The sequence below is a fragment of the Apteryx rowi genome, unplaced genomic scaffold (genome assembly GCF_003343035.1).
Source record: "Apteryx rowi isolate R43461 unplaced genomic scaffold, aptRow1 scaffold_3, whole genome shotgun sequence".
Taxonomy (NCBI): domain Eukaryota; kingdom Metazoa; phylum Chordata; class Aves; order Apterygiformes; family Apterygidae; genus Apteryx; species Apteryx rowi.
The window spans coordinates 9,918,582-10,062,760 of NW_020449418.1; the positions used below are offsets into that span (position 1 = coordinate 9,918,582).

Here is a 144,179-nt window from a genome sequence, read left to right on the forward strand (position 1 = left end):
TTTCCATGTGATTTAGAAAGATTAATTAAAGAATATGAGGGAAATTTGCACCAAAATTTTTTTTAGTTACCATGGTTTATACCACCTGCAGACACAACCTCAAAAACCATGGTGACATACACATTGCAAATCAAACAGTATAAGACAATGCCATTTTTCATTTCTCAGTCCCAAGCCTTCCTCTAGCAGCACTTTATTTCCCACATACTCTTGGGAGATGCATCAATGACACAGTTTTGGGTACATATTAGTTTCTTCTCATTCTGTAGGCTTCCTGCTACTTCTGCCACATACACACAATGCTATAACAAAACTGGTCTCCTACATTTGTTGTCAGCCCTGAGGAAACCACTAAGTCACATGCTCCCTGCACTTCCCAGCCTTGTTTAGCAGTTTCCCATTTTTTTAAGTTGCCACTGGACAGAGAGGTGTTTAAATTGTTCTCTCACTTACTGGATGGCAGCCAGCACAACCTACAATTTCAGTCAGGTTTGACTCAGAGCCAATGCTGTGCATAACAATGTGAAAGCTTTTCATGAAAGAAAACAAAAAAGAATTAAATGATTTATTACTAATGGCTTCATCCCTTCTGCTTTTTAGCAAATGACATCATAATCAAACCCAGGAGTTCACAAGTCAGAAGGCAAAGCCAAAGTGAACCTGTGAGATTTACCTTCTACCTAAAGCGTACATGCACTTCAGTCCACTATGTGGAATCCAGAGTGCACCACCAGAGCTGCTAATAGAGCAGAAAAAGATCCTGAGGGTGAAGGGGGGGAGCTGAAGAATGGTGCAGAGCTGCACTCCTCTTACAGCCAGAGCACTCTGCTTCAGCACTGGCTCTGCTGTCATTCTTTTACCCGTGTCTGAGTCCCAGCAGAGCTCTCCAGGGTTTTGCTGGCAAGATCTACAAGTTCAGCTTTTCTCAGCCCTCGCTAAGCTTTATTTGTTTTTACCCCGATCTGATTTAGTTGGTGCACCACATAAAATACAGTGGAGCTTGTGAAAAGTGTACAATTATACAACTTCCCTCCTATGGAGATTTACCAATTCACATGTGTACAGTAACTCATTAAGGTCAGGCAAATTGTAGACATGGAACGATATGCCTTTAAAAGATATGCTTTCTTCTAGACGAGGAAATAAGCACACCCTTCTAGCAAGTCTACTTGAGGATGGTTTGACTCACTCATCACTCCCATGCTGCAACAACTGTCTTTTCTGCTTCCCAGCTCTGAAGTGCCAACAGCTACTCATCTCCAACCAGGACTTTTACTCAAACTCCACCCATCATTTCAAACTCATTGCCCAACCACAAAGCAACTGGGTATTTCTCTCAAAAATCTCAAATGCTGTTAAAAGTATCCCTAAGTAGACAGCAGTGAAATATAGAAATGAATTTCTCATCTTGGAGCAAGATATTTGCCATTCACTGATGATTTGTCTACAGTAAGAAGAAACATTGAAGAAATATCAGGCTTAGTTAACGTGTTAAAGAATCCCTTGCCTACAGAATATACCAGGAATGGTTTGGTTTGGTGGGTTTTTTTACCTTGATCTGACAATGTCACATTACCTGACCTCATCTTCCTTACCTGATCTGGACAAGACCTGAGATATCTGTACCCCCAGGTCAAACACACAATTGTGGAGTTAAATTTTAAGTGACTTTGCAAAGGAGTAAAATCCAGCTTTAAGGGTGGACTGAAATTAAGGTTCCATTAGTTTTAATATTAACATTTCAGTAAAATAACAGGGCCAGGTTCTTACCTTTTAGAGCAAGTTTTCATTGTCCAGGTATACAAGCACACAACACTCTGGTGATTCAAGTTTGGGAAACAGATAACACACCTACAGGCAAGAATTTTCTCAAAAAATTATGCTGCATCTAAACATCTGACTTAATAGTTGTATGAATATTTCTGGCACTGTACCTCTATCCCACCACTACCAGCAATGTTCTAACACAGATTGTATAGTATTAAAAAAGCAACAAATCAGTTGCCAGCTGCTGACATCTAAATGTATATAGAGTTACAATTACAAGTAGTTGTCTCAGGCCCAGGCCCTGTGTTTTTATTCATGCAAAACTCCCACAAAAGCCCAGAGCCTTTCAGAATTTGTGCTCAGTGCTGAGTCCCTCACATTTTTTCTTCACTAGTCCTTTGCTATCTAAAGAATAGAAGAATGACACCACTTGTCTTATCAAGCCCCAGCCATCTAAATAAATCGGATTTGGGGATAGCCTTCTGGTTAGTAGCAAGGCACAGGGATTGGGGGGCTTTGTTCTGCCCTATGTTTGCTTTGTCTCTGTGGCCAAGTGACAAAAAGTCTTCTTTTCCAAAATGAAAGTAGCTGGTGCTGTGTAGCTTAAAGACTAATTTATGTAGAAGTTCAAAAATAAAATGGAAAGATTTGCCTGCACAAATATGCTAATGAGAGGGTAGTCCATGGGCAGTCCATTTCTTACAGGCCAGTCTGGGTGGTTGATGGTCCACTTAGGACATGGCAACAGGAGCCAACCTTGTGCTGTACAACACATTAAATATTTTAGAGACCCTGACCAGGGCCACACTGAAGTAGGAGCAGACATGATCCCTTGCAGATTCACAACTTTTGACTTGACTGTTCCCATCACTGTTTTCCCTCTTCATTATACACAGTGATAATCTAAAACATACTTTGAGAACCCTGGAGAGCAGTGGATGTTGTCTACCTTGACTTCAGCAAGGCTTTTGACACTGTCTCCCATAAAATCCTCATAGGTAAGCTCAGGAAGTGCGGGCTAGATGAGTGGACAGTGAGGTGGATTGAGAACTGGCTGAATGGCAGAGCTCAGAGGGTTGTGATCAGCGACGCAGAGTCTAGTTGGTGGCTTGTAGCTAGCGGTGTCCCCCAGGGGTCAGTACTGGGTCTGGTATTGTTCAGCTTCTTCATCAATGACCTGGATGAAGGGACAGAGTGCACTCTCAGCAAGTTTGCCGACGATACCAAACTGGGAGGAGTGGCCGATACACCAGAGGGTTGTGCTGCCATTCAGAGAGACCTGGACAGGCTGGAGAGGTGGGCGGAGAGGAACCTCATGAAGTTCAACAAAGGCAAGTGCAGGGTCCTGCACCTGGGGAGGAATAACCCCATGCAGCAGTACAGGTTGGGGGTTGACCTGCTGGAAAGCAGCTCTGCTGAGAAGGACCTGGGAGTGCTGGTGGACACCAAGTTAAGCATGAGGCAGCAATGTGCCCTTGTGGCCAAGAAGGCCAATGGTATCCTGGGGTGCATCAGGAAGAGTGTTGCCAGCAGGTCGAGGGAGGTGATTCTCCCCCTCTACTCAGCCCTGGTGAGGCCACATCTGGAGTACTGTGTCCAGTTCTGGGCTTCCAGTACAAAAGAGACGTGGAGCTACTGGAGCGAGTCCAGCAAAGCGCTGCTAAGATGTTGAAGGGAGTAGAACATCTCTCTTATGAGGAAAGGCTGAGAGAGCTGGGCCTGTTCAGCCTGTAGAAGAGAAGACGAGGGGGGATCTTATCAATGTGTATAGGTATCTGAAGGGAGGGTGTAGAGAGGATGGAGCCAGGCTCTTTTCAGTGGTGCCCAGCGACAGGACGCGAGGCAACGGGCACAAACTGAAACACAGACAGTTCCATCTGAACATGAGGAAAAACTTCTTCACTGTGAGGGTGACAGAGCACTGGAACAGGTTGCCCAGAGAGGTTGTGGAGGCTCCTTCTCTGGAGATATTCAAAACCCGCCTGGATGTGATCCTGTGCAATGTGCTCTAGGTGACCCTGCTTGAGCAGGGGGGTTGGACTTAGATGATCTCCTGAGGTCCCTTCCAACCTCAACCGTTCTGTGATTCTGTGGAGGGAAACCACATGGTCCCAATTCAGAGTAATATGCTTAAAGTTAATATAAGCATGTTCTTAATATTGTACTATTCTTGAACTTAGCATCATTTCTAAAGTCAGTATACACCTATGTCAAGCCCAGTTCATAAGGGAAGTCTTGTCTACAATGCTGGCTTACCAGATATCACACAGAAATATTCCTGTTGCTTCTTGTTGCTTACAAGCCCTGCAGAAGAAAGCATGCCCTCTGGAAAAAGCACTCTCAAAAGAATCACCAGGGAGAGAAAGAAGAGCTCTAACAGCAAATGCAAATAGACTTCAAAATATAGAAAATGGGCCTAGAGTTTGTGTCAAGAATGAAAAGGCTTCAAACCATAAAAGAAAGAGAGCTCTGGAACAGCTTTCCAATAGGGCAAAAAAATGACAACTGTCAAGATAGAATTTGATAAATTAATTAGAACTCTTGAGAGAGCAGGGATGGGACTCAATGTCCCAAGATAACCTTGCAGTCCTGTATTTCAAAAGCAACTCTTCTGTGAGAACTTTAGCTGACCACTTTAGGTCGCATACGTAATTTAATTGTATTAATGATGACCATCATATGCTTTTTCCCGGTATATCTTGCTTGGGCATGAGATGGGCAGGAACAGACATTGGCTTCAGTCCCAAATGGTTTTTAAAGGACAGAAAGAGCATATTTTTCAATGTAGGACTCTTGCCAGCAGTTCTGGAAGCTGGAGCTGTTGTCCTTATGCTTAGCAATACAGATATACAACACCACTTCATTTCACTCCAAGGAGCATATGGTCTGTCTAGCATGCACTTGAACCACTGCCATTTCATTCTAGCCTGGCTGTTTTGTAACAACAATAGAATCTGACTTTCAACCCATCCATTTTACTAGTAGCATCTTCTGAAACCCATACAACTCATCACCCAGCTAGAGGCATGCTTGCAGCCAGCTGAGTTTAACTTTTCTCTGCAGCAGTGCAGAAGAAAAAAAATGACCTGACAGCACGTAATCACTTAATGTATAAGGTTAAAATGTTTCTAAAAAGAAGACACCAGTACATATTGCATAATTAATGTTTAGCCATAAAGTGAAATAGTTAACCTGATTCTACTGATCATCGTCAGAGACCAAGGATTATACATATCTCTGTGTCTGCGTGGAACAGTCACTGTTCCACAAGCAAGAAGGTTCAGAAGTGAATGAGATCAGACTCTCATGAGTCAGACAGGGACATGCAAGCAAAACTGGTACAAATATTTACACAAGAAAAACTTAATAGAATGACCACTCTGGATAAAACAGACACAATCTGTAAAAAACAAACAAACAAACAAACAAACCCTTACCGCTTCAAAGGGCATTTTAAAAGAGCAAAATCTGGTCAAATAAATGAAATAAATGCTCTGTTTATGGTTTTAAATCTTTTGTGAATCGAGTTTGCCAGACAAATTAACATAACGAAAGTGCCCTGTTGCTTCTTCAGTGGAGGGCAATGAGTTGAATCAATCAGGATCACTAATCGCATGAGAAAAATTACACTGCAGAAAGAAACAGCTGGTAATAATCAATTTAAATTGATCTTCATAGAGAGAAAAATGGAAACGTGTTGTGATAGGCCAACATTTTAATGAATGCACACACTGCTTGACTTCGAGCAGGGCATTTGAGGATCTCAAAGGAACAGCGTGATTTGACAAATGCTTACTAATGAATGCAGGAGCTGTAAAAGGAAAACTAAAGATAAATATTATAAAAATGCAACTTTAGAAATCAGCTGTTTTACAGCTTGTACTGTGCTAACATCTTCACAGCCACATTGGAAAACCAAGCTGACATTGCCATGATTACATTATCATATGTTTTTATTGTGCAAAGCAGACAAGAAACAGGATATCACTCTCTTTCTGTAGGTTCTGTGCCGCCAGAAAACATACTATAGACTGATTCTGAGGAGTAATTTATAAACTGTTTTTTGACCACATTGACTGCAATTACACAGTGAAGAGCAGAGCCAGAGTAATTTGAAGGGCAGAGAAAATGCTTTACCAATGAGTGGACTAAAGAGTTCAATGTGTTCAGTTTATCAAAAAGAAAATCAAAGATGATTTTATTATGGTACATACATACCTTCATGGAGAAAAATAGCTGGTCTCAAAGGCTTGTCTAACCTAGCAGAAAAATGCACTGCAAGAATCCATAGCAAGAAATTAAAGCCAAAAGTAATAATAAAAAATTAGAAATAAAATAAGCAACATTTTAACTGTGACACATTGCTGAGACAGATTATGAACAGAAGCTGTAGATTCCTTCTCTCTTCTAGTTTTCAGGTAAAATAATATTTTCATAAAACAAAAGCTATCTCTTGTCTAATGGGAGTTGGCACACAGAAGTTCTGTGGGATGGACTACAGAGAACAGGCAAGGTGGGAGATCTAACACAGGCTTTTCTGGACTAGCTACATTTTGAGATCAGTCGTTTTTCAGTATTCCAGCACATCACCAACCCCCTTGCTCTCAATTTTTAGCCAAATTTCCTTTGAAAATAAAGCATATGTCATTGCGCTAAACACACATATTGGTCTGCCCACTGCCTCTTAAAATTGGGTACTGGGTTCCAGAATTATTAAACAACTGCCACAGAAAGGTGGGGGGGGGGTTCTAAAATATTTTGTCCATAAATAATTCGTGAAAACAGACAAAAGAGAGATATGTAGTATTCCCTGCAGAGAAACAAGTCACAATATGTGCTCAACTGTTAGTAGGTATCAGAGAACCCACATGGGAGGAGGCAAAACACACACACATAAACAGATTTTAGAAAAAAAGGCTTCATTAGTTCTGCTGCTCATGTAACTACCTGTTAAATGAGAATATTACAAGAGCAATATTGTTCTATGGCTACTGATCATTTGTCTTCTGAGCTAATAGTGGTCTGTAGGCTATCTGAAAAACATTGATTTAATGACCTCTTCTGGCCTTAAATCTATAATAAGGATCTGTTACTTTTTCTTCAAATCAGTCATATAGTAGAGGTCTCGCACCAGTCTTATACTTAGGAACTCTCTAATGGATAGGGAAAACATAAAGGAAAATACTGCTTTTCTTACTTTGAATTCCACATTCAGCATTAGGCTATAGGGACGGTTCTTTTTTTTATGCCACAGCAATTATCAGACAAATCCCAAGAGTTTTAATAACTAGTTTGACTGTCGACAGCTTACACTTAACAGAAAATCTAACCTGAACAAAGGATCCCTTAGCAGATCATTTGAAGCGTCAAGTTTGCAGAGAGCACATGCACTAGCTGTTAGAACACTTCATGCTTTGGCTACATTTAGGAGGCAATCACCTTGCTAAACCAACCCTCCTATCAGGGTAGGATTAATTACCCACACAAAGTACACATGGTTGTCCACTGGCTCTAGAAGGAACCCAAGTACCTAATTTTAGACAGAATGCATGACTTCTGAGGCTACCAAAGTTTGGGAAGATTAATCTCATGCCTGGCTCCAGAGGAATTTGAAGCTGATATGAGACCAGGCTGGGCAGACTCAGTAGCAGCAAGCCTTGCTCCCACCCTGGTAAGAGAGGTCAAGTCAGAACGCAGACATGGTGCATGAAATCCTAGCTCCACTCACAACAACATGACTGGTACCAGCACTTCACCATATCTGCCATCTACACGAAGGAAAGTACAACAGAAGGAAGGCCATGCAAAGTCCATTCTTAGGAGGCAGTTTTTTTGCCTGAAGAGATTGCCCCAAATCTTCAACAGGACACGTCTGTTTCAGCTTTATTAGGAGACAGTTTTTATTAAATGACCTGTTTCTGCCTGTTCCTCAAGTGACTAAGGCAGGTTTAACTGCATCCTGTGTAAGGTGTGCTGCATTGCTCACTTTCTGTTAAGGAAAGCAGAAATTAAAGCTGTGACATGAAAATGGAACTGCTACATCTTCACTTAAGTGGCTGGTATGTGAAGAAAAGGCATTCCAATCATCAAGACATCATTTCTGAAATTCAGACAACAATCAAACGTCCTAAGATGGTTGCACCAGCCAGGACTGAGGAAGTTATGTTTTCTGGGTATGTAAAAAGTTTATATTAGGTGTTTGTTTCCTTGCTGTTCTTTGGTCATGCACAAATATATCTATAAATTGTAATACAGCTATTTACCATTACATGGAATTTTCTAATCCAAACCTTTTAATATCTGTAACACTAACACTGGGCACACCCACTCCTAAAAGTTAGGAGCCAAAGAGAGACACTGTCTCATAGCAAGTAAGTCAACAGTAAAAATCTGGGAACAACCCCCTAAGCAATCCCATTCTGGACAACAATTGCTAATACATATAACCACAGTGGTAGTGCCAACGGGGAGACAGACAGGACAAGCAGCCGCAATGTCCTGACAACCCCTACTGGCAAGAAGCAGTAAAATTCTAGCCAAAGGAGTGCTACAGATTCTTTTCCCCAGGGATAAGAATTACTAATAATTATAGCAACACACACTGTTCTGAGGCAAGACTTGAATCAGCACTGCTCTGAGCCCCACCTATAAAGGACAAAATTCCTCTGCTCCTGCTAACAGCTGTTAAGCAGTACAAATCAGAGCAGAACAAGTTAACACCAATTAGACGCAGTCAGCACATTCAGGCACAGATTATGGGCATCCCTTTGAATATGTCTGGTTAGGAGCACAAAAGGAGCTTCCTTCTCCCTCGGCTATGATGGCTTGTCACTGATGTATTGCCATATTACTCACTGGGCGTGGAGGTATCAAGGCAATGACACAAAAGAATGATGAAGATCAATTTACAGAGTAGAACTTTCACCTAGGAAAGGTCTGTTGGTTCGTCTTCACATGTCATCTCTCAGCATATGTTTTCTACATGTAAGGCTCTACAAGCAGCCATTTATTGTGAAAATAATCAATACACTGTAAATGAGGAAAAATAACCCATGGATGTTTTGGAGATACTTTTTGCAGATGCTGCTGCTGTGTTTGTAGCAAATTTACATCTGTTGGCCTTTTACATATGCAGTTATGTGCAGAATGACCTTCCAAAGAAAACCGTCAGGTTAAAAATGTACCACTTAGTTCAAGTTTATTGAAAATCTGTCCAAGAAGTTTCAAGCAATGCAATGCAAAAATATGCATCATACATATCATTAAACCTGTTTAGCTATGATCAAGAAAGGAAATAGTATACTATTATAATACATCACCTTGCAGAGCACAAAGTTAATGCTCATCTTCAGACAAAAATCTGATTTGAGCAATTCCATCCAACTCAGACTTCTCCTGGTTACCTTTTTAGTTTTATAAGCTGTCATGTATTTGTTTTCAAGAAGTACCTTCTAGGGGAGGGAGAGGAGGTAAGAAAGTTCTTTCTCTATTTTGTACTAAAAAAGTACAGGTATATTTGAAAAGATTGATGCATGAGACAATTATTTTTTCCCTCCCTACCTTCTGTCCCTCACTTGCTTTGCAACCTCATGGAAGGAAAAAATGAGAATCCCTCTTCTATATGACGATATTCCTGTCACACCTAAAAAATGTACCCTGACCACAAAGCTAGAAGAACTTCTTTCTAAAACCATAGCATGACACATGGACCAATTCAATAATTATTATCAAAAAAAAAAAATAAAGAAAAAGAAAAAGAAAAAGAAAAAGAAACTGTCTATACAACATAGCATTTAGGATGTGCTCTGTGGAATGATGACATCTAATCCCTGTTCCATTTACTATAGAAGATTTAAATATTCTCTGGAATAAAATAGAGCCCTCGTCTCCTCATGCATAAATAACGCTTTTACAGGAGGACTTGATAAGCCCCTTCTCCAAACAACTTTACCTTTCTGCACTCTCTTAGGAAATGGGGAACATGAATCCCCATCCTCTTGTGCAAAGGAGGGATCTGAGCTGTCACATGGTATCTAAACACATGCAGTCAATTAAATGCAGGGGTACTAGGTCTTTGTCTGTGTTTTATCAGAGCAAACTCCAAGCATCAAACAACAAGGAAGAGTTCCTGAGTGAATCCCAACCAGGAAGCAGAACATAATTCTGAAGATTTGGGTCAAAACATGTTCCTGCATTCAGTCGGGCCTCTTGCCTTGAAGGTTGAGAGGGTCAACATCTTCTGGAGAGGACTCTGAGGCACACAGCTCACCTGTAGCTCAATACATACCCACACCAGGACCCTGGGTTGCTCAAGACACTCAAAGGTTGGGATCTGATGCTCCTGCATCATTTTGTGGAACCTGTCCTTAGTCACTTTCAGAAGGATCCCACATTGCCTAGGAGCTCTGTAAACATTTAAGTGGCTATTTTAGTCCTGAATTACTCTTCACAGAAGCATGCTAAGTACATGTTGCTCAGGCTTGCCCACAAATAGCAGAGGAGATTAGGGCACCCAAACTGGATGAAATAACATTGGCACCAGTTTGATAATATGGACCATCCTAATTTGTTCCCCATTTTCTTCACAGTTTTGCAAGTTGGGAAGGGAGAAGGGGTGCTCATTCACTATCCTAATACATATCAAACAGAAAAAGAAAAAAAGTGCAAACCTCTACCTTTCACTGTTAAACCAGTTTAAAACAAGATTGGTGAGCATCTGTAGATACAAATGATCCAAATGAAAGCAAAATTAATCTAGTCCATAGCAAGCTACTAGCATTCACACAGATTTACATTCATGCATTTATGCAATGTTTAGGTAACTTTTAGACATCTTTACTGAAGTTTATAGGCTGTTATGTTTAGAACAGGCCTTAAGGGTGTGGTTTTAAATCAGTTTAATTAAAATGGTATAAAAAGCTGCATTCCTCCTTTTAGATGTGATTACTGTTCCAGCTTCATGAATTATCTGGGTATCAGCTTAGTCACAGTAATCATGCATGCAAGCCTAAACCAGTGGCAAACATCAGGCACAAGTGTGATTAATCCCACAGAAATCTGTCAAGAAATGAGTACATTTATTATCTGTTTTTAAACTCATACCCTGCTAATAGTTAAATTTATTTTCAATAGGTATAGTGCACGATCCTATTAACAGTGACCAAGGAAAGTGGAACCTGGAACTCTTAACGTCAGTGAATACCCAGTCTTGTGACTGCTTTACGATAGTACTTTAGGCATAACTACTTTCACAATACACAGTGATAGAAATACCCAGATGATTAACTAGATATGATATTTGTTTTAATTTACAGGAAGGAACAAATTCTAGTGGGCATGCAACTGCACCATGCTACTATGCCTGCAGCTCTGCTACTCCAAGCTGTACTCTTGTCTGTTCTCAGAAGCCATACAAGGTTGAGATTAATGCTTAGATGACAGACACAAACAGGACAGGATGCTGCCAGCAGAAATCTCTAATAATTTAGCAAGTGGTGTAGACCCCTCTTCAAGATATTACCAAATAAATGCCCCAGAGAAGTAGGTACTAGACTGCTTACACCACAATTGTCAAGGTGACATCAAAACTGAAGTTCAGTCCACTTACTACTATTAGAAGTCCCCTTGTGCAGTTTGCAAAATAGAGACTGTTGATCAGAATTTTGGCTGAATTCCAGTTTGGTTAATTAGATTCCACATAGCCACATCCCCTCTGCAGTTCATGCCTTTTACTACTGCTGAATGCTATTAAACTACTGTTAAGTCAGCCTCCTTGGGGGGGCCTAACATCAGTGAGGATCAAAATACTTTGCAAATGCAAAGTTTATGAAATGCTGTTGGAATCCCTAGGGTAAAGTACCGCTATTGTCATAAGTGAATGTTTATCATTCGGGTAATTTCAAGTTAAAGAACCATCAGAATATTGTACAAACCAGTCAAAATGCTACAAAGTAAACTGTACTAAGGAAGGAAAAAACTTCTCATTATTAATTATGTGCTCAGTTGCAGATGTCCAACTACTATACTTCATGAAAAGGAAACAAGTGGTTATGTTTGATATACATTTCCAACCTTTTCTGTTCAAACTGTAGGACAGGAAGATAGGGTCTAAGATGCTCATTAATTTCTAACAGTATGTACACTTTCTTTTCCAAAAGAGTTTGTCTTTAATTCTCAATTTGTAATATTTTAGTTACACACACAAGATGCTACCTACAACTTGCCAATAGCTACTCTCCATATAACTCCTTTTACTAACATTTTTGTGTATATCTAGAAACATAAGACTTACTTGAAGGGAAATTTTTATCCTGGTAAAGCAGTGTATTCTTTACAATTGTGCTTAAGGGACTAGTACATGCACACTGCCATCACTACTTACTTGTGTCTAGCAGGAAGTTGTGATGTTAGATTTTTTTGTGTTTTTAGCAGGAGTTATATTTCCCGAGTAGCATTCATTACTAATAACAGACTTCACAAAACCACCACAGTCAAAGAATGAATGTGCAGTCCTAAGAGTAAAACTGGTCCTATAATAGCCTCAAATTAGAAAGTATTTTACTCTTAATTTGATCTTTATTTAATGTGAGCAATTTTTAACTCTAAATAAAGTACAGATGTATTTAAACACTGAATTTTCAAGTCAAGTTTATCTGATGTCTTATTTCAAATAGTCTTTTTTACTTTAGCATTGGATTAGTTTATGATAACAGATGAATCTTACTAAAAAATAATCAAGAAGCAACAGTTTTAGTCTGATATAAAAGTTACTACATTAGCAGATTTTCTTTAATCATTTACTATTTTATATATAGACTATATTAAAAATGAGAGAAGTGTAGTAGAAAAACCACCTGCAGGGTTCAATGTCAGCTTAGGTACATTTCAACAGATTCTGCCTTCAAATATCAAACTCCCTTGTTTGTAAGTAAGTGCAGCATAGCAGCAAGTTGTAATCGGAATAAAAATCAGCATACTCATACTTTGTGCAACACAAATCTCCAAGCTCCTCTCAGCAAATTGGAGTTACAACTCATACCATAACAAATGAAGCTTTTTGGAAAGACCATCCTAAGCATCTGATTTGACTATGTTTACTAGTGCATTCAAGCCCCGGAAGGACTGCATCTTCTCTTTCTCCAGATAATCTCTGGCTTTTAGCACAACACTCTTACAGCGCCAATAGCTTCTTTATTCGTKGGGATGCTCTGGTGAAAGTTTGAGCATGAAGAGCCTAAGATCCACAGGAAGGGATTTGATGGCAGAGGTGGGCTGGGAAGTGGTTAATGAGGTTTCTGAACCCAGATGGTATTTCTTAATATGCTTTCAGAGAAGTGTTTGTCAGGGGAAGAATAGTAGCAAAAACTACAACCAAACACCTCACCAGTGTGATGTTGGTGTATGTGAAGGTCCAAGCTCTTCTTCTGAATGCTGTAATAAATTAAAAATGTATCAGAACTTCTTGGAGGGGAACACAAGTCACCAGTACAAGCAGCAGCACTGAGCACTGCACAAACACAGGCAAGTCAGTCCTTAGCTGGAGTGTTTACAAATCCAAAATAGCAAAACAGTAGGTTGGGGCGAGTCCTTCCTAGCAAGATCACATGGCTCTGTCCAGTGACAGAGCTAGACCAGTACACAGCTCTCCTGACTTCTAGTCCAATGCTTTCAGTTACAGCATGCTGCCTTCCCAAGTGAAGGTTTCTAGATCTAAAATGTCTCTCATTTTGCACATGGAAAACTATGCATTTCAACAGATCTGTTGCCTACCACTGAAATAAGGCAGCGGAGTTTGCACTACATCTTCAGCAGGATTTCTATTTTAAGTTCAGTTGTGTACATGTGGATATATCTATTCTTTGAAGATAAAACCGTCTGTACAGGCATTAAAAATATGCATTCCTACAAGTGCAAGTCTCCCAATTTACTCTTGTCTCAATGACATGTACACATTTATGTATTTAGGATAGAATTGTGCCTGCATGCAAACATTTGCATGTGTACATGTATCGGCATATAATTCCAGCTCAATGTAGTGAAAGCTGCGAATCAGTCTGAATACACTGAAAAGTTTTGACTTAACATCTATAATCACATTCTTATCTATTTTGTATTATGATAAAGGGACATTTCAAAATCAAGAATCTAATTACAACACAAATACTGTTAAGGATTCTATATTAAAATGTGAGGTCTGCTACATACTCACTATGGGTCTCAATTATGCCCTGTTTGAGTCAGTGGAATTATCACCTGGTCCTAATCAAAACCTCAGGTGTCTCAGATTGGAGGGAAAGCCAGACCTAGGGTCTAAACCTTGTTTTTGGTACTTTCCCTATATTAGGCCAACCCAGAAGACAACTGTATAGAACCTGTAAGAGACTCTGGATTGAGACTTGTGGGTTAACCTCAGCATTTGTTATCTAACATCAGCCAGACTCAAAATTTACCAAGATGCAATGCAAGCTTCTCCAGATTTAAGGGTTCCTCTCCCTTCCCCCTGATACTCAGGATCTGCTTACTTTGGCAACAACAGCCCTATGAGCTAGGAATCAAAAACAATCACCCACAGTAGGATCCAGCCCACATAATGTTAGCCAATTTAGAAGTCAGGTGTATTATCTTCTAGGTTCTCTTTGTATAGTGACCTGGAGGCAGTAAGTAACCTCCAGGAAGTGGATCAGCCACATGTTTAAGAAATGTCTCATGGGAATGTCCATCTCTGTCCACTGACTATAGGACAACTACAGAGAGCTCAGACTAAACAGCCAACTTAAGTTGGCCAAGATTAATTCTCAGACTTAGTAATGCACACACCAAACCAGTTTAAAAATCTCATGGTTGTGCTGCAAGTATTTATGGGTTTTCTATATTCAGAGTTGTGCTATTTAGACAGTGGTGTTATTTATATGAATGGAACAAGCAAAAGACTGGACTTTAAGGTACAGTTAATCAAATATATCAATAGATGTATCTAACCATCCTTTCCCCTCACCACCCAACAAAAAACATCAGTTAATCTGGCATGTGAGAAAATATTTTACTACAAAGGCGTAGAAAAACTTGGGCTTGAAAGTTGAGATTTACACAAAAGATGATATATTTTTCCACACATTTTTACTAAAGCAGCATAGGACTCTTTAAATCCCCGTTTGTATTATCATCAGAAACACACAACTTTCAGGAGATCCTGTTGCAGTCTTTCACAACAAATCTATTGAAAATAGGAACCTGACAGATTCTGTTCCATTGGAGGCAGTAATCAGACTCTTCACAGTCACTAAGCAAGGCAAATATCTCAAGCAAATTTACATCTCTCCTTCTAGATAGCTTTGAGTTCTTGATATGACTAAAAGTTTAAGTAAAAACACTCCACATGTAGTAAACAATGCAGTTCATATGCATTTTCAGTCTCAAGTTCCTTCTACATACAAATACATAAATATATATATCTCAATGCATGCAGTGACACACTTTACAACTAAGTTTTCGGTGTACACCTGAATTTTGATGAGCAGTTGACACTTCACTATCATTTTTCATTAGTGTGACAGTGATGCCAATGTGCCTGCTAAGCAAAGGCAGTCTTAACAGGTGACAGCTTGAATAATGAAACTCTTCTAATTGGATATCAGTAAACAATACATTTTTATTCCCAAACTAAATCAAAATACATACAAAGTTTAGAGAAGACACATTTCTGTAGACTTCACTAGTGCATTATGCTATCCTAGTCTTGCTTGCACACAGATCTGCTTGCTCACATTTGATTTCTACCCTTTTACACCTCACTTTTAAATACAGCCCACTGAGATCAGCCCAATAGGTTCTACATGGGTGTAAATTACATGCTTAAGGACTGAAAGAGTTGTTGGTTGTTGCCTTTTGTTTTTATTCCTTCCAGATTTTGTTCTATTCCTAATACAATTTCCAAAATAGAGGGGTTTATATTCTATTGTACTTAAAAATCCTAAGAGCATTAAAGACCTGAAATAGATTACTTAGAAAAGAAAGCCCTTAACTGTATTTACACATTTCAGGCAAACTGTTTCACAAGTGGCTATTTCAAACATCCAAACTATTTAGGTCTGAAACACAACACAGGCATTTGCACTTACCATTATTTAGATATGAATCAAATATTTTGTAGGTACAGATTTTACATACAAGAAAAGAGCACTTTCAGACAGTGATACCATTTACTCTTACAGAATTGTTTATTCATAAACATTTACTATATGTAATAGTCTGTAGGATAAGGAAGTAAGTTTTTAAACTTACTAAAGAACCTTTCTATTAACTTCAGTAGAACTATTTTCACAGCAAGAGTTAAACATGCAAGTGTTTGCATTTCAATGGCTAATGTGCATTTAACCAAGCAAAGCAGGCTGGTGGAAGGGGGTGCATTGTTAATTCAGAAGTAACAGAAACTTTGATCCTAATAATTAGGGCTGACTTATAACAAATAAATGAAAAAGTATATGCTTGTAAAGTTACAGCATGGTTTATTTAAAAAATTAGATTTTTAGTAACACAAGGCTTATTGACAGTCCCTGTTATGCTTAACTGTACCCTGTAACTAAATCTAATCTGACAGTAGAGGAAACTGGATTTCCTGTGCCTCCTATAATAATGCATAAAAAGAAGTAGGTTACCACTGTTCCACTTTGTCTGTAGAGTTCACTATAACTACACCTCAAGTTCTCCAACTCCTCTTTTCACCTGCTCATATAATAGGATATATGCAATACTTCCTGGAAAGCAAACATCTGCGAACAAATGTCTCTGGCTTTTGTAACAGGGCCAGTAAGTGACTATTCCAATATTTGAATTTCCTTCATTTTTCGTTACAAAAATTGGATAATGTTTACACCCAATAATGTTTATTTAATGCTTACATTATCCAACTTTATCCAAATAATGTTTACAACTAAATTTTTTATATAGCTGCCACAAAAATTAGGAAAACATCTTTTTCCCTGTTATTCCATTACTCAGTTGCCAAAAAGCTCTCAGTAAAGAGGAAATTTACTTCTAGCTCAAGGTTTCCCTTACTGCATTTGATAGGTGTATTTCTAGATTTGAATTCTGGCATCAAAGGACTCTGAAAGGAGCGTTTGTTTTGTAAGCAGAATTAACTTTACTATGAAGGATAAAGAAAAAGTAAATGAAGTTTTCCCCCTGTTAAGTAACAAATCAACCCACCTCTCCACTAAATGACTTTTGGACATTAACTTATCTTAGTTTAAACCTTCGGAGTTTAAAAAATAAAGCAAACAGTACATCAGTTAGTGTACAGAGTTTAAATACACAGGAATTTAACATTTAAACAGTCTCTAAGGCTAAGTACATACTTTTAACATGTACTTCAGCTTTACTAAGACTAGCTAATGCTCACACTCATCACATGATGTACTCTGCCAACACTGCAAAATGAACAGAAGTGTGATGTATGGTTTCACAACAGGAAATGTGTTAGCACTGTCTGAAATGTGACCATTTCCTCAATCAGGGGGTGGGGAGAGGGAAATCAAAACACTACAAGGAAAGCAACAGGCGAAATCAGTGGGAGAAGCAGCATGGTACAGCTAATATAGCAGAATAAGATGCTGAGTCAGTAAATGCTTACATAAAAATGCAAGTCACTGTCATTCATACCAGTGTCTCTTCACACACAGATATTATCACCTTCTCTCTCAAGTATTTTGGTATTTATCATATTGCTGTTCCACACATCATCTAGCACAGCCCATACAGCAGTTACATACAGAAAGAGCTGGAAAGAGGGGATAGAAAACAACTCCTTAAAAAAAGCCTTCATATAGCCCAGCTGCCTACAGGAGTCTATTTAAATGCATGACTTTCTTTTATTAATGGGTAGGAGCGCATACCTCAGGTTTTTTTGAAAAGCCAACAGTTTGGTGTGCAAAATTTGTCTGAGAGGGGGATTATTTACACTTACCAACTATATGAACAGAGCTGGCATTTGTACAGCCTCTCACTAGTGCATGTTTGAAAGTGCTGCTGCAAAGAGCTTGCATCAGTGCAGGCATAAGAGCAGATTTCACATTTGAAAGGCTTCTCACCTACCAAGAAATGGAAAGCAAATATGAAGGACAGAATATCTTTTATGGGAATGCAAAGGGAAAAAATATATAGAGAGAAAACAAAAAAATCAGTGAATTAACATTTAAAACACATTCTCAAATGCCATCTCATCTTTCACATGACCTCATTGCTAATGAAGCACAGTCTTAAATTATGGTCTAGGCAGTTAAAGATTATGGTCTGTTTTATCAGCAGGAGAACTACTGCATTTAAATTTGGCTTCCACCATAAGTGTAATCAAGAAAAACTGGCCAAAACCATTTCCAAATTTAGTTTTGACCTTTTCCCTGAATCAGAAAGTTCAGACAGCTTTCAGCCTACTCGATGTCACCAATTAAAAAAAAAAAAAAAAAAAAAGCAGCCCTCAGAAAGGGGGAAATGTGGCAGAACAGGAAATTTTCAAGAAGCAAAAGGAAATGACATTAAGGGAAAGTTATTTTAACTTATTGGAGAAAACAAACAAGGAATTTACTGTAAAGACAGCAAAGATACTGTTTAGGTCACAAATACATAGAAAAAACTATGACAGAAACATTGAGAGGTACATTCTCAAAGGACTAGGTTCTCCTTTTGTCTGTATCCCCACTAACAATTTTTAATTTACAATATTTATCTGCATATTTTTCTCAAGTACTAAAATTCTGAAATAATAGCCTAAGCATGGAGAACCTACAGTGAACCTAACCAAAAAAAAAAAAAGAAAAAGAAATAGGCAAATCTATTTTCATTTTTCAAATCAAACACAAAACAAATAAATAAATTTGAGTTTATAAAATAATAAAAAGAGTTAAAAGAAAAGTGTTATCTTTTAAGAATGACTGTAGTGGATATCACATTACATACTCATTGCACAGTCAGCATGATGTGGAGATCAAAGCATTTTTTGTGTTTACCTCCAATTGTCAATGGGGAAGCAAACAGTGGGAGGTTAATAACATTTTCAGAAGCAGTGGTCAATGGTTTGGTATCTAGATAATAGGCTATATTTTCATAGGTAATAAGCAACTTCCTAAAACTCATTATGTGTGTTTGCTGAAGGTTACATAGCAAATCAACAGCAGAACTAGTAATAGAAGATAATTCTGAATTTGCAGTCCCTATTCTAGGCAGTGACTTATTTGTTTATTTTCTGCAAAAGTTTATTTCATTTAGCATGTATTTGGTCATGTGCCTTCTCATGTACCTGGCCACATTCTCTAGCTAGCCTCCCAGGGAAAGTCAAATTTCTTCTTCTTTGGGTACGACTGTCTTTTTCCTATACCTTTTGAAGCATGCTAGTCAGCTGCCTTCTACATAATCTAAGAATATTTAATAGGGCAAATGTCTGTCTTTCAAGACACAGCATACTTGCTACCACATAGACTGGCAGCCATCTGTCCCAGTAGCATGAGATGTCTATCAGTCCTCTTCACACCTATGTTTTCTGCCAGAGATCTGCCCACTCAGTCCAACAACGTGTTACACCTGGTTCCAACACTGCAGGATGGAGCAGCACCCACACTGCTCAAGTGTCAGAGCCCCATACTCCTGCCAAACCACTGTAAGACAGTTTCATTTCTGCAGCTTGCTGAAAAGTTAATTTTGCCAATGTGGACAAAAGCAGATATTGCCTCTTCATTACACTGCCAGGACAGGTTCTCCACATGCTGATTTATGTAAATATTGTCGCAAGCAGCAAATTGGCTCCCCACTGGCCTACCCACCCACTCACTGCACACATTACATAGCAGATTTCAGAAGGCCATAAATGAAACATAGCATGTTCTTATGCTATTCATTCAACTAAACCTCTTATTTTCTAACCCTGTAACATGCTTAGTTCAAAAAAGAAGGCTTTATTTTTTAAATACCTACAAGATGGAATAGATCCAAAAGTTCCAAACAGAGGACGATGCAAAGAACGCTCTTATGTGGAAAATTCAGAATTTCTAATACAAGTGCCTTTTTTTGGCAGGATGATGGACTTCATATAACCATGGCAACATGAAGTCTGTGTAAACAAGTTTCTTGAACAAGACAAAGAACCCTAGAGCATCCATCAGAGAGAAGCTGGGCCTTCCAGTAGAAGTTTGGCATCAAACTTGAAAACAGACAACTGAAGGAGAAAGCTTTCTAGAAAATGAAAATGAAAGTGAACTTAGTAGAGCCAGAAAAATCAAGAGCCTATTATATTAAAAAACCTGAAATATGCAAATATGAGCAAATTGATTTAAAAAGTTTTGAGACATTCTCATTCTTTCCTGGCCACAGGGTATCAGTCCAGAAAAAAACCCTTCTGAACTGGCTGGAAGACCACGTCCCCTCTGAACTAGCAAAGACAAAGACTTTCTTCTCAATTAACATGCTAGGGATGCCAGCTGTTTTTGGGTAAGGCTTTACAGGTGAAAGAAAGCAGAGGTATTTCTCCGCAGTATCTATACCTCATCATAGCTGCCTTTTCTAGTATAAATCCTAAATCAGGATTTCAGTAAGCAGACCACATTCAGGAAAGTAACTCAAGCATATCCTTAAAGATCAATATCCCTAAATGCAACAAAAACACATTTAAGTTAAAAATTTGCCTGTTCTGTTAAATCAGGATCAGAATGTTCAGGTTTCACATATTCAATGTAAGACAGCAAACTACCAATAGGTTAAAAAAAAAAACAAAAACAAAAAACAAAAAAAAACACACCCACAACCACACACACCCTTTCCTCTAGAAATGCTTTTTACAGCACAAAAGAGGTGCTCCTAAACAGCATTCAATATTCAACTGCACAGCTCTTCCCCCCCCCCCCCTTAAGCAGTTCATCATAAGTGGTAACAAAAAAGGACAGACATAAAACTCACCCGTATGGATTCGCATATGCTGTATCAGGGAGGCCTTGAGTCTCGTTTCATATTTGCAGCGCTGGCAATGCAAGGGTTTGATGCCAGTGTGGATTCCCATGTGTCTTTGCAGAGCTAGTTTTGAAGAACACTTCCTGTCAGAAGGGAAATAAGCCTTGTCACAGCTGGAAAATTATCACTTATTTTTCCTATGTAAGTGGTCTGAAGGGATAGCATTTCTCAGCTACTGTGTTAATTTAGGCTTTTAATGACTTTTATCATGTGTATTTAAGGCTATAAGTTAAATAGGAAAGATTGATATCAACAGGGGAATGATGAGAGCACAAGAATTCCCATCAGACTTCACTACAATCACATACTTCAGTTATTATTTTATTATCTTTCAGCTATTTATTTATATTCCCAGGATACTCACTTTCCTGTGCTGAGGTAATTTACTAGCAATGAATAGTGCGTAATGCAACATAATCGTACTGGATTGTTGTATTTTGTCTGAATGGTCCAGTTAAGCTTTCTAGAACTTCGTCTGGAGGAGGACAGATTTATCACTGCATGACTCACAACTCTTTCAGGCTTACAAATGGTATTTATTTAAATGGAAAAATAATGCACATCATAATTACATGTGTGCTTATAAACAGAGAGAGGATTTCTAGGAAAGAAAGTTGTAAAACATTTGAAAAGGCCTATACAGAGCACAGATTTTCTGTTCCAAAATCCTTATTTGCCAGATTTTTCGCTATACCACGCTTATAATACCACAATAATTCTTCCCTATACCACGCTTACAATACCTCAGAACTGTCCAACTTTCTCAAGCACCTGAAGTTCCTCAAACCTCAGCAACAACACTGGAAGCACTGGATGTTCACAAATTCATAAACAAGTCTATAAAGCACACATCACATCTTTAACACACAGTAACTTTAAAGGGAAAAATATAAGTATAAACAAGGAACAACCTTAAAATTGTTGTCCTACTGAAGTCTACTATGGTAGGTTAAAAGGTGCTTACATCTCTATCCAGATTCTTAATCAACACTCAACAAAAGGAAACAATGCCCTTTTGAATCATATCTGTAAATAATTAATTACTAAGTAAATACTAATTCCAAATACGCACACTACATTCACATGCTGCAAGTAATAAACACTGTTACTCATTCCTTAAACTCTTTAACAAGAGCACAGCTATTTTCATGACACATTTGTGAAGTCCTGTTAAAGTCCTGCTATTTTAAAAACAATATAATTTAAAAAAAAMCCCATTAAATTGGTTTATATTATACCTAGGACTTCTATTGGTGAAAGTATTCCTGTTAATTCTAAATTTAGAGTGAATCATTCAGTTACTGTTTTACTGTAGCAGTATTCAAAACAAGAAAGATGCAAAAGGGATTTGATCCTCAACTATTTGTGTGACTTAATATTTCCTTGCCCCCGAGAAATAAAGCTTACACTGGTCACAGAATAAATTTGTATGAGGGAACTAAAATACTTAGGGGAGTTGTTAAAAAGTGTTCTCTTTATAGAAGACATGAAAGCTAAAACAAAGAACAAAGAACCTACAAGGAAAAACCTGGGATTTAAACAGTGGGCTTCAAGATGAAAGCCATCTCTGACCAGCAAGCTATGCCAATCTGAATAACTGTTGTATGAACATTTCCCCTTCTTTCCTAAAGATTTACAGTCATTCAAGGGAAAAGACTAATAAAAAAGAAAAAAAAAATCTGAAAGATCTAGAACTCTAAACTGCTACATGATAGAAAGAGGTTTTTTTTTTTTTTTTTTTTTTTTTTTTTAAGAGTTATGGAATAGAGACCAAAAATGCAGAGGCTAATATCTTCAATACCTTTTGAATCCAACACAAGTACAGAAGTTCCGCAGTATAATGTGCCAAATCACAGAACAGGAAAACATTCTTTGTTACCATTTCTATCCATTGAAATTACAATTAAAATTGTACTTTTTATGCATTTAAAGGATATGTCTTTCACAATGACATAATAGAATAACCTTGCTCTGCTAGTGGATTACGTGTTTTGTAGAAAAGCAGAGCTATCTGGATTTTCTAGGTATTCAAATTACTCCTTAAAAAAAAAAACAACCCCCCCCCACAACACTTAAACGTAGCTGCCTACTTCCAGCAGATGTAATAGTTTAAATGCAGGTTTCAGAATTCTGATAATTTTGTGTGGTGCATATCTTATGCAGTTTTGGGGGTGCAAACTGACCCACAAATACTGATGTGTATTCTTTTCTTTCTTTAAAGAGAAAAGAAAGAAGACTCTATTACTGGAGGGTTGGTTTAATCATGCAAGGATAAGAGGCAAAAGTTCAAAGGAACCTGGCATTGTAATACAGATTTAAATAAGGTGTTTTGGAGACAGTGGGCAATTCAGACTTCTTAAGACCAGAGAGTCAATCTATTCTGTCCCAGAAATAGAATATCATGAATATTCTTGATCAGAGTTTTAGGCTGCATAAACGGCCCACCTGCATTATAAGGCTTACGCTTTTAATGAAACAGTCAATCAAGACATAATAAATCAGTCTTCTTTGGAATCAGTTTCATTCTTCCCAATTAGCCTTTGAACACTGATTATAGGCAGCTGATCCCCCTGGAACTGCTCACCAATACCAGTATAATTTTCCCTTCTTTATAAGGACTAGCAGAGAAAGCTCAGTAAGTGAAAAGAAGGTTAGACTGCCCTCTCGCTGTGGGTTCTTGCCAACTAGTACATCTGTAACCTAAACATAATTATCACCACACACCTCCCTCACCCAAACATTCACCCAACACAGAATTAGTTTGAGGGTCTGATCATTGGAAATAACAAATATTCCAAGAGAAAGGAGAAATGTTTTCAAAGGCACAGGGTAGCAAAGAAAAAGGCTAACTGGAGAAATTCCAACTTTTAGAAAGATTTAGGCTCTTTCCCCTGTATTTACACACTCCTTTCCAAAGAAGGAAGTTTATCATGTTATAAACACTATCATCCAGCAGGTATCAGCTTGGTACCCCCCAGCATTACACAACTGTCTTTGACTACAATTTTTACAGGATGGTAACTCTTAAGTGTCYTTTGTTCACACTAAAAAAAAATAAAAACAGTGATGCTAATTATAACTGAAAAACATCCTGAGGTTTATTTTTCACAATTTATGATGCCTCTCTTACTATCCGTGGTGCTCCCTTTGAATTGAGGTCTTTAAACTCGCATGCACTGTCAGCAGAAAACATAAGACATCTTTGTAAAGTAGACAGATGAATTAAAAACATCACTACACTGAACGGATTCTCAGCTTTATTTTCTGATGGGAGGAAAAAAAAATGGCCATGAGAACATTTTTTTGAATTGCTATAACATTTTAATTTAACTTGAAATGTAGAAAAAAATATATATTTGAAAAATGTGAGCAAGGCTTAGGTGATTTCAACTTTTAAATAGCAATGTTATTGGGTTCCGTTTTATATACGCACATCTAATACCATAATCATAAAAACTGTAAACCTTAGTATGGAACTACCTTTTGCTATAGGCTTGAGATAGGCTTCATTTAGTAAGTTCTACTGTCTAAAAACAATGAAGAATTGCAGTTCACACATTCTAGCTATCCTTGTAGCAAATGTGTTAGGGAGAAACCATCATTTTAAACTGGAACTCTGACTCCAGTAGGTAGTCTGTACTGAAGTTTACAGGCACAGAGGAACACTGAGAAAACATCTGAAAAGTAAAATCCAGTATAATGTTGTTCCTTTGCTGCCCTCTTCTGGAAGGAAAACAAAAACAAACAAACAAACCACACCACACCACACAGACAGACAAGACAGCCAGGAATGTAGCTGTTCCCTGCATACCATTACTTGCATTTCTCTGATAATTCAACACTGTGACAGCAGTTTAAAGGAATACAAAAAGCTTTAAAATTAAGCTATATTCTAAAATATACTTCCCAAATGGATCTGTTGATCTAGGTATAATGAAAGACGATACTGGGAAGAGGAGGAAATGAGGCTACCGTTTTGGGGTTTGAGAGCTCTGCCTAGCAGCATGTCCTCCGCGTTCAGGGTCACAGTGAGCATAGCAGGGACATCCTCACCCCGTCTGCCATCAGCTAATTAGCCTGAGCTCCTGGACATGACTGAGCTGGGGTTCACAACCCATTCTATTCTGCCAGTCCCGCCACGGCGTCAGGGCCTTAGCGGAAGGAAGTAAGAGATAGTTACAGGTTGTTAATATAGCTATTTACTAGTTTCATTAGTTTGCCGCTCTAAGAGGTCATAAGAAAGAAGTGGTGTTAACATGAAGTTTGTTTTGCTATACAGATAGCACAGCAAAACTCAAGTCAGTTGCTAGGTACAAAAAATTCAAGTAAGTCCTTAATCTTTGATTATCATTTGATTCAGGGACAGCTCCAAAAACCCATTCAACAAGCGTTCTTTTTGCTTCTAAAACAGAGAGGTTATGCCTTCAGATAAAGATACATCTCATACATAACCCCAGAATAAAACCTGTGTTGCCATACACTCCTGCTCCAAAATAACAGTTTTAACGATATAGTGATGTAAATGCTTAACCCTGTACAATAATACCTCTCAAACACTTTAAAATTGAGACAAATTATTTCAAAATATCTCACTATAAACATCAGAGCAACTTATCTTTCTGCTTTGTTGATTTACTATGACTGAAATGTTCTTTGACTTTGACAAGGCTTTTTAACCTACTACTTAATTAAAAAAATAAATATATGTCCATGTCAAAGACTTATCATCTGCATGTCAGTCTACTCTGTATCTATTATCAAAGCTGCTAGCTCACTACAAGTAATCAGGCCCTTGACTATCCAAGCGCCAATGTTTTTAAACACTAATTTCAGCAAGCTACTAAAATATGTATTTATTTATTTATTTCTACACAAGCAATGATAACTTCAAACGAGCAGACCCAGACTTGCTACAGACTGACAATGACTTCAGTCCTAGGAAAAGGTGGGGTGGTAGGTGGAGTCCAAAAAATAAACCGTTTGGAAAAGAAACTTTGACAATGTTAATCACTTGGATTACAATACATAACTTCAGATTCCAGACAACTTTAAATTCATCTGGTTAAACTGAAGATGTCCACTGTGAAAGTGTTTCTAATACTGTAATGGACCTATGTATGGTCACACCACAAAAAAGAAAGAACATCCCCAAAACAGAACTCACATACTTAGAAACCTAGAGAAACAGAATGTACATTGCACTAATGTTTTAAAAGCTTCTCCTAAACACTGGAATATGTCTCATTAGAATATTGTGTGATGTCAGCTCATGGACAGCTGGCTACCAAAGATGACTATCTTCATTATCAAAGAAAAAAGGAAAGATCTTTTCTGAATAGCAAAGAGTTAGTTTACTTTATTGGAGGAAAACTTCAGATGCCTTCTCAAACTCTCTTTGGAAGAAAGGATGTACTTGAGGTCAGGCAAAGTCTTAAGGTAAACTCTTACAACTGCATAGAAACTGAATTTTGCATTAGCAGATAAAACTAATGCTTCAGTAAATATGCCTCTTACAAATCTAACCATGACTGCAAAGGAAGCTGTATGTACGTTGTCACAGTTTTTTCATCTAGTTTATGTGTGGAATTCCAAGAAGCCTCACAGTATTATAAACACAGCAGGTCTCTTGGCTCTTCAAAGAGCACATCTCATTGACTCTTTTTTGTGGTTGCTTGTAGTAAAATGCAAAAGGAAAAAACCTTTCAATTGGCCCTGTTTCTTTATTGAAAAGAGCTATACTATCACAGACCTACAGAAGACACAGCTACTTGAATAGCGTACCTAATTCTTTGTTTAGGCTATCTGTGGGCAACTTTCAAAACAGAAAAAAAAAAAAACACAACCAAAAAATGCCTTTGACTGCATTTGTACAGTTCTCTATTAATTGCTCTGCAACGAAGATCTACAGAACTACCTGGAACATAACAAACAAAATACAGTTTTGCTATAATATAGGTCGCACCTACTGCAGGTGCTGCATGCAAATTCACTTGAATTCTTCTTTGTTTTAGTTGCCTTTGTGTTGGAGCACACAGGACTACCTTCAGCTTGCTTTCTTCTCTTCTCTTTCACTTTGTTTTTCTGATGGATGTGTTTGTGATGTCTGCTCTGGTTTTGAACGCCTGATCACATAATGAACACAAGAAGCGTCTAGGAGTTTTGTGGTTTTCCATATGCTCTTTCAACTCTGCTCTGAAGAGCAAAGGAAGAAATAAGTAAATAAACTAATTCAAAAAGAAACCCAAACACAGTATCAATCACTATTTTACATTACCAATGACTGAAAAGACTAATAATTTGGAATAAGAAACTTCCAGGTGAAAGAGTTTTAGAGTGACTTTCGAAATATTGTAACTCTCATAAATGAATACATTAAGAGAGAAAAAAAAACTTGCAGATCACTGTGTTATACTCATGAAACAAACACACAAGGAAAAAAAAAAAAGCTCCCCCAAACAGCTAGACAAGATGTTTGATTTTTTATTATTTAACTATAGAACAGAATTAGAGCCAAGTTGTTAAGTATAGGTAATGTTGAGGAAATAACTGCTCTATTTTACTTTTGCACATATTGTAAATACAATAAAGAAGTAGATGATTTAACAGCAAGGTTTACTTGCCATTCACAGACACACACTAAAAGTGCAGATTATCATTCCTGGATTGCACACTTTCGTTATAAAATTGCCACAGTTTTACTCAGCAGAAAGAGAAAAGGAAACGAAACAAGCACAAATGACAATGATATAAATAACATTTGGAAAGTCACTACTGTGGATGGCAGACTTCGGACCACAATAAATATCCCTGGGTTTTAAGAATGACAAAGCAGAAAGGAGAACCATGGTTTCCAGGATTCTCATTTGACCCGAATCCACTGGATTTACCAGAATTAAGCATCTTTACCATCATACAAAAGCCTCAGCTAACCACACACAGTTATAATAGTCTTTTTTTCTAACTTGCCTCAATTTAATTTCCAAAGGTCATCATACATATAGATAAAGAACAAGCAACATATTCACATAATATAACTATTAAGCTGTAAAGAATTAGTTTATTCTGTAAGGAATTGATTTATTCTGATCAGTTTATTTTTACTGAGTTCAGAATATCCAAATATTAATTTCCTTTTTTATACTGTTGTCAGAGTAACACAAAATTCTAATTACACTGTAAAGACTAACATCAAGATCAAATGAAATGACAGCCATTTACAATCCAAAATATGAACTTAAAACTGTGCTGCATATACATTTAAATACACAGCATATTTTGTAAGACTTAGAAAAAGAAATATGCCTGTTACATGATTAAGATAACCAGCTTTGGTTTCAGAGGAAGAGGAAGCTGATGTACTCATGTCACTGTAAAGAAAGAAGCACTGTACCTCTGACAAAGAATACTTTCATCCATGGAAAATATAATTTGGCACAGAATCAATCTTGATATAGTTTGTGTTTYATTGCTTTTGGATGAGCCAGCTACTTTAGCAAAGTACCAAAAATTCTCTCTTTTCCCAACAGTATACAAGCAAGATAAAACAGAAAAGGTGATGTTAGTTGTTGTATAAATTGATCAATCCCAAAACAGTTGTACCAACTCCAAAGGTAAGTTGTAAAAATCCATCAACTTTAGCAGTAGGTATCAATGCCCCCCAGGGCTTGGTAACGAAAGACATTTCAGCACACTGCTGTTTACAGGAGGAAAAAATGATTTTTCCTTACCCACTGTCATCCAGCCCTAGTTATATTGCCAATTCCTTTTAATGTGATTGGACAGCAAACAACCACAATACAAATCCTGCTGGATTATGGGGCCTATACAGTGGCAGGGGAAGGAGGGGAGAAGAAGTTGCCGATTCTATGGCTATTCACAGATAAAATAATGTTTTAAGTATCTTATGCTTTTTTTGAGATAGAACACTCAAGACAGCATTATGAACAAACACACACTTACCTGACCCTCCATTCAGTGTACCCAGCTCTGTGGTCCAGTGGGGTTCAGTCATCAATACAACATCACCAACATGGTACACATTGGGATGTCATGATAGAGCTGAAGCCAGTGATCCAAGAGGGTCTAGATGTCCCATGATCTACGGAAGAAATATGTACATTTTTAAATAACAATGTGCTGAATGGTCTAATGACTTGGTAACAAAGAGCATCCAGCACATACTGCTAAAGTTGATGGATTTTTTTGGTAATTTATTTTAGTATGTTAAGGTAGAATCCCCAAATTTTTCCCTTTTTCCATTCTCATACAACAGCAGCAGATGATGTTCAATGAGTTGTAAAGCCTTCTTCCACCAATTTAATAAAATAAACTCTACATTAAAAGCAAACAAAATCCAAGCTCATTAAGTTTGCTAAACCAAGAAACAAAACAAAAGAAATCAGGAATTGCCAAAATTAAAGTTGCGTTGGTAACCTTGAATTCACTGCATTTGTGTATATATTCTGTGCTCACTAAACAACATACCAAGATTAACAATGCACTATCCAGTCTATGCACTGAATTTGGGAGACAATGGTGGGGTGGAAGTATAGTACTTCAATTGTACTAATTGAAGATTATGCAAGAGTATCCATCCACACAGATGATGGGTGTTTGACTGCAGTTTTTATTGTTTGTTGTTTTGTTTAACATGTGTAACATGTTTGGAGCTTTATTATTTGAAACAAAACACAGAAGTTAAAAAATTAAAAAAAATTCCAAATTTCACATTGGAGAATTATATATGGGCCATTGGCACTGCTGAAACCTTTAAATCTGCTAGAAACCTCTGCTGCTTGACCTAATTGCAGCTTGAGTAATAACAGCAATAATAAATAGACGTGACCACACATCCCATTATATGGTGCTAGTTCACTTATCTGAGACTCAAAGTCCTTCTCCTCCACTTCAGGCCACTCTGTCACATAAGTTAGTTTTATCCTCTGAGACTCCCCTGTTTATTTCATTCTCTGCCCAGGTCCAGCAGCAGTTTCTCTAACATGCCAAATTCTGTTCGAGGTCATCTCCTCATCTCATCATGATCTCTAGCAACTCCTCACAGGTTTTCCAGCCCCACTGGTCCTTAGTATCCCACTGCGTTTCTAAAGCGCTCTGTGAAAGAATTCAAAACCTCTGAGGCCAGGAACCAAAGGAAAACAGTGAGTTTTCTTAGTTCTTGTCCCTGCTTCCTTAAAGCAGTCTGCCACAGTTAGTTTCCTACAGTAAGGTATCTTCACCATTCACTCCGTTTTTTTAGAGGCTGTGAAGAGGCTGAATCTCAGTACACTTTTGCATCAGGAGTGCGCCCTTCTGCACACGAAAGGCACCATCTGAAAAATGCTTAAGTCTTGCTGCAAACCATGCATCATTAGGGCCTTTTTAAAGGAAAGGTATCCCCACTCTCCTTATTGTTTCCACTTAAAAACATCACAATGAGGATATGCATTCTAGAAAATTGGGTGAACCACTTTGGTTGATCTCTTTTTGAAATAAAACTATCAATTGGAAGCAAAGAACCAACATGAAAAATTTCAGCCAATACAACTGAAACAATTAAAAAAAAAATGGCAAGACAAGAGCAAGTGAGAACAGGATCTTTTATATAAAAGGCAACCTCAGTAACAAAGCAGAGCATCCACAATAGTGCAAGAAATGCCATGTGGCTTTATATAACATTAAATATGCAGTAAGCACTTAAATAAAAAAATATAAGATGTGTAACAGATACAGGCAGATGTCATGAATGCATTTCTCTTCTGTTTTCAGATGAAGATAATCAGATTCAAGATAATCTCAAGGAAAACGGTCACCCTATTTATTTACCAGCAAGAAGAACAGTTCCTGCAGACATATAGCCTCTGCCACAAAAAAAAAAAAAAAAAGTCGAATTTGATGGTGGCAAGATTCTGCAAAAAATGTGCAGCTTCACTCCTTTGTTCAATCTGCAAGAGACAAAGCTGTATAGACTCCTTAGAAAATTGTTTAATGATTTGAGAAATTTTGTACTTAAGTACTTGCTCATCAGATGGAACTAAGATGGAACTAAGATTATAAGACTATAAGACTATATAGGCTGATAGGCTGCTACACATTTCCCTGTTGGATTCACACTGCCATTAATTTCCTTTAACTTGCCAGCTTTGCTAATGTGTAGGCTACAAAGCTAGGGATGAAACTTTATTTTTAAATCTGTATTTACTACCCATGAGAAAAACTAACAAGATTAACTGAAGACAGCAGTCAGAAATCAGAGAAGCATGGACAAGTTTCTCCAYATAGCTTTATTCTCACCATCACAAGTCTAGGACTTTGTAGGTTGAGTTCTGAGGAGTTGGAATTACTAACAGTTTGAACCATGACATGCATTTTTGGCATCATTAAATGCCCAAAAGGAATCAGAAAGAGACCAAGCTCTTTGTTAGACTAGATCTAAATTGTAGTTTGAATCTGGCTGGCTAGATATAAAAAGCTAACCTTAATTCAGAATATTACAGTTTTGATGTTATTCAGTCACATCACAGATTTGAAAACAGCAAAGCTTCAGACCTGAAGCATCCTTTAGCATTAAGGTCTTAAACAATACAGTAGTTTTTCCCCCACCTAAGTGAAGGACCCAGTTTGATAATAATTATTATACTAAATAATAATAAAATTCTGAGGTGTTACAAAGCTTTCCTTGCATGAAATAAGGATATCTATACATTGAAGATTGAAAGAAAGCTCTCGCTGCCTAAGAGGAAGCAGACCAATGGCTGAAGATGACCTTGCTGCTACTAACTTGACAAATGAAGATTTTTCTTCAAAACTAACAGATAACTCATTATCTAACCAAGCAATTTATTGCCAAAACCAATAGTTTTGGTAATTGCCAAAACAAGCCAACCCAAAAACTGAAATCAACACGAAGAATAGCAAAAAGCCAAATGTCTCATGGTGCCCTGCATCTATATTCCCTGCATCTCACTGCACTGGCTTTTTCTCCTCTACCTAATAGACAGATATGGAGATGAATGCAGCTGTTACATCCATTACTACCAATAACATTCGAAGATGGGGATCCTTGTTCAGTGCCTTCAAGATATTTGTAAAAAGTCTCTAATCCTTCCTTTCCTCATCCTCAAAAACCATAATTTCCATCTATATTTTCATCTGGCAGCAGTAAATGATGTTCAATGAATTGTAAAGCCTTCTTCTACTAATTAAGACAAATCTGCTTTTATACATACTTGCTTTAAGTATGTATAAGCCATATTAAGCCATGTTAAGCCATGTTTAGCACTGAGAAGCTCACCTCCACTCTATAAAAGCAGACAGAAGTAAAACATTTCATTAAAGATCTAGTACATTTTTATGTAGTATTTATAAAGCATTTGTTGCACTTTACAAACTAAGCAGTTAAAAAAAAAAAGAACGAGACATATTGGAGGGGGAAAAAAAAAAAAAAATCAACCTACATTTGTAAGAAACATCTCACATTCAGTACATGGATGCAGCTTGGAATCGTAACCATGGTTGCGCAGGTGCTTGTAGACCTGGGTCCATTGCTTATCTGTATTAAAAGCCACAGTTTGTTAAAATGCTGTGACCAGATTAAATGCATTAACTTAAAATAGAAGAAAAAGATATTTCTCCACATTAAACAATTATTAACTTAAAGGTTTAAATTCAACTCCTGTGTAGTTTTACAGAGTCTTCTAAGCTATATGAGGCTGAATTTGGCTCAGATATGCTGTACTTGAGAGGAAAGAGCAATCGTTAATTAGGAAGATACAGTTTGTTCATGGAGGGTCTCTGGTGGCCAAAGCAAAGCTCAGTTAGCTCTAAGGACAGTCATTTCACCAACACTTCCAAAAAAGGGTTATAGAGCACTGTGAGCTGGTTCCAAATTCCGCTCCACTCTCCAAACATCAAACTAAAAAAAAGGCTAACAAGCAGTTCTCAAAGACTTCAAACCACAGTTTAAAATGAGTTAGCAAAACATATACTTGCAGTGGAGTTATTTTGATTCTAATTATGGAGCCTAAAGATACTTCAGAAACAAGCATAACACCCAAGGGATCAGTCTAAATTTGGGCTGGAGGAAGCATTGGTTGTATGTTGTGGGTTTTGCATAGAGAATTTCTCTTTAATGGGAAACACAATCAAGACCACTAACTCTTTCACTAAAGGTTTTTATATAAAATCACTGAACTTCATAGCCAATTTTGGACTCTTTTCTAAGATTAAGATTCAGAGACCAAAAATGACAGAGAGCATGATTAGCCTTTCAGATTTTTGCCTCTTTATCACTAATGTAGATGGTAAACTGTCACTATATGGCCTATATAAATACCAACAATTATTTTAATTTAGACAAACAACAAGCAACATCCAGATAACTGCATACAAGAAGCAGCCTTCAGCTTAGCAAATTGATAGTTTTGACCTAAATAAATATTTAAGAAAAACTAAGGTGTACTCCACTGAAATATCAGTTTGTACATTTTTCCATTAACCAATTAAGCTTTCATGTAGATTAAAAGTTAGAACAAGCAAACTGCACCAAAAAAGGCTAGCAGTTGTAGCTAAAACTTGACACTAAGAGCGAAGAAGTTCTTAGTACTAAACTTGTGCTGAAGCTTCACCACAGTTAAAACTCATTTCATAAGACTACTATTGTAGCAAGCAGGAATACTCACATGCTCGTTGTATCAGCTCTACAAGCATAATAAAATTCTTTGTAATGTTATGGTAAAACTCCCCTGTCTTTAATAGAATTAAGTGATTGAAAAATATCAGCAACCTGAAGACAATTCTCAATTTCTTTAATATTTCTCCACCTCAATATATACAGAAATCAGCACAGTATTAAATATATATTTAAGAGGGCTTTCTTTATTCAGTTATCACAAAAAAAATGCAAATATACAACACGAGCATCTAAAATATTTACAAAGTAATGATCCCATCAATTCAGTAACACTAATAAAATTTAAAACTTGAATAGGTTATATGCTGAGTTTTCAAAAGGAAGGAAAAATTATGTAAAATATGCAGAAAGCTTTCTTAACAGTTAAAGATAACTTATAACCTTCAAAATTCATTGGCTCACGGAATGCAATGGAAATTGCATGAAGGTATCCCAGCAAACCTAACTCAAGTAGGATTTCTCACAGCAGTTGTACGGAGAACAGTTTCACACAAACTGGAGGGAAATTATCCATTGAAGAGAGAAATTGAAATTTGTCAATACAAAACAGTTCTCCTTTCACTTAAGAAAACATTGTTCACATAGATACTCATAAGTCTTTTCACTATTGTAGTCATTCTTAATTTGAAATACCGTGAGAGGGGCTATAACACTTTCAGTTCTCTTCTATATGCTCTCCTTCCCAACCTCTTCGAGGAAAAGTTAAACCAGACAGCAGGCTCACTGCCTGCTTACAGTTGCATACAATTAAGTGGAAATGATGTACATTGGGGTGAAAAAAATAAGATAAATACTCAAGTTTTGCTTTTAGTTCTGAAAATGACTTTTTTAGTTACTTCTCCTGCAGAAATTCTGCAAGTACCTCCTATGAAAGTTCTACTTCTGAGACTTGACTATTTAAAATGGCCAGAAAAGCCCTACCTACTCCAAAGGCAAACAGGAAGACGTTAGGCTTAGACTGCACCGCCCATGATCCCATCTGTTATTACCAAACCCTTCAAAACCCATACTGCAACACATATGCAGTGTCCAGCCCAGCTATGATCACGGGAATCCCCGTTACTCTGCATTACCCACACCTAACATTGACTATTCCAGTCCATTACCTGACCCCTGCCACAAGCTCCAGAGCACTCCTGTAAGCTGTCACCTTATTTCACAAAGATTATCTGCTTCTGCACCGGGCTCACGGGTCAGAGCCAAACCAGTCTTTCAACTCAGACAGCAAGAGTTTGGTCTGTATTAACAGTAGCAGACATAGGAACCTTGCTAAAAGCTTAAGAGATGTGGATGAAGTTACTTTGCCAGAGTCCTCCATTTATAAATACAGATAGTACTTAGCTATTAGTCACTTCACACAACTTAAAGATAAAAAGCATTAACCCTGATAGAGATAGATTTCCAGTAATATGTTACAGAGTTACTAAAAAACTAGTAAGATTAAAATTAACAGACTATGAAGGTCAACTCCTAGAAATATTCAGAATTTACAATATAAAACAAGCCAGGATTCTGTGAGGTGTAGGAACATCAAAAAGGGAGCATTTGTGACACTTTTCAACTTTTGCAAATCATATTTCTTCTCTTTTTTAACCACTATTAAGGAGGCAGTTTGCTGTGACTTCTCATGATAGCATCTGCACTTCATGCTGAAGCTCTCAAACTAAATATTTGCATTGACTAAATAAAGTTATGTGTATAGACAAGTTTATAGCTGAGGCAATTGTATGAGAATTTTATATATATATATATATATATATATATTCAACTTACTGGTAAAAATCACAATGCAAACATTTAAACATATCCTCATAATGGCAAGCTACATGGAGATTTCTTATCTGCTCAGTTTCAAAAGATGATGAACACTGTGCACTGAAAGACATGAGGTCTTCCCTGATGACTGTTGTTGTGCATTTTCCAGGCACTTTGTGACATGAAAACTTTCACAGATCAGGCACTAGTAGGTTCCTTTTACCTGCTTGTGTGTTTTTAAATGATTTTCCATCAAGTCCCACTCAGTCATGTGACAACTACAATAAACACATTTAAAGCCACAATCCACATCATGACACTTTTCATGGATTTTATGAGCATCTTTTGACTTCAGCGCTAAGTTGCATATGTTGGAGAATGCGTTCTCTCAGAACCTGTCTTTAAGGTGCAAGTATTTTTCACAGGATGAGATAACCCTTTATTGTCAAGTCTAGTCTTCTTCTGATTTTTATAAGTGTCATGTCTCACTTCAGTATTAGAGGTTTTTACCTCCCCAACTAAAGCTGGAGTTTTAATACTGGAAATGCAACACAGGCCAAGAGACGGAAGATGCTGAGACTGGGCTTCTTCCTCATCTTTGCTCTTTTTGGATTCGCTGGAGTCCATGGAATATGAAAGAGAACTAGACGCTGCAGAACAGTGCTCCTTGATCTGAAAATGACCCGTTTCTTCTCCAAACAAGGTGTTCACTTCACAGGAGCAAGAGGCATGAGAATTATCACTCTGACTCCCCAGGCTCATATCACAACAGTGAGGACTCATATTTTGAAGCACCTGATACATGGGCAACAAGGACATCTTCGCAAGATTTTCTTCATTTTCTTGGTTAGCTTCATCCCCTATGCTCTATGACATTTTCATCTTGGTGTGGCCCCATTTTAAGACAGTCTGAAACCTGACATGCTGTATCTGTCTCATGCATGCTAGCCAGATGTGTCCTGATCTTACCTCTGATGCTGCTTGTGAACTGATAGAGTTTGCACTGTCTACCTCCACCAGAAACGTTTCCACCAGGCCAGCAACCTGGGCTTCAAAACACTCCAAGACAGCAGCACACCACTGGGATGTCATCATCTCCTCAGGGAGGTGTAGCTTAGCTGATTGTACTTGTATTTAAATTCATTCATCTTCAGTAGTTGTTGGTAAGTAGATCTACAAAAAAACTGTAAACAAAAGTTAAAATCCACTTGATGATTTCAAATATCTTTTATCAAAACTATAACCCACAATGAAACCTAGGTTCAGTTTCTGACCTTAGAAACAACTGCAGATCTTAGACTATCTGAAGGGAGAGAGCATTTTGCTATGAGAGAAACGAGAAGTTTCTTCATTCTTCACTGTTGGAGTGAAAAATGAACAATATTAAGGTAATGTTGTGCAAGTTTATAACATTCCCTGTTAAGAAACACAAGTCTCACAGTGAAAAATGCTGGTGAGAAAACCACATCACTAACACACCAAAGCCCCCGGGCCACAATCCTTTACAAATGTACCGTAAACACAGCAAGGAAAGCCATCATTAACGGCACGCCGATCCCTTTTATACAGCTTAGCGCAGTTAGGGAAAAAATAATAATAAAGAGAAGCAAAAACCTTACAAAAAAACCTGCAAAGAGCCTGCATCTAAACGCCCGTGAAGCCGCAAGCGCCCCAGTCGCCGGCTCCTCCCGCGCGCTGCAGCAGCGGCTCCCCCGTCGCCAGGCCCCTTTTAAGCTCCGCCAGCTGGAAGCGGCGCCTCGGCTCCCCCCGAGGCGGCGCCGGGCCGCTCCCGGCGCAGGCAACGGCGCCTCCCGCCTCCCGGCAGGCCCCGCCCCCAGCGCCCCGGCAGGGGGCGGGGCCGCCGCCCCCCTCCCTGCCCCAGCACGCGAGGTTCACTTCCGGCGCCCGCCTGCCCCCGCCTCATCCCTCCCCCCCGCCCCGGGCCGGCGCCTCAGTGCGCGTGCGCCGCGGCCCCGCGTCTCCCCAGCGGCAGCGAAGGAGTTTGGAAGTTCAAAATGGCCGCCGCGGCGGAGCCCGAGCTGCGAGCGCCCGAGTAAGAGACCCGTCTGGGAGGCTCCTCGCGATGGCGCCGCGGGGAGGAGGAGGAGGCGGAGAGGAAGAGCGGGCGAGGGGAGGGGAGGAGGAAGAGAAGCGGCCGGGGTGGGGATGGCGCGGGAGGAGGGAGATGGCGGGGAAGGCGGCCGCTCCGGCGGGGAGAGGGGTGCGAGAGCGGTTGCTAGGAGCCGTTCGCCGGCCGCCCCGCCGCGAGGCGGCCCGGCGCCTCCAGCGAGCTGGGGGGAGGGGGGGACGCGGGAGGCCGCTCGTTGGGCGCGCGCGAGCTGGCCCGCTGGGGGGGGAGGGGAAGCGGCGCCGGGACCTGCGGGCGCGTGTCCTCAGTCCCGCGTGCTCCTTCCTGCCCGCCGCCGCTGGGGGGGCTCCGCCGCTGCCCCTCCCGGCACGTCCTGCCCCTCCCCTGGGGCAGCGCGTTTGCTGCCGGGAGGAAAACTCTCGTCCGCCGCGTGGTTGCGAGGCCGCTGCCGCCGCGGAGCGCGGGCATCCCCGAGGCCGCTCCCCGGCTCCCTCTCCCTGCGGCCGCGACTCCTTGCCCGAGCGAGGCGTCCCCGGAGGCGCGGGGAGAGGAGGGCAGGAAAGGGGAGCCGGGCCAGCGGGTGCCTCAGGCCCTCTTCTGCGTCTGCCGCCGCCTCAGTAGCCCGCGAAGCCGCTGCCCGCCCTGCGGCGAGCCCACCTCCCCCGAGTCCCGGGCTTTCTCGCGTTATAAAAAGTGCCTGTGCTGGTGGAAGCAAAAAGCGATTTGTTGCCGCCAGCTCCTCCTTCCTGCCCTCAAAATGACTGGCAACTCCCGGCTCCCGTTGGGAAGTGAAAACCGAGCTGCCATCTCCCCGCCGAAGCGGGGCTCGAATGCTGTATTTCCCGAGCATCGTGTTTAGTACCGTAAGATTTAGGTTTGTCGAAACTCAGGAGCTCGTGAACGCTTTCTTTGGAAGTTTTGCCTGGAGTTGACAGCCTAATACCTACTTTATTGCTCCTCTTCACTATACGAGTATTTGTAGCCATATAAACTGCTCTCTGTATTTTTTTCTCCCTTATATTAACAAGTAGTCATTTGAGGATTGTTTTTCTTCACTTAATCGTGGGAGTAAAAAAAGAGAGGAGGCAAATCAATGTAAATGTAAAACCGTGTAAAAGGTGAGCACAAGAATAAGAGGGCTTAGTGTTGTGCAGAGAAATGTAACTAAGAGTAACGAGGTGAAAACTGGTGATAGAAAGCCTGAATGCAATAGAAAACTGGCTGGAATCTCTTTGCAGGTCTTTGTGAACTTAAAAAATAAGGGAAAGTGGGGCTGTAACAGGAATCTGTCACAATTCTGTTAGCTTCCTCAACGTGCAGATATCTGTCTCATAATCTTCTGAAATCTTTAAAAGTTTCTTACCCATGTAAATAAGGCTGTGAAGCATTTAAATTAAGTAAAAGTTTACCGATATTTTGTGAAATAAACAGATTGAATTTCTAAATTCCGGTGCATGAAGAAACTCTAAAGTATTTAATACTAACAGAATTTAATTGTAATTTTTTATTTGGATAGAGATATAAAGAAAACTAGCAGTCATACTAGTAGTGTCCTAAGATACTGCAGTGGTGATACATCTTATCTGGAGCCTTTGCTACCAGTTTACTTTTAGAGAGTGTAAGGTGAGGTTATTACGTAACATTAAACTAAATTAAATTACAGAATAATTTCCATTTAGCTCTTATTATCACTTTCTGGTATTAAGAGTAGGAAGGCTTGTTCAGAGCAGCTTGAATGGATCGGATTTTGGTTGCCTGTAATATTTTTGTAACGTTGTGAAGTACCATTGATACGTTAATGGGGAATTTGTACAGCTTCCTAAAAAGACACACAGCCTCCTAAAATTCCTGTTTTAACATTTCTCTGCCCTTTAGCCAATTTATGTCACTGGCAATATTTGCTCTGAATTGCAAATCCAAATTGAAAAAATTTTAATACTTTTTCCTTCTTTTTGGTGCCTTTTGTACCAAATGTAAGAGAAAGCAAACTCATATGGCAATTTCTCCTCTTTCTCCTTACTGATATTCTGTTGTCATAGTGATATCCAGCATCAGGAAAGAAGCGCTTGTGGAAAAATGCCTTTCCATATGCTTTGATTGAGTAACCAGTAATAATGGGAAAAATGGTGGTTTTTTTTTTAAAAAAAAAAGGGGAAAGAAAAGAAAAAAGTGTTCTGACTTATGTTTCTGAATGTTGCATATTTTTCACCTAACCAGACTGTCCTCTTGCAAATTTTCTCATTTCAGAGTAATAAAGTGTTAATAGCTTTAACAAATTATTTTAGTATATGTTGCAGAGAAGTTTGTAGATTGTTTTCCAGTACCTTATTTTACATTAACTCAAACAGGAAAGAAGCAGTAACTGTGCTGTTAAAGATTTTATTAATAAGAGAGATAGTAATAGAATTTATGTAGAGTGCCATCCTCTAGACCTGACTTACAAGGCTTCAGATATATTTAAAATGTTGGATTGGTAATTCATCAGAGACTTCTGTCTTTAGAAACTAGCAGAGTTTGGAGGAAATCTCAACAATTCTGTGTACTTCCCCACCACCACTCCTGACTCTCATGTTTAGGCAATTTCATTACTATAAGTGAGGCTTAGGGTACAGAAAGAGCTTTATTTAAGTTATTAAAGTGTTGACTAGTAAATTTTAGAGTTGCAGTGTAGGTCAGACAAGTTTGGAAATGTTAACTGTGACACCTATAATGTGAGTTAGCAGACAGATTTCAAAAGACAGACATCTGTCATGGTTGTTCCTTAATTGATATTTTGAGGGTGATGGGGATATATTTGCTGAATAACTTAAAAAAATCTATTGGTAAGTCAGTTTCAGCTTCTAAGAAAGATAAAATAGGAGAATGTCTAACATGTCAGGACTGAATTTTATTATTTCTGAAGCCATTAAATGTACTAACTAAATTGCTTGTTGCTCTGACTAGCTAATTGAAAGAAGTTATTTTTAATAGAAAAGATCTAGATGATTATTTTAATAACCTCCTTTATACTTTCTGCTGTTTTGCATGGTGCCATTTAACAGGTCCAAGATTACTGCTTTTTTTTCTTGGAAAGCTGACAGTCTATTATATATTATCAGAAGGCTGTCTGAAATTAGACTTCCTTAATTTATCTTGTTCTTTAATACTGTTCCCTGTATCACATAAATGCAAAAAAAAAAAATTATAACTCGTTTATAACTCATTTCTGCTAGCAGGTGTGTACACTTGCAGAAAAAAAGTTAAAATAATTGATCTACTTTGCATTAGGTGGTCAGAGTCATCCTCTGATATAATTGTTTTGCCCTTCAGAGTACAACGGTGTGTTCTGCCTTTTGAAAATACTTTTAAAAGGCATAGTTTGGGTTAGGCATAGGAGTAGAACAGCAACTAAAAAAAATGATAGACTAACAGGATGCATAAGTATGCAGCACTGTTGTGTGCTATTAATAGATATTATCAGCGTTGAACCTAAAAGCCTAAAATTGATTTCACCTATGTATTTTGTCTTGTTAGTGCATTTGCTGGCTTTTCCTTCTGTAGCACTCTCTTCTTTCGCTCTCTCTCTCTCTCTCTCTCTCTTTTTTTTTCCTCCCAGGCTCAAGTGTCTGTTCATGGGGGATTTTATCTGATATTATAACTTAGTTATGTGAGCTGTACAGTTTTAGTTCTGCTAAAACTAAGCAATTAAATACTGGTTAGTTTCCAAAATAAAAATGACAAGAACTGTCGTAAAGAGACTGACAACCTAAAAACAGATTTAAGCACTGCAGTGAGTTGATGGTGCTGATGTGTAGTTTTTGTGTTTGCAGAGTTGAAGAGGCTGATATGTCTGAGAAAAGTGTAAATGAAGAAAATGGGGAAATATCAGAGGGAGACCAACCTCAGAACAAGCACAGCCGACACAAAAAAAAGAAACACAAACATCGAAGTAAGCACAAGAAACATAAACATTCTTCAGAAGAAGACAAGGACAAAAAACATAAACACAGACACAAACATAAGAAGCATAAACGGAAAGAGGTAGTTGATACCTCTGACAAAGAAGATGGACCAGCTAAAAGAACTAAAATTGATTTTTTAGCTCCTCTGGAAGACTTGGAGAAACAAAGAGCATTATTGAAAGCTGAACTTGAAAATGAATTAATGGAAGGAAAAGTCCAGTCTGGGATGGGATTAATATTGCAAGGTTATGAGTCAGGCTCTGAAGAAGAGGGGGAGATTAATGAAAAAGTGCGAAATGGAAATAGACCTACAGCTAAATCCAACACTAAGGGGAAATTAGAACCTGTGGACAATAAAACTAGTTCCAAGAAAGGAAGCAAGAGTGAATCAAAAGAAAGGACTAGGCACAGATCTGACAAAAAGAAAAGCAAGGCAGGAATTGATGGAATCAAAGAGAAAACAACAAGAAGCAAGTCAAAAGAGAGGAGAAAATCCAAAAGTCCTTATAAAAGAAGTAAGTCTCAAGATCAGGCAAGGAAATCAAGATCTCCAATGCTTAAAAGGCGATCTCAGGAGAAAAACAGAAAGTCTAAATCTCCCCCAGAGGATAGGAATAAGGCAGATGATAAAAGTAAATCAAGAGATCGCAGAAAGTCTCCAGTTGTAAATGAAAGCAAAAGTCGAGATCGTGGCAGAAAATCCAAATCTCCAGTAGAACTAAGAAGCAAATCTAAAGATAGACGATCACGGTCCAAAGATAGAAAATCTAGGAGAACAGAGACTGACAAAGACAAAAAGCCAATTAAATCTCCTTCTAAAGATGCTTCTTCAGGGAAAGAAAACAGGTCCCCCAGAAGGCCTGGCCGGAGCCCAAAAGGAAGAAGCTTATCTCCAAAACAACGTGAGAAGTCAAGAAGAAGCAGATCCCCTCTCTTTAATGATCGTAGATCTAAACAGAGTAAATCCCCTTCTCGAACCCAGTCTCCAGGCAGAAGAGCAAGGAGTAGATCTGCAGAAAGGAAAAGAAGAGAATCAGAAAGGAGGCGTCTGTCTTCACCCAGGTAACTTAAAGATATCAAGAACCATCAAAAAATGCATTATAGGATGAACTGTCTTCTAGTTAAGTGTTTATCTCTTTGCTTTATTCTGAAAGTAGCTATTAAAACAGGCAGTCAAATTGCTTGTAGTTATGAGCTTCCTTTGTATGTATTCAGTTTTCAGAAACACTCCCCCAGCTGTCAGACATGCAGACTTGGCTTGGGTTGTTAAAGTTGGGCTGAGTTATTTTTGATGCTCACATCATGGGAACAAGGTTTGTAGTTCAGGTCTTTTTGTCTCAAGCTGTTTGATTCAGATTTTGATCTCTACTTTGTTATGGAAAATATTAGGCTCGCCAGCCTCCATAACAGGGTCCGACCATAGGTTCCTGCTGAGGCAGAATTTAGAATTTAGGCAGGAATTTAAGACTCACCCTCTCGGTGCCTCCTGTTGCCAAAGATCCCAGGTGAACTCACCCGATGGCGCCAGATGATCGTTTGGAGACGAGAGGCCCCGACAGTGGTCGCCTAGGGTCCCCTCTGGGGTGCCAAACTGTTATGGAAAATCAGGCTCGCTGGCCTCCATAACAGGGTCCAACCCTAGGTTCCTGCTGAGGCAGAAGTTCGAAGTCAGATTGGAGAGAAATAAAATTTAATGATACACGTGCGGTAATTACAGCTCGAGCTGGGTGCCTCCGAAGAGGGACCCCGAACAAAGAAATCCCTGGGCAATTATACCCTTACAATCTAAATTCCCCACCCCTTAAGCGATAGTTTGGACCAATAGTAATRGTTAGGTCTGGGKTCTTCCCCTTCTTCMYTGGGCCCCTTCATTGTCTCTAGGCAGGCTGCTGCTTATCTTCAAGGTTGGCTACTCCTGCTGTCCGTGTAACTTCTTTATCCCTCCAGCTTGAACCGGCTCTGGGGCCCCCTTTTACTTATCTAGGTAAAAATTCACAGCCTGAGGCCTAAGGCTTCAGCAAATTTAGCTACTAATGCTAAGCAAGTTATGCTAAGCGATTAATTCTAGACAGCTTCAGTCCAATATTCTCTAACAACTTTATCTCTTAGTTAATAGTTCTGTAGCTTTCAGGAATTTTTGTGAAGCTGGAGTCCCCTGCACTTTTGCATGTCAGTGTTGGCTAACAATGGATAATTAAAACCCAAAAATGTTTTATGATACAATCATCATGTGCAAATGTACTCAAATCTTTAATACCAAGATGCCCTTCTCGGTCATTTTTTCCTTTTAAAAAAAAAAGTCTGTTTCCATTTGCTAGAGGTGTGGTAGTATTGTTTGACTGTTTTTTATAGGTCTGTCTTGGTGGAGGGGTTAACCTTGTATACATACCATTACCATATTTTGCATACACCTGAATGAGAGGGGAGAGACTGAAATCTTTTATTTAATATATTTTTAGTTTATTTTCAATCTTAACACTTTTTTTTTAAGGCAGTTTAGCCTATGAAAGCAGTTACCTAGAGATTGTAGTGTAAATCATCAGAAAATAATTACTAGCATCTCTTTCTCTGAAACTGATAAGATATGGGTAGTAAGTTCCCAATCAGAGAGCAATATGTGTATTACTTTTTTGAAGTTAATTCATTAAATGTAGTAATTTAAACTTAATAATTGTGATAACTTAATAAAAACTTAATTGTAATAACTTTTTATCATGGGGTTTAACTTTGCATATTTCGAGAATTAAGAACAAAAGTACAAATTAAAAATTTTCCATTAGAACCACTAAGATCTAACTTGGTAAATAAGTGCCTAAAAATGTGAAAGTCTTTCTGCCAGCACTGCTGAAGGTTACTCCTGTTCCAAGTACGGGGTAGATTCTATAGGCACAATTAGCAGCTTTATTTGTCTGTATTACATTTTAGCAATAGTGCAGGTATTTTGGAGGATGGTCCCAATGGTGATAACCAGATTAATCAAGTATTGTAAATGCTCGCAGTTTATCTAGCTGCTTCCTGAGGACTCAGGAAGGTAACAGCACACCATTAAAATTTTCTTTTATGACGTATTTGACTTTTTTCTTAGCATTTTGCATCTTTCAGTTTTCACTTTTCATGACAGCTTGCATTGCAGCCAGTTTGAATTAGTTATCTAAACATCATTTCAAGTGAGTAGTGCATGTATCTAGAATTCTGCTGTCAAATTCATACTGAAGTAACTTTGGCAATGCAATGTTCTATTGTACTGTGGTGAGCAGCATGTGAGTGGGGGACTGCTAAGAAATACTTTCTGCTGGAAGTGTTAGCCAGACAGTAGGAATAATCTTCCCTTGTGGGACAGCTTGAAATGATTTTCTTAGAGTCTTAACCACCTATAACTACTTTAGGCTGCTAGAGAATTTCAAGAGCTTTAGTGAACAGTTTTAACCACAAATAATTATTTTTCCTATTTACATTTCCAGAGTTCTAATCATGTTAAATGCTTCTAAATTCTTTAACTAAAGCTAATTATTATAAAACGTTTCTATGAATGTCAGCCTAATCAGCCTCTGCTTCTGTGACATGCTTGTGATCCCTGAACTGATTTTTTTACAGGTATTTTGGTTGACTTTTGGCGGTACAACCACTTTCTTAACCAAGAAGCATGGAACTGTCAGTTCATCCTGTGATTTTTTTATTTTTATTTTTTAATATTATTCAAAAGAATGTAATCTAAAGTAAATGAGTTAGAGATCAACCTGCTCCAACATTTGAGTCTACAGTTATATCTACAGAAACTGGCACTACTTCTGTCTGAGCATAAGTTTTTCTTTCTTYCCATTGTTTACTATTATGCATCATTCTGTATGCATGTTCATGATATAGAGCTGAGGTAGTTGAAGCTGATTTAACAGTCATAAAAAGTATCATTACAGAATGGCAGGAATTAATCTTTCAGATTTTGTTCATTGATGAGATACAGCACCTGAAATAACTTGTTCCAATTTAATAAAAAAAAAAAAAAGATAAAGTAGCAACTTTCCTCATTTACTTTGAACAGTGTTGTGGAAATATTTTTCAGGAGTTTCTATTGCAGACTCATTAGAATAGTTGCCAAATATTTTTAACTTTTTTGCTTTACAATTTTGGATTGAGGTCTTCTGTCATGGAGTACAGTTACACTTTTTAATGCAGCCGGTGGCCTATTAAGGGTTTTTTTCATACATAATTGTGAATCTACACCGTGTCAAACTCCAATTTTTTAAAATCTGATAAAGGCTAATTTACATGTTAATTAAGAATTGTAATTTTCAGCTGTTGTATTAGAATGTTTTAAATGTTGAAGCTGTCCGGTTCTAGTCTCCAAATTGAAATAGACATTAGAGTCATTGTTGTGGAATAGTTCAGTCCTAAATTTCAACTCTTTTGTAAAGTTGTGGAGAAAATTCTCAAGAATTATTTTTTCATATTTTATTTACTGTTAATACTGTTTCTGATAAACTTGAAAACTGGCCACTCTATATGTAAGACATAAACACAAACTTTGTTTTAAACCTCTCTTAGCTTTATGATAGTAATTAACAAGCTCTGTTTCCAGAGTTGTCCTGAACTAGACCTATGTATAGGCACATATTTCCCAGGGTGGGGAGACACACACAAGTAGGGCAACCAGCTCTGCAACATACTTATCCATCCCTGCCTCAGAAGCCCATCTGGTGGACCCTCTCTTGCAGTAAGATTTTAAAGCGAGCTTTTAGAGGGAATTGTGATTTTTGTTTTCAGCTTGCTCTTGCTTTACTGCCATTCTCTTTCTTTATTTTAAGAACACGGACAAGAGATGATATTTTGTCTAGGCGTGAAAGATCAAAAGATGTCAGCCCACCTAGTAGATGGTCCCCATCCAGAAGAAGGTCTCGGTCCCCCATTAGAAGGAGGTCTCGTTCACCCCTTCGACGGAGCCGATCTCCAAGAAGGCGGAGTAGGTCTCCTCGAAGGAGGTAAAGACACACACTGCATTTTTTTTTGTTTTATAAAATACAAATAAAATAAACTAAAATTGATAGTTTATATATAAAATGATCATGCATTTCTGTTTTAGTCCAGAACTGTATATGCTAGCATGGTCAAATTAATTTTGTCATCCATGAATTCATTTGTTTTAGTACTTTGAGTCACTGAGTATATGTATGTTTTATGAACAGATTTTCCTCCTTTTCTTAAAATACTCTTCTGTTCATCAGAGATAGAGGCAGAAGAAGTAGATCTCGTCTTCGAAGGAGATCCAGATCACGGGGTGGCCGTAGACGTAGGAGTAGAAGCAAAGTTAAAGAAGACAAATTTAAAGGTAGTCTTTCTGAGGGTATGAAGGCTGAGCAGGAGTCCTCGTCAGATGAAAAGTAAGTATTAACTTCTGACTTCTGTTCATTATCTAAAAATACAGATCCAATGATACGGAGAATTAACTGACATTGATCTTCATATGGTAGATAGCTTTTTGGGTTGTGGTCTAAAACTGTAGCATGTTTCAGTACTGGTGATACTGTCAAACTGCTGTTGGTGTGATCTGTGTATAATCTGAAAAACTTTGGAGTACGCAAGAACAATCAAGACCTCTTGGCTAGTAGGCAGGCTTGAGGGATGGTATGTGGTTTGGTTCCTAGATGTGGCTTGACCCATATCATGTGAAAATTGTTTAGTCTGTGCGTACTTCAGCATATTCTCTTGAAAAACTGTAACACCTGAAAGGGTGAATTGCTACCTGTATGTTGTTTTTTATTGTTTTTATATTTGCTGAATAGCTACCTAATCCAATTGCACAGGAATATCCATTCTTAAAAATCACGTTTTCAAGGAAAAACGATGCAGGGATGAAAATTAACAATTTTTTTGCGTTTTTAGAAACATTTATTGTTAATTGTTTACACTCACAAATAAAGTAGTCAAAATCCAAAAGATATTAAAAAATACATTTTTCTCAGTGAGAAGATAAAAATATACACACTGGAATTTAATATGCCTTTGTTTTCTGAGTCAATTGAGCAGTTACTGTTCAGTATTAGATTGTGTGTGTTCTAGACCAAGGAAGTGTATTTGCTATAATTCAGTACATAATCATATGTGTTTATGGTGGTACTTAAAAAGTAATCATCTCTTTGTAGTCTTGAAGACTTTGATTTGGAAGAAGAAGATGAAGAAGCAGAAATAAGACAAAGAAGGTTACAGCGGCAAGCAATTGTTCAGGTATGTGGTTATAGTATCATGTGGGTTTACAGAATCAAGATCTATACTGTTAGGGCAAAAAGTTGTGATCTTTACTTTCATTACTAAGGCAAGGCTCTTAGCCTATTAGTGATTCACACCCACCCTCATTAATTTATTGTAAATGTTAGTTTTGCCTAAAGTTTATGCTTCCATTGCAGCAGCATTGCTTCTGAGACTGAAGGTGTGATGCTGAGATTAATGATAAAATTTCTTTTTTGTAGAAATACAAAGGCCAGACAGAAGACAGTAATATGTCTGTACCATCTGAACCAAGCAGTCCTCAAAGTAGTACACGTAGTCGCTCAAATTCACCAGATGACATCCTAGAAAGAGTAGCTGCTGATGTTAAAGAGTATGAGCGGGAAAATGTTGATACATTTGAGGCATCAGTAAAAGCCAAGCACAACCTAATGACAGTTGAACAGAACAACGGTAAGAATCTGAAATCTCACTATGTATTGTCATTTATGAAAGCTTAACTCATAAGCAGATCATTGTAAATGAGACATTTTATTTAATTTCCTGATATACTTCCAGACTTGGAAATACAGTGACTTTTCAGACAGATTTTGAGTGTTTACCTGAATATTATAGTACTTAAAACATACCATTAAAATAAAGCTTTTTTGCTAGGGAGCATGATATAAGTAGAACACGTTTTCCATATTTCTAATAACTCTTAATGCAATTAGAGCTATAAATTTGGAGAAACAAATATCGATGCCTGTCTTTATAGCTAAATTGCAAAGTTAAAAAGGATGATTCTTTTCACTCTTTTTTTTTCTTTTTTTTTTTTTTTTTTGTCAAAGCCACTGTTTATGAAGAATGTACATGGATCTGTAGTTATTTAGATGGCCAAAATGGACTTAACGCTCTGTCAGAGTAACTGTTGGTGAGGGAAGGGTTTTTGTCTTCCTCCCCACACTTAATTTTTGGGCAACAATGTTGAAATATGTTATCACATAAAACCTGCCTTGTGCCTGATGCAGCAAAAGAGAATCTCCTAGTGCACCTTGTAGTATTGAAAACTCACTTCTTTTCTCTTTTGGATTACTGGAACTAGATTACTACTGTACGTCTTCCCAGCAGTCAAAGGTATGCCTTTAGCCCATGTGCAGACATAGTTGAGGCAGTTTTAACTATTTCAGTTACTCTTTATAGTTTTATCGCAACAGCACACTCTTCAACTAGGGCTGTGAAACCTTCCCACCCCCGTGTAAATAGCTGGACAGTTAGCTTGTATTTAGTGTCATGCTGTAGATGCATCCGTGGAGAATAAATATGGTATGTTGCAGTGGGTGCTTCCCTTTGAAGTAATGCTACTTCTCTTGAGACTGCTTTGTTGCACTGGAATCTGTCCTTGTGCTCTCCTTAGCAGTGTTTACAGATTGTTCTCCTGCAATGTAGGTGAAAAGAGCTCTATTTCTCTATTTGCATACCACGAAGACCACGTATTTTTATATATAACATAATTTTTTTTTTGTCAGAGGTATGCACTGCTTTCAAATTTTGTCCACTGAAGTATATGGAAACATAACTGTTAACTACAAAGACATTTCTTAAGCTATGAAAAAGGCTTTTAAGAAATAGATCAGTTAACACTCCTATCAAATCCTGGAATTTTCCTGTTTTGGTAGAATTCTGGGTCAGAGGTGGCTGTAGCAACAGATGGAAAACAGTGGCAGGATCATCTTTTTTTTTTTATGAGACATTTTGTATATATAGCCCGACCTCACAAAGAGGCAGGGTAATAAGTTGTAGCATAGTGAAAATGTAAGTAGCTTGAACTAAAAAGAAAATCTTAAGAGGATGCCAAAAGTGTCTATATTTTGAAACTGTGGTATCAGCATGATTGATGACAGTTTTTGATGTTTTGAGAAGACTTCAATCCAGTTATCTTTTTGTATAAAAGCAGTTGGCTATGTGCATTGTGAAAACTGGAGAATTCTGGGGTTAACCATTTATTTTCTCCATTGCTTAATAGCATTAAGGGAATGGTTGTAATTTATCACGGTCATGATGGAATGCTACCAAAATACGTTATGAAATAGTTTGAGTTTACTTGCTTTCACTAACATATGTACTTAATTTATATTTCTTTGTTTTTATCTTATCAACCAAATAAAATGTCTTTGGGACTTTAAAGATGATCAAAAGGTGAGAAAGGGATAATCTTGCCTGCATTAAGAATGTTTCTCTTTTAAACATAATAGTTAACTTCATCTTTGACTATAAGCTACACACAAGCTCCTTTTTGGCAGGAAAAATTTTGAAGAAAACGCTGCCTAAAGAAACAACTTCTGAGCTTTACAACTTTATTTTTTAGTAAAATACCTTGTGTTTAGCAGAAAACCCTAAATTTGTATATTGAATACATGAATTCACTATCAGTAAGGATCATGTAAAATATGGGATTTTTTTTTTCTTTCTATATGAATTGTTGGAAATCTATTATGCTTATTTTTTTCAAGGAGTATGCGTATTTTGAGTGCACTGAAAAAAATAACAAATCTGAGCTTTCTATTTGTAGAATTTTTAATTATATAAAATGGCATTTGCCAAAAGCACTGTTAGAGCCACCTCTCTACCACCATATTGATCTTAGATTATATTGTAAAGGTATCAAGACACAAATTTTACTAGTGTGATAGTTACTATTAGTTTGTCCTCATTTTCATGTTGAATAATCTAAATTTCCTTTTAAGGTTCAGCTCAGAAGAAGCTGCTAGCTCCTGATATGTTCACGGAATCAGATGATATGTTTGCTGCATACTTTGATGTAGGTAATTCTTAGAGATGAAATATATGGATTTCTGCTTGTCTTTTTGTTAAGGAGCTATTGTCACTTGAGTTTTGTGGGAATTTGGATTATAGAAGGATGTGTAATGGTGAGCAGCATAGTCTGAATCTTTAGATCAGCTGAGACAGACAAAGTAGTTCTTAATATTTCACCAAAGTAAAACTTACTGAAATTAGTGGGAGTTTTGCCTGACTGAATGCTTGGAGATTTCACCTGCTGTTTGAATAGTATGTGTGGTGGCATACAGTAACAAAGTTCTTTGTACGTTAAGCTTTTATGTTAATGTTACCATGTGCACTTCTCTAAATACATACCCTCTTCAGAGGACCGTGCATGGTTAATTAAAAGTATGTGTAATGTATTTTAATTTGCTGATGATGCCGTGTAGGACTAATCTGGTGGCCTCTTTTTAGATGATGAGATGCATTTCCTGTTTTTACTTCTGCACTATTCCAGCAGCTTTTCTCTAAATACGCTGCTCTGGTCTGCAAACCTTGGCAGTCCAATTAATTGTTTTGAGACTTTACATGCAATTCTCTGTACACCATCTTAGTTATTGCTGATACCCAGCCACTGAGAGATTGGTCAAGACAACAATTTTCTTAACTCAGAAGTTCTCCAGTTAATTTTGTTTTATGGCAGACACAAACCATTAGTTATGATGGAAGTATTGGTGACAAAAGGCTGTTGCAGTGTCATTCTACTAACACCATAAAAAGGAAAAAAAAAAAAATCCTTTGACTTGGAAAAAAAATTAATACTTGAAGAATATTGGGGTTTTTTTACTTATGTTTTTAAAAGTTTGAAAATGACAGTTAGAAACTTAAATGGATTGTAAGTAAGCAGTTCTCCCTTCCAGGAACTAGTGTCCAGCTGAAGATATTCTTAACTACTTAGATTTGAATTTGAATAATATTTTGCCAAATCTGTTAAGAGATGTCAGCAGCAATTGTAATAATTTTATGATCATAAGTATAATAGTATGGATCTTGTGAAGTGGCACAGAATGAACAAAAATTCAAGCCTTAAGCAACTGTATTTACCCTTCAAATTGCTAAATTTTATTTCTACAAATGTACTGTAGGTAAAAATGTTATTCATATGGTCTAGAATGTGCATTCTAACTTAACTTGTTCAAATTCTTTGTGGGTAATAACTGAAACTCTGCCTGTTTCTAATATTTAGTAATAGTTTTATTGATTGTTCCTACTCTGTTTCCCTGCAACAGTCTGCAAATACTGGTGTTTAAATAGCATTTTGCGTTCAGTACTTTATCTCGTAAAAGATAAGTGTGTTTGTACTGTAGAGAGGAACAGTGTTTCAGTGCAAAAAAGTGCCTAATCATGTGGGCTTTTGGGTTTCATAAGTAAACATCAAAGAAGAAAACACATATTTAGAGCACAAAATAAAGCTGTTATTTTTGTCCTTTTCATTTCAGAGTGCTCGTCTAAGGGCTGCTGGGTTTGGAAAAGATTTTAAGGAAAACCCCAATCTCAGGGATAACTGGACTGACGCAGAAGGCTATTATCGTAAGTTCTATATGTCAATTTGCACTTAAATCTGAAAAGAGGATGCTAAATGGAAAACATCCTCATTTAAAAGTATTGAAATGTTATTCTAAAGTAACCACACTACAGGACCCTTGCTTAGTTTGACACATTTGTGCAGTGTGAAACTGCTGCCACATATATCACAGAATTTCAGTTGGGGTAAAACTAAAAACTCTCTGTAGTCATTTACAGCCATGAGATCACCCTCACAAAGGAAGGGGGTGCTGGCCAGAATCTGAAACCAAAACAGCGTCCAGGAGAACATAGATGCCGAGTTGTCATCCAGTACTTAGAATGGAGATACTAAAGTGAGCATGTTTCTCTTCACTACTCAGTCTTAAAATCATTTGCAGTAGTAAAAGTCAGAAGAAATATTCCTGTAATGGATGAAATGGGCATGCAGCTTTTAACCTCAGTTATGAAAAGGCTCCAGACTTACAGAATCGCAATTTCAGTTCCACAAAATTTTCACACAACTAGGTATAAAATGTATGCTGTGAAGTTTTTAAGTGACTATCCTTTTTTCCCTGTTTCTGAATTATACAGAAATGTTTATTTTTCATGAAATACTTTATGTACGTCACTCATAATTTTTACTGTAAATTGCTTGATTTTTATCCTTCAGGTGTTAACATAGGCGAAGTTCTAGATAAACGTTACAATGTCTATGGTTATACGGGCCAGGGAGTCTTTAGTAACGTAGTGCGAGCCAGGGATATGGCAAGAGCAAACCAAGAAGTAGCTGTTAAAATCATCAGGAACAACGAACTTATGTAAGTAATGTTTTTGCATAATAATAATAAAGCGAATGTAACAGTTGGAAGCTTTTCATTATTTGATTTGAATCTCCCTTTGTCTCAAGCAAAATAACAGATTACAGCTGTGATTCCTGCTTTTCTGCTAATATGAGCCATATAATTGGAAGCACTTGAGGACTTTGTATCCACACTTCTTTACAGCTATCACAGGAGAAGGGTACTTGCATTTTTGTCAGGCACTTTCTCGTTTGCAAAACTACAAGGAACAGTGGTGGCAAAGAACAAGCTTATAGTCAATTATATGGCCTACCCAAGTCTAAAATTTTTTAGATGGGAGAACAGAAGAGTGCTAGCTGTGGACTGTATAATTTTGTTTTGATGGACCAAATCCATTTGTCAGGCTATGGATTGGATCCTAATCAGTCACCTGCAGCTTTTTTAATATATTCTGTGTGTGTGTGCCTGTGCACGCATGTGCCTGTGCATATAGGAAAGGGATGGGACTGTGCCTATAGAGAAAAAATTACTGAAGGTCTTTCGGATTAAGTGAACATTAATTAGTGCAGTGTTGCATTAGGCTACGTTATACTGTGTGAGGACTCATCTGTAATACATGTTTTCAACATCTGCTGCAGTGTTGCTGGTATCATGTATTATGTCCTCTGCCATTAAAGACAACTTATAAGAAAGTCTTTTCCATGCATTCTACCTTGGAAGTTTTAAAACTGGCATTGTTGTATATTTAACTGGGTTATTTTGGTTTATACGAATAAGTACTTAATGATAAAAATAAATGGGCAATAAATTGTTTGTTATTTTGTGTAGATAGTTCAATTTGGGTATGTACTTCACTCTATAGTCAGTTTGGATTAAAATTTATTTAATAATATACATGGTTAAATACTTTTTTTTTTAAAGTAAACTTCTGAAATAAGTGTTCTGTAAAATTCAACTGTACCATATTATAGGAGAAAATCCAATTTCAGCTTTAAATGCAACCAGGAGGGAGGAGGAAAGTACAAGTAGGGTTACAAAGTCACAGATGATGCTCAAGGAATGGAATAAATTTACCCACTGTGTAGACACTGACAGTAAACCACAGATTACTTTTTTTTTTAAACAGTGCTACATTAAGAAACCACAAAACATTTCTTGTTTCCTGATAATTATAACCAGCTAATTGATAGTCTAGATTAAAAGAAGGTACTAGAATGTTAAACAATTTGTTTTCTAATCGTATTTCTTTGTTTTCAGGCAAAAAACTGGCCTAAAAGAACTGGAATTTTTGAAGAAGCTCAATGATGCAGATCCTGATGACAAGTTTCATTGTCTACGATTATTCAGGCATTTCTACCACAAACAGCATCTGTGTCTTGTATTTGAGCCACTCAGGTAAGATGACAAATGTATGGGGCTCTCTATAAAAGTAAAGTTCAGTTAAGGGATCTTGAACATTCTGCTCTTGATTATTATTTTCATTTTAGTATCTATATTGTTCCATTGACAAAATTCAAGAATGCAAGGAATTTTATTCAAAAAAACCCCAAAAAACTGAAAGCACAAGTCCACAGACTACTGAACTGTTTCAGATTACCTGAAGCATTGTTATGAACTTGCTGCCTGGTCAATATTTGAAACAAAACAATATATTATTAATTAAAGATGGTTCACCTTACTGATGTTCTTTTTAATGATTTTTTTGGTCACCATGTTCTTCTTGGCTTTCATAATTCTTTATTTTTTGGGTTTGGATTCAGAACGCGTTTCCAGAGAGGTTCAACAAATGCTGTAGGTTATCTGAAGACTACATATGTAACAGTGCTCTAAGGAAGAAAATTGTTCAAGTACTTTGCATACTCGGCTTTGCTTTAAAGAGTCAGGTTCCTTTGACAGGTTAATTGCAGATAGTGTGTTTTATGATTGATCTGGATATATTCAGTGCCTTCGTTTCCATTTCTACTTAGATGGAGACATACTGTTGTTCATAGCCTCAGTTTTCTTGTATGTCATATTTTAATTTTTGCCATGAGCTTTTGAGGTGAAGATAATTTTTTTTTTTTTGCTGAAACAGTGCAAGTTTTATGAAATGGCCATTATATTTTGATTAATAAGCTGTAAGACCAAATACTTTCTTGAGATGCACTTTTTATAACACACTTGTACATTATTTATATCCTGTGATGGAATCATTGCCCTTTTTACCTGTCTGCTTTTCAGGTCATCAAAACATGGTCTCCTCAACCTCTTTTTTATCTCTTTCTCTCTCTCTCTTTTTTTTTTTTAAGAAGTAAAAGAGTACAAAGTACAAAGACAGTAAGTTGTTAAGAAAATGCAGTTCGTGCAAATTAATCTTGATTAAAAACATGTTCTGAACTGATAAGTAAGTCTAGTCAGTAAGTATACAGTATATAGTTGATCTGATTGACCAACAGTTCTGCTTCATTGCTAAACCTTAAGAAGAATGTATTTTAAGTTGAATGCTGCTTTTCCCAAAATGTCTAAAGCTAAATAGTTTCTTCATATTTGTCTTATAGTTTAGAGGGCCAAAATACTTTTCTTTGTTAAGCTGTCTTCTGTTCTCTCTCTTTAATAGTATGAATTTACGAGAAGTGTTGAAAAAATATGGGAAAGATGTTGGTCTCCATATTAAAGCTGTGCGTTCCTACAGCCAGCAGTTGTTCCTGGCATTAAAACTTCTTAAAAGATGCAATATCCTACATGCAGACATTAAACCAGATAATATTTTGGTAAGTAATAAATAATTTAAACTTACTTTGCACAGTCTATAGTGTAAAATAAAATATGTGAAAAATCAGATTTTTGAAATGAATACCATTTCTCTGAATTCTGTGAATTTAGATGAAGTCAAAAATTTGTTTCCTTTCCCTGAAAAATTTTAGAGTTCATGTTTTGAAATAAAATGACATCATGGTATAAATAGTAAATAAGAAATATAATACAATCAAATACTTAAATTGCAACTAAGCTTCCAAATAAAATCTTTTATCTAGTACAGTCTTTCTCAAACTAAGCTGCATCCACTTATACACTTGCATCTTTTTATAAAGCAGATCTATAGTCTCAGCATTTTTTCCACCAGCAGCTGAAAAAAGCTCTTGCTTTCTTCAAAACTTAATTAAGTTGGTTGAGTTTGGAGATTTTGTTTATTTGGATGAGATGATGGGGAAAAGTGCTTAATACTTTTGAAATCAAACATGGGTTGACTTTGATTTTCTTGTGGTCATCCCTGTGATATATTTAGATTTTTATTTTACTGAAAATGTTCACTTCTTGCCATTGCAGCTCTAAAATTTACCATCTAAACATGAGATATGTGAATAATATGCTGTTTTATGAGTGGCATTCTGGATACTGGAGCTCTAAACAGCTATACTTCCGTATCTAGAATGAAGGTCCAGCAAGGATATTCTTCCATATTTTCTAGAGAATTAGAAATCATTTGTGGTCTCCTTTCCTACCACCAAGTCATTGTAGCCTTTTCCAGAAGGCTTTTTTTTATACCCTTTCTTCACTGGTTGAAATAGTCTGTAACAGATTCAAATACAGGAGTAGTCTTTACCAAGTAGATGTTTAAAAATAATGATTAAGCAGGAATATGAAAGGGTAGTTCTAATAACAGAAAGTCTTTCACGTAACCAGTATTACTGAAAACACTTCTACCTACCTGTGTACATGTTGGTCTCTGACAATTTTAGATATAAAAATTGTTGTGTGTTTCCTACTATGAAATGTTTGATTTATTCAGGGTTCTCTCCATGTCTCGCAAATTTTTGCATTTTGTTCTGAAGTCTTACATATTTCTTTCACTTTACTGCATTTCTGTAATTTATATTAGGAAGTTCTGATGTTCCTTTTTTATGGTATTAAAAAATAAGAATCTGTCGGGGAGAGAGGTTCCCATTTCATACACTTCCTTCTCAAGCTTTGACGTGTCGTGACACCTAACATGCTTGTATTCATGTAGATTATTAAACTGTGTTGCTTCATATTAGAAAAATAACCATTTTATGAAGCTGAATACAGTAATACTATTTTTAGATAACCTAAATAATTGACCTATATATTTCTTATTATTTAAATCCTTAACATGGAATTGCCCAGAAAAACGGATATATAAATATACTTAATTTAAAGAAATGTAATTTAAAAGTCAGGTAATTCACTCTTTAATGACTAGAGGCTTTGTCAGATGTTTTTTTCCGTGTAATTTATTTCCTGTGCATGTTAGATACCTGTTTCTAATGATAAGGTAACATCATCGCATTACTGTTTTTCTTGCAAGATTCATTACTGGAAGATGATTTGAATGACAAAATACAGATCAGTTAATAATTAATTGTGATCATAACTTTTTTTCCCACTGCTACAGGATGTTGATAAATGAATTGGCATTAGTATTTTAAGCATCAGGTTACTGGAGCTGCAATGATGCATGTTTAGCTTTGAAGGTAGCTTTTGGTTGTTCTTATCATAGGATGTTTGGTCTCAATTACACTGTAAAGGTGACTCACTTGTTTCCCAAGCGATGTTTGATATGCCTTTAATCACGTTCTGGACTGATCTTTAAGTAGGGTATTGTCTGCCTATTGGAAGTTGCTAACTTTAAGAGACGCGGGTAATATTTAGGGGTGAGTAAGGGATTACCTTTTTCAACTATCTCTGTATCAAGCCAGATGAAGTAAAGCAAAGTCAGTGCCCTGATGCCATGGAAGAGTTGTCTGAGCACTGCTCGCTCTCGCTCTCTCTCTCTATCATATACATCTGTTTAAAAAGTACTTTGAAGGGTGTATATGGGACTTTTTTGGCATGTTTATATTCCTTTTGAAAGAGATGGGAACGCTAATATAAATTATGTTCTCTTAGTAACCCTGTGCATGTCTTTGACTGTCATGCCACGAATGTCAAAAGCTATGGAAGTACGTTTCTGAATTTCTCAGCAGGTGTCACTATTACTATGTATATTAGAGAAATGTTAAAATAAAAAATGCAAATATTTTGGCATGTTTTGTGTTTAATTTTTTATATCTTGACAGAAGCAGTTAAATAACATTCAAAGTTAATTTTTTTGCCTGCTTTAAAATACACTTGATCCATGCAAAAATAATGAAATAACACAACTGAAAAAAACAGTAAAGYGGATAAGGGAAAAGTACATGAAAGTCACCTTTTCAGTATTTTATATTATCTGAAGACATTAACTGTCACTTCATTTTAAGAAGGCTTTACCGTTTCTTTAGAATATAGAGAGGAAGGATTGAAACATGGGAAGAATTTGAGATTTAAAGGCTGGATGTTTTTCTTGTTTCTGGCATAAATGCATTGTTAATGACACAGTGCTGTTGGAAATCCTGTCTACAAACAGTGCTAATGCATATTTATTTCTAACTTGCAGGTGAATGAGTCTAAAACTATATTAAAGCTTTGTGATTTTGGATCAGCTTCACACGTTGCAGATAATGATATCACACCATATCTTGTTAGTAGATTTTATCGAGCTCCTGAAATCAGTAAGTAAATTTGGATTGGCCATACTCATCTTAAGCAGTAGCAGGATATACCACTATAAGCAAATGAGAATTTGCCTTGAGTTTATCCTCTGTTCAGTTCTGGAATAATGTCAATTTGGAAATTTACAGCAGTCAAAAGTTCAAACTTTGAAAGAATGTTTGTGCGACTCTTCATGTATGTTGGTTGTGAGCCCAATGAGGACAGGGAGAAGTCACTGATTGGTTATGGTTTTGTTTTAATTTGGAGGTATTGTTCTGACTTTTTGTTTTTTAATAACTTAATTTGTGGTGATTTGTTTGGGTGTTAGGTAAAAACCTCCCTTTCTGAAATAGGTATCCTGTAAAAGTGAGAAGGGTTGCTTCCTTCTTTTATGGTGCCTCGTTATTCCTAAGAGTAGGAGCACCAACATAGTTTCCAAATCAGAATTTTTTCATCTGTTTACTTTTATGATAGTATATCTTTACAGCTGCCTTTATGGGATTAACTTGATTTGCTCTGTTTCAGTTATAGGAAAAATCTATGACTATGGTATAGATATGTGGTCTGTAGGCTGCACACTATATGAACTTTATACAGGAAAAATACTCTTTCCTGGCAAAACCAATAACCATATGCTGAAACTAGCCATGGATCTCAAAGGAAAGATGCCAAACAAGGTAAGAAAAATAAGTATATAATTTTCACTGACATCTGAAACTGCTGAATTGAACGTGCTTTCTTTTTTTCTCCTTTAATTCTGTTTCTTATCATATACATCTTCTCTTAACAGCCAGTAAATATCAGACATCCCTCTGACTGTATAATTTATGTTGATTTAAAATCTTATGAAGTGAAAGTGTACAGCTTCTTTTTCGTAGACTAAGTATAAAATGAAAGCAGAAACCTTCTAAGCACTGACCTGAAAAAAATACGTAAGTCAATGGAAGATACTGTGTCCTTTTTCAACTGGTTTGAACTGTATTTTTTTATTCAATCTCTAATCATTTCTCACTGTCCTATTGATATATTTTTTTAGAAGTATTAAATTATTCATGTTGCAGTCAGTTAGTAGATGTTGATGTTAATTGTGAAATTTGTAAGACTTAGAGAACTTACCTAAAACTCTTGCCTCTCTCATTTTCCAGATGATTCGAAAAGGTGTGTTCAAAGATCAGCACTTTGATCAAAATCTCAACTTTATGTATATAGAAGTAGATAAAGTGACAGAAAGGGTAAGTCCTTAATGTTACTTTTTAAATAATAACTAAGTAATAACTAAGCTATTACTTTTTTCCAAGTTTTTCTACTACAATGGTGTTTCCAACACATCTTAATTAAAAATAAGATTTTGGAAGGTATTAGAATGTCCTGTGGAGGCAGTGTGTATAGAGTATATGGTTATAATCTGCCAATAAAGATTTTTCCTATAATTGAATAACTTGGTGTTTAAGAGAAATCAGTTTCATCTTTTTAGGTACGGAAGGTGTATTCATATAAACTATCCTGAAATTACTAATAAAAAATATTCTGCCCTCCTGTTAGAGCAGAATGTCCAACTTAAGTATGACCTGCTTGTTGTAGGAGGTCACTGTTATTTTCTGTGCAGTTTTAACATTGAAAATCTGTCAGTTATCCCAGAATTAATGATCAGATGTGGGATGCTTTCTGTGCAGGCTTTTGATCATGTTCTTGGTTAACTGAGGCTTTAGATTCGTCTACACCTACTGTTGATGAAAAATAGTCTGGCCTTCCTCTGACTGCTTATTTTCACACTTTTCCTTTGCCTGTGTGAGGATTTATGAGGCCATATGATGAAGCGCACTGGGGAACTGATTAGATATAACCCTGCAAAAAAGTTGCTTCTTAAGCCCTGTTAAACAGAGGGGGGTTTGTGCACTACTTCTGTTCTACAACAAGGTTACCATTTTTGTATTCATAGGAGAAAGTTACTGTTATGAGCACCATTAATCCAACCAAGGACCTATTAGCAGACTTGATTGGGTGTCAACGACTCCCTGAAGACCAGCGTAAAAAAGTACACCAGCTAAAGGACTTGTTGGACCAGATTCTAATGTTAGACCCGGCTAAACGGATTAGCATCAACCAGGCTCTTCAGCATGCCTTCATCCAGGAAAAAATTTAAACCAGATGAAGAAGTTCAAAGGGTTTGAGTAATTAAGATACAAAGACTGAAGAAATTTCACAGCAGTTATTAATGTATATAAACATAAATATTTCCCCTGCAAAGTTGAGGAAGAAATGATACATTTGAATTAACATCAAGGCTGATATTTCTTTTAGAAATGTTAGAGTAATTCTGTTTTGTGTCTCATGTGAAAATTTTCACTGTAGAACTGTTTTAATTGCCCAGACTGCACAGAAGTACAATGCTAATGTATATTGTTGCAGTTCGTATATATTATAAAAAGAAAAAGCATCTGTTATAAAAAGAGCAGTAATACTGGGTGGTTGATTTGTTTTTAGCAGACTTGGCTTCATTTTTGTCTTTAAAAAATGGCCAGCATAAATGCTATTTATATTCACATTTTCCTAGGTGTGTGTGTGCAGGCCACAGCAGCATGCCCTTGGTGTAGTCAGTGCCGAAGGGGGTCTGTTCCTTCTTGAGCCTGCCCGCAGGGATGGTCTCCTCTTTTAAAGCAGGTTGTGTACAACTTTCAGTACACTGAAGGTAAGCTAACCCATCAACATCACCGGTGTTTAAGCTGTTATTTTACTGGAACAACTGACAAATGAGAGACAATAGCATTGTGGCAGAATTCCCTGCATGTTTGATAAATGATCTTGTTTTATTTTCTGGCATTACAACTGTGGCATAGTTGCAACTTCTGTTCTGTTCATCACATTTAAAATTTTGAGAGCGCGCACTTGATGGATAGAGCGCCTTCAGTGTACTGTTTCTTATTACTTTAATTTTTTTAATCAACTTGCTATAGACTTTGTATACATTTTGTTAAATACAGTTCACTATGACATAGAACCAATACTTACAGAAGAGTTTTCATTTAGTAATTACATATGTTGGGATCTCATTCGAAAGACCTTATATCTAAAGGATAGATAGACAACATAATGAAATTTTTAACTATTTGTATGTCATTTTGAAAGTGTACTGCTTTATGCTAAAAGTGTTTCATTTGTTCATTGTTTTCATTATTTGTGATCATGTTGTCTTTCAATACAGGCATAAACCTTCCACTCTTGAACAAAGCAGCTGCTTTTTAAAAGCGGTAATTGCTTCTTTACCTTTTATTTCTTTTGTAAATGAAGCTTTTCTTTAAGAAATGTGACTTTAAAGTGTTGTCTCTTGCATAAAACAGTTGACACTTACTTATTGTAAAGTGAAAATTGTTCTGCTGCATGTAAAGTGGACCATGCAGACTTCTGTATGTTTTCAGTATGCATCATTAGATAATAAAGTCTTTTGTGAACAAGGCATTTGTAGCCATTTTTAAAAGAATCTGTCTTCAGTGATGGTAAATCAGGTAATTTGTAAGAACCACCCCTGCATTTTCTATTAATCATTTAATTGAAGGGTTTATTAAAAATTATGATCTTTGGGAGTGCTATAGGCTATGTTAATTAGATATATAATTATCACTGCTTAAAGAAAACAAAAGCCCTACAGATACTGTCTGCCTGCTTTCATTGTAATGAAATTATTCCTGTAGGACATGGGATTAAATTCAGGATTTAACTAATGTTTGTGCTGTTTTTCTCACTTTTCCTTTTGATGGTGCTGAAAGAGAAAAAGGAAAGCGAGTCACAGGCCACTCAACGCCTACTCCATGGGTCTGATTTGCTGAGACACCAACTTCACCTTCCTAACAAGGTTATTTCTGACAGCATGTGTAGATAAACATTTAGCAACAAGTTAAAAACAGCTTGAAACATTTGTGAGTTGGTTATGCAACATGAGGAAACCAAAATCAAACTTCAGGTCCATACTGCTGTTTAATAATTCTCTTTTACAATATTAAGAAGTTCATCTTTTCACTTTTGTTAATATATTCTGAAAAGGTGTGCCAAACCCACTGGTTTCATGTATTTTATAATACTTCTTTAAACTATGGAGGGTTTTTGTATCCATCTAGGTACATAATGGCAACAATCATGCACTCTTAGTGCACTCAAGAATGGAAAAAAGAGGCAAAGCAGTCATTCTGCTGGTGGGAGATACCCCACCAAGGAGATGTAATGAACTAACTACAAAAACAGGCAGGAGATGGGTGGTTTTATATGCTATTTGGAACCTTCAACCTGTCCCTTCTCAATTTATATTCTAACATTTTTATTAAAAAGTAATCTGTTCTTATTTCCACATACTAAGGTACTTGTTCATACAGGAAATAGAAAATGCAGCTTTCACATTTAATGAAATGTTAGTTGCTTGCTAGTTAAATATAGAAAGTAACTTGCCCTTGCATAACGTAGGCAGCACTTCTGATGGCAATTTTACACAGATGTAGTAAGAGCCTATTCTTTCTGTTGCTTTGTATTTTATTCTTAACATAGGAATATAAAACAATGAAATGAGTTGGTGATACAGAAACAATGCAATAGAAACAATGCACCTTAATGCCTACAGAACTGTCTTAAGCTAATCTGAAGAAGCATAAAGTTGCTCGTTTACTTGTTCTTTGTGTTGTAGGTGCAGCTCAAAAGAAGATGATGACTACCAGAAGACATGAACAAAGGTTTCTGTCCTATAAAAGATATGAAAATTTTTTCATGTAGTTCTGTCTAATCTTTTGGTTTCTAGCATTCCAATTTAGAATTGATTAACACTGCTGCTGTATTCTTACTTCTTAGAATATACTTACTGTATTAGTATTTGTTACATAGATGTGCTTGTTTGTTTCCTGGTTGAAGGTTTTTTTTTTTAATTGTGATCAAATGTAGGTAAATAAACATTACCATTTAATGCCATTTTCTTAAAATGATAAAATGGCCAGCACAAAACCTGTCATTTAAGAAAGAGTCTACCACTATGGTTAAAATACATTTTTTTAAGCTATTAAATATATAAGCAGATGATGCACTTTTTTTCTTGAACTTGAGCAGGTTCCTTATTTATTTTAATTCTGTCAGACTTTATTGTTGATAAACCAGAGACCAGTCTCTGGCTGTTCTGAACAGGGGATTGTTCAAAAACAAGTGGATTCAGTCCTCTGCCCTGTTCCAGCTTCAGCTTTTTTCTGTTGGCAACAACAGAGAATCTTTAATTCTGGCTTCAAAAGCCTCTAGAATAGAAGACTTCTTGACACTGTCAAGGAACCTCTCCAGTGTTAGGCAACACCTGTCCCTTGTAGCCTTTGGTTTCTGAGGATAGCAGAGAAGTTACTAATGTCACTGCAGTTAGCTGAATTCCAGTGTGGTGCAAGTTGAACAGCTGTGCAACAGCTGTGCAGGTTTTTCTTGTTGAACTATTCTTCAGCTAATCTAGGAAGGAGGATAATTTATCTGTTCCTCCTATACCTAAAAATATAATTTGTATCTTCACTTGGTCCTGTATACAGAAAGTTTGGTTACATCTACTGTGCTAACTTCTATTCCCTTCTCTCTAATGGTGACAGGAAGCTTCACATGTTTAACATGTTTGGTTTGCCAAGCATCCAGAAAAACCATGCTGCGTGCCCTTTGTGCTTTTTAACCCAAATCCCTAAGGACAGAAATGAAATACCCTGCCTTTTTTAGTGCTGAGTCAGATACATAGGCAGTTCGAATCTCTTTTAATATATATAACCACAGTGTATGCTACTTTAATTTAAAAATCAAAAACTGTTTAAGAGCATTTGACAATAGAATAYAATGATTCTTTTAAAACCTTTTTAGTAATACTTTATCTCCATACATAGGGTAAGTGGCATTATACCTCTGAAGAACCTTTATGTTATATTGATCCATACACAGAAGGCAAACCAGTTTGTGAGACTACTGGAGAAAGAGCAATCTTCTACAGTATGTGTCAGATTGTAACTCAGAGTAGAAAATGTTGGGAAGTGGCAATTGCTTGAAGTTAATAAAAGCAGCTTAAAACTTACTTGTATCTTGTCTTCTGTTCTGTTTACAAATGTGATATTACAAAGCTTCTAAATATTTGAAAATTTTTGAAATACACTAAAAATGAAGCATAGTTCTTCGAATGGAGTTGTCTGCTTAGGTATCAGAGGTATTAAAGACCTTGGAGATGCACTGATACAGCTGTTAATTTATGGAAGAACAGAATGTACTGTTTGGTAGAGATTGTCATCATCAAAAGAGTTCATTAGTATAGCTGGCCTCTATAAAGAAGGCTGTCACATGGTCTTTAGTTTGTCCATTATGGAAGATGGGGAAACTTCTTCCATAGCCTCTCTGTGCAAGTCTGAAGAATGTCAGATGAAGAAGGATACAAGAATACCTTTTCAGGCAACTCCAGAACACCTACTTCTTGGACTGTTCCAGTGATCTTTTTCTTGAAAAGATCTCATTTTTATGAAAGTGTCTTCCTGTATAGCTATATATATAGGAACTACATAGATACATAAGTATGTATATATAGAGAGATACACATATAGAATATATTCCATATAAATGGAGCTGTTTTCATTTCTTAAGTTGTTTACCTCTAGATTTTTTTAAGTCCTGTCAGCAACAAAAAAACTTTTGTGGATTTCACTTTGATTTCCCCTTGCTTGCTTGCTTGCTTGCTTGCTTGCTTTCCCACTGCCTCCCTCCCCTTCCCCCCCCCCCCAACTGCCCTCTTACCCCTTTTTCTGGGAGATACTAGCCTGTAAGAAGTCCTTAGAGCCAGTGTGAGGAATGCTAAGGTACACCCTATCAAAAGAATAGTGCTGACCGTTAATGCCATTAAGAATGGGCAAGGAAAGCTAGTATGGCTTTAAAATAAAATGTGGAGAGGATAAGGGAGGGCACTGGGCACAAGGAAGCAAGGAGGCAATAGCCTGTCTTTTTGGACAGGTAAGTTCATCATAGAATCTGATACCTCAACATGCACAGGGATAAATTCTTAAGACTGAGGATGAAAGAGAATTTCTATACTGATGGAAAGAATGATTACCACTTTAAGTCACCAAATGTCTCAGTAGAAGAAACCTCATAGTCTGGTTTTGACATTCTGCATATCCACTCTCCTAACAGTTCCATTCCCTCTTGTAACAGGCATCTGCTACTTGCAAAACTCCCTGGCTATGTTTTTCTTAGTTAGCAGAAGCAGGAAATACAGGCACTTTAGTCCCCACATCCTGACTGGAGCAGAAGGGTCTAAAAATGGCTTGATGCATTTTCTTCAGACAACAAGGGGAAGAAAATGCTATTGCACAGGAAAGTAGTCTGTTTCCCAGGCTGTTGAAAATTATGTGATGTAATGGGACCAGCAATTTGTACTGGAACAGGTTGCTCAGAGAGGCTGTGAAAATTCAGTCCTTAGAGATGGACAAAACTGACCAAGATTCAATTCCAAGCAACCTAATTTACCTTTGCAGTTGGCTCTGCTTTGAATATGGGGCAAGACCTGAGGACCAATAGCAGTCCTTTCCAATCTATATTACCTATGATTTTGGGGTTTGCTGTCATTGGTAAAGGTTTGTTTACTAGCAGCATGGTTTTTCCATTAAATTCCTTGCAACAAATAAGGTTTTCATTTTAAAATAATAAAAACATTTGAGCATCATCCTTTTATAAGCCCTGTATCTCACTGTTATCTTAATTCTCGCTTAATACATAGAACTTCAATTAGGCTAAATAGGAGAATATTCTTCTTTCCATTTGCTGATTTCAACTGAACTCTTGCAACTAGTAAAGGCAGTCATTAACATATTATGAGCAACAACAGCAGAACTAATATTTATGATTTTTGACAAAGTTTTCTCTCCAATAACTCAAACTTACAAGTGCCAATCTGTGAATTCATCTGTAGTTTTTCTGCTCCTAAATCTTGCTCTCAAATGAGGAAGCTAAACTTCACATGCTACAATTAGAAGGAGTTTGCTTTATATCTAAATAGGCTTAAGAGTTCAGACATTCATCTCCTACATTAAAAATAAAGCTTGTCCCAAAACACATTATCCAGATGAAGTAAATTCCAAATAGAAGAGCCCTACATTTGGATTATAGTCTTTCCCCTAGAGGGAACAAAGTTTCACTCAACTAAAGCCAAGCTGACCTTTACATCATGTCTCGCATATCTACTAGACATCCATGTAAGTAGCACACAGAATTCCATGCACATTTTTTCAAAATTTAGGCTGGACTTAATATCCAGACGTGCTTAATCTGGTAAGCCACCATCCCATTCAGTCTCTTAATGACAACTTCTTATCATGGCTGAATGAGAGGACTGCCTGCAATCACGTTTCCTTTGAATGGCCTAGTACACTAAGGAAATGGCAGTTTAGTCACTCTTCCTGGGAGTTTTTAAGTTAAATCTGAAACACTCATAAGGCCTACCCATTTTCTTCTAGGAGGCCTCAAATCAAATAAATCTTTGTTTCCAAAGAACTGGCAGAGTAAATTTAGGTGTAGAGTTCCCTGCCTTTCTTATACAATATTCAGGAACTCTGACAGGCTAAGAAGCAGGTCATTTCATTACCTGAAATGGTTGGCTAGCTCATTAACATTAACATAGCAAGTCCATTTTTATTTGTAAGTAAATAATCTATTTCTGTTCAAAAAGGTTGAATAAAAAAAAAAAATTCCTTATCTACATTAGAATCCCAAATAAGGGGATCAACCTGCTTTTTCCTTAAGGTTTTTCTTCTTTAAAAAAAAAATCTACAAATTCCTTTACCAGGTGGTAAATATACAATAATTACATACATGCAATTAAGAAAAATTTAAGACATCGCACTGAAGACCTGCATACCTGAACCAACAGCTAAATTTTAATGCGACAAAACTAGCAAGACTCGTGTTTGAGAAGCTCTTGTACACAAACATAGAGAAATGAATACAGGCGTAAGCAATACTTAATGGAACCAACCCTCTCATAGATAAAACAATGAAATCAAGTATGTAATATACTTATAAAAATTTAAGGAGCTTTTCTTGGAATAGCCATCACAGTCCTCCAAAATCCAAAAGTCGACAGGCGGATGTTCTAGATTCTGAGCAGGGTAAATGTCTTTACTTAGTCATGTATACATTTGATTTACTAGGACATCATTATTTGGTCTTGGCCAAGAGTCAGAGCTATCAGTAAGTTATACTACAGATGATTCTATTTATACCCATGTAAACCAGTAACTCCAGTGGAGTCTGAAAAGCATTCAGTCCACACCAAGTTTTAGGAAGTTGGAATGTGGTTCAGAGACTGTATCTATTCAGTCCGCTAGTTTTACACAGTGCTTGATATAAAAGTGTGCTAAAAGTAATACAATTAACAAGCAGTCTATATGCTACATTTTAATATTGCTTTACAAACATTTGAAAAAAATGTAATTGTAGCAAGGATAAGCACGTTGAAGACAGTTACGTGCTAGCCCATTTTATAAAGAGGTCTTACAAAATGTCTCAAAGATGCTGGCACATAAAATGAATGAAACTTGGTGGTTTTTTGTTTTTCTTTTTTTAATAACACAGTCATCAGCTATTTCCCACTACTTCCAAACACTAAAAAACACTTAGTAACCTAACTATAAACCAAGTTAAAATAGCAGTTCTGAACAAGACTCACTCATAAAAAAATAGGAATTCAAGAAAATAATGTTCTTCAGTATTTGGCACTGCAAGAGAGAGATTTTAGCTTTTTGACAACACAAAGGCTTACTCATCACTGAGCTCTTTCTGAAGAGGCTTGTTTTGGTCCTAGACTGTTCATGTACAATGCTTCCTTTTTCAGAGAAAGGGTAGGTGGCAGCTGTACTTCGTAGCAGTAACTTTGTTTTAACAGCTGAATGAGATCTTGGTTCATCAACAGAGCAAGAGGAAAATCTCCCCAAGAGCATATGGTATGAGTTTAAAATTGTGGGTGTCTTAGAGCTCTTTGGAGAATTGCTCTAACCTCCCACACAGATGAACTCCCTGCAGTGGGTGTTCCAGTGTGCCACCTGCCTTCCCACAGCATCGCCTAACACTTTTTGAACAGCTCAGCTCCCATGTACAGCAGTAAGAATGGCTACACTTACTTCTTGACTAAAAGCTGCCTGAGGACAGGGAGAGTCAGATAGACCTGACTGTTTTGACTGATATATAGATTCTGAAGGAATAGGTTGATGGCTGACTACCATCAGGGGAGACATTGTCTGGTCTGGGTCTTCTCACTGAATGAAGTCAGATGCTGCACTCTTTCCATTTCCAATAGATGAGGGAATAGTTTTACATCAGAGCTTTCTGGGGACAGATCAAAGCCTAACTTGTGTTTATCCTATTTTGAAACAGCTACCTTTTGTAAAGACTACTGAAGGGGGGCGGGGGGAAGAGGACAGAAAATCAGAATATGGAAATATTTTCACGTCTGAAGATTGATTTCTCAGTTCTTTTCTATAGCTTCTGGTTTTAAGTTCAAATCTATGTTTTTTTGAAATATTTTTGTTATTAAGTATTAATTAATGTTAATTAATAACATTGATTATTAATAACTTTTAGGATGGTAAACCATCACTTATCTTTTCATTCTCAGTTGCATTACTTTCTTCATTTAAAAGACTGCCCTCTGTGTTAACATTTTGTAACCCAAAATTGTATTGGAATCTGAGAAGGTATCTTCACTACTACATTCAGTAGTAGAATCAAAATTAGAAAAAATGACTTCAGCTCTAGTATTGAAAAAATCCCTGTCCAGTAGATTACTAATGGTGTCTGCTGAAGATCTGTGTAAGGTGCTGTTTAATATTTTTTCACATGACCTCCCACAGCATGATTAACAGCAAAGAAGTTTAAAAATTATTGTGTGTGTTGGAGTTTCCATTGGAGGCGTACTAGTGTGTCTGAGGAAAGAAAAAAGAGAGAAGTAAACTAGAGATTCCATTTAGAGGAATAAAATGTATTAAAGGTGAGATAGTGGCCATGCTGAATTAAATAAGGATCTTGACCTTGATTGTATTATGTAAGCTGAGGGTGCAGCTGTTGTTAGTATTTCAAGTCATAAGAAGGAAAGCAATATTCCATCTATTTGGAATTTGCTGCTATTTTGATTTAATCAAATAGCAGCTGTGAACTACCTGCTCAGACTGGTTTTCAATGCCTACATGCAACTAAAAGCCAACTCCTTCTCTCACATAAAAAAGCAAGATTGCTATTTTTTATTTAAATATCAAAAGCTAAATGTCCTGTTGCATTACCTTTCATGTTTTTCTCTTCAGTGTTTTACATATTCAACTTGCGACTCATCCATTCTACTGTAAAAAAATGTAATGTAAATTTTATTTTTAAAAAGTCTTATCCTGTGTTCTTTATCTTCTACATGAAAATGGGTGTTCCCAAAAGGAATGTCTGTTCTCTTAGTCTACATGAGTCATGTTCAGCTCCAAAAGACTGAGGCGACCCTTTGTGACAGACTTCTGAGTTATTTCAAGACTCCCACAGAAGACAACACATCCACTTGAGCTTCTTGCGCTCCTATGGCCACAAAAAAGTGGTGGGGATGGGGGAAGGGAGAAGGAAGGGACCTTTGTTGTACTGCTCCTAGTGGAATCACAACATATACAATCACAGTACATATTTTTGCTTTTCTAATAGACCATAAAACAAAGCAAACACTAGCATACACTGGGAGATCAAAACACAGCTAACAAACTACTGCAACTGTGTATTGCCTTCTGGGCTTCCCTGTTTCTTTGCAGTTGACACTGCATGAAAGAAATTTTACTGTAGCAAAGCACAGTCTTGTTCAAAGTATGTATTGCAAAGTTTTGAACTAAAAACTATCAAGTGCCATAATACAGCAAGATACTGGGCAAAAATAGCAAAACCCACGGCAGTCTGATTTTATTTACAGAAAGTGCTCTAGCCCAATCATCTCCTTTGTCCCAATAGCCAGGAGAAGCTCATCACCCTGTAATGAATACCTGTGGCAGAAACTTCTCAGAAGAAGTGAAAGTGATTGCAAGGTGTTTAGCTACAACAGGAAAGGGAAAAGTAAACAAATTCTGAAAGGCACAAAGAAAACCATGGTTTGTTTTAAGCTGTTTTTGCACCAAATGCAGGTGAAAGGAGTTAGCAAAAGTTTAAGTTTTTTGGTCTACCATCCATCATGGAAATAACGTATTATCTGCCTTTACTGATTGCTGCTTAAGCCACCTGACTTCCATAATGTTCCACTGGGTAGGGAAACAGAGGTGGACAAGAAGCATTGTGGTTCTCCTAGTTTCCAGTCTCCTTCCACTACAGAGTCATGCATATTTTAATTGTTTTCCTAATTTTCTATAGAAGCAGATGGAGCAGCTGCTACAGGAATGTCCTGTAATAGGAGGTGCAGTCTCAAGGAGATTCTTCCTCAATCTTTTGAAATGTATAGCTCACAAAAAACTTGTAAAAGCTTTTGAAAAGCCCTTCTAAAACCTATTATTTGTGTGTTGACTGCTAGCTGCAGCACAGAGTAGCACAACACAGGACAATTTCTCACTCTCCCCTATTAGACTCACCCGGCTCTAAGCTTTCCAACAAGCACAAAAGATGAACAGATCTTCAGACATTATCAAATATGAAGAAAGTGAAGGGCTTGGGAAAAGGAACTGCTTCACAGAGGGGGTTTTTTGCACATATTTGGAGTTCTTACCTATATGGCAGAATTTGTTCTCCCTTGATGGACAGATTAGTGGGAACTAAATTTCAAATTAACATACCTAAGGTTTTGCTAAAATAAGGTAATTGTGATTAAAACATTTCCGAGGTAACCATTTTAGAGCAATTATGTGAGTTCTTGAGGTATCTAATTTCAGCATCACAGGAGAATAATCTAATCATTGGTAGAAGCAACAGAAGAAAATTCAGTAGTAGTAGTATGAGTGCAAAGGTGGCTTCTCTTTATTGAAATTCATCCTGTTCATTTTGAATAATCCAACTCAGTGAGATGATTTTGAGACTTGGTGCTAGCCACGTATTTTATAAGAGGACATTCTCTTCTGATATCCAACTCATTCATGAAAATACTGACCAACGCAACAGCAGCATAAACTCCTGTCAGATCCCAAACCATGCCCTCTCGCTTCCTTGTAACTACTGCTTAGTAGAGCTTTTCAGCCAAATATACAACTTTACAATTGTGATTTAATCTAGCTCACATTTCCTGGATTTGTCTATGGCAGCTGCATAGCAGGGCAGCACAAAAACCTTACTAAATTTTAAATTGCATTTACCACTGTTCATTTATACACCAAGCCAGCCACACTAATGAAAGAAATAAGATCAGTTTGATATTGTTTATCCTTGACAAATACAGACTGTGTTCTGTTCTGTTCTGTTCTGTTTTGTTTTATTATTACAGAATAGAGAGGAAATTTCCAAGAAGCTCTCTCCACTAACTTGATGTACCTAATGTACTTTCTGCTACATCTCCTTGTACAATAGTAGGCTCTGATACAAAACCTTGAATGTGTAAGATTCTCTCCTTGTATCACATCAGAAAGGTAAAACTGCACATATTTAGAGGATCAGGGCTAATGGAACAGTATGATCACACCTTAGTTTCTGCCCTTTTGTTGCTCAAATATTCATTTTTTTAAAAAGTTTAAAAGTGTTCCTCAGATAGAACAATATTTAGCAGTCCTGTGGGACAGCAAAAACATCCCTTTCATCAATGCAAACTGTAACAATTTACAGACGGTTTCATTATCTTTTTTTAGATATGTTGTTACAAACAGCATGTAATTTCTGTAAGTAGTTTAATTTCTAATTCTTGAAGTATGCAAATCCTTTTCAGCTTTTTTAATTAGCCTTCAAATCAATAGGTAAAGAACTGTGAATTTTACATCTGTAACATTAATTATATTACTTTTATCTAATATACCAGATTAAAAATACATTCAGAATAGATAATGGCTGAAAAATATAAAATTCTACATGTCATAAAAGCTTAATTTAGGGTGAACATATAATATCATGAGGGATATGAACTGAAGATACCATCAGTTTACTTACATGTACATTTAGGGAAAACACTGTATGTGCATTAACCAAAGTTCAAGTTTTCAGTCTGCATAGACATTTCCTGTACATTAGAACACACAGTGCACAAATAAAGGAATATTAGTTGTAATCTAAGATACAGAAGAGGTTGCAAACAGGCACAAAGGAATTTCTGACGCTCTAAGATCTTAACTACATTGGAAGAGAAAGACCAGTATTTAAAAAAAGTAAAGAGTCAAAAACCTCCTTTTCCTCTGTATATATCTGCATTGCTCCTTTAATAATGAAAACCAAGGGCAGACAGAGAACACAGAGAATCTGTGGAAGAAATTATGCTAATAATGGAGTTAATTAACTGTATACTTAGATATCTAACAGTTTTTTTTAAATATCAGTGACATATACTTCAGAATGAGCACAAGGAATATGAAACAAAACAGAGTACCTAATTTATTTGGCCGACAAAACCCATCCATGCTGTATCACTGTTATTTTTGGATGACTCAAATCTGACATCCACTGGAAGTATGCAAGAATCCTGCAAAAGACCAAATCAGTTTCAGGATTAAGTACATGTGAAAACACTTCTCAGGGATCATCACTTACTTTTCTTGGATTTTTTATTCCGGAAGTTCTTTTACTTGTTACAATCTCTGTTAGTTTCAGTGAGCTGAACTTGACTTTTAATAGTGTGCTTTAAAAGATATGTCTACATTTGAACAAGATGAGGATTTTTAGCTAGTGAGAAATTTCTTCTATTAAATAATTACCGTAGTCAGAAAAAACAGGGGTACTTTGGAGAACATGAGAAGAAAGGCCTACTTGCCAGAAAGGTTTTCTACTGTTTCCACTATACTAACCACTACAACCAAGGATATTACTTCTTTCTACAAACTTTGTTTTGTTTATATTCTTAGCACATTATGTCTCCAGCATAACATAGGTGAATGTAAACTTAGCACTCATGAAAAGTGCTAGTTTGTGAGGTTTGTAAGGCCCACAAAAGAAATATCCCATATGGGCAACTCTATTCAGGAAAAAAAACTATTTGCATGTGGGTGGCAAGGCTAGTATTGCTTCATAGATCGCAGAATAGTTGGGGTTTGAAGGCACCTCTGGAAATCATCTTGTCCAAGCCCCCTGCTGCAGCATGGTCAGCTAGAGCAGGTTGCCCAGGACCGTGTCCTGTTGGGCTTTGAGCATCTCCAAGGCTGGAGACTCCCCAGCCTCTCTGGGGAACCTGCTCCAGTGTTCAACCACCCTCACAGTAAAGAAGTGTTTTCATATGTTCAAGTTCAAGAATGTCTTGTGTTTCAGTGTGTGCTCATTGCCTTTTGTCCTGTCTCTGGGCACTACTGAGAAGAATCTGACCCGGACTGGCCTTGGCCACAGGCCAATTCTTGTTGCCATACCTGCTGCATTTGTTAACACACCTCAGTCGGGTCAGCGGTGCCCTGAGCACCCCTGAGACAGCAGGGGGACTCCTGTAAAGATGCGCACCAGCTGACAGAGCTGCAACCCCTCAGCAGCAGTGCTGTTGTTAGTCTCAGGCTACAAATGCAGCTTGGCACTCCCTCAAACGACACTTCTCACCACTACTGACTTGAGGCACAGTACTAGATGTAATGTGCTCACTCAGCGTGCTACCAGCTCCCAGCCCGACCTCCGGTTGGCAATGAGAGGTGGAAAGTCTGGTTGTTTTCTGTCAGAGAGAAGGCACTTTGATCCTGAGAATAGCTATTGCCAGATAGGGTACTACCGAATTTTCAGTCATGCTGATTTATATTCTTATTCTAAAGCTACAGACAGTGTGACCATAGCAATCTTTTAGACTTTTTTTTCAGCCCTCTGAAAACTCCAAACTAATTGCCTTGCAAAGTTTTGCATGCTTTGTTGTCAGTTGTATTAGTGTTCTTTTTGTGCAGCGGAAACTCTCCAGTGAGAAGTTGCTGAATGCTATCCATCACATGCATGTTTCATTGCAACAAATTAATGAAGAAATATTGTGTCCAGTTCTGGGCTTCCCAGTACAAGAGGGATGTGGCACTACTGGAGCAAGTCCGGTGAAGGGCTACAAAGATGATTAGGGGACTGGAGCATCTCTCTTATGAGGAAAGGCTGAGAGAGCTGGGACTGTTTAGCCTGGAGAAGAGAAGACTGAGGGGATCTTATTAATGTCTACAAGTATCTGAAGGGAGGGTGTCGAGAGGATGGGACCAGACTCTTTTCAGTGGTGCCCAGCGACAGGACGCGAGGCAACAGGCACAAACTGAAACACAGACAGTTCCATCTGAACATGAGGAAAAACTTCTTCACTGTGAGGGTGACAGAGCACTGGAACAGGTTGCCCAGAGAGGTTGTGGAGTCTCCTTCTCTGGAGATATTCAAAAGCCATCTGGACACAATCCTGGACAACATGCTGTAGGTGACCCTGCTTGAGTAGGGGGTTTGGACTAGATGATCTCCAGAGGTCCCTTCCAACCTCAACCATTCTGTGATTCTGTGATTGTGTTATATACGAACTACTTTCAACTGTGCACATTCTGATTATTTTGAATGGAGAAGTGATTAATATGTCACAAAAAAAGCAATTTTTTTTTCATGTTTTGGGTTTTGCAAACTAGACTTATTCCATCTAGTTAGGGCTAAAATGCATTGATACTGCATTTCACCTGTTAAAATACTGAGTGCATTTTAAAGTTTGCCCAGTTGTAAATCAAGGAGGCAAGCGAAAATTTTGTGAATGGAAAAATTCTGCTCAGTTACTACAAAAAGATTATATAGAGTGCACAGTTGTCTGTCCATAAGTATCTAGGAAAGTTTATAAATGCAGGAAACCTTTCAAAAACAGCCATGGGTTAGAGGTTTTCATCATAAATTCTAACTTGTTTGAAAAACTTAGAAGTCCATGTTTAGATCTGAGATCTATTACTTTACCTTCATGTAAGTGTGTACACTCAGTTGGAACAAGGGAGAGGTACTTTAATACAGTGGAGTCGTTATGGGATAGCTACAACTGAACTGCACATTTGATGTTAAAAACATAAAAGCTGGCATCATGATAGAGCCTGAATGCTTTAAGATATGCAGCCACCTTAAAATGATGTAGTGTATCATTAATAATTCACAATGGCCTTTTATGTGGAGTATTGCTTTTTTGACAGACTTTGGATTTCTAATTGCTGGTGTCAAAGTTACTTTTAATCAAACATCTCATATTGACGTTAAGTATAATTAATACAGTCAATGAATGCTGCAAGTTTTATATCTAGTGTAAACTTATAAAGCTTTGTTTTCCAAAACTATGTCTGTATAATCTTGCCATTGCAATTTCTCTATGATGTATTTGATTATTTAACTCATAATTCTATATAAACAAGGACACAGACCATTAAGCACATGTGTAACTGTGCCAAGCGTGACCTGAATTCTACTGTATTTTGCATCCCGTGTTAGCAACACATACATACCCAATGGTAATACTCCAAAGGGAATGCACTTTGAAAGTAACATTCGATGTCATCTTCGCAATTCGATTATAATGAACACTATTAAAAAATACTATATTTCAGAAGAAATTCTCTGAAACTGTTTCCTTGTTAATTTGTTATATGGTGTATACAGAAATAGCTTAAAGAGATTCAGCAGACATGTTTTGTAGTTTTTAATCCCAGACACCTGTAAGAAGTGTAAAAATGCCAATGCTGCTAGTCAGAAACAATTTTTTTGCGAATGAAAAAGTTAAGAAGTGAGCCATAATCTGGGACAATCTATAGGAATGATTAGTTCTGATTTGATTTCCCCAAAAGTTAACTAAAACACCAAAGAAGGACTCTAGAAGCAATGTTGATTTATTCTCATTATTCATTGCTTGTCACAAAAGAAAACACCAGACCCAATTCATTAGAAAATGAGAGTTCATCTTCCATTACTGTAAATGATATACTAGCATTCACTGATCAAGAAAACCTGTTTCTGTTATTTCATCCATTAACCAGTTATTAACAGTTGCATCTTTCCCCTGGGCAAACAAATGTATCATATACACACAAAGTCTATTTGGTGACATAGCTCATGCACTACTAAACCTAATAAATGTTGCCGCTGATAAAGAACTTTCAAAGACTGAAAAATTACTGTTTATCGCTGGCTATGTCAATAATGTCAAAATTGCATATACCACCACTATAGTACCAGGTACCCATAAAAAAACAACAGAAAGTGTTTCTCTGACCCAGAGAGCATAGGCGCAGCATACTGGCAGAGCTGCCCTTCAAACAAACTGCTGTTAGCACTTGGTCTCCAAAGTATAGCACAAATCCAGAATCTTGCAAATGGTGTCATGCTTGACTCCCAAATTCTCTTTGAATATCTTATCAATATCTTGTCTTGATATCTGGAATATCTTATCAAATGGAGTTGCAAAAAGGCCATACCAAAAAAAAAAAAAAATCACAAAGTGACAAAAGCTTTGGCTAGACTGTCCTGCCATTCTGCTTGTGAGCACAACATGAAGTTGGCAAGAAGGCAGGGTAAAATTTTATTTGCAAAAATCCAAAGGTCATACACTCATCATGGTATCAGAAAGTTATGATTTTAGCCTGTGTGACCTTATCACTACTGAAACAGGGTATAAGGGATGGGTGTTTTTACATCGGAGAAGATAAAGAAAAAAAAAAAGGTATGTACCAAGAAAAGAAGCCATAATGAAGGAGAGGGCAGTTCTCAGCAATAAGCACTGAAGTCTGTGATGTCTGTAAGGCATGTTGTAATTACTTGGTATTACTCAGAGCAATTAATGTAGCAGATAGATATATGAAATGCAAAGCATTGACAGTCACAGTAAAACTTCAAGTTTTTGCCTAAGCAAAACAAGAACCAAAAAACAGCCCAGACACTAGGTATGCCATCACACTCGTGCCATACCATACACTTTCAAGTCTTCCTCAGCACACGCAAGTTTACCACAAAGCCACGTTTTATCCCGCAGCCTCAAAGCCACTGACGCAGCCTGCACCACCGCCAAACGCAGGGGGCTGCTGTGAGACAGAGACACATCCCTCGGGCCTCTCGCCGCCGGCCCACCCACTCACACCGCCCACGGACACGGCGCCATTTTGTGCGCCAGTCCCAACGCCTCGCGCCTCCGGCCGCCCCTCCCCCCGCGCGCTCCCCACAGCGCGGCCCAACGGCCGCCCGCGCCGCGCCTCCGCGGGGGCGGGGAGGAGGGCGGTTCCGCGCCTTCCCACCTTCCCGCCCCGCGTCCGCACCTCGGTTCTTTCCCTTCTTCTCTCAGCCTGCCCGCGGCTTCTCGCTGCTTTGCCCTCCTGCCCCGCGGCCGCCGCCGCGGCCTGCCGCCATGCCGGGGGCCCCAGCCCGGAGCCCTGCTGGGCGGGGGGAGCGGGCAGCCCCGCACTGGGAAAACTCGGTTGTGGCTTTTGCGGTTTCGCATCCACATTAAACGTGACCTCCTCAGGCTGGTTCCAAATTGTTTCATAATAGCAGGAAATTATTTTGGTTTCCTTCTGTCTTTCCTGGTCAGCAAGGCCCACGGTCCTGCGTTCTCTCAGGCAGTGTCACCCTCCCCTGTGCATCTCCACCTCGTTATTCTGCTTTTGTTTCCGTTGGTCCCGCTTTCTGCCTTCATGTGTGTGACAGCAGACATGTTTTTGCTGGTAATCTCTTGTGGCCTGCACTGACTCATGGAGGGTTAAGGCAGGCGCTAAATCGATGTGATACTTCTTAACGTCCAGTTTAACTGTTTTACCATAGCTGAGCAATACGTGCATATACTTTTCATTTTCTGTTTCCTCTCCTCCATCTTTCACTTTTTTTTTTCTTAGTTAAATTGCAAATACTTCTAGTGTACCATGACAGAGATGAGGTGTCTGGATTTTAAAACCTGTTGATCTTGCAAGGCAGCTATGCCTGCATGTAACACCTAGGCTAACCGTCTTGTCTGCCTGGGAGCAGGCGTGTGTGCTGGCCGCGCAGCATGCACATCTTGGCAGCACCCAAAACCATTCATTTTTGGTCGCTGGCTGTTCTGCTCCAGCAGATCTGACCCCAGGGCTGTTGCCTCTGATGCTTTGGTACCAGCATTGAGAAAAGACACCTGCATCTACATCTCAACCTCGGCTTTGGGAAGGGTGTTCTCTCTCTACAGTCTCTAGGTACTCATTGCACCAGGACTTTTATGTATGGATATATCTAACCACACTGGGCCAGAAACAGAAAGCCATCTTCTGACTTTATCACTTTTTATCCATTTTATCTGGATTTTATGATTAAAGATAGCTCTCTTGAGACCAGAATCTAGAGCAGTAAAACTGAAGTTTTCACAACTATCAATCAGCTCCTTGACACTGAGAGAGAGTCTTCTTGGTGTGTAAAAGCTGCATCTCCGCAATTTCCTTTCAGTAACATGAGCTAAATTCCTACCTGGCGTCAGCAGCCTGACCCTCTCCTGTTCCTGGTAAACTCTCTACTCCTGTTTTCTGTGGGTGATAAAAGACATCTGTGAACAGCAGAGAAATTTTCTCTTGAAAAAAATTGGTTTGGTTATTTAACTCTCAAATGGCTGAAGTAAAAACTCATACTATCCTTGATTGGATTTTTCACATAAAAAAGGGAAACACCAAGATATTAATTGAAAAATACATTTAAGATTAGAACCATGAAGTTCACAACACAAATGTTTGCATGTGTTCTGGGGAAAAAAAAGTTACTTCCAACTAGGAAGGTCTCAGTTAAGTTTTCCTAAGTCAGGACACATCTTTGATGCCACAGTAGCAATTATTCTTGTGTAATAAATAACTAAGATATAAAAGACAGGCCTAGTTCAAGTTAGTCAAAATAAGACTTAACATCCTTAAGATACAGAGCTAGAACTTCACATTTTCTTCATCATCCCAGTCAAATCAGAGTTTGGATACAGATGACTGAAATTATGTTTGTTCCATTGGATCTAGAGCTGTTGTGTTCAAGGAGGCAAACTAGCTTCTCTTTTCATGTGAGACTTTATTTTTTCTAGATGCAGAACCTCCTCCTTATAGGCACAGTCATTTCTGTTAGCTTGTCCAAACTGCTTCCTGATACACTTTCTAATATTGTGTATTTAAGTGGATGGAAACTCAGTATCTAGTATTGTGAATGAGACCCAATACAGAAAAAACATTCTGGTCTGCCTCAATTTATGCTTTAATTTACTGATTCAGGTACCCTGTTTGCTTTCTTCACTCCAGTCTCCCTTCCTCTGTTTGTGGAATAAGAACATACTTCATTTTTCTCAACTTTTGAACAATTCACTTCCAGCAGTTCCACCAGCTAATCCTGGAAGATGTTCTTTCTCTGAAACTATTTGCTTCCATTTACTTCGTTCAATATTCTTCACTATTTGTTGCTAAGCCTTGCTGATCCACTTAGCTTTGCATATTCACTTTTTATCTGAAACCCTATGAAAACTCATGTAAATGTACCACATTCTCTTCAGATACTTGGTACTGTCAAGTTCTTTCTTTAATTGTTTATCAATTCCTGGCTTTATTTTAAAGTCCATGGTTTTAGCACACTTGAAACATTTCTTCTTTGTACTACACACTAGCAATGATCAATTCAGTGAAATTTAGCCAGTTCTATAGCTCTAAATTGAAATGTTACCAGCTGGCAGTGCTCAGAGGACATTTTATAAAGCCATCTTCTCTGTGTACTGATGAATTCTGTCTGCTGAAAGCCTAACTACTGTTACAGAGTGATACCATAAGTGAAAAGCCTTTGTTTGGAGCCAATAAATAGATGAAAATGGTTACTAGTAAAATTTAAGTCTAATAATTTGCTTCCTGATGAAAAAGCAAATTATAAATTATACTCCCAAATAAGGTAACAGTGCTCCACTAAGTGCATCTAAGCTGTTACTCCTTATTGGTACTCTGCTTTCAGAATTTAACATATGCCATCCGTCATGAAGACATTATGATCCAATCAAAAGGTCTGAAGAGGATTTGGAATGTGTAGGATTTGAGTCAATGTGCATTGCAGACAACTTATATTTTACTGGTGTTGCTCATTGTTTAGACTGAAATGACAGTAAATAAGTAAATACGCAACTCCAGTATCTGTTGCAGACTGCATTGTTTGTAAAATTTGTATTTAAATTTCACAGATGGCATGCACTTCTGAAGATATTATTCCTTGCCTGCATTAGAATATTATACACACACACACACATTCATATCCATGTGTGCTTTCAAAGAGCTGTTCTATTCCAGGGCCTGCTGCATGCACATATATGTATAAGGTCATCATGAAAGAAGTGTTCAGTGAAGACTATCCATTGTTCAGCAATGTTCTGCAATGTGTAATCATTCAGTTTCTCTCCCACTCTTAATCATAGTTCATATTGTTACATGGTTAAATAAATAAACGCCATATTTAAAATTACAGTATTTATTTCCCACTCAACTGTGCCCATTCTGGAGAGTCTAGTGGTTTTGGTCTTTGTTGAGTAATATGTCACATAAAAGCAGAATTGATCCAAATGCAAAATAAAACACAAAAAATACAGTTTCTTTGCTGCAAGATGTATCAGCTACTAACAGCAGAAATATGGCTTTATATGAGCACAAACTCTCATCAAAAATCATTCAGTTATGGGTTTCACAATTTCCACTCAAGCTTTTGTTTATATACCTATGAGTGTTTCTCACAGGTATATAAATTTTTTTGTATTTTTTCCTGAAGATTATTTGTTTCCTGCAAAGTCAAAGAGAAAAATCACTTATTTTTATTTATAAAAGCATGAAAGAGATTGTTTTATGTTACTAAGAAATTTCTCTTACATTAGTTAAGACAGTGCAAATTAGTCCCCAATAGTGCAGTGGTTCCTGAGAAATGCTGCAGATACCATGTGAATTCTAGGCTGCACTAAATCATGTTAAGAAGGAATGACAGGAAATAAAAGGAGCAGGGTTTTCCTAGTGTGAGAACCATTAGGAAACAATTTGGAGAAGAGAAAAATAGAGCTTGGGAGTAGCACAAAAGCTGGCCTCTAAAAAGTGTGAGAGAAGGAAGTTAAGAGTGCAGAGAACCTTAGCAGTAGGTGAGCTGGTCAGTGAAACAGAAAATTGTAAGCCCAGCAAAAGGCTGAAAGAAGAATAAGTAGGCTGAAGGCAGAAGTAGTTAGGCCACCAGTGAAAGCAACACAAATTGTAACCTTGATGAGTGAAAGGATAAATTCTGAGACTTAATGTGTGTACCTGTTCCCATTTAGAAGAGAATTTTTAGCCTTTGCTTCCTTGCCTCCAGGAGTGCATGGAAACTGAAAAGACAATTGTGATCAAAGAAGGCAGAGAGCTCTCCTATACAAGCACTCTAGCTTTATATTACTCCTGAAGAGCACAGATTTTATTAGGTGTATTAGCACATCAGTCAAACCATTTTGAGCATTTCAAGAGTTCCTAATAGTTTGACAAATGTGCTTATATACATCAAGTCTCTCAACTAGTAGACTGATGGGACCTACAGCAAGGTACTGGATAGGTAAGAGACAATAACACATTAGTAACAGCATGTGTGCCAGGATGTTTTGAAGGAGAGGAAGTTGTTTGCAAAGTAAGAAGAATGGATGAAAATTTATCATAGGTTGTGAACATACAGAGGAAAACAGATTATTTGCAAGTGCTGAACTTAAAACACAAATGCAATATATGTGCATTTGATCCCTAGTCAGCCAGGAGAGCAACCGAGGACTCAAAATCATTAAGTCAGACACATGACTTGGAGAAGGCTTACTTATTTTTTCCCTTTAGCTATCAATTCACATCTTTTTCTTCCTAATACTCCAAATCTAGTGCTTTGCAGAAATATTTCATTAGCAACTGAGATTGCAGATGGTGTCCTATTTGTTCATGGAGTCTGACTTATAGTAAGTCCTCCAGTAACTGGCCTTTCTTTTATATATACACTTTTGTGTGTGCGTACACATATGCATAAGATTAATTCTGACAGGCTTATATCTGAAAGAATTTACCCTAGCATATTTATTTACTCTTCTGGTGAAAGAGTAGTTTATACCTACTATTTTGTTCAGTGGTGTGACAGTGTGCTCCTTTCCCCCCCCCCACCGGTGCGCTCTCTCCCCCTTAACCTGACTTCCCTGCAAACAACACATATGTGGGGGCTAGATGAGCATGCACCTACTAAGGCCTGTCTAGTATGCAAATATGACTATGAGTCAATCATCTCCCCCCCCCATAAATAGGGGACAGCCCAGAGCCCATGGAGCTCTCCTGCATGGTAGCGGGCTGCACTGCAGAACCTCCCCTTGAGCAGGGACACCTCTCAAGGTTACTCCTCGAGGTTGAGAGATTCTTTACCCACGACAGATCCTCAGTAAATGATTAACAGCATGCTGAACTTTTGCGAACTTCACAAAACTTTGCTGAGATATATCTCCGACTAATTGCGCACATAATCCCTTAGACAAACTGTTGACCAAGTCTGAGACTAGGATCGGATCCAGCCACACCTAGGCTCCTCTCCGAAGGAGTTAGAAAGCAAGGGGGTCCAGTCTGAACCTCGTGACTCAACGGGAGGGTCTCCGTTGCACACGCATCTGACCCTGTCCTTCATGCAGTAAATAACTGAGTGAACCTTGCCAATCGAACCTCATTAAATCGTTCTTATTTACGATTGAACTTTGTTAAGTCTCTGTCTTACTGCAATAAACATAGTGCTGCTTCCCTCTTACGAGTGAAGTGCATCACTCCTTTCGTGACAAGTGGCTACCACAGTGAGATCCTAATTTGGTTGTGGGGATGCTGAGAAGCTGATAGCACTTTTAATATTAAAATTTGCTAGTTTAACTGCTTTGACCCATTTCCTTCAAAGTACTATCAAAGAGGAAGAAATATTGCCCTTGTCTAAGGCAAGGAATTATTTTTAGTATTATAAACAAAGAACTTAAGATGCCCCAAATCCCTGCCAGGTAAATGGCCTCTGAAGTGAATACTTTTTATAAGAGCAACATTAATACAACTCCAGGAATGATTTTTAAAAGATTCCTCCTCCCTCACTGAGGAAGCTTTACAGAAGTAGTAAGAACCAGCAAGACATTAATTAGATAGTTATATTTATTTTACATTAATATAATATTTCCTGCCCCACAGATTGATAGAAAGAACCACCCATAAGTCAGTTATTGAAGAGCTATCAAAATATGGTGCTATTGAATCTGTTGCTTCTTTTGGAAAACAATCAGCTTTAGTAATTATTCAGAATTGTCACTTCTGCCTATAAAGTAGTGAAATTTTTTTCTCCCAGCATCACAAATGGAAGGATCCAGTGTACTTGGCATCAAAAATGTATGGAGAGGTATCTCCTAAATATCCATAATGGATGCAAGGCACACAACGTTGTTTTAAATTTATGAAACTGTTTTAACACAGTACTTAGAAATATACCTCATCAAAAGGGGTAAGAATTATTATTTGAAAAGGAAGTTTATTAAGGATAAGGATATGTAAGGCTATTGCCAGAAGGTAGATTATTCTACTGGTAAATATTAGAGCTTTGATTTCTTCTGAAAGAAGCTGACAATAGCATTTAGACATTCATCAGATAACCACCTCTCCTTGAGGACTTCACACTCTTGATTGTTAACTGCATGGAGCTTCTCCTTTTCCATAGCTCGTAACAGTTGCTTTGACACTGCCAAGGACTGGAAGAGAAAGAGAGGAAAGAATACTTGCATTCAATGAGGAACATGAATGAGGAAGTTATGTTTCTCTATATCTTAATTTAACATTACGGAAATAGCACAATAAACACACAGCTGTACTCAAACTAAGTTGCATTAACATTGTATTTTAAGTCAGTCTTTTACCTACAAGCAAACTATTGCATTTAATTACTACAAGTACTAATAAGATGGGAACTAATGGGGGAGCAAAACATCAGTCCACTCAGTGCTCATAATCAAAGTAGATGGGTGTAAAGAGTGAGACCTCTTCAACTGTCTGCAGTGCCAAATGTAACTTGCATTATCGACAGTTGGTACGACTGTCTTTTCTTGTCCAATGCATCATAGTATCATTGCGACTCAAGTAGTTTTGCGAAACCTAAACTACTAGAAGATAAGTGAGCATGATGAATGAATTCAGGAAAAAGTAAAGCCACCCACCCAGCCTCATCTTGAGCACCCAAAAACCACATAGTTAGTATAATTAATATTGTAGAATCAGCAGTAAGGCTCTTAAACCTAAATTACTGACAAAATAAATACCTAAGACAAGGAATCCAAGACAAGAACATCTAGACTGTAAGTGGATTAAGTAACTAATCTTTAAGGCATTTCTGCCAATGGGTCACAGAGACAAGTGCACATTCATTCAGGGTAGAAGAGAGGTATCTGTCTCTCAGCAGCAGAGGAACTGCGACAGACCTGTGTCTGAAAATGTATTGAACTTTGTTATTTCAGTTAAGAATGAAGTGAAACCAAAGAACAGGGTAAGTCTGGCAGAAGGACTGGGAATATTACAGACTTACAAGTTGGAGAAAGTTTAAAAGTACTGACATTTTTAGGAAGGCTTGCGTAAGCTTTTAGTCTTGCCCAAACTTCCTTCTGAAAAGTCCTGTCGGGGAAGACTTCAGTCACAAGTCCCTGGGCACAGGCTTCTGCTGCAGTCAGCTTTTTGTTGAAAAGCAACATCTCATTTGCCTAAATAAAGAAAAGCAGAGAGTGTGATTAGATGAGACGCAAGACTTGAGGAATCTGACAAGAAAGGTGCAAGCTTCCAATTCACGTCGTTTTAGCCTCTTGATTGTTAATGTCTGCTTTCTGACAAGAACACAGCTCCTACTGTTCACCAAGAGTCTACATGCCTGTTCGAGCAGAGCTCCAAGGGTGTCACCTGAAGTTACCTCATCATAAATTTTTTTGTCTACTTCCTACAGTGACTCCAAGATTTCTAGAACTGGGATTGGTAGGCTGTACCTTACTGAATAGACTATCCTTGATAATTTGATGGTTATGAAGTACTTGCTCTACTGCTTATAGATTTAAATCTTTCTCCTCTCTGATGGAGGACACCATGAGACAGAAAACTTTCATCAACATCCCAGTATAGATTTAGAAGTGTTCAGTACTCTGTTACAGTGCCTAAGCTGATACTGTCATTACATTTCTTGATCTTTGGTTAAAGAGATGCCAACAGGAGCTTTCTTTGAGGACTCTTGTTATGACCCCACTTAGAGGATACCAACAAAGAAAGGTCAAAAGATCCCACATGTAGTACAGATGTTCTTACCTTAGCTAAGCCCATGATTTTTGGAAACAGGTAAGAAGAACATCCTTCTGGACTCTGTCCAAGTTGACTAAATGGGGCGTGAAACGTAGCCTAGTAAAAATAAGAACAAAACAAAGCAAACCTCAGAACCAGTTCACAGGATGGAAGTACTAGGATTTAGTTTTCATTTTAAAGCTTCCGCTGTAAAAGAGTTCACCAGAGATATATTTGAACCTTTACCATAATAGGCTTTAAATATTATCTGGTAACACAGCTTCATCCTCTCAATGCACGCAGAAACTGACTTTGTTTATACAATGCGATTTCCTTATCTTAATAATCCCATTGATGAAGTTACCTTATTTGAATGGAGTACTTAGAAAAAAATAACTTGCATGTGCAAAGTCTTTACAGAAAGGATGTTCATACACATCTTCCCTAAAAGTTAAGTACATAGCCAAATAATTTATAGCTAAGAAGTACCTTGCTGCCTGAAGGCACATTCTGAGTTTGTTCCACTGCCGTAAAATTTAAGTCATTGTGAATCTTCTTTCCTCAAATTTTATACAAATTTAAAAAGAATCTGTGGCAGAAATGCATCTTGGGATCATACAGAACAGTACCCTAATTGCAAACTAAAACTGAACTGCAGAACTTTATTTTTGACAGCTTACATCAACATCCGTCAAGGAAGACAAAATGCTCCATTTTATTTCCATTTAAAATATGAACTGATAGACAATGAGTGCACAAGTTGCCAATGCAGCTTTCACTGTAATAGCAGGTAAGCATGTGTTACCATAGCCTTACAGTGAGACAGATCAATAGCCTTCCTAAGCAAGAGTGTGATACACATATAATTGGAAGTATGTAAGAAAATATTAGACATTTGCCAGGATACGAGTTGGTATAACTGGTCCTGCTATAGGAAGGGGAGATGAACTATACCAGTGATGCACACTGGTGTCCCAGGAACAGCAGTCAGATCCAAGCAGAAATCAGCTTTACCTGATTCCCAAGAACACTGATCTGTTGTCAGACTGGTCTGTGCAGTAGCTCATAAATACAGCTGGCAATAATCTGCTGTGTGAATACCTACCTGGGAATACAAACAGATCCTGAACGTGCTGAAGCTGGCTACTTCTGGAATACGTAGCCAGTGCCTAAGGCACTCCAAACAAACTGGTGAAGAATGTGAGAGTAAAAGATAATTTGGATGAGAATGATGTTACTGCCTGAGAGTTTACAATCCTGGGAAGGGAAGAAGAGAGAACAATCACCTTTAAGAAGACTTCAGTAAACTCAAAGATAATAGGAAAGCCCTCATGAAAGACTAGGTGAAGGGCTCAGTTAGACCCTAGAGAATTGCTCAAAGAACTGTTCAAAGAGCACAAGCAAAAGCTGTCCTAGTGCATGTAGGCAGATCCTAACAGATTGTCTCAACTAAATCATAAGCTTTTCACTGACTTTAAACACAATTACACAGGAAGTGAAAACTAGGTCAGGTGACTAAGGATGAGAGTAGTATGAACATGCAGAGATTTAAAAAAAATTAAAAATACAAGGCACAAAGTAAGATTCAACTACCAGTGATTATGTAAATGAATAGTAAAAGGAAGTCCAAATATGAGTCTGCTACTCAAGCAAGAAGGATGCTACTGGCAGGATGCCAAAATAACAAAACATTTAATGTTTTTTTGAATTAATCTTCAGCTAAGCCTATGCTAAGTTATGGCTGCAGGGGATATCCTGCTGAGGGGGAAGTGATTAGAATTCAAAATAGTCTCAATAAATTGGATAAGTATGAATAAAAAGATACCATTTAATATGGACAAGTGTAAAGTTTGGCAGGAATAACTGTTAATACAATATAGGATAGGAACAACTGTTTAACTGGCAATTCTACAGTAAGGGATCCAGGGGTTATAGCAGTTCACAAGTTGTACGCAAATCAAATGACATTCTGGGATGTTAAAACAGGAACACAGCCTGCAAAACATGGAGAAATTCTTCTGCTCTATTTTGTATCAGTAAGACACGAGCTGAAGTGATGTGTCCAGTTTGTATCATTACGCTTAAAGAGAGACTTGGAACGACCGGAAGGAGTCCAGAGGAACATGGTCACAGGTCTAAGAAAGCACATGAAGAACGACTGAATGAATTGGCCTTGTTTAGCTCCAGAAAGAATTGATGGAAAGAGTGGAGGTAAACTTGAGATGTATCTAATAGTTTTTAAATACATTGGAGGCTCTTGCAAGGGAGAATGAAAAGTCTGTTCTTTAAATCCACAAAGAAGAAACAATAGGTTCAGCCTGCAGCCAGAAAAATCAGATAGTGGGGGGCAGGGAAGAGAGAGAAGGAAAACCCAACAAACTTCTAACAAAAAAGAGACTCAGGGACTGGAATAGACTGAATAAATTAATACATTATACAATCATATGTCAGGAGTGACATGGTCCTAGTTGATCCTGTCTTGGGGCAAGCAGAAGAACCCTTGCAGCTCAATTTTCCTAAGTCTTATAGTGATAAACCACCAACCCAGCAGGGACTTTGGGGAAAAATCCAACACAACTGCTGAAGAAGGAATCTAAAAGTACCACCCATTATAGACACTTCCAGCTCAGGAAGCAATAGCTTACCTAAAATGATTTAACACCTGGGGTTAAGTTCTATGTTTGTTTGCTAACTTATACAAAAGAATAACAGAGGACACAAAAATAAGTGATATAATAGGATTCTGTGCTATGCTTTAATATAGCTTTTTTGTATATTTGGCAAATTTTCTTCAGAGGAATCTTGAGCTGGATAAACCAAAGCTTTTCAAGTTGTCTTTAAACACAGATTTGATAAAATGCTAGTTACTGCACTCCTATTCCATAATAATCTTTTGTTCTCCCCTCCACCTTGCTCCAAGTGGCTTTGCAGTTACCATCTCACATCAGCTACTGTACCTTTTGGTACAGTAAAGGGTACAGTAAAGAGTTTCTAAACTGGAGCTGAGTACCTTGATAATGTAACTACAGCAGAGAAATTCCATGCATGTTAAGCATTGGCTGATGCATGACCCTATGTTGCTCATTAATATAGGTGTTCCTCAATGTGACATAAGAAGTTCTTACACTGGTGTATGCTTTTCTGCCAGATTACTCTGGACCAAATAATACTCCTACAGAAAGACCTTTAAATACTGTCTTTGGATCAGCTATGTAATGTACTTACCGCATCAGAAGCGTAGACAATGTCACACAGTCCAAGGAGCGTTACAGAGATTCCAATGGCTGGGCCGTTCACCACTGCAATCAGTGGTTTAGGGAAATCAATAAAATGCGCCACAAACTCTCTGGAGAGAAGGAAAAACAGAATGTGAGAGTAAGACGCATCCTAGTCTTTTTTTTTTTTTTAAATCAAATATAAACTACTTTCAAACAGACGTGATTAGGTACTGCAAAACAAAAAACATGGGCTAAATCCTAGGTAGCATATGTTTTGACCCTTTCCCAAATGAATACTGACAAAGAAAATAAGCACTACCTGAAATACTTTTATTTCCTGACCAAGAACCAAATATGTGCATGTCAGCCCAGCCTTCTTAGATGCTGCAATCAAGTTATGAAAGTGCTCTCTTCTTCAGCTAGAATTATTGACTACAGCTAACCAACAAGAACAATCTTTTGCCCTGTCTATCTACCTACCTGCATACCTATCTATCCAGCCCAATTCCATTCTTGGGATATTCTTTCTCTTCACAGATTCTGTTCTGCAGTGAAGCCCCAGCAGCACCAGAACTGTGATGCTACCACAACACAGATTTCCCTAGTGCTCTTCTGTACAGGTTTGAAAAAGAGTGTTTTGTTATATTTGATAGCTACTTCACCATCCAAAGAGTGCAAAATATATTTTCCAAACATACTTTTTTCAAAAGTGAACAATTGTAAAGACTCCACTTCTCTGGCCTCTCTGTGCATCAGTTGTAATGAAGCACTGCACTTGTGCAATATTAACAGGATAACACATACAGTCTTCTGACAAGAGCAAGGTGAAAGATCATAAAGTACATATGTGAGACTGCGCACTGTGATGAATGTCCTACAAAGCATGGCTGGCTGGAACACTTGTCAGATACTGCTGAGTAACATTTTTGTAACAGTTTAGGACTGTGTCATTGTCACTTTGCAGGGGCAACTGTGATCCGCAGATAGCTTGCCTAAGTAAAACCCACAAAACTAAGTACTTGTAATTCATCTCTAAAACAGAAATCAAAAACACCATTTGCTTTTCTGCATATTTCAGATTTTCCATCAATTGCAAGTGCTTGAGGTAAGAAATCCAAACTTGCAAGCATCTCTCAAATGAAATCATCATGTATAGATGTAACAGAAAGACAAAATCTGCTTAAAACTGAGTAGGAAAGAAAGACTGTTGTTTGTCCCAAGAACCATTTCAGCCACTGTGTCACATGATGCCCCTAGTCTTCCTTGACCTTAGAAGATAAACTAGTTTAACAGATAGATTGAGACTCAAGGATGGAACTAAGGTACCAGACTTCCTGGGCCATTTTGGGCAAGCCTGTTACACCTAGTCTCTATTCAAACCAACATGCCAGTGAAGGTATCTTAGCAGAAGGTATCTTAGTCCTGTTAGTGGAGACATTGTTTGATAGCAAAACCAAAAAAACAAAAGAAACATTTTTTTCATTGTAGTTTACAAATGATAAAGACAAATCACGTTTTTAGCATTATATCTGCACATACGTTGGGGCTTAAAAATAAAATCAAGTCTCTAGCATCACTGTACTTAAAAAACAATTTCTAATATGCATCTCATTTCCTCCTTTATTCTTCTCCCACATACATCTCCCACATAGTCCTTGTGTATATGTGCACTGTGAGCTCTTTGACACAGTCATCTAACTGGATGTGTTGTACTTAACTCAGTCCCTACTGTCATGCTTTCTAACAATGCCTGCAAATCATATTTTACCCATTACAGTAATTTATGCATATATGAAACCAAGATGATCTACTTGAGTAGTACTGCTCCATCTTTTGCCATCTTCTCRGTTTCACCAGCTTGGATATTAGTAAAATTATTCAGATCATTTCCACTACAATAGTACTCTCCATTTCCTGCAGAGAACACATAAATAAATGCACCAATGTTTTCTGAGTAGACAAGATAAAAGAGCTTCCATGCATTGCATTTACAAAAGAATTTCATTCTAACAATATTAAGTAATTAGAGGAATTGTCTCAAAGTATAAACAGTATCTTAAAGGACATCTACAGTTTAGAATAATATTGTCAGATGAAAAGTGTGTCTTTTATTTCTTTCCCTGAGTACTTGCTCAGTTTTCTTCTGCCAGTTCACAATCATTCACACAGCAAGAAGTAAGAAATATTTAAAAAAACAGAAATATATAATATATATTATATATAATGTATATATATTATATATATATATTTAAAATAAACATATGTATAAGTTTATGCATGTCCCTTCGCTCCCTTTCAAACTGACACAGGAATCAGAAGTAGATAGAATAACCTATTTAAAATGTAGTGCAAGTTTCACTTTTATTATGTCCTATTGGGAAAATGGCATAGCAGTCTAAGGAGAATGACAGCACTGCATTGAAATTATTGTACTGAATGATGTATTTTTCAGTAGGAAGTAGATAACCTGTTGGCAAAGGTATAAGAGAGTTTGAGGCGCAGTGGAAAAAAGCAAGGAGTATTTAAAAGCTAGAGAGGGCAATGACTGCATGATTTAATCCTCTAAATCATCCTCTGTTCCATGAGGACATTTACAGGATCAGGCTTTTCTTTGTTTAGCATATGTATTACTTTATGCTGCAGTGCTCTTACTAACTATTTAAAATGGAATAGAAAGGTTTGCGCAGGAGAGTTTGCAGTTTACTCGTAGCTATACACTTGCTACACATTCCAGCTGTGTGAAGAGCCTTTCTCATGCTGTAAGGATTGTTGTGTTTAGTCATTGCTAATGAAAGGAAATTCAGTGTCCTGGGAATATGAGGGTGCTGGTAAAGCAGAGATGAACACATACACAACTACCTCACAAATGACAAAAGGTAAACTGGCTCAAGCCCAAAATCACCTTGTGTCCACACTACTTAGCTGCAAGCCTCAAGCTTTGACTAATTTTCTAAATGCATGCCGAAGAGCACACCTACCTGCGATGAGGGTGAGCCAGACAGGCAGAGCCTGCCACAGCCACTCTGTTCCTCTCACCTGCCCTTGCCACAATGTTGTTCGGTCAGTATCAGATAGAAACAGACCAAAGAGTCCTCTCTAGAATTCAAGCATGATGTCACCAGAGCAGCGCAGCTCCACAGGTAGCATGACTTTGGGCTGCCCTTTCGCACTATAGCTGCAGTCATCCAGTTGTACACATCATGTATCTGGTGACCAGGATGTATACAGGTGGGCCAGATTGCAGCTTGTCTGGACAACTCTTTTTCATGACAGCCACAGAAAAAAATCAAAATCAAGTATCATTTTTTCGTATGATCGTAAGTAAAGATGCACTGTAAACTTCTGTTGGGCATTTCAGTGCAGCATTTGAGGGGTTTGTTTGTTTCTAATACGTTCTGATGTATGACAGAGGTAGACAAAATTGACTAAAGCCATCCAAATAAACTCCAAAAGCTATAGTGAAGCAGCTGTGGAGCAGATAGATCAGCTACTTAAAAGTAATATAGCCTTTAGAGTATCCCATGTTCATCTTGCATCTCAGAAAGATGTTTTGATAGCAGCAAGTCTGCTGAAGAATTTGAAACACCATCTTGACAGAATTCTGTCAAAACACTTTGGAAAACCTTTGGTCTATACTAAAGGAAGCAATTTCCTCACTTGTACACAATTCTATCTTAGCCTAAATACAGGTAGATAGCTCATGTCAGGACTGTACTTCGGCATAAAAATAAAATTAATGTAAGAGAGACATAAAAAATGCGGTACCGGTAATAACTGCTATGGTAGAATCATCTTTGGCAGCTTCTTCAAGTGCTTTGATAATTTCTCTGTACATCTGCATAAGAGGAAAATCAACAAAGAAAATTGTGATGCTGTAAGAGACCATAAAAAGGAGTTCCACACTGACAACAAGGAACTTGAGAGATAGTTTAAGTATGGTTCTTTTAAATATGTAGAAAATGTACATCCTCAGGAAGTATTGCACAAGGTATTTCTGACCACAAAGACACAAGCTTGCAATACTCAGACTTCCAATGCAAATCTGAAGGTCAAAATAAGGTCCTTTGGGAAATAAACATTAACTGGAAACAGCTTATTTTAAAATCTGAAAAGTAGTATGACAAGTGGGCAAAATAATATATTAAAGAATTAGCAGTGAGGGCAGAGTCCCAGCTCTGGCATTTTTGCAGTTGTGAAACAGGATAATTATGTGGCTTCTCCAACAAGATAGATTTCCTCATGCAGATAGCTATAGGAACAGGACAACTATCTAGACACAAATACAGTACTGCTGAGCCAAAGCAGGCTGTCCACATTCTTTGTTATAAGCAAGACTACAGTCAAATCTTATCTCCAAAAAGCAAACTGGTCTTCCTACATGTCAGTGTTTTAGTTTAGTGCTGACCATAATTCTATACTAAGTTAAAAGAAAAAGAGGCACAGCAAACCCCAATCTTTTAAATGCCTGTAAAATGCTAGCAGAGTGGTTTGATTTTGCATGGCATCTCTATACCTTAGACTGTCATTGGAGTCAAGACACTAAACCTTCATAAGATTCAGACCACTGTGCTTCAGTTAGTTCTGCTAGACCTGTAGCAACAATCCTTTAAAAGCTTAAGTAACTTACCCATGAAAGAAGAAACAGTTAAACCTCACAAATCAGTTTCTTTACCTTATGGCTGATGGCATTTTTCCTCTCAGGTCGGTTAAACATTATCTTTGTGATGTTGTTTTTGGTAGTAACTATTATTGTTTCATAGCCATCATGTCTGCTCTCTTCTGGAGCAGCATCTTTCACCTGGCTAGAAGATTCTGCAGAGACCAGACTTGAGACAAGCTCAGTGTATTTCTGTTTGGCATTATCCTGCAAAGAGAAAAATCCCACAAGATTATCAAATGCTGAAATCCAAACCAGTTTGTTCTGCTATTCTTAAAATAGGAAGCCATAAAAAGGAGGGGAGCATGACCTCAGGATAAATGAAAAAAATCTTTCAATTAGAAAGTATGCTAATTAAGGTAAAAATAGGAAGATACTGTATTTAAACACTGCAGATTGTGATTAAATCCAGCTGGAAAATAGCAATAAGGGATCCGCAAGATAAAGTACATAAATGCTGGGATGATAATGACATTGATTTTTTTTGAGAAATGCCCCCATCCATGTCTGAAAATACGTGAAAGCCCTCTGGCATAACCACAGCATTTACACACTTCAGTTCATGAATCCTTTATTGCTGCTTTCCAGTTGGGCATTTCTCCAACAACAACAAAAAAATTATTTTAGAACATTATGTTTTGCTGGAAATAAGAACACTGAAATGGGCCCACGGCATTTAAAAATTGCTTACAGACACTAGTTAGCATTTAGCACAAACATGACATGCAAAGGCCTAAAAAACCCTGCCCCCCCCATGTCTACAGTAAGTAGTGATTAAAAAGAATTGTAAATGCTTGGCTGTTACAATCTATTTCCTTGAAATGATGTTATACTTCAAGAATTTGTAATCTCAAGCACATGAAAATATTTATTCCTTCTCCACTATAACTTCAAGAGTAGATTCTTCTCCTTGAGTATATCTTAGCTACTCCTAAAAGATGCACAGTGCCATCTGGAAAAACAAAAAACAAAAACAAGAAACCCCCCCCAAAACCCCAGCACCAACCACCACAAAACCCTCCCTAGTTCCTATCCTTTCCCCAGCTCCCCCACAGTGATATCCTGACCTCACCGAGTTTCTTTCAGCACATGCATCTCAGGCAAATGAAATATCCCAAAGCACATTAAAAAAAAAGCTATGTTAAGTAGCATCTATGACTAACTTCCAAAACTATTCCCAAAGAGCAGGCCTAATGCATTAGCAAAACAGCTTGTTTGTAAAGCTTACGTTTCCTTCATTTACTACCAATGGAAGAAACTGCTATGTGTAATAGCTATGTGTAATATCAGACTTAAGACAATCTGCATGAAAATAGAATACTTGTGTTTCTTTGACTCTATATTCTGCCTGCTCATTTCACTTGAGGTAAAGACTTCTCAAAAGGTTGTAAAAGGTAATAAAGATCTCAAGATCAACTGAACAAGAATGAAAAGAGGCTCTGAATACACCGTTTTTTAGCCACTTTTTTCTAGTCTTTTAGTTAGAGACCAACTTTTTAAGGTGACAAAGTTATCAATATCATGCTGGATTCATGGATTTATTCTTTTTCTAAATAGGGAGAGAGAGAAAGAGACAGACAAGGTTTAATAGTATGTGAAATCACAGGAGAGGCCTAATTCTGCTCTCAAGGTAGAATTTTCATTTTGGCTAAAGCAAAACTATGTATGAATCTTCACCATTTAACCTCCCTCCAAGGGCATCTAATTCCTGTACTTCTGTATTTGACAGAAAGAATGGATAAGACTAATTTTCCTTTCCTTAATGACTGGCAGGACTTGCTACAGATGGAAGGTTTTCTCCTCCTCCCGACCCAGAGGTTTAATCTATCTCCATATAATAGTAAGATCTGTGAGAACAACAGAGAGAAGGATCACAAGTCAAGGAACACACCTGTAAGAAGAGTGAGGCTCAATCCATCTCTCACAGGAAACAGCAGAATATGACATAATGTTTAAAACTACATTTTTATGGTAAGTCACCACACACATAAGATCTCTTACAGTGCTACAGGCTGTTAGTAGTAATTTAAAACTAGGCTTACACAGGAAAAAAAATCTCCAAACATTAAGTATTGAAATAATTATGAGAATACAGTGCAAAACATTTCAGAGTCTGAAGCAGAGGCCCTCAACTAGCAGATAGTATGTTTAGATACCATTCATTTACAAACCAGGCACTTGAAGTAATTTACAAAGTAGCTAAGTGGAACTATAGATGTCATCACCTGAGACAAATTGCCAAGAGAATTCCATGCATCCCATTTGGCCTTCTTGACAAAGTCCAGCATACCTGGTTTTGGAGAATTGCAGGGACCCTCAGTAGCCTGAGAAGAAAGTGAAACAAACTCATTTAAATCTTTGATTAAAGTTCAGATGTCTTGGTAGAAAAAAAAAAACAAAAAAACAAAAAAAACACCTTTAGGAAGATTTATGTGATCAGAATACAAAGTTCAGCTCTGAGGGAAGGAAAATCTAATTGTTGAGCTATATTCAGACAGTCTGCATACCATGAAACTTCTGTCTGCCATTTCCTAATAGATGGTGCTGGGCTTTCAGATGCCCCTAACCAATAAGAGATACTAATTTCAAAATATACATGCATATATGTTCTCAGCAACCTATCTCAAATTTGTGAAAGCTATGTATTTAAAAAGAAAGTTTTAAAAGTGTAAGTTGTTTGAACAAATATATCATTGTGTAAGATCTAGTAGTTGGAACTAACTTCAAAGCTGGCCCTGCTTTGCGCAAGGTGGTTGGACAAGATGACCTGCAAAAGTCTCAGCTATCCTAAAGTACTCTATAATCAATTTTCCTGAAGAAAGGTAAACTATCAGAGATAAATATTTAGAGTTGGCGGATAAAAAAGAAAAGATATATTTTTGAGCTCATTATTATTAGTTACTGAAGTACCTGAAACATTCTATTGTCTTTAAGAAGTTTTTATTTAAAAGAATGATTGATTGCCTTCTTCAATATAACAAGCCATGGCTTGTACTGACCCTGTGGCCAATCTTGATCCACAAATACTTCCCTAAATACCAGTACAAATCCCCCTAAGGACTTTCAACAGTATCTATACAGTGTCCTTCCATGCTGTAGTAAATAACTTTCACTCAGAGTAAATGGGGAAGAATTCCTTGAATTAAAAAAAAAAAAAAAAAAAAAAAAACTAAAAATACCCACAAAGTCAAGCTTCAACTGTCAATACTGCTAGATTATAGGACCAGCTGACTGTCTGCAGATACAACAAAGTTAAGAGAAAGCATGTGGCATTCTCTTTTCTTCCTGAGCACCAGCAATTTTCCTGTGCTGCATCAATACAGGGCATATTATATGGAAGGCGTCACACAGTGGACATAATTTGGCTCTAGTCCTTTGAATAAAGGTTTCTATTCAAAGGACAGTTTACAAGACGAAGCAGTCTGCCTTCCCTCTGAATTCAGGCAGAGTTTGAGGGGCTGGCATTTCAAAAACAGAATTTGACCACTTGAAATGAAAAGCTTGTTAAGACACAATACATTGGAACAGCCCATATTTTAAATATATACTTTAAATATATATTTTATGGGTCCATCCCCTCAGATTATAACTGCCCCTTAAAAAACAAAATGAGTCAAGCCCACCTGTTTAAACAAAGCGTAGAGCTTCAACTTAACTTCATTCCCAGGATCCTTTTTCAAAAGCTTCAGCTGCTCTTGAGCCTTTTCAAAGTCTTGCTGGCTGACTTGCATGGTGGCTGCAGTCGTGTGCAGGTGAATTGCTGGAATGCAAAGAGCTTGCACTCGCCTATTAACAAGTGAGAAAAAAAATCTCATTAATTGCCTTTTTTTTTTTTTGTAAGACTAGAGAAGAAACAAATATGCTGATTTTAAGATACTTTAAGTAAATGCAAAACATTAAATCTTTGTACCTGCACTGATTAAAACAACAACAACAAAGCAAAATATAAGAAATTACAAGAAAGTTGCTTTAGAAGTTGGGTTCAGCTGTAACATAATTAATCTTTGGAGAACAAGACATTAGCTCTCTCTAGTATGCAAAATGCTGGATTTAATGCAAGAGCCAAGCATTAACTAGAATGGTGCCAAATGACAGAGGAGAAACTACACAGTGATATACCAGCTGATCATCTACAGACCACTAAATGGCAGTAGTGGTAAACTAATGTTTTGCTGTTTCTAGAATAAATCATAGTCCTACAGGTTCCATCCATGACAAACAAACACAGAAAAATTTTATTTAAGTTTTCATCTCTGTATACAACATTAACAGCTTTATATGCCTATGAATTAAACAGACCAGTAGCCTGTCTGGTTTTCAAAATCTTTGCAAGATTTGTGTGCTTCTAACTCAAAGCATCTTAATCTAAAGGCCTGGTTCTGCTATCAGGGCAGCATAAATCAAGACTAATTTCAAGATCTACTTTGGGGTAAGAAAAGGATTGGCTGTAAAACAACCTGTAGATACTTGAAATAAGAGTTGGACAGAATATTCTGGGAAAAGAACTTTCCACCAGAAAAAAAAGTAATCCCATCAAAACAAACAAACCAACCAACYGAACAAACCCTGGTAACACTTTGTAAAACCAGGTCTGTTTCAATGATTTTGGAATCCAAAAGAAGCCTAATCATTTTGACTTGTTTCAATAGGGCAATAGCATGTCGTTTCAACTTTCTTCATTTAAATTCCAATATATTTAAGAATATTTACTTATTTATTTAAAATGTTAACATTTTATGTTTCAATTAGTTCCTTCTGGACTTTTTGGGGGAAAAAAAAAAGAGAAGACTTTTTCCCATTGCAGTTTGCATAGAGACACAGGTGCCACGTTAGAATGTTATGCAAGATATAGTTTATAACTAGTCACATTTAAAAAAGTAATGATTATCTGAAATGCAGACCAGCAGACTGCTTAATCACCAACTTACTGTGTTAACATTAGAGTTACAGAACTGTAATTTTTAACTCATATCTATCATGAAAATTCTGCCTTTTTACACACCTAATCAGAATTTTAGGGAAATAAGAAAATGCCCATTTCAAAAACATCTTCATCACTCTTATTTCTTAAATAAAATTTATTTTCTATTTTAAGCCTAAAAATTAAAAGGCAAGAAGTGTGAAGAATGACAACAGTGTACAATGAATTTTATTACTTTTTAAAACCATCCAGATACAAGGTTTAGGTTGCCTTGCAAAAATGTTTGTAAAAATCTGTTGGTATTATGTTCTATTATGGCTCTTCTGCATTAACGAAATCTAAGTTCCTGGTATTTACTTTTTTGGGGCTACTGAGGCTACTGAGTTTGAATGATGGAGAAGAAAAGAATATTTTCTGTTGTATACAGAAAACAACAATACAAAACTATGCCATTAGTGCTTAAAAAGAAAGAATCTCAGAATCTGCTTCAAAATCTTTTGTTATTAGACAAAAATCTACCTGAACAATACAAAATGGAATAAGCTATCAAAAAGCAGAAAGTTCTTATCTTAAAGTAAGGCAGTGGGAACAGAAAGTCTTCTTACATAATTGATCAGCTGTAAGCCTTTATTAACATAGCAGTGAACTCAAAAATGTGGGTTAATCATCTGCCAGTTTAACAAACATCAGGCAAAAGATGCCTTCAGAAGACTGTGTCAGAGTTTAACAAGTCACTTATCACTTAACTAACTGTTGAGGCTCATGGACTTCATGCCCAGCATCAGCAACAGCATTTTAACAGGAAAAAGTTGGCCTAAACAGGTACAGACACAAGTTTTTGAATAATACTGAGTTTCTTCGTTCAGTTTGCCCTGGACTCTCAGAACATGATGTTTACTTTCAGAGCCTATCCCCAAGCATGTGTTTAAGATGCCATTTACAGGAAAATGAGAATGAAGGAACAAGGCTTGATTTTTTTCATTTTCCTAACCATGTTTAGAGGAACTTGAATGCCACTGGTCCCAAGATGATCAGTGTATCTTGTATGATTTTTTTTTGACAGACTTAGGCAGTGACTATACTAAAGTAGATTCAAAGTTTAAAAAAGGAGATTTGAGTTTTACACCATGTTTGAGAATCCTGACTTGACTACAGCTTGACTATGGTCACACAATGTTTTAAATATCATAAATAGGCTTTAAGATTACAGGTCTGTCTTTTATACAGTTTGATAGCTGTGACCATAAATGAACAAAACTTGAAGATGGGGGCGAGGGGAAAGCACAAGAGCCAGTCTAAAAGCATGTGCACTTACATGTTCAGGGTTGGGGGAATTTCAGATTAGCAGGTCAGGAGTTCTCTTCCTTACTAAGAACACAAGCGGACAAGTTGGAAGAGGAGGAGGAACCAATTAGGTCAATAAAAATATCTGGCTGAGGAGAAGTGGAATGATCTTTCAGTAAGTCCAGACTTGCAGATAAGAAATAGGCCATCTATCTAGCTCAACTAGCCCATCTTACATTTTCCTTTTTCCTTCTTCTTTTCCTCCGTACTGACTGGTTTGCTATAGGAGTTTGCAAAACTTAGTGGTTTATTGATGAGAAAATGTCATCATCAACATCAAGGCATGTTGCCAGAACACAGCAGAAATGGCTTATTCTTTAGAAGTCAATACATTTGGTTTACTTGGAAATGAAAAATACAGGGTATTATTAACCACAGGATTATTAGGGAGGGTATGGAGGTGTTGATGACTATCCCTCCCTACTCTACAAGTATAATCACAATACTGTAGCTAGTGTAGAATAACTCAAATGTATTACTATCAGGAAGTAGAAATATTTCTAGTGTTCTGGTATTTCCAATATATCTAGCTGGCAGAAAAGATCGGTGCACATACTGTATAACCAATGCATTTACTGCTGTTTTAATAAACAGAAAGAAATGAAAGTCAAATTATTTCCTCCTTTACATTAGATGATTTTTAATAGTTGTTCTAAACACAAGTTTGGTGTACAAATCCTTATCAGCTTTTAATATTTTACACTCCTACACTGTTTTGACATGTAAAGAACAGAAGATAATGATGTGTCTATTGGCAAATCGAAGTGCTGAATCACTGTTGTTTAGTATAAGTGGCTCAGCTGTGCTTGATAGTTTTTTTTCCAATCTTAAAGAATAGCTAAGAATCAAAGATCTAAGATTACCATTCATTGAGATCTGAAATGGGCTGTTCTTTATGCTCTATACATGCACAGTTAACATTCTTTCATCACAGCTGTTGGGAGGGAAATTGGAATCATCTCCTGAGGTCTCCACAAGAGCTCTCCAGCAGAATTCGAACTTAACTGGAACGTGATGAATGATTAAAACATGAGACAATTTCTTGTGCATCCTCAGTGCATATAAGACATCTCTGCAAGCAGAAAGATTTGCAGACAGATATTCTCTGAAACACATTTGAAAGTTATAAACATGAATGCCAGTAAAACATATAATGATGTGACACTCATACACGGGATACTTGGTGAGAATCACTCATCAAAGCTCTATTGTGTATCTGGAGAGTCACAAACTTAAATAGGTTCTTTACACAACCTCATCCAAGGTGACTTTCTAACAAAACACTCTTGAACAGCTACTCAAAATAATTTTGTTGCTAATGGAGAGAGGAAAAAGCCATTTTTATTTGGCATCCAGGGACAATTCTTGCTGACTGTAGAGAGCAAGAAAGTGTACCCACTGGTGTTACTGGCTTTTGGACAAGGTAGCTAAGTTTCTCACAAGGACAACAGCCAGCTGCTGAAGCCCCATCTGCATTAGGAAACCCACTGACACTACTGCTAGTTCAGCTGAAAGAAAACGGAGATGAACGCTTTGTCTGATGCCTACATCTCCACAACACCTAGATACAATAGGGATGCACAAAGACTGGACAAACTATATAAATGATCAGTATTTGTCAATGGCTTATCCTAGCCGAATCCAGAATGCTTTCAGATCATTAGAATTAAACAAATTAGATGTAAACACATAGTAGCGCATTGCTCTTGGTTCCAGCACTGCTTTTAGCACTCAGTATATTCATTCTTCAAAACCAGACAAAATGGTAAGTGTCCTGCAAAGACCCAAACCAATTTACACAATAAAAATCCAATGGTACCTTGGAATCAGAACTAAGATTCTCTCAAATATGTAATTTTACAAAACCTTTGCAGTGTGGAGACTTGCACATATATTTTTGTTAAGAAGGAATTTACAGCTGCTCTATGAATAACAATGTTATTGAAAAGTCTTATCAGTTTCTGACTGATACTTTTCTCTTTAGATATCTTCTGTAACATTGACTTTACTCTTTCTTAGTTTTATCAGAGGACCTGGTGAGCTTGTAGATATTGCACACTGCTAATTCTTGTGCACAAAATAAAACACTGAGAATGTTAGCCACTTTTAGAGATGAAAATTATATACATCCCAAATAAGTTGAATTCATGTCCCACTAAAACATTTTAAAAAGCTCAAAGCATAGCATTAGAAAAGCCGAGCCAATGGTAGCAGCTCCCAAGACAGAGGTCAGAACTCCACGCTGGATCTTGGCAGTAACTAGCGGAGATGTAAGACAGACAGAATCACACTGGCTTATGCTATCATTATGGAGATTAGGAAAAACTACTGGTATGGCGAAGTGGCTAACAACCAAAAGAGTGAGAGCGGTCTTGCACCACTTTTAGTGTTTCACCTGGCTTCTTACTATCAGTTAAAAAACAAACAAAAACCCAGCAAGATTCTTTGGTTCCAGGGACAGGGTTGCTATACTGATGGACTGGAAGCAGTAAGCATTTTACAAGCACGTTTGTCAGAGTATAAAATGTTAATATACTTGAAATAAAAATTTTATTCCTTTTTAATGGCTAGCTTCTAAGGCTCAAATTTTTTAAGCATGACTCTGCATTTCACAAGTTATAAATCTCTTACACCATATTTCAGAATAATTATCACAACACTGTAGAACAAAAACAGCAGCCACTTTTTTGGAGTACCAAAGAGTCAGTGAAGAATCCAGGACCCACAGTCAATCCAATCCTAAGAAATCCTTTCTACTCCCAGTCAAGAACTGGAAAACAAACACAGTTAACCTGCTAGCTATATTGAAGCAGTACATAGCCTGACCCATTAATTTTAAAAGTTCATCTCTAGAATATATTTTGAAGTTAGCTTTTCTAGCCTTCATGTGAAAGCCTTCAGACTCCGTTTCAGGGGAGGAATCAGAATGTCCTAGTCTAAGATACTCAGAAATTAGGAAGCCTACACTGTCACTGTTAAATTCTCAACCAGCAGGCTCACTGTGCAAGTCAATATATGTACAGGGACTAAAAAAGTAGTGGAACGAATGTATGTATCCAATCTTTGCTGCTAAGAAGTTCCATTCATATGGATCAATTTGCAAGATCCTGATGGAAAAAAAAAAAATCCAGAATAACTGACTGCCTAATTAGTAAAGATCTTTTACAGAGCAAAATACCCTATGAAATCCATGAAATCATAACCCTCGCTAAAAGCAAAGTCCTCTCGTCTGCCATTTTCAGATAATCAGAGGAGAGGGTAGGACTGGGGGAGGGCAGGCATGCTCTCTGCCAAAAGGAAAGAGGTTTATCCGCAAGCTATCCTAGCTACAGACAAACTATGTGAAATATCAAGAATTAGATCAGGACCTACAAGGGACAACTCACTGTTTCTGTATGTCTTCCTTCCCCAACCTACACTTATTTTCTACAGAGCAACAAGATTAAAATAAAAAAAAAAAGGGGGGGGGGAATGCTTTCCCTCTGGGGAGGCAGATGCCAGGAGAGGGTGACACTCTTGCAAGCAGATTAAAAGGACACTGCCATATTCAGAAAGCAAGCAGATTTTTTAAAACAGGGCATTGCTAACAAGGTCAGAAAGCTGCTATGCACTACATAAGTCAGGAGGTGCTTAGGACAAACTTGTTTTTACTTGTTTGTACACCAACTCAGTGATAATTTCCACTTTGTCTTTGATTAAAATAGACTTTGATTACTGACTGGATCACAGAAATTTCCAGTTACAGTACTGCACTGCATCAATTAGAAGGTAACTTTCATATACACAGGAAAACAACAACACAACAAAATTATACACAAGTTCTCTTTGGATTTCAGCACAAATGCAATCTCAGTCTATCTACTGAATTTACTAGCTATTTAGTATTATTCTTTTCATACGTATTTAGGACAACACAAAAAGTCAGCATCTTAAGAACAAAATAATGAAGTTATCAGCTCTCCGATAATACTTATGCTCTCCTTCCCTGGCTAGTCTTCCCATAGCTGGCTAACCTGAATCTCTTAACACTAGTCTTATTAAAACTACTAGCTGATAAGATATTATCCTGACAATCGTAAGAGTGAATTTTTCTTTATCCTAATATCATTGCTTTCAGCAACAAAAGATTACATCCAGGATAATTTAATAACCAGGATGTGGGCAAATTATCGAATGATTTCATTTCACTTTTACATGTTTATAACTGCCAGATCTCTGTAAGGCTAAACAAGTATTACCACTTGTTCAATGACTCAAAACCTGAATTTTGATAGAAAAAATAACTCTTCCAGGACCCATTCCAAGAGAACTTCTGCCTCCTCTTTTCTGGTGGAGCATTTATTACTGAATTACATGGCAATGATTTCTGTTTCTCTGTGAAATAAAGGATGGTTCAACAACACCTTTAAAATCTTAGCCCACAGTTTTTGCTGGAGTTTACTGATTACAGTCTAAATCTTATTATAATGAACTTACAGGGAACCTGAAAAATGAGCACTGTAATCAGTGTACTCATCAAAATAGAAGGGCTCAATCATTTACTACATCAGAATAATGAAGAAACATCTGAACTGAATATCAACAGTACTTTTAGGGAAATTACTTCATACGATCAATATTTAAATGCTTCTTTTAAAATAGAACAGTCAGGAAATAGGAAAAAAAAACAAAAATTCATATGTGGAATACAACAATAAAGTAGAAGGGGAAAAAAAAAAAAGAGACTGACATAACCAGGTCAATCTTCTGTACACGTTCACTACAACAAGGATAGCTACTAGTGAAACACCTGGTTTTAACTTTGGCATTGTTATAAATGGAGGTTAGTTATAAACAAGGTTTGTTACAATGCATTGAGTCTACATATTCAGCCCAGCTAGAATGCCATATTCTGCACTGTGACGTTCTGAATTGTTGATATTCAAGTATTTTTCATTTCTTAATATGTGCAATGTTCCAACAATTTTGCTAGAAATAAACAGACCAATTACCCTGCTGATGAGGACTGCTATGCAAGCATGAAGTACTGCTTGCTGGCTCTCTTTGGTAGATCGCAGTTGAAGACAGAACACAATTTGCATGGGAGGGAGAAGAACAAGCAAAGAGAGAAGTAGCTTCTCAAAATGGTACTATTCAGTGACAGCATTTTCTATCCTACTGAAAGCTCAAAATGAATGCCTAACACCCTATAAAAAAATAATTCACTTGAAATTTAATTCACATTCCCCTCAAGAGTCTCACAGCTATCCTGTGATGGAGATAGAAATCTTAAAAAGCAAGGGAAGAAAGAAACTGCAGTTCCTCCTGTCAGGTGGGAGTTACTTGAGGCCACTTTAGAGAGAATGATCATACAAGCCTAGAAAAATACAACAACAAAAAACATGTAGTTAACTACCACCTCATTTGCATTCACATTATCAGCTTCCTTTGAACTCAGCAAAGCTGCTACAGAACCACCTAGTGATCATTGCCTAAATAGACAACACTGACAAGGTCATACTGACTTCAATGAACAGCTGCTTCAAAGCAAATCAACTACAACAGAAAGTTGTGTTCCAATCCAATCCATCTTCTAGAATAGACACCTTGCCTTACATTAACTGTGAACTACTAAATCTGTCTCAATTACATACAGAGTTAGTGAGCTTGCTGTTCTGGATTTTGTTCTGATTTTAACTGCTAAGCATATTTCTGTACAAAGCAGTTTAAAAAGGTACTTAGGAAAGGGCTTAAGTTTGTTAAGAAGCTTTTTTGGACAGCTGCTCATTCATTTCACCACTATCTTCTGTCTTTTAAGCCATATTTGTAAACCAGTAGTGCAAATAGAACGTAGTAATTCATAAAATTAACCTTAGTATTTGCACATAAAGTTTCCCATTAAGAGATGGACTTGTGCACTGACTTGTTAGGCTCAGGCTCAGTATTCAAAGACAGTGAATGAGTCTTCTCTAAGGGTCGTGTTTCAGAATCCAGGTCCTTCAATTTTTCTTAAAGTTCAAGATTTATCAGTAGAATGAAGACCCTTTCTGAAACACTCTGAAGGTTACCTTACAGTGAGCTGTATAGACAGAGCCCCCCATGATGCTAGCAGCTGCTGACTGTAACAGTATTTTGCAAAAAGTTACCGCAGCAGTAAAATCAAGCAAGTTTACAAGAAAGGAAAGTAGATTAGGTTTTTTTAAATGTAGACGAAAAGAAAATCATTGGTACTCGAAAGGTAAGGGAAATACGACAAAAAAAAAAAAGCCTCTAAAAAGAGGCTTATAGACCTGCACCAAGACAGAAAAGGCTAAGCTTGTAAAAAGACTTAAAATCAAGGCAGTTTGATCTGCTGGCTCTTCAGACAATCAGGCAAGGATCAGTGGTCAACAGTCAGCCAAAGAATGGGCAAGACAATCTGGCTCACTAGCATCAGTTAGAAGAACTAGAAGCCTGACCTCCCTAAAGAAAATTTGAAAAGATAAACACAGTTATCTAGAGCAGAGTGTTTGAGACCTTCAGGACCCAGCATAAGCCAAGGAGAGCTAAAAAACAGAAATTTGTCTCAGAAAAGTTGTTGGCTGCCTGACAGGGAATAGAAGACAGCTGAGCAAGCTAGTACAGCACTGAAAGCCATGACTTAAGAGAGAAACCAAAATACAGAGCCCATAAGACAGCCATTGGAGACAACCCACAAAAAGCCAACTCCACAGGGGGTCTCTAGGATCAAGATATGCATTTCATTCTGTGGAAAAAATATAGCCAACCCTGTACATGGGCACATTTCCCATGACAACCTGTCACGATGCATTCCCATCCAACTGCTAGTAGGCGTGAAAGTTAGTGACAGACATCCAGGAGACTGCAGGACACCTGCTGTCCATGCTACATTCAGAAGATTTAGAGGGAAACCACATCAAACACAGACAAGGCCTGACATCTGGTCAAAAGTTTCAGGCATAAAAGTAACTTTTACTGCCAGCAGCAGAGATTTTGGCATAAACTCAAAGAAGGGCCAGGAGTGTTAGCAAACCAGATTTTTGAGAATATGTTCTTTCTGATGTATTACTTGAGAGCAACACTGCAAAAATCTAGTCCTCCTCCTCGTAAAAGTGAAGAGGATTGGATCACCAGTGCCAGTGCACAATAAGAAAGAGAATGAAAGCAGCAGCTGCAATACAGAAATAGGGCCTGGCAGTGGGAAAGTGGGTGAGAAGTAAAAGGCAATAGTATCCTTTTTGCTCCATCTACGTGAGAATATGAGAAGAAAGCTGTTAAGTTTTGTATGCCTGTATCCAGCCACAGCTATCTGATTGGGATTGGCAGAACAAGCCAGAAATTGCCCATTTCCACGGGGGAGGACACTACAGTGATACAAGGCAGACTCCCTCTGAGGCCCATTAGCTCTCTGTGAGCAAAACTGGAGGAAGGAAACAGAGAACAGAACAAGGGATACCAAACTTATGGGTACTGTCCAAGACGACAAAAGCTTCAGAGAAGTTTTCCCCAAGGCAAGGCTCGCCTGCACTCTGGGTGTGCTGATGTCTGCAATTAGCCCAAAAATGTAGGAAACTTAATTGTATAGCCTGTAGTAGTGGAGGACTGTTTCCATCCTCCTCAGATATCAATAAGAAAAAAAAGCATCAGACAAGTGTAAGGCAATCAATAGACCATTAACAGTAACAGAGAAGTGTTTTCAGAGAATGACATGGTATACCAGGCATCTTTTCAATGACAGAGGCTCCAGAGCACTCCCATTTGATGAAGAAGCCAAGAGTAGAATCTCTCTTAGCAGGAAGAGCAAGGTTAGTTCTTCCTCCATCCTCAGGGGAAGAGTTTCCTTATAATGTGGACAGTTTCGGGGTAGAGCCAAAACCCTAGAGAAGTTAGGCTAGAGACAGGAAAGGCCTTAGCCCTCCCCTTCCCAGGCTTTGTAGCTCCAGGGCTAACTTCTGGGCTGAATCCAGCTTTGCAGCACACTCCAGCTAACCCGAATTTAGGAGTCACTGGTAATAGCATGCAAGTGGGAACACACACCAAGCTGCAATGAGGGTAGCAGAAGCCTTGCAGAATGGAGTTTCAGCGCCGCCCTCACCCTCTCACAGACAGATGTGGGAATCTGCCAAGATCAGGTTTCAAGCTCACACCACAGGTTTTAGATTACAAGACACTGCAAGCATAAACATAGACTATATGGTGCAAAGGAAATCATCTTTATGGTTTATGACAGCTGGGAACAAACACACTGAGTGAGGTTTGGGATACCAAGTGATATGCTCTTTTGAGGGGAAAAGGAACTCAATGGTTGAGCTTCAAAGGGGAAGGGGCTGGTGTTACAGCATTGCCCTCTTCAAGTTTGCCTTTGAGGGGACACTTCTCTTGACATTAGGGTTAAAGGGTTCTTAAAAGAGCCCAAACAGGAGTTTATGAAGGGGAAAAACATTAAATGACTTTTCCTCTACTTCTCTTTGTCTAAGCTTAACTAGTTCATTTTATCTATGGTAAAACAGATTTACCATCACCAATCTAGTGAGGAGTAATCTGCACCTGTGTATTCTAGGACCTTGCATCTGACTGGCTTAGTTAACAGGATGGGAGAGAGGACAGGAAGGAGCTATAAGGTCTGCAGTCAGAGACAGGAAAAGAAAGAGATGCCACTTATGCCACAGGTGAAGGGACAGCTTTCCAGGGTTGTAACGATCTGCTTTGCCACGAATGTATCAAACGGCAATGGGCATCACGATCAAAACCTGTAAGTGAGCTATCAAATCAAGGCTGAGCAACTTAGTGAGCAGGTTCAGTTATTCCCCCCCACCATCAGAAGTGGAAAAGGACTGCAGAGACTGAATGAGGACAGATGCGTATTGTGCTATGATGTGATAGCACCTGAGCTCCTGCTGTGCAGGTGGGCTGTAAACATGAAGATGCCTAGTCAGAAGATGATGCTGGGAAGGGAATTAGAAATTTGTGACACTGTTCAAGAGCCAGGATCAAGGTAATTCTGAACCTTGAGAATGCTGTCTCCAAGCTGAAGAACAGAAACTGTAGTAAAGACCACTTTACTGTAAGCAGGAAGTATTCCAGGCCTGGACAAAGATCAACAAGGCTCCTTAAGCAGGGACAAACCCATAGCTTAAGAGAAAGTTAACTATTTTTCCATCCACTTTATTCAAATACCATTACTTTTTGCAAAGGCACGTTCGAAAAAAGCTCTTCAGCATTGCTGAGAAACATAAGAATAGCTCCTAAAAAGATCAGTCTTCTATAGGATCTGACCTTCTTTGAAGTTGCTAAAGGAACCGTACCAAGAAACAAACTAGAAAGTTAGGCTGTGTCTACGCTACTGCCTTAGTTCAGATGAGGAGAGTGCTTTTGAAGTAAATCTCCAAGTTGTTCCTGATTCCATTCTCCTGCTTTGTGTTGCAGAACTGTTTCAGCACTTGTGAGTTAGATTCCTTCTGGATGAAACTAAATTAGAAGATGCGCTCCAGCTGCTAACAGGTATTCTGTCTTGGGATCAGGTTACAACCAGTCTGAAGTAAAACCCCAAAGCAAGGATAGTGTGGAGCAGAGTTCACACCAACAAATGTTCTGCCTCTACTGGTTTGGTCTGCTTTGCTAAGGCAGATACAGCTTGCATCACAGCATCAGAGCTGTGCAGCCTCCCCCCTTGAACAGAATCTGAAGATGGTGGAACGAGCACACCCTCAGTAAGACGGCTCTAGATGTGCATCTGGGTTAGCATCCCCTCTCCTCAGACAAATTCAGACTTGGAACAATTATGTATAACGATGGGGGAGCACAAGCAGGCACCTGGGAGAAGAGCCAGTGGAACTCAAAACTCCAAATTTGGAAGGATTAGGAATGTCCTGGTTATTAAAAAAAAGTAAGATCAATGCTTGCATTCTGCCCTTAAGATTGTAAGAAACTTGCTCTCCCAGTGTTCCAAGGATATGCCTTTTTTTCCTACTTTAGATGGAAAAAAAACCCCAAAAACAAAAGAAAAAAAAAAACAAAAAAACCTTAAGTTCATTGTGCAGCAAGGCTGCCAGTGTTTTTGATATAATTCTGCCAGTATACTGCTGATACAGAAAATAAAGCCTACCTGTCTGGTATTTCAGACCAGATATAACACAAATAAATGGTGCAATATATCTGATTATATACTAAAACATTAGTCCATTATTAATGTTTAATGATATGACATTATTTCAGAGATGTATGTTTGAAACTGCAGATTCTGCATAACTCCACTAGCCTAATGATACCCAGCAGTACAGTCTTTTACGTGCTTTCCAATTTAGAGTTACCTTCCCTCCCTCTCATCTTAACAACTTAGCAACAATAAGTTAATATTGTTTATCTGTAGAAAGCTTGCCTAGAGAGTTCTCTTTTAAATCGAAAGCAAAAGTCATGCTGATCTCACAATTTGCATTCTCTTTGGTTTTCCCCATTTCTTAAAAATGTTCATGTACCTACTTCAAATAATTTCTCACAAAGCTGTGGGAGAAAAATACTATGATTTAATGGCCAAATTGCAAAAATCAAAGTTTCCCGGTCAAGATGCACTGATTCCTAATTGAAATACTTAGATACTTGTAAGAAACTAAATCAGAAAAGGACTTCAGCACCCACACATTAAGCAGCTGCACACTCTTGATTTTATGGCGTCAGGTCAAAGTTGATTCCATACCCAGAATTAGGCACCTATATTCTGTGCATGGTCTGTGATTTGTGAATTGCCATTTTAAGATAACTGCAGTGTCGGACAGGATCTTTATCTAATAAGACACAGAATTATGCTCCTTTTCATGGGGCTGACGGGGGCGGGGGGGGGAAGTGGCAAAGGCAGAGTACCTCGTTTCCATTCCTGGGCTTGGCAGGAGAGATGGATCAGACCACTCAGAACTGGGGCAATCCCAGGCGTTTTAAGAGACAGCTTGCTAAGCTTTCAAACAATGATGGGAGGCACTTTGAGTTTGGGCTCCTCCATGCATATGCAGCAGTTTAATAGAGGCATCTAGACCACAGTTTTGGACTTATGCGCCCCACATCTGTTTAAGACCTCTTTTGGAGTGCCTAAGCATTTTATTAACTGCAGTTCACAATATTTGAAGAATCTGAAGTGAAAATCCAAAAGCAGTTTTATTTGACCTCTTCTTGCTCCTACAACTTGGCTACATAAAGCACATACATTTGCACCAAACCCCTCATTAAAATCACATTGACTGCCTCTCATAAAAATGCTCTGCTGTTGGTGAAGATGCAGTTCAGCCTCTCAGCCCAAAAACTGGCACAAAATCATACGTTAATGTAGGTGGGAAGGGACCTCAGAAGGTCACCTACTCCATCCCCCTGCTCAAAGCAGGGACAGCTTTGACATTAGATGAGCTTGCTCAGTGTCTTGTCCAGTTAAGCTCTAAACAATCCTGAGCCTGGAGGTTCCATAACCTCTCTGGCACTGTGATATTATATTTGTTAGGAAATAGTCCAAAATATTTTATACATTTATAGTTGTATAAAATTTTGTTATATGATTATATAATCCTGTTCTGGTTTGAAGGTATTTGCACCTTAAACATTAATAACTAAAAGAATAATAGAATTCTTCTTGAGTTGTGGTAACAGTCATGACTATTTTTCTCAGCCCCACTAAAGCAAATACTGCATGTGGCTTACACATGGATTGCTCAGTGACACTGCCTGCACCAGAGACTCAGCAATTTCTTGGAGCCTTGACTCCCTTCTGTTCTGAAAGCAGAAGTCTGGCAAAACACAGCTGCTCAATACTTGGCACTTAAAAAAATTTTTTTAAACTAACATACCTAAAAGACAGCACCAAACTTGGCAAGAAGCAACTTCCAAAAGGACAAAGCAGAAACAAAAAAGACCACTGCTCTAACAGAACACCAGACATATAGTCAAACATGAGGTATGCTTTTAATGAAGTATTTCCTAAGCTGATTCAAATTTTTTTTTTTCAGTGGAATAAGTACATGTGTTGTTGCTTTTGTGTTTGAGTCTAGCATTTGTACATTAGAAATCTGGATCAAAAATACCCAGGTATTTGTCTGGGGGTAGGAACAACACCCAGCAAAAGTTAACTTTTATATTTTGATACGCACACAGATACTTACGAAAGGAAAGCAGTTTACTAAAAAAGAATATAAGAAACGAGCAAAAGAAAAACAACCACTGAAACAGTGAACTTCTTCCTTCAGAAATTCCAGCTCCAATATCTCCTGTCCCAAGAAATCCAAAGGATAAGTTGCCTTATAAATCTAGTTTGTCAAGCTTTGTATAAGCTACCAGTTAAAAATAAGATATTATCATTAATATCGTTGGGAAGGACATAGGAGTGCTCTGATGATTCTGTGTCAAAGAGAACACATTATCACAACCGAATGTAAGTGATGCGTAGGTACATGCAGTTCTAGTTTAATCAATTCTCAAATCTTTCTGCAAGATCCAGAGAAGGTGAGTTTGGACTTCTTACGACTTCTGCAGCTGTGGTGCTCTATAAACATGTTAATCCTTGTTTCACTACCAGCAAAGATGTGTTGCAACTCTGATAAATTATGTCAAAGGTGACAGACAAACTTTGCGTCCTCTGACAAACTGCCAGATAACAAGCTCCCACAACTGCAATAGTACTATAACTTGGTGTTAAACAGTGTTTTATTTTGAAAAGTGGGCATCTACAGCTACCATAGTTGGATTTTTATATGAAAGTTTAAGAGAGCCTTTCACATTATAAGCATGTCTAAGGATAAAGCATCCCAGTAACTACTGGATCAGCTGCCAGGCACATAAAAACTGATCAAAGTGGCACAAACTTCAAACCCGCTTTCAAACTTTCCAGTCAGACTTGATATCCAAAATAAGACAAAGAGAAATTTCTACAAGATTTCTACAGGTATGTGGGTCAAGACTCGTTCAAGGCAGCCTCTGTCTCTACCTATTTCTTAATGTACTATTCATTACAGAAGTCACACTTGTAAATAGGTTTAGAAATTCTGGCACTAATAATGAGGTAGGATTGTTCTATAGGCCTACATAAAATGTATTTTAGAGGAAACCAGCTTTCTTAATTGCTTCTTGTCATGGTGTTAATATTGCCTTTTCAGAAACACAAGCATTTATCCCAGAGAGTTACTCAGCTTAGAAAATTCTGAAATAAACTACAGCTCTCATGAAGGTCTTACAATTTGTAAAACCATGCTGACTTTCTAATTCTTACTCAGTACCATCTGATATTTTTACTAGGATTTTAAAAAACACTTTTTGATTATAACATATGCAGTTTGTTTTTAAAAAAACATATTCTCTTTACCAACATGAGCACGTTCGATTTTTAGTATTGACTAGCAGAATTTTCATCTTGGATGAAGACAAGACTTGCTAGTTTGAGCTCAGGGCTGTCACGAGCTCCTTTCACTGAGGTAGGCTCTGCAATAGCAAACTCTTTACAAGGAAGTTTAGCTCCTATCTGAACAAGAGATTTATATATCTGCAAGTCCTAGGAATATTAACGCATCTCCAAATCATAAGGAGAAAGTTATCACTTCAGATGGATTATTCCTGCTTTCAAGCTAAAGCACACAAGTCGAGACAAACGTTAATGCGTTCATTTCCGATTTAAGAAGTTTGTAGATGTCTTATTTTTCTGCTTTATCATTGGTAAGTAACCTCATCACTGCACAGAAAACATGCACAGCTGTGTCCTGAGGGGTCGTTTCTTTTAACTTTGGGAATACAAAGAAAGGAAACAGAAAATGCCAAGTGTTTCGTAAGGCAACATCTTTCAAGTCTCTGGATGCCTTCGAGTTGAGGAGAAACGTTTACACTTTCAAACCGACTTCTCACAAAATAAAATCAACTCAGCCCGCAGGGCAGGGTTATACAGAACGAGCAGAAGGAAGACTAAAACAACAACAGCAACAGCAGGTATTTTTGGAAGCGCAAAGGGCTGGCTGGCGCTGCAGGCGAGAAGCACAGTTGCAGGCCCGCCAGAGCGTTACATACGGGACGGCCGCCGCCGACACCGGCACGGCCACACCAGGCTGCTCTCAGGTACCAGCAGCGCCGCCGTCCCGGGGCCGCAGACCCCCCCGGCACCCCCCTCCCGGCCTCGTCCCTCCCCGCGGCCCTGCTGACCCGGCAGGAGGCTGCGGAGGGCCCGTTACCGGCCGCGCACCGCGGGTCGCTCTCGACGCGGGTCCCTCTTGGAGCGGGGCGGGCAGCGCCGGCGCCAGGCCTCGAGGCTCGGGGCTCACCTGAGGCCGCAGAGCCGCCGAGAGCACAGGCTCCGCGCGAAGGTCAGGCTCGATACCACCATGACAACGCCGCTGCCGCGGCGGGGCGGGGCGGGCAAGCCCCGCCCCGCCGGGGCCCGCTGCCTCCCTCCCTCCCTGCGCGGGCGCTGCCCTTGGGGGCGGCCGAGCCGCCCTCGAATCGCCCTCGCAGTGCCGCCAGCGGTGCCTCCGCACGGCGCGGATGTCCGGGGCGGAAAGGAAAGAAGCGCCTCGACCTGGAAGGAAACAACCCCCCCCCCCCGCCACTGTAGTACGAAGCATCGCGGGGGACGAGCGTGGGCCCCGCCCCAAGAGCCGTTAAACGGCAGCACAGCCCGCGGAGGCAAGGCAGGGCCTCAGCCGGGCCGTGGGTGCTGGTGGGCTCAAACAGCAAAGTCACTCTCCCATCAAAGGGAGGGAAAAAAAAAGGCACACAGCTCACCCAACAGGCGTAGAGAAAGACTGGTGCTCCACAGGGCTCAAAAGCCAAGTCTTACTTCTCTGAGGTGTCTGCGTACCTTGGGCCAATGTAAAATGCACTTGCTGCTGCTTCTGCCTGAGCAGGATACCGCTGAAATCGGTAATATCATTAGATGGCTTTTGTAAGTTATTTGTATTCTAATAAGCTTTCCTCTCTTGTAATAATTCCTTTAAAATGAATAGGAGCAGCAATATTAAAATCACTTTCCACCTTTAAGATGTGCTCACAGTGAAGTAACTTTAAGAGAAGGAAAACGTTTCCTGGCTTCTGCTGCTTCATGTGAGAATAGAGGCAGAGTGAGAGCTGTTCTTCCCTGCATCTTGGTGGCTGAGTGTGGCTAAAGGTGCCCCCTGCAATTGGGGAATATCCTTTCCCATCCTGTCAGCCCCCTGAGGTAGCCCAGCGCCATAGTTCTTACTTACATGTTGCCAGCTCTGCAGAGCTGTTTTGTAAGACTCTGCAACTATACCAATGGTGGCTGTAGAAAATCTACTTTTAAGAAAAATTGAAACAGGCCCCCATGCAAAATTCATGTGATAAAAGACTGAAGTGTAGCAGTGTGCTAACTGGCATGCATCCTGTCAGCTGTCTTATTTCTAACACTGGAGGAGTTGCAAAAGTCTTAGGAATGATCTACTAAAAAAATCATGATGGTAAAAACCAAAATTCCTTGATGGACAAAAATCGTGGACTCAGATCTGTCAAAAATAGTGCCTTACAACATAAATCGCATTTTTAAATAAGGCCGTTACTTGTATTCATTTTTGCTTTGCATACTCACCTAGGTATATCTTAAAAATGTTTATGTTGTGGTTTTTCTAGAAGAATCATCGAGCAGACTGCTTAACAACCTTGTATCTGTCTAATTCCTTGTATTACAGTGATGCTCACAAGCTTAATCCACCATCAATACCTCAGTATGATTGGTGTTGCATAAAGGTGGAATAAATTATAGTTGCAGCCCCAAATAACTTAAAAACAAAAGACATTAATATTTAATGCTAAGCTTTTGTTCTATCAGCTTCAGCTTCTGATGGTGTAATTAACTTTCCAGTACCAGTATATCTGCTCTGGGGAAGATGTCTCTGTGTTTTGTCAGGTCCTACAAAATCTTCACAATGTGGAGATGCAGCTCTCAATCTACTTTCAAAACACATCCAATAAAATCATCTTTCAGTCTTACTTTTTTTTTTCCCCAAAAAGTAAATGAAAAGACTTTGAGTTCTCCCTCAAGGAGAAATGTTTCAAAGCCATTAATGAATCATGGGGTTTTCTTTTCTTAAATGTTTGATTACAGTTTCTCAAAACTGTACATAACCGTCAGATCATTCATCTAGGATGTTAACAAACAGGACTAGAAATCAGGAGGTAACTTCTTTTTTTCCTCCTACTGCCATGGGCATGCAGCATGCCCCTGGTCAAATCACACACAGCTTTTTCTAAAGTAGCCATAGATTTCAGATATGTGTGTTTTTTCTCAACTTGGTACACCTTGAACTTTACTTACAATTACAGATCCAAAAGCCTATCATTTCTCAATTCAGACACAATATCTACTGCTTTGCAGCTCAAGCTGACCCACCTAAAATAAAGAGTTATTTGGGTTTTAACCTCACAGTAGCAGTTTCCCTGTCTGCTACACAGGACTGTGAGGTGAAATTAATTCACATTTATAAAATACTTCAAGAGTACCTGCTGGAAGGTGGTGTAGTAAATGCTAACATTGGTCTATATCCTTACCTAGCCTTTATTCACACAAAACTTATGGCTTTAAGTATTTACCTTGCTAGACTGAGACAGGATTTTGAATGCATAAAACCAAACTATGGGCTAAATTTTGTTCTGAAATGTAGGACTAAAGCTTTCAGTGAATGAGAAAGAGGAGAATTTGGCTCTAAAATACCAGCATTTGTCTTGTCAAATAGTAATGCTTTTTTTTTTTTTTTGACTGAACGCTTGTATACATAACGGGTTTGGTCTTGCACAGCTTGAAAAGGCCAGAAAAATCATTACAGAAATGTAACATAGTGAATGCCAATTCAAAGTTTACCGTAACAGTATTGTTAGCTTTACCTTAACATTACGTTACTAATGTAATGAATCTAGAGAGGACTCCCTAGAGAACTCATGTGATAAGTTGCTTCAGATTTATTGTTTGACAAACAAGTCCTTAATGACAATGCCCTCTCTAGCATTTTGTTGTTAATGGTAAGACTAAAGGGTTTTCCTAGCTCCATTTTTATGCCCATATAGGATTCTTATATTCTTTCATTTAATTTGAAATGGTACATCTTCACATTTTGTTCTACTATCTAGAACCTACATAAGGAAAAAAGCAAATTTGCATTTTTCCTGAATTCTCTTTGCTTCTAAATGCTTCTACCCTTTTAAAAATATAAGAGCCCTTTGTGTATTTGCTTAGTCAGAGATAACTAACAGTAATGAAAGAGACCTTATTAGATCAGCTCACCCATTTCAATTCCAAGGCAAAATTGTCTCTTGCGATATGTTTTCTAGTGACTTTATGCAACTTTATACAAAGCACAGCAGCTGTGCTTTATTTGGAAGGTTCTTTCTCACCCAGTACCACTCACTTAAAGAAAGCTTTTGCTGTTAAATATCTGAGAGTTTAAATGTCTTATATTTTATTTTTCTTAATTGCATTCTTATTGAATGTATATAAGTCTAAATAGGCTTGCTTTTCAAATACAGTCACACTGGAATTTCGAGGAATGAAAGAACATTTCCCAGTTTAACCTCAAGATAGCAAAGGGCATCTCTGGGTTCAAAGATGGATGGTGTGCTGTAGGAATGAAATAAAGGCATCAGCACTATTCAGTGCTCATCAGAGAGGGGCACGGAGAAAGAGTTAGCTCCAGTGACTTCTCCTTCTCAGCAGTTCTATAAGATACATACCACAGTCCATATGTTTTGTCTGCAAAAGTATGACTTGCTCTTTGTTTCTGGCTCTAGAGACCTACATCTCTAGTTATCCTCATTTCTTTTTTCTTCTCTTTGTTTTCTTCTCATCTTCCTTTCTACTACTACTTAGCTGCTTAATTTCATCTGTCTGCTCAGGTGAGGTAAAATTAAAAAAAAAAAAAAATGTTTTGCAAATAGTGTGTTACATAAATATCTTTGTATTCTCTTAGTGTTGCTACCTTTTCCTTACACACATGATATTACTTATTTTCTTAGCATGCTTTTAACTGTTTCCTGTTTGCAAGGTATTCTTATTCCTGTGGAAGTGGGATTTTGGGAGAGAGAAGTCACATGCCTCACAGAATGAATTTAAGTGTGGCTTAATATCATATACTTTCTGGCCCTTTTTATAAGTTCATGAGTGAAATTTGCCACATATGTCATATCACAATATACCAGTTATATGTATGCTAGAGAAACTACCCTGCCCTTGTTATGACTGACTTTCTTGGATACAAGGCAAAATCACTCAGTAAACTTTCAGACCCCTGGATCCTGATGTTATGGTTGCAGAATGAGTGGTGAGGCTGCTCTAATCTATACATATGTACTGTATGTTTCAGAATAATTGCAGATTCTTTGGCATGCTGATACAAGCCTGAACAAAAAATATTTCATGTAACTTCATGGTTGATGGGAAGAATGTTGCTGACATCATGGGAGCTGATTCTGATACATCAAGGTGATCACTGTATCATCGGCTGCATCACTGGTTTCTTCAAGATTACGGAATAGACCCTTTGCAATCTGACCAGCACAAGCATCTTGTTTGCTGTAATGGTAAGTCCTGAATCTTTGCAGTCAGTTCTGCAGTCTTTGTATTGGGTGCTTGCCACTTTTTTCCCAAAGATTTTCTGAAATACACTTTCTGTAATGTCACTGAACTGAACTCAGGATTAAGGAGTTGAATGCTTATCATCCTTTACCATGACAAGGCAGCTGTTCTCTCTTGGACAGAAATTGTTTATCCAGGAAGCAGATGTGTTGGGCACTTTGTTATTCAAAAATTGATTTCCATGGCAAATCGATTTGCATTATCACTACAGGGAACTTTAATACATATTTAACAGAATGTTATCCTGTTGATTTGTTCACCTCCCCCTTGAAAACCAATCCAGTAAATCCTGCATGACTTACTTATGTGGTGATATTATCGTGCTTTTCACATTGAAGATGATGAGCTAATTTAGAAATGTGGCAGAGGGATTTTCACGGTTTTGCTGCTATAGTGTAGGAAACTGCAGTGTGTTAGCAAAGGACATAAATCACTGCCATCATTTTAAGCCTAGTTTTGCAAGATGTGAGCCTCGTTCCTACTTCAAAATGAAAAGAATGCTCAGTTCCCAGCTCCCAAGGAGAAACTAGACTTCAACCCACTTATTTAAGCAGAGATTTTTATTGACAGAGAATTATAAACATGAGATCTGAATCAGCAGATAACTAAATCATACAGTGCTGTAGTCTACTTTTCTTGGCTGGATTTCTGGTTTATTCTCAGCTGATCAGTGTTTGTGGAGGAATCTTCTCTTTGCAGCATTCTCCTCAGTGAATGGAGGATACCAAAATACCAAGTTCTTAGTTCACAGTTCTCATTAATCTCCTCTCTCTCATTAATCTCTCTCATTAATCACCTCCACTGACCAACTGGTACCTGCCTTGAGCTGTCTTTGTCTTCTCACACTCTGCAGTAGTGTTCCACCAAACAACATCCATGCTACTCTAGCTCATTGCAGTTCTTTTACCATTAATACAAATTGATTTACCCCATCTAAACCATATAGTTGTTTGTATTTTTGTGATAGAGGTTACTTAGCCTCACCTGGTAAAAACATCATCTGTTCTATCTTGGATTATGAATCTTTCAAAAAATCTCAGCGTTCAATAAAGTTGGACAACATACTATCATTTTTATTAAGATCATGTAAACTAGGCTACAAGTTTAGACCTACCTCGCTAAAATATTCTCACAAATGAGGATCTGAGGGGCTAAACCTTATCTTTGGAAAATACTGTAATTATTTAGGCACTTCACTACTATTGAAGGATTTGCCTCAAGTGTGCTCTGACACACTGTATTTTTATTACTTATTCCTCGTCTCTGTGTGCTGTAGTGTCTCTTGATATTTTTCATGTACAGTTTAATAGTTCAGCTGGAAGGTTCCTTACATCCACTGATACCCCAAATATCTTTCTAATCCCTCTAGAATACAGCTACAGGAGGTTTCTGTGTTGTGTAAGATTAGCAAAATTTCCCTTAACTGGAACATGGGCAGGTTCCTGTTTACTTCTGTCATTCACCATTGGCTTCCAGCATTCAAACACAGGAGAAGGCTATGCTTTCTAGTCATAATAACTTTTCTGCTTCTTATTACCAGCACTTAGCTGCTCTTAAAAGTCACTGCTGCATCTTTAAATAAACTATCTGGTAATCCTCTTTTGAGGCTTCTCTGTGTGACTAGTGTGTTGGTTTTCAAAAATTGCTACACCTTCCTCAGCAGGCAGTTCAATGTATTAAATGAACTATTAAACTGTATAGGAATATTATTCTTGAGATATTTAATCAGAATAGAAACAAAAGTGCAATTACAAATGCTAATTTTTTTTGAGAAAATACCATACAAAACAATCACAAAGAGATTTTGTAGAGGTTCATCTGGTAACCAGTAAATCTATATATTTAGTTTTTAAAAGACCTATATGTTTTTAAATATTTTATGGAACTGCAGCTCCTATTAACAATCTGTGGAATTTGCATGTACTCAGCCTGCTTTTCTGAAGTACTACAGTTATTTGTGAAAGGTTACCTGCCATATCCTCTTTTCCAGGACAGTTAAGGTACCCACTTAAAAAAAAAAAAAATCTGTGAAATGCAACAAAAGTATTTTTGAATGCATCTAAAGTGTTATGTTGTGTTGCATCAGTGTTTCACAGTAAGAACACCTGGGAAAGAAACATTGTTGGCAGAAGTTCAATCAGGAGATGTGGTTATGGGAGTCTTATTTTACATATGAATCAGCTGACAACAGAATTGTTGTTCGTTAAAGGAATTTAAATCTTCCTAAGCTGGGGTTCTTTATAGTTTCCTGAATCATTAAACAGTGCAGGTGTTGGCTGTGGGCTTGTCAAATTCTTTTGTCAAAGAACTGGCACTCCTACTTTTTGTGCTTCTTCCACTTTTTCAGAAAAAGTATTTTTAGCCATCATTTCACAGTTTAAAGTTTAAGCCAGTGTAAGCAAACACTGCCACTGAAAGAAGCAGTCTGTCTGTTTTGCTCAATCCCTGCTTGTTCCTTCCCATGCCTTCTCTTCTGCTGATGTGTTCATGGCTGAGCATTGAACTCATTCAGGGAACTGATCTGAGTTAAAATTAACCAGGCAAAACCAAGTAAGTAAATAAATAAATCACAGAATCACAGAATGGTTGAGGTTGGAAGGGACCTCTGGAGATCATCTAGTGCAACCCCCCTACTCAAGCAGGGTCACCTACAGCATGTTGTCCAGGATTGTGTCCAGGCGTGTTTTGAATATCTCCAGAGAAGGAGACTCCACAACCTCTCCGGGCAACCTGTTCCAGTGCTCTGTCACCCTCACAGTGAAGAAGTTTTTCCTCATGTTCAGATGGAACTGTCTGTGTTTCAGTTTGTGCCCGTTGCCTCGCGTCCTGTCGCTGGGCACCACTGAAAAGAGTCTGGTCCCATCCTCTTGACACCCTCCCTTCAGATACTTATACACATTGATAAGATCTCTCCTCAGTCTTCTCTTCTCCAGGCTGAAGAGTCCTATCTCTCTCAGTCTTTCCTCATAAGAGAGATGCTCCAGTCCCTTCATCATCTTAGTAGCCCTTCGCTTGACTCACTCCAGTAGCTCCACGTCTCTCTTATAAAGGTTAGTTGTAACCCAGATCAAATCCTTGATTTGTTTCATCCCACAACAGAATGCACACTTGTATCTGTGCAAGGGAGGGAGACACACAGGAGTCTGAAAGAAGTAGGATTGCTTCTTTCAGCAGCAGTGCTGAGTTATCAGCGTATGACACTGAAGTATTAAAGCATAGTCTCTAAGGGATTTGGTTTGCTTTCTGTCTTGGACTGTTTATATTGATAAAATGTTTTACTCTTGTATCACAGAAAGTACCTCAAAGTAGACATAGGCATAAATGTTAGCTTTCTCCTTTAGAAAGTAAGTTTTAAACCCATAGTTACATGTGCATCTATTAAGCAGTTACAACCAAAGTTGACAGAGGGGTAGAGGATGGAAAGATATCAAGTCCCTACAGGTTTTTTTGCCTGACAGAAAGAAGTGAAATTATTAATGCTCTGTGTAAAAAAGAAAGACTGTAGCATGAGCTTCAACCTCATCAAGCAATTGTCCCAGTGAACATTTCTGTCATAGGTGGGATTCTCTTGGCCCTGATGTATCTCAGTGAGAGCAATCTCTACTTCTGCTTGTTTGTGTCCATCATTGCATAGCCATTTGTGCTGTGCTGACACTAGTATTTGTGTGGGCATGGAGTGAACCAGATCAGAGAACTGTTCCAGTTAAAAAATAACCTACCTAAGAAAATCCATCAGCTAGACCAATTTCCCAAATTGATTTTCTGTGACTGCAAAAATAGTGGAGCTTGCATAGCTTGGAAGACAGTGACTGTTTAAGATGGCACTGGTGCGGGAACATTTCTCTTTGAGCTATATCCCTATGTCTAGTAAGACTTAGTTCATTCACTAGGTTAGTATATCTCACTTTCCATACGTGTGGATCACAATCTACCTGGAGTAGATCTCTACCTGATATTATTAACATGAATATTTGTGACAAAATTAGCTGTTACATAATGACTCCTAGTAAGCTGCTGAATTCAGGACAGCATAAACTCAGAGAAAGAGTTAAACCATTTAAAACTTGGATTTGCCAGTGTTGGAGTGTACCTCCTGCAGCTCCAACACTTCAGCAATTCCAGTTTGTTTGGCCAACTGAGCACCCAGACTATAGGATGTACTGCCTCTTGGCAGCCTCAGTGCATAATTTGCTTTGCAGGCTGCCTGTTGTGCAGGACTGGTTTACTCATCAAGAGCAGAAGATTTTTAGGATGGCCTCAATTATATTGCTGGTAATTCAATATGGTTTTTGTCTGCATGTTCCCAAAATATTTCAGCATGTACTTAATATATCCTCTTGCTAAGGGAGGATTTATGATTTGTTAGGTATCTTCTTCATCTGGGGCAATTCTCTTCCAGTAAAGGCAAAATTCACCTCAGAATTTCCCACTTGGATCTCTTTAAGATAACAACCCCCTCCTCCTGCCCTTCATTTGAGGGAGGGCAGACCCCTTTCAATCTTTCTCTGTATTAGCTTTTGTCTTTTAGTAGGTCATACATAATTACATTGTCTCCTAAAAAAGTTTAACTGTTGGTGTTCTTTCAAGCTATATGTTTGCAGTCTAGCAAAATCTGTGTTGCTTTGACCTTTAATCTATGTCACTATCCCCTATTCTCCCCCAGAACTTGAGGGACAGTTGCTCATCTAGACCTGTTATGATACTTTCCCACAGTTTCTCACTTTTCCTGCCATAAGGCTAGAATAATACATTCAGACAGGGAGTCTATAGTGGAAAAAAAAAATTTAAAATAAACTCTAAAATAATGTCACTTCAGTAATCAGGTTACCAACTGTATTCCTATGATTTATTTGTTGATTGCTATATTGCATCTCCATAGCTCTTAAAGGTCTCTGCTTTTGTCTTTTGTCTAGACCACGATATCACCTATCATTCATCTTCCTTCATGGCATCTCTCCTGCTTTTTTGTAGAAATGTTTTTGGCTAAACTAGGCAACCAAAGTAACCACAGACAATGTCTGTGAAAAACTTGTGAACTGTTATGAATTTTTTTCAGAAAGAATTTATGTCAGAATCTCTTGTGTTCACCCGCAGCAGTGCCACTTATTGGAATCCAGGCAATTTGGTATTTATTACTTAGCAATGGTCTTGAATGGTAGTGAATTTCTGGCTAAGGAAGTCATATTTTTTTAATGAGGGCTGGCATTCCAGCTGGCATTTTCAGATGATTGTGCTCATAATTTTTTCATTCCTTTGGATTTAGATGATTTTAAATTACTCCTTGATTTATTGTTATTACATTATGACTTCATTCGCTGGCTCCATAACTTCTCCATTCTTCATGTTAGTTCCTGCAAAATCCTGTGTCCCTCCGTAATCAAATTGTCTTGGACCAAGTAATAATTGGAAGGGAGACATACAACTTTAATACAATTAGTTACATCAAACATTACTGAATTATTTAGTGCCATGTATCAGTTTAATTTATATTATAAAATTGTCGTGACTGTTAGATAAGTTTTACTTGATTCAGAAGACAAACTTCCATACTAGCAGTCACAAACTTAAATTACATCATGGTATTTGTATATCTATGCCACAGCTGATGTGGCTCTTTTCAGATTTAGTATAGGATTCTTGGTTTGTTGGTATTGCCTTTCTGACAGTGCACTGGGTTTCATTCCCATGTTTTTCTTCTGTTATTTGCAGTGGAATTGATATGGAGCACTGTTCAATGCAACAGTTATTCAAGGCCACACTTAAATCGCCCTGTACAGTTAATATGGTTTAGTCTGCATTTTACACAGAACAGCTCTGAATTTCTCAAGGGGACCATGTGGAGCATTTACCTGTTCTGCAGAGGCTGTCAAGTCTAAGTTTTGTTTCTTCATTGTTTAACACTCTCATGGTAGTACTAGCCATAGGCCTGATTGATAGGTTTTGAACAGACACAAAGCAAGAAGACAGTCCACATCACAAAGAGCAAGGTTTACAGTGTATTTTAAGACTGTAAATCAAGAGAAAACAGACAGATATGCATGAGTGAGACAGAACATAGCAGTGACCACACTGGTCAGAATAGTAGGTAGTGGTCTCAGCATATCGGCTACTTCATATTTGTCAGGTTTTGTAAGTGTCACCACAAAAAAGAGTATTAAAATGCTTATATTTTCTCTAGTTTTGTGTCTTCAATTTATATAACATTGAGAACTGGATTGATTCTGAGATATACCAGTGGAGTTACTAGGAAAGGTTGGTAAAACAATGGTTCTGAGGAGGTAGTGGTAGATATGCATGAACTATCACAGATTTTTAACCAGATGAAAAAAACCAAACAAAATAAATTCCAGGCCCTGATCCTCTAAAGCATTCTCAGTGGAGAAGCATCTATAACTAGTCACATTGGCATAGGAGTCTATGCACCTGCTGATAGGATCAGCATTCCAAAAGTGGATATAACTTACTTTAATTTTATGTCAGAGATCTAGACCTAAAAAAGGATTGCGGTCCCTCCTAGTTTTGCCCAACTTCTGATTTTCCATGCGCTTGTACAAGAGAAAAGGAAGGAAGTATACAGAAAGTGGAAAGGGGGACAGGCCACTTGGGAGGAATATAGGAACGTTGTCAGAGTATGCAGGGATGTGATGAGGAAGGCTAAGGCCTGTTTGGAATTAAATCTGGCTAGAGATGTCAAGGACAACAAGAAGATTTGAACAAGAAGATGTTCAAATACATCAGTAGCAAGAGGAAGACTAGGGAAAATGTGGGCCCTTTGCTGAATGGGGTGGGTGCCCTGGTGACGAAGGATGCAGAGAAGGCAGAGTTACTGAATGCCTTCTTTGCTTCAGTCTTTACTGGTCAGGCCAGCCCTCAGGAACCCCAGATCCTGGAGGCAAGAGAGAAAGTCTGGAGAAAGGAAGACTTTCCCTTGGTTGAGGAGGATCGGGTTAGAGATCATTTAAGCAAACTTGACACCCACAAATCCATGGGCCCTGATGGGATGCACCCACGAGTGCTGAGGGAGCTGGCGGATGTCATTGCTAAGCCACTCTCCATCATCTTTGAAAGGTCATGGAGAACAGGAGAGGTGCCTGAGGACTGGAAGAAAGCCAATGTCACCCCAGTCTTCAAAAAGGGCAAGAAAGAGGACCCAGGCAACTACAGGCCAGTCAGCCTCACCTGCATCCCTGGAAAGGTGATGGAGCAGCTCATCCTGGAGGCCATCTCCAAGCATGTGGAGGACAAGAAAGTGATCAGGAGTAGTCAGCATGGCTTCACCAAGGGGAAATCATGCCTAACCAACCTGATAGCCTTCTCTGATGGAATGACTGGCTGGGTAGATGAGGGGAGAGCAGTGGATGTTGTCTACCTTGACTTCAGCAAGGCTTTTGACACTGTCTCCCATAACATCCTCATAGACAAGCTCAGGAAGTGTGGGCTAGATGAATGGACAGTGAGAGAACTGGCTGAATGGCAGAGCTCAGAGGGTTGTGATCAGCGGTGCAGAGTCTAGTTGGAGGCCTGTAGCTAGCGGTGTCCCCCAGGAGTCAGTACTGGGTCCAGTCTTGTTCAACTTCTTCATCAATGACCTGGATGAAGGGACAGAGTGCACCCTCAGCAAGTTTGCTGACGATACCAAACTGGGAGGAGTGGCTGATACACCAGAGGGCTGTGCTGCCTTTCAGAGGGACCTCAACAGGCTGGAGAGCTGGGCGGAGAGGAACCTCATGAAGTTCAGCAAAAGCAAGTGCACCTGGGGAGGAATAACCCCATGCACCAGTGCAGGTTGGGGGTTGACCTGCTGGAAAGCAGCTCTGCGGAGAAGGACCTGGGAGTGCTGGTGGACACCAAGTTAAGCATGAGGCAGCAGTGTGCCCTTGTGGCCAAGAAGGCCAATGGTATAGCTTGGAGAAGAGAAGGCTGAGAGGAGATCTTATCAATGTGTACAAGTATCTGAAGGGAGGGTGTTGAGAGGATGGGACCAGACTCTTTTCAGTGGTGCCCAGCGACAGGACGCGAGGCAACGGGCACAAACTGAAACACAGGAAGTTCCATCTGAACATGAGGAAATACTTTTTCACTGTGAGGGTGACAGAGCACTGGAACAGGTTGCCCGGAGAGGTTGTGGAGTCTCTTTCTCTGGAGATATTCAAAACACGCCTGGACACGATCCTGTGCAATATGCTCTAGGTGACCCTGCTTGAGCAGGGGGTTTGGACTAGATGATCTCCAGAGGTCCCTTCCAACCTCAGCGATTCTGTGATTCTGTGAAAAGGGCTTCAGAAAGATGACATAAAAATCCATCCACTGTTTGGGGAGCCTCCTAAAGCTCACCCATATGAAATACTAAGTTTAGGGGAATGCTTTCAGTTCCATTCCTCTTTAGAGCTTACACAGGGCTCCGGACAGGACCACCCTCCAATTTGGAATGATATCCATAAGGTTCTTCCAAGGATATGTACCTAACTTTGTTTCTCCAGAGAACTTTAAAGAGCTCATTCTTATTTTAAAGTAAGAATGGAGAAAATGAGAGGGAAAGAGATGGAGAAGGAAAAGCAGGTGCTTCCCATCTTTTACATATTGCCTAAAGGTGAAAGCATGCAGCCAGGCCTTGAGAGACTTAGCTTCAAGCCTATAGCTCCTACAAATTGCCTTGAATTCAAGTATTGTTTTAATGTAGTTCTGCTCTTTCCTCAGCACTTCAGTCATGCGTAGGCTGTCCTCTTGTTTTGATTTTAACGGCAACAAAGTTAGCACAGGCCAGGTGGAAAAGAGAACTGGGCAACTTCATATCTTTAGGGAGCTGCAAATGTGTTTTGAGCAGTCTTCCCAGCCTTGACTTTCTAAAGCTCCCTGCCTGCAGTAAGTGGCTGGTTTCTGCAGGATGCCCGTGGCGATTGCCGTGGCTCCTGCTGGCTGGTTACTGCTGCACCTGTGACAAATTAAATCAGCCACAGCTGGGCTGGCTGGAGGCCATGGCAACAAGTTGTCAGGCAGTAATAGCTGGTTCAGTCTTGGACTGTGATGCATGCTCAAAAGAGGATAACTGTTATTTGCCTTTCTTCTAGGTAAGGACTTCTGTGTTCATTAAAAAAAAAAAATTCCAGGAGATCTTAGTTAAGCCTTTTTTATTGGGAGACACCAATTTTTCCTTTTGATTATAATTGTGCTGTATAGCTCAAAATCTCCAACTGGTTAATTTTCGTAAGCCATCAATTCTGTAAGGTATGGAACTATAATATGCTTTCTATTTTTGCTGATCTCAGTGGGACAGTTCAGCTGAACAAAATAAAATACATGTGTGCTGGCAGCCTAGCAGCCTTGGTATAGGTTTATCCAAGTGCTGTTTTGCAGTCATGTTCTCTCATTGTCATTGTTTATATTAAGATCTACTTTTTTTATATATTTATCCAACAGTATCAGAATCACCTTCTAGTATAGGGGTAGTTGGTCTTCCTATGACTACAGCCATGTATCAAAATCTTCTCATAGCTAAGAGCTAGAAGACGGGTGTTTCAGCAACCTAGGGAAGGGAGGAATTTCAGCGGTAATTCACAGGTGGAATATGACAGTGCACAGTAGGTTGGAAGTGAGTGGGCAGAACATTCAGCTAGGACCCAGTGTGATTTGGAGACTGGCCCCTGCTAGTTTGCTTCCTCCCATAGCAGTGGGTTTAGATGACCTTGCAGGCTCCAGGCCAGCATGAGCCTGCTGTCAACTGTATGATATAGTTCCATATCAGGAGCTATGCTTAAACTGCTTGCAAGGTTCAGGTGCCAGAGGTTGGTCGTCCCTCTTCTAATGTGAGCTAGTGATTGGTGTTGATGATGTTGTTGGAAACTATTCTAATACATAACATTTCTTCTTTGTACATTTTCTTTGCATTGTCTTTTTGCTGTATGGCAAGTTTACTTTTCAAATTCAATTTTAGTCAGCATATGTTAAAAGATTTCTTTTATGGTGAGAATACAAACTCAGTGAGTTTGGTAGAAATTATAACAAAGAATAGAATTAGTGGGCACATAGATAAATATGCTATATTGTCTGGACTTGTTTTTTCTAAAGAATCGTAGAATCTTTCAGGTTGGAAGGGACCTCTGGAGATTGTCTAGTCCACCTTGCCTACTCACAGCAAGATAAATTAGAGCAGGTTGCTCAGGACCATGTCCAGTTGGGTTTTGAATATCTCCAAGGATGGAGACTCTGCAGCCTCTCTGGGCAACCCATTGCAGTGTTTGACCACCCTCACAGTAAAGAAGTTCTTTCTTATGTTTAAAGGGAATTTCCTGTATTTCAATTTGTGCCCATTGCCTCTTGTCCTTTCATGGGATACCGCTGAGAAGAGTTTGGCTCCATCTTATTTATTCCTTGCCCGGCCTCCTCCCCCCCCCCCCTTTCAGGTATTTATACGCACTAAGATCTCCCTGAGCCTTCCCTTCTCGAGGCTAAACAATCCCAGTTCTCAGCCCCTCCTCGTGTGTTCAATGTCCCAATCCCCTAACCATCTTTGTGGTCCTTCACTGGACTTGTTTTAGTATGTCTGTGTCTCTCTTGTACTGGGAAACCCAGAACTGGACACAGCACTCCAGATGTGGTCCTACCAGGGCTGAGTAGAGGAGAAGGATCACTTCCCTCTCACCTAGCAAGGAATGCTCTGCCTAATGCAGCCCAAGATGCCATTGGCCTTCTTTGCCAGAAGGGTGCATTGCTGGCTCATGGTCAACTTGGTATTCGCCAGGACCCCTAGGTCCTTTTCTGCCAAACTGTTTTCCAGATGGTTGGACCCCAGTGTGTACTGGTGCATGGAGTTATTCCTCCCCAGATGCAGGACTTTGCACTTCCTTTTGTTGAACTTCATGAGGTTCTTCCCTGCCCATTTCTCCAGCCTGTCGATGTCCCTTTGAATAGCAGCACAACCATCTGGTGAATCAACCACTCCTCTCGGTTTTGTATCATTTGCAGACTTGCTAAGGGTGCTCTCTGCCCCATCCTCCACATCATGAAGGAAGATGTTAAACAGTCTGGGCCCCAGTATCGATCCTTGGGGCACACCGCTGGTGACTGGCCTCCAGCTGGACTTCATGCTGCTGATCACAACCCTTTGAGCCCAGCAGTTCAGCTAGTTTTCAGTCCACCTTACTGACCTATGTAGACCATACTTCAGTTTGCCTATGGGGATGTTATAGGAGACAGTTCAAGCCTTGCTAAAGTCAAGATAAATAATGTGCACTGCTTTTTCCTTGTCCACTGCTGATCATTTTGTTGTAGAAGATTATCAGATTTGTCATGTGTGATTTGCCCTTTGGAAATCTAGGCTGACTATTTCCAGTCATCTTCTTGTTCTTAATATGTTTGGAAATGGTTTCCAGGATTATTTGCTCCATCACCTTCCCAAAGATCAAGGTGAGACTGACCAACCTGTAGTTCTCCTGATACTCCTTCTTGCCCTTCTGGAAGATAGCAGTGACACTGGTTTTCTTCCAGTTGTCAGAAACCTCTCCCAATCACCATGACCTTTCAAAGATAATTAAGAGTGGCCTCACAGTGACATCAGCCAGCTCCCACTCTCGTGGGTGCATCCCATCAGGTCCCATGGACTTTTGTGTGTGCTCCCTAACCTCATCCTCCTCCAAGAAGGGTAAGTCTTCATCGCTTCAGTCTTTTCCACTGGTCTGAGGAACCTGGAACTCCTGAAGGCCAGTCTTACCTATAAAGACTGAGGCAAAAAAGGCACTGAGTACCTCAGCCTTTTCCATGTCCTCTTCTACCAGGTCCTCTGCCCCATTCAGCAGTGACCCACATTTTCTCTAGCCTTCCTTTTGCTGCTGATAGACCTGTAGAAGCCCTTTTCTTGCCCTTTGCAACCCTCACCAGATGCAACTCCAGGTGGGCTTTGGCTTTCCTAAACTCATCCCTGCATGCTCTGACAGTGTATCTATACTCCTCCTGGGTCACTTGTCCCTGCTTCCACCTTGTACTTATGAGAGTCAGCAGGCACAGGGAAAAGGCTGATTCTACTTGGATTTCCAAAGGTATTTGACAAGTTTTTCACTAAATGCTCTTAAAGAAATTAAGCTGCTATGGAATAAGAAGGAAGGTTCTCACATGGATAAATGATTGGTTAAATAATAGAAAACAAAAGGTAGGAATTAACAAGTGGTTTGCTGGGTAGGAGGTCATCAGAGGAGTTTGACAGGAAGCAGAAGGTTGAGCTGGATGACCTCCTGAGGTCCCTCCTAACCTGAATGGAACCTGGTGCACAGCATATCCATGCCTGCTAAGATTATGGAGAAAATCTTTAAATTGTGAAGCAGTTGTAGTGGAAACAGAGGCTTTTACCTCTATTTGTCCATCTGGCAATAATTTAACCCTCCATGTTGCTACCTTCTTTTCCACTGCTTGGATGCGCCACTAATGACATCAAGAGGGATTGCACAACTATGAAGTGAGAACTTGGGCTCTCGGGTGGTTATAGAATGGACTGGGGCAATCCTGGGGCACCGTACTTCTCACTGAAAGAACCTGGGCATCTCTTGTAAATGGCTTGAGTCATAGGTGAAATCAAAGGCAAGACTGTTTCTGCTCAAACAGGCAGCCCAAGCTGCATGAAATGGATATAGCATAGCTGGGAGTGGAATAAGTCAGTGACTCTGTCGGTGTTCTATGGGCTACATTGTGGCTTATTGGGTAACAGAAGATGGTTGGCAAATGACTGGGAGAGCAGCTTTAAAAATGGCAAAACATTGGATTAAATTACATCTTGAGATCCAGTCAAGTCCTAATATCACTAGTTTTGTTCCAATAAGTATGTCTTTCTCATACACTGAGTTAAGTTTGCTGGAAAACACAATGCCTTCTTCATGCACATATGCACTCGATCTGTGCATCCCACCAGTGCTGGAAACGCTGTGAACCATAAGCGTTGCCTCATTCTTAGAGGGGCAAGCTAAGCCTGAAAAAGAATTTAGTGCTGCTGTATTAAGTTAATAGAATTGTGCTCTCTTTGTCACTGTGACGGTGCTTTGTTGAGGAAACTATAATGGCATGCTCTCTCCAATGTACGGTGGATATCCTTTCATTGTCCAGCTTTAAAAGGTGCTCTTGATCATGTGTGGAGAATATTTTTCAGCTATTTGTTTTAGCACTGTACCATTATTTATTTTTAAGGGGCAGAGGCGTAATATGCCTCTTAGAAGATTTTAGTTGATTTATCTTTGGAGACCCTAAATTATCTGTTGTGGAGTTTGGATTTGTTTTGGCAATACACAAAGACAATGGGGTGTTAGTTTATTGAAAGAGTACATGGTATATGCAGTTATATTCATGACAGCAGCATTTTTATGTAGAGCTCCAATTCATGTGAGGGCCTAGAGACCCTAAGCGTAAGTGATGAATGCTATTAGTAAAACATCTCAGTGCTCCAAATTATCCCATTTATTATATCACTGAAAGCAAAATTGTAAAGTTCATGCAATTAAAAGCAAGCTTCATTGTTGACTGAATGGCCTAGGATAATGCATTTGAACAACATGTCAAGTTTGGAAATATGGATTTATTTTAGAAAGTAAAATGCAGTCCTAGAGAGGCATATGGTGAAATTAGATGAAGCTTGCTTCTAATTCCTAGCAAATAGGTCATTTTTCACATATATTCATCCTTTTGGTTCTGTACTGTGATCATCAACAGGCATGACAACTAGTGCTAGTGACTGTTATGATTTGGACACCTAATTTCTACTACCCATACACTCAGGGAAAGAGAAGATTGAAACAGAGGAAATTTCAACAAATGAATGAAATACATGATTCAGGATAGAGAAGGCTAGATGCTGAAAGACAGAAAATAGGATGAAAAAGAGAAAGATGTAGTGATATTAATTCATTTATATACTTATTTCCTGTTCCTTGTTGAAATATTTGTGGTAAGTTTCTCATCCTTTCCTGATTCATCAAGAAATGTGTCATTCATCTGAGTTAGGAAAAAAGTTAGAAGATTTCAAAGTATGGTTGGCTTGTAAAATATTTGTTATGACTGTTCCTTTGAATAACATGTTCACAGTATGCTGTTGGTACTTTACATCTCTGTAACTAAATAGTAAAGCTGCTGTAAGAGAGAACAGAAAATAACGTAAAATTCCACAGCCTTCAGACAGAATTCTTGGCTAATTTCTCCTCTAGGATTTAAAAGTAATGCCTACACTAAGCTTTTAGAAGACATTAGAATGTAATACATGCTAATCCATTTTCCATACCTCTCTAGAGACAACTCAGCCAGTTTAGTAGAGGGTTCAGCTTGTGCTAAACTTGCATGCTTAAGGAAAAGCTCTCATGCAGAAGGGACGTCTGCATAGACACACAGAGGTAATAATGCATGAATCCCAGTGCTAATAGCTGGTTCTCCTCCTCTTACATAAAGGAAGGAAGTGAAAACCAGGAAAAATAGGTTATCTCCCTTCACTGGTAACTTTGAAAGTGTTTTTTAGAATAATAGAAATTGCATTGGATAACTTTAGGAGACAGGAGTCTAGTGTATCCTTTGATTTTCAGCCGTGCTAAATACCTGATTATAAATGTTGATGTAAGCAGCTGGCTAAAATACTTGTGTCCAGTAGTGACTGAGCCTGGAACAAGTGTTTGCTAGGTGTTTATTCAAAGAGAAATTACCTGGGAGATTTCTATCTCGTTACAAGGCACCCGATAGCTCCTCCTGGTGGTAAGCCATTGCAAAATGAGGACAGGGATGATGACTATCCCTTTTACTGGAGCAGTACAGGTAACAAAATACAATATAGAAAAGTTAATCAAATGATTCATAATAGGTCAAATTCTTAAAGTAACTGAGTGTAGAGAAGTACAAATGTTGTGCATGCCGCCTTTTCATCTAGTAGGATAGCTTCCAGATATCAAGCTGCAAAGAATAGAAAGATGGTTGTATAGAAAACATAGGGCTGGGTGCTGCCTCAATGAGTAAATGAGGTAAGATCAGAAACATTAGCAATTGGTAACATCTGAAGCATAAATGCTAATGATGCTTTCTGAAAGTGTCTGCCTGTGTTCAGGGTTTGGTAACCTTTGGTAAACTATGACATAGCATCATTGATTCTTAATAACATTACCCTCCAACCTACTGGTAAACACAAATTGTAATGCTCAAGCCTTGCTTATTTAGTGATTAAAAAGAGATTCTTAATGCAGTCTAAGAAATACAACATATACTCATTGTTTCAGAAATAAACACAGTATCTTTCTCCTTGAAGAAAAGCTGCTAGATGTACTGCAAGTTAATTACAAGGAACTAAATGTAAACTTGAGACAGCCTACTTATTCTCCTCCCACCAATGCTCATCAAAATGATCTTTAGCACCCTTTACTTCACTGTTCTTTTGAACAATATAAGTTCGTAGGTTACCCAGCTCTATGCTCTAGGTCGTACGGAGCAAGCCAGTCGGTTGTTTGAAACTGATAACAGTAGGTCAACACTGCAGAAATCTTCTCCAAAATCCTGCTTCATTTTTGCGTAGAGTGTAAGCTGGAATAGGTAGCTTTTTCACAGCAGGAGCTGTCTGAAATAAAACAGTAGCTTTTTGGATCAGAAGAATTGCTAATGGCTTTCACTAGTGTGGGTTGCTGCACTTTTAAGGACAGATAGATGGCATGTGAATTCCTGCAAATTCTGAAACAAAGCTGGGAAAACTCCAGACTTACTCAAGTCCTGAGGAGGTCTGTTGTTAAATTCACACCTCTGGAAAAACCGTGGTGTTTACATTTTTCCCTTACACTTTTGATGCGTGCTGTAAGTGGCATCCTGCAAAGGCCAATCACTGCTTTGCATACATCAATCACAAGGGAGCATACTAACACTTTGATTCGGTGTCCTCCTCACCCCTTCCCTTTGGTACATTGTGCAAGAATTCATTGCTGAACGCTGGGTGGAGTACAGGGGTATTTGTGACTTCAGAAATTACTGATTTATTTGTACTTATTGAGAGAAAATAACAGGAGTACCTCTCTCCTCCAGAGATAATTTGAGGAGTTAGATTTCCTCACAGTGATCTTTGGCTAGCTTGAAGCAGAGGAATTGACACCTATTGTAGATAACTTTGTCATGCTTATAATTTGTAATATCTTTTCTCCCATTCTTTGGTCAAACATTTGATAAAATACAATTTACTGATGAGGCTATGCAATAAAGTATTCCTCTATCATATTGTGATCTGCAGCTGTGTTCTTGAAACATTTTTGTTAGTCTCTATTGTACCTGTCAGCATATTTTATTGCTGTGCTCCAGTATGTATGGATCACAGCATCAATTCCAGTGTTTTGCACCTTTTTGCATTGCCGATAACCAGACACTTTCCACAAACTCTGCAAATTACTGTTAGCACTGTTCATTCTTTGGCTCAGACTTATGCTAATGAAAATACTGCCCTGGCTGGGGTTCGTTTTAGCAGGATTTGCATTCTGTGCTACTCCTTTTCCTTAAGTTGCTTTGCTTTGTTTTCTTTTTTTTTTTCCCCCTTTTATCATGATCTATAGAAATTGAACCTACCACGGCAGGGGGCTCTTCTCAGAGTAAAGAACTGGACATTAGAGGAACAGTTAACATGGATCCAGATAAACCTCTGTCTTATTTGAGATGCCCTTTCCTGAGAACTCTACATCCTTTTCTTTCAGAGGAGATCCAAAGACATGTAAAGTTCTGGTTAGGTATATGACCGTGACATTTTTTTTTTCAAGGCAGTTTTACTGGATGTTGTCTTCTCTTTGCTCCTAAGCAACATATGGCAAGATTAGTTTCACAGACTGACATCTGCCTGATCACTGCTTGCTGGATCTGTCCAGTTGTTCTTGAGCATTTTGAGCAAGAACTTAACATCTGCTTGATCTCTTTGAATCCCAGGCCCCAGTCATCTGCATGAGTTCAGATGAAGAATTCAACTGCATCATGTTTATCAAATGTCTGTATACAAGTACGTTGGTGCTCAGCAGTTCTGTGATACCTAGCCCTTGAATAAAGCTTGCTTCTTTTATCCTCCCCTCCTCTCTCCCTCCCTCCCCTCCACAAGTCTGAGAAGTCTTATTTGCTGCCTGGTTTATGGAAATACTGTCAAAAGGGTTTTGAAATACAACCTAAACAAAAATCCTCTATTTCAATATGCATGTAGGCAACTGGATGGCTAGCTGACAAAGGTGTTGTACATGCATAGTAGACAAACAAGTATCATGGACAGTTCAGCTTGTCTGGCCCTCCGTGCCATGATTCCCTGATGAAGGGGTCAGGAATTACAGTTGTAGCATTGAGTTCCCTTTGTTAGATGCCCCTACTCATATGCATATGGTGGGCATTATACTGAGGGAAAACATCCAAAATGCTATGCAGCTTTCATTACTGCCGTCTCGTGGGTAAGCAAAAGATGCTTCAATAAATAAATGATTTGTGAAAATGACTAACTCTGAAGGATGATATTAAATTTTTCTTGGTAAATGTCATCACAAGGATTGCTGATAGGTTGAAGTGCCAGCTTCAAATGGGCAATATAAGCAGTGTCATTAACCTTCATGAGTCCTTTGTCCCTTCAAGCATTTGTTTCTTTTCTGACAGAGTATACATTCTGCCTCTGTTGTTTCACTTGGAATTTGTTTATCACTTCCTAGGAGTTTCTTCCTAGTTGGAATTACTGCTGCTTTGCTCTCTTGACACAATAGTAACCGAACACTTTTTCACTGAGAACAGGTTGCAGCATTTCCAGTGATACTCACTCTGTTGTATTTCAATCTAGTTCAGGTATTCTGACAACATGTGGATTTACAATATGATTGATATTTTGGGGAGCTCTCAGGGCAGAGAATTCCATGAATTAATGCTTTGAAGTAACACTAGGTGGACACTTGGATCTTCTGAAGTTGTGTGAGTTTTATGTTATATATTCTCATTTAGAAGGGCATGCACTAGATCCTCCTTACTTACTTACTTCCATACCTTTGGGACTTATTCTTCAAAAATGTATTCAGAATTATTGGGAATAACATAAATTACTTACCAATATCATGAAAATCAATGCTGTCATCCTGCAGTAGGTGCAGGAACAACACTGAGATTGCAACACTCGGTGTTGATTTCAGTGACCATCTTGGAAAAGCTGCTTGTGTGGAAAGGCTACCCCATATACTATGAGGCTCTGTTAACGCATGTAAACCCAAGTTTTTCAGATACAGTAAGTAAAAGGAGCTCATGTCTAAAAGTAAAGTAGTTACTTATAAGTATCTTAGAAAAACTAGCAGACTAGGGATCAAATTATTAAATGGTAAGAGGAACTCTGAGAGGCAGACTTCAAATGTGTTGCACAGGCAGGCTGGAAGAGCTTTACGGTTACTCATCAAAACTAATGCTGGTTCCTTAGTTCTTCAGTCTTTGATAGTATTGCATGATATAAAATGAATGTTGTGAATTTGCTTCAGGAGTTTATTACAAAATATATTTGGGGTTTAATACACTTTACAGCCTAAATAGCTGAAATTTTAACAGATCCATGTGGCATAAACCCAGGTTTCAGAGCATGAAAGATTCTCTCAAGAAGAACAATACACACAAAATAAAGGATAGTATATATAAGTCAGCCTGCAAGAAAGCTTGATTTTTGCTTTGCAGTTGATTAAAATTGCTAGGAAATTTATTCATATGGCTGAAAGGAGAGACTAATTTATTTGAATGTTGCTCAGAATAGATAGTCACTGCTATAATAAAAACATGTTCCACCCAAAGTGCCACTACATGCATCCCTCATAAAGAACAATATCATATTCTTCCCAAATTGACTTTCTAATATTTTTGGACAAAAACACTTCAATGAAAATAGTTTTGCTCCCTCTCACAATAGCAGTCCATAACTTGGTCACCTTCTTGTTCCTCTCTCTCTTCAGAAAGCTGATTCTATCTGTAGATTACATATTGGACAATGTTTATATTATACATATTTTGAAGGTGGGAGGGAAAGTGGAGAGGCAAGTCTGGCTTCCTGTTGCGATAACACATAAACAAAAGTATTTTGAAGCAATATTCTGCTCACTCTAGCCGCACCCATTATCTTTGGGAAGATATATATGGAACAGTTTCTGGAGTTTGGCTGTGTTGGGTAAAAGGAATCTAAAATGTCATCTATTCTGGTATAAAAATAAAAAATGGATGAACATATGTTGCTTAGTATTATGGTAAAGCTTAGAAACTTAATTCCCCATTGTGCTGTGTACTGTCCAAAAGAAACAATGAATAAAAGACTTTTCTGCCACAAAGAGTTTATAATTTAAGAAACAAGAGGGTGGAGAAAGACAGTGAAGCATAAAGAAATAAACAGCTGCCTGAATTCATAGGAGACTGGTACAGTTCTCATTGCTGAGCATTTAAAAGAAAGTAGATAGCACTGTTTCAAAATCCCCCATAGCCCTACTCTATAAAGAATAAATGTATTTATTTGACATATCAGGATTGATAAGTGTATCTTGTAAAACCTGATATAAATTCTCCTAAATAATGAAATACATACTTGCATGCAGTGCAGCCTTTGCTATTTCTTAGGTTTTTTAAGACGGAAAATAAAACAAACCTATTTTCTCCTATGCAATGAGCCTTCCACTATAAGTGTTTGAGCCCTGGGACTTCAAGTTTACAGCAGTGATCTCTGCTTAGTGAATTGTAGGACTGAGTAAATCAGCCCTTAGAAAACTGTCTTCTGAGGTAGTGTAGTCTGTTCATGACACCAGTGGCAGCCTTGTCTGTAGTGACTGTGAAAAAGTGGAGCTAAAGATCCTGAGGGGAGTGAGGCAGGCAAGGAACAGGGAACAGACCCTGGACTTCAGAGCAGACTTTGGATTATTCAGGGAACTGGTGGAAGGGAACCTGTGGGAGGCAGCTCTGAAGGGCAAGGAGCTCAAGAGAGCTGACACACGCAAAAGAGACTGCTTCCTTAAGGAAGAGAGAGTGGTCCATGCCAGTACTCAGGAAAATGAGTACACGTATCAGGAGACTGGCGTGGCTTAACAGGGAACTCATGACTGAGCCCTAGCGGTAAAAGGACATATATAAGAGGCAGAAGCAGGAACAGGCTATAAAGAAAGAATGTAAAAGTTGCCCAGGCATGCAGGGATGATGTCAGGAAAGTAAAAGCTCAACTAGAGTTGAAACTGGCAATAAACATCAAGGGCAGCAAGAGGAGCATTTACCGTTACATTAGCAGTAAAAGAACAAATGAGGAAATGTAGGCCCATGGCTGAATGGGCTGTGTGAATTACTGACAATGGATACAAATAAGGCTGAGGCACTCAATGCTTCTTGCCTATGTCTTTACCAAGAAGGTCTCACAGGTCTTTATGCCTAAAGACAGGTTCAAATAGGAGAGGAACTACCTGTAGTGGAAGAGTATCGAATCAAGGATCTCGTGAGAAATATCAACCCATATGAGTTCAAGGGTCAACCTCAGTTCTGTCCCTAGGAAACTCATGGAGCAAGTCCTCTTGGAAGCCATTTCTCAGCACATGAAGGAGAAGAAAGTCACTGAGAACAGCCAGCATGGATTTGGCAAGGATAATATGCTTGACCAACCTGATCTATGATTAAGTGGCTAGATCTGTGGATAAGAGGGGAGCAGTGGATGCTGCCTACCTAGACTTAGCAAGGCGACAAGGTCTCCCACAGCATTCTTCTGTGAGTTGTTACAGTCTAGATGGGTGACAAACTGTCTGGAACATTGGGCTCAAAGGGTTGTGGTTAATAGTTCGTACTCTGTATGGAGACTGTTACAACTGGAGTTCCTCGATGTCTGTCCTCAGACCTATTCTGTTTAACATCTTTATCAGTGACCTGGAGAAGGAGGTTGAGTGCATCCTCATCAAGACTGCAGATGATATCAAACTTGGGCATCCTGTTGATGCACTCAAGGGCATGACTACCATTCAGAGAGATCTGAGAGGCCAGAGGAATGGACCAGCAGGAACATCAGGAAGTTCAACAAGGACAAATGCAAAGTCCTGCACCTGAGAGAGACAAACCCCTGCAATGGTACAGGCTGGGGACTGACTGAAAACAACCTGGTGATCCTGTTGGAGAGTAGGCTAAACATGAGCAAGCAGTATGCCATGGCATTGATGAAGGCTAACAGCATCCTGGGCTCTATCAGCAGGAGTATAGCAGGTAGACAGAGGGAAATTTTTATCTTCCTTACTCAATACTTGTTAGATCACATCTGGAAAACTGTGTGAAGTTTTGGCCTCCCCAGAACAAAAAGGATGTTGATGAACTGGAGAAAGTCCAGTAAGTCCTCCAAGATAGTTGGGTGCTGTAGCCCTTGCCCTGTGAGGAAACTGGGCTTGTTCAGCCTGGAGAAGAGATGGCCTTGGGGAGACCTAATAGCAACCTAACAGTATCTACGCGGAGGTTATCAAGAAGACAGAGCCAGGCTTTTTATTGAAGTGTATAGGGAGAGAATGAGAGACAGTGGTCTCTAACTGAAACAGGGGAAGTTCAGACTAGATAAAAGGAAAAAAAAATCACAATGACAGTTGAGCAGTGGAACAGGTTGCCCAGAGAGGTTGTGGAATCCTCCTTCTTGGGAGTTTGCAAGAGCCGACTGGACAAAGCTCTGAGCAACCCAGTCTGAAGTCAGTGTTTGATCCTGGTTTGAGCAGGGCGTTGAACTAGAGACCTCCGAAGATCCCTCCAGTGTGCATAATTCTAACTGGTAGAAGGGTGCCTCCCTAGCACTCACTTTCCTCAAAGCAAGATATTCAGATGCTTCTTGCCATGCGGCAAAGCTCAGGAAATTATCCTGGGTGTAATACCTCTCTTCCCCCTCTGTCTCCAGGATATTTGCTGAAGAAGCCAGTGTACATAAATAAGCGTAATGCAGAGTGTGAACAGTGCACCTTCCTGATCAAATCAAACTAACAGATGTTTAATGCTAGGACTGGGTGTGGACTAGCAGATACCAGCAACATCAGTAAGAGCTCCCACTATGTTGCATGTGAGATGTCTTTCCTTCACAGAGAGGGTAACAGTAGGTAGTGCCCCGATGTCCCATCTAAAATAAGCTAGTTTCTTATGTTAGATCCATCCTCAGCAGAGAATGTGGGTGGCAAGCAGCAAGTAAGTGGCATACTAATCTACCTTTTACAGAATGCAATAATATTTCCAACAGTATCAGTTTATTTCTTTAGTTGACTTTTGAGTGTTTCCAGTAGTGCACCATCTACTAATGACCTTTACAGAGTCCTATATTCTAGTTGTTCCTACCATTACAATTAACATCCGGAAACATTTTTTCTATAAATGTTCCTTTTTAGATATCATGATATGAAATAACTTACTGCACCCTGGCTAGCAACATATAAATCTTCCTCCCACCCGCGCTTAAGGTAGCTACCCTCTCTCTAAGTTTTTTGCAGTTTTTTTCCCCATTGCCTTTTCTGTGAGTTATGTGTCATTATTATATTCTTTGGTTCTTCTCAGTGTTAATTTGTACAGCACTTTTATCACATTGGTATTATGTCCTTCTCTGAATTGCCCTCTAGTTTCAGCATCACTTTTATTGTTGACTTACCAATTGCTGTGTTGATTTATCAATCCTGGACTTAACCACATTGATCCTGATGTATGCAAGTTGCATGTCATCTGTATAGATTTTCATTCTGCATTTAAAAAAATTAGAAACCTCTATAAAAAAAAATCTGAGGGAGGTTTAATTAATGAAAAAAGATCAAAGATAGAAGAAATACAGCCAGTGGTAAAGTGCTGTTAAATCTTTGTTTCATGTGCTGTATTGTAGAGTCTCCAGCTTTCACTGAGTAATAAACTAGTCTGAATTTGTTTTCCCTGTTGCTACAAGTATCTTTCCTGTTCTGGATACCTAATCAGACATCTATTTTTACAGTAATCTGCTGCTATTTCATGGGTCTGAGGCTGAGAAAACCTTTCTAGGTCAGATGTGACCTCTCTTTTCTCAGCCAGTGGTAAATTTATTTTCTGTGCTTTTGATTGTGTTTCTTGTTTTCAGCAGCTCTTAAAAGTCAGAGGTTCTTCCATCCTGAGAGTAGTTAGTGTTGGATTTCTACCTCTTGCTGTTGAAAATAACATCGGTATGGCCAAATGCAATGCTGTCTTAAAATACTTTTACACAGCAAGTACAAAAAAGTGTTTAGTTTTTCCTTTCTTCTCTGAGATAAGAACACCTAGTTTCTGAAAGTCCTCTCTTCAAAGAAGTATCAACAGAATATTCTGGATTAGATAACATTCATATCTTAAACAGATAATTCCATGGCCCAGTCAGCTTGGAGGGGAACTTTATGAGCATGGGTCTGAAATGGGCTGGCCACTGGGGTTCTCGCTGATTTTTAAAAGCATACTGCAAATACATAGGAGTGCTTGAAGTTAGGTTCGTTATCAGTATGGAGATTCACTGCATATTCAAGAATTTGTGCAATGGCAAATTTTTTGCCTTTTATCCACTTCAATAAATGTATCTGAAACTTAATTTCACTTTAAAATTTCCTTTGACCTTAATTCATATAGTATAAAGAAACAAAATACTCAAAAATATCTTAATAAGGTGGGTTATAAATTAAGATTGACTTACTTATATTTTTAGTATACCATAGACACTTATAATCATTTATACATTGTAGAACAGAAGACATCATAGAACAGAATTGGTTTCTGAAGAAAACAGTTCTCTTGTGATTGTCCTTCACTGTAAAGAAAACATGGCATTCATATGTCACAGATGCCTCTGTAAATAGCTTCACCTTTACGGGCTTTTCACGTTTCAGTTTCTGAAACTGAATCTGAACTGTATCAACATCCCCATTCACAAATGTCAGCAAGAATTTGTCTCCTAAATTAATTTAATTATCTAAATATCAAAAGTAATTTCACACCTTCAGCTCTTACCTAATTTGCAAAAGGCAACATAACTATCCTGGCCACAGTCTTCCAAACAAGCAGTGGCTCTTGGGTCCAGCTAAAAATATTACATTTTCCAGAGTTTTGCTTAGCCTTCCTTTTCTTGTCTTAGCAGGCTCAGAGGATATACAAGAATGTAACCTTAATACCTGAAAAATGTGTTTAAAAAATACCCATATCACAGCATATAAAGAAATACTTTACCATCTTATAGTATCTGAGTACCCCGTTTGAAAAAAACTACTGGTTGGCAGCCAGAATAAAAATTGTACTAATTTTTTGCTGCATCCTGAAAGACCAAGTGCAGAGATGTATCACATCACTGTCATAATGTATCATTTTAATTGTGTTGCTCAACAGTGATGTCGTACTGTTATGACTGCACTATAAAAGGCTTTTCTGGTACCTTCCTATTTTTAACTTTAATGACATTTGAAGAAAAACTTAGATTTTTTTTAAAACAACCCTTTTAATAAAGTAGAAGTGAAAAAAAGGTCTTGACTATTTTGGATTTGTCTTTAGATTATTGGGAGAGGGGGCAGGGGAAGAAGAGAAATACAAGAATTGGATTTAATTAGATAAAAGGGTTATTTAAACAAGAATGAAACAAACATCCTGTATTATTTGCCTTTATTATCAGCTAGCAAGCAGTGCATTTTATGTGACAGAAAGAGTTGTAGCTTTTCCCAGTCTTGTCCCAAGGACAAATGTGTATAAATTTGTTGTGAATAGAATAATCTTGAAGTTGGAAGGTATGCCATACCAGGGTGCTTGAATACATTAACATATGATTTTCCTTCTAAATCCGTGTTTCTCTGCCAAAGGGGATGAGATTACTGTCCTCTTCCTGCCTTGAACAATGTTCCCCATTCCTCATTTCCCTCCCTCCCTTGTACATGCACCAGAGCTTCCCTTCTGCTTTAGCTGATGTGGTAATAGTTTGTCCTTTCTGTCTCAGTCTGTTCCAGCTGCAGTGCTAAGGACTAAGTAACAACAGAAACTGGCTGCCTCTTAACTCATTGTGAGTGACTCAACCTTTTATTTAAATAAACTTTACAGAACTTGTAGTACTTTAAAAACTCATTTTATGTAGCAGGACCCTGAGAAGAGCTTATTTTCCCTGAAAAAGTTTTTAAAATTATGAGAGTTGAAAAGAGCTCAAAAGCCTGTACAGGAGCCTGAGATGTAGCCTGGATACATGAATGATTAAGAACTGTACCAGGAAGAGATGCTAAAAAAGCTGTGGGACTTGTGAAGTATGGAGATCAATGTAGGGACATTACTATTTTACTCTGAATTCTCATAAATTTTCCTTGAAACAGTTACTCTTGCCAGTTTACCACAACTGTGATGATACAAATGCTTTCTTGGAAATCCACCTGTATCTGTTTCAAGACGATGCCCGTAGCTTGCCCTTACCACAGATAACAATGCAGCAATCTCCAAGCTATTTTCCTGAGCCACTGTGTCTATGGGCTGTAGCTCAATGCGTTGCACAGATACTAGCTGAGGTCTAGAAACAATATAGCTGTATTGGCAGAGGCTTGTACCAGGGTTTTCTGCTGTCTTCAGGTGACTTTGGCTCAGGCTTTTCGGGAGCAAGGCTTAAAAATGTCTTTTCTTATTTTATCTTCTCACCCTCATTCTTTACCATCCACTCCAATTTTTCTGCAAAATTGTTGAGGTCATTCTCACAGGAGTAGCAATTGCCACTTCCTAAAACAACAAAGTCTCACGAAAACGCCAATGTGAACTGGTACTATACATAATAAGTGAGACTCAGCCACTTTTACTGCAGCTTTGATGATGCAGCTACACTGAGCTGATAACTAGCTGCTGCCCAGAGGAGTAATTGCTCGTCTCTTTCCTCACACTGTTGCTCATCTGACATCTTGATGAGCCAGGCTGGGGAGCTAAACTGTCAGAAAACTATTCACTGTTCTGTAGGACTGATTTGCTACTAGTTCCCTAGAAGTACTTGCCAAGGGGTCACATAAACCCTATGACTGGCACAAAGGAAGTGATGGGATAAGGGATCTAGACCATCCCCCATAGTAGTGACGAGCTGTAAGAC

At 38.4% G+C, this 144,179-nt stretch overlaps 3 protein-coding genes and 1 long non-coding RNA gene across 18 annotated transcripts; 1 reads left to right on the top strand and 3 right to left on the bottom strand.

Moving 5' to 3' along the window:
• Positions 1-12,957: 12,957 nt before the first annotated feature.
• Positions 12,958-26,883, bottom strand: LOC112967975 (zinc finger imprinted 3-like; the record flags this gene model as incomplete). The annotated part of the gene is given in 5 exon segments (XM_026069702.1): positions 12,958-13,103; positions 13,106-13,197; positions 17,729-17,852; positions 20,707-20,840; positions 26,720-26,883. Coding segments are annotated over 5 exon segments (660 nt in total), but the record flags the coding sequence as incomplete, so codon positions are not given.
• A 2,967-nt stretch (positions 26,884-29,850) lies between these two features.
• Positions 29,851-37,006, bottom strand: LOC112968018. 2 transcript variants are annotated; one of them, XR_003254186.1, is made up of 4 exons: positions 36,820-37,004; positions 35,219-36,384; positions 32,211-32,305; positions 29,851-29,868 (listed from the first exon to the last, which is right to left on the bottom strand). It is a non-coding gene; the product is annotated as an uncharacterized LOC112968018 (long non-coding RNA). The 2 variants fall into 2 exon arrangements; XR_003254185.1 differs by lacking the exons at positions 29,851-29,868; positions 32,211-32,305 and having other exon boundaries at positions 33,544-36,384; positions 36,820-37,006.
• Positions 37,007-37,128: 122 nt separating this feature from the next.
• On the top strand, positions 37,129-64,147 carry PRPF4B (pre-mRNA processing factor 4B). 10 transcript variants are annotated; one of them, XM_026069798.1, is made up of 19 exons: positions 37,647-38,163; positions 41,099-42,292; positions 46,033-46,206; positions 46,450-46,605; positions 47,368-47,449; positions 47,692-47,902; positions 50,176-50,249; positions 51,709-51,799; positions 52,446-52,593; positions 53,833-53,970; positions 55,172-55,325; positions 57,992-58,106; positions 58,612-58,763; positions 59,232-59,318; positions 60,026-60,121; positions 60,641-60,775; positions 61,289-61,334; positions 61,851-61,936; positions 62,756-64,147. In XM_026069798.1, exons 1-16 carry the CDS (start codon positions 38,120-38,122, stop codon positions 60,740-60,742), a joined length of 3,018 nt encoding a protein of 1,005 aa, XP_025925583.1. In that variant the 5' UTR covers positions 37,647-38,119; the 3' UTR covers positions 60,743-60,775; positions 61,289-61,334; positions 61,851-61,936; positions 62,756-64,147. The 10 variants fall into 10 exon arrangements, with proteins under 10 accessions (XP_025925582.1, XP_025925585.1, XP_025925584.1 ...); XM_026069791.1 differs by having other exon boundaries at positions 37,648-38,163; positions 60,026-60,775; positions 62,756-62,801; positions 63,963-64,147; XM_026069797.1 differs by lacking the exon at positions 37,647-38,163 and adding an exon at positions 37,129-37,253 and having other exon boundaries at positions 60,026-60,775.
• Positions 64,148-83,282: 19,135 nt separating this feature from the next.
• Positions 83,283-113,936, bottom strand: ECI2 (enoyl-CoA delta isomerase 2). 5 transcript variants are annotated; one of them, XM_026069761.1, is made up of 10 exons: positions 113,844-113,936; positions 96,947-97,109; positions 95,549-95,647; positions 93,339-93,530; positions 92,432-92,501; positions 90,478-90,580; positions 88,674-88,794; positions 85,476-85,565; positions 84,743-84,886; positions 83,283-83,887 (listed from the first exon to the last, which is right to left on the bottom strand). In XM_026069761.1, exons 1-10 carry the CDS (start codon positions 113,903-113,905, stop codon positions 83,732-83,734), a joined length of 1,200 nt encoding a protein of 399 aa, XP_025925546.1. In that variant the 5' UTR covers positions 113,906-113,936; the 3' UTR covers positions 83,283-83,731. The 5 variants fall into 5 exon arrangements, with proteins under 5 accessions (XP_025925546.1, XP_025925549.1, XP_025925550.1 ...); XM_026069764.1 differs by having other exon boundaries at positions 113,725-113,931; XM_026069765.1 differs by having other exon boundaries at positions 113,765-113,871.
• Between the last annotated feature and the right edge of the window lie 30,243 nt (positions 113,937-144,179).

Bases quoted from the DNA above. Each gene is read 5' to 3' on its own strand.
- PRPF4B (XM_026069793.1), top strand. From the start codon at position 38,120: ATGCTGTATTTCCCGAGCATCGTGTTTAGTACCGTAAGATTTAG. The intron at 47,450-47,691 runs GTATGTGGTTAT...TCTTTTTTGTAG, and splicing joins AGCGGCAAGCAATTGTTCAG to AAATACAAAGGCCAGACAGA. The intron at 55,326-57,991 runs GTAAGTAATAAA...TCTAACTTGCAG, and splicing joins TTAAACCAGATAATATTTTG to GTGAATGAGTCTAAAACTAT.